At 42.6% G+C, this 144179-nt stretch overlaps 2 protein-coding genes across 3 annotated transcripts; one reads left to right on the top strand and one right to left on the bottom strand.

The window, feature by feature from the left end:
* Window positions 1-16267: 16267 nt before the first annotated feature.
* Window positions 16268-80535, bottom strand: MATK (megakaryocyte-associated tyrosine kinase). Of its 2 annotated transcripts, XM_072113113.1 has the most exons (13): window positions 80241-80535; window positions 65266-65353; window positions 59058-59171; window positions 56642-56757; window positions 55966-56185; window positions 54550-54643; window positions 49171-49236; window positions 44864-44963; window positions 43863-43947; window positions 43174-43247; window positions 32824-33019; window positions 29424-29510; window positions 16268-17469 (listed from the first exon to the last, which is right to left on the bottom strand). In XM_072113113.1, the coding sequence occupies exons 2-13, from the start codon at window positions 65272-65274 to the stop codon at window positions 17296-17298; spliced, it is 1335 nt and encodes a 444-aa protein (XP_071969214.1). In that variant the 5' UTR covers window positions 65275-65353; window positions 80241-80535; the 3' UTR covers window positions 16268-17295. The 2 variants fall into 2 exon arrangements, with proteins under 2 accessions (XP_071969214.1, XP_071969208.1); XM_072113107.1 differs by lacking the exons at window positions 65266-65353; window positions 80241-80535 and adding an exon at window positions 62207-62365.
* A 15909-nt stretch (window positions 80536-96444) lies between these two features.
* ATCAY (ATCAY kinesin light chain interacting caytaxin) lies at window positions 96445-142809 on the top strand. Its single transcript, XM_072113121.1, has 13 exons — window positions 96445-96794; window positions 97445-97575; window positions 120285-120346; window positions 120429-120650; window positions 121265-121450; window positions 121574-121676; window positions 124874-125005; window positions 127512-127598; window positions 131471-131569; window positions 134095-134130; window positions 142137-142172; window positions 142290-142665; window positions 142705-142809. The coding sequence occupies exons 2-12, from the start codon at window positions 97493-97495 to the stop codon at window positions 142321-142323; spliced, it is 1080 nt and encodes a 359-aa protein (XP_071969222.1). The 5' UTR covers window positions 96445-96794; window positions 97445-97492; the 3' UTR covers window positions 142324-142665; window positions 142705-142809.
* The last annotated feature ends 1370 nt before the right edge of the window (window positions 142810-144179 follow it).

The following is a 144179-nucleotide window of genomic DNA, read 5'->3' on the forward strand; positions in this document are numbered from 1 at the left end:
TCATCTAATTAACAGGAAGACAATAAGGGACAGTATGGCTGGATCAATTTATAATAGCGCTGTAACTAGCATCTAGAACTGCCGCAGGCTGTAGCACATTTACATCACTGCCCCGCAGGGTCCCATTGTGTGTGTTACGACCCATTCTGTGCCCCTTCTCTTCCAAGAGCAACTTCTCCCAACCGTCCAAGAGCAGTTAGTGGTCAACAAAGCCTTTTCCATCATGATGGAGCACCTTGCCATAAAGCAAAGGTGATAACTAAATGGCTCAGAGCATACAGAACAATTTCCTCTCCCATACAAACTGAAGGGGGGGGGAGATGACCCAGTTTGAGACCCAGGGGTTTGAATTATAGCCTAGGGTGGCTGGGGTATAAATTCACATATTAGAAAAAACTCTCATAGCCGCTCGGCCAGCGGCCAAAAATATCCCTTATGCCACCCGGGCAGGAATTAAAATGTAACTTTTATTGGTTTATAAATATAAGAACAGTTAAACTAGATTGTTAAAATACACAAGGGGCAGTGGCTCGGAGGTCGAGTATAGCAGGTCTGGGATGCTTAATTGAGACTGGGATTCGTGAGCGATTGATGCTGGGGGGATTGATCAGTTCCCTCTCTTATTGCAGACAACACTGCAGTAGACGTCTAAATGCAGATGAAGATTGTTCTCAAAGTCATCCCTGCACTACCTGGTCAGTTTAACACTCCTCTTAATCTTAGGCCATAGCCTATATATAACTTCGACCTAGGTATATCCTTTGAACTGCCCTATGCTAATTAAAATGTATCGCTCAACCAGACCCTCCCGACATGTTTCGCCGAAACTGGCGTCATCAGGGGTTTTAGGGCTGACTGGGAACAAAACATAGAGATTTTGGGTCCATGGCCTGGAAACTCCCCAGATCTTAATCCCATTGAGAACACGTGGTCAATCATCAAGAGATGGCTGGACAAACAAAAACCAACAAATTGTGACAAAATGCAAGCATTGATTGTGCAAGAATGGACTGCTATCAGTCAGGATTTGGTGCAGAAGTTTATTGAGAGCTGCCAGGGAGAATTGCAGAGGTCCTGAAGAAGAAGGGTCAACACTGCAAATATTGACTTGCTGCATTAACTCATTCTAACTGTCAATAAAAGCTTTTGTTACTCATAATATGATTGCACTTATATTTCTGTATGTGATAAAAACATCTGACAAACACACATAAAAACCAGAGGGCAACAGATCATGTGACAATATAATATTTGTGTCATTCTCAAAACTTATGGCCATGACTGTATATCATGAGATTCTGCAGCAGCTGAAGTGTGTATCAGGAGATTCTGCGGTAGCTGAGGTTTGTATGACGAAGTTCTGCAGCAGCTGAGGTGTGTATTATGATCTTCTGGAGCAGCTGAGATATGTATTACGATATTCAGCAGCAGATAAAGTGTGTATCATGAGGTACTGCTGCAGCTGCGGTGTGTATTACAGTGTTCTGCAGCAGCTGAGGAGTATCATGAGGTTCTTAAGCGACTGAGAGGTATATTACCAAGTTTTGTAGCAGCTGAAGTATGTATGACAAAGTATGTATGACTAGAGCAGGTGAAATGTGTGTTACGATGTTCTGCAGCAAATGAGGTATGCATCTGCAACACCCCTGCCAATGCATAGGCAGGCTGGTAGTTGCGGATAGCGCCCTATGCAGGTCAGGATCTGTTAGAGAGATTGATCACCTCTCTATGAAGGTTCTAGAATTTGAGTTTTGTGTAATTGCAGCTGTAGGTACTGCCTGGCAAGGCAACAGTTAACTGGTGTATGTAATGATGTGTCTGTTATGCAAGCTGGAAGGAGATTGGAGAGGTGCTACCACCTGACTAGGGGATGTATAAAAACCCCTGCTGGGTGAGAGAACATAGTTCAGTCTGTTCCTTAGCAGTCAGTCAGACTGTAGAGTCAAGAGATAGTGAGCAGCACACCTTCAATGCTGCCACAGCCATCAATCCCAGGATATTCTAGTGCCTCAGGCTTACCGCCTAGTACACAGGGCAAGACGAAGACTTAAGGCCAGAACTGCAGCTTCCTCCACTTGGCCTCAGTTCCATCTGAACCAGCCCAGCCTGCATCTAAAATCAGGCATTGTGCACCTCTGCAGCGGAACAACTCTCCATGACCTTTCTAGCATAAAGGATCTGCTGTTTCCCATTTCTGCTATTGAATAAAGAACTGTAAGCTGATTTGCACAACGTTGCCTCCGTCTGATCCCTGGATACGACTGTTTACCACCACGGGCTCCCCATCCATCACCCAGGACTCATTCTACAGACACCTCAGGGGTTGCCCCAGAGAGAAACCACCACATCAGCTTCTCCCTCCATATTTCTTGACCACACCACCTGCTGGAGACCTGCCAGGCTGTAGGTCAGCCCTCCGGTCCCCATACCAAGGACCGTGACCACAGCGTGCCCAATGCATTAGCCAGCCACTCCGGTATTCTGGGCCCTGGCTGCCTCCAGGCCAACAAGAAAAGGCTAGGCCCCAGTGGGGGATGTTGCACATCATGAGGTTCTGTAGAACCTTTGGTTTGTATCGAGGTTCTACAGCAGCTCAGGTGTATATAACAATGTTCTGCAGCAGCTGAGATGTGTATCATGAGGTTCTACAGACTGGGCTGTATGAATATTATAGCCCCTACAAGTCTGGAATCACTTCCTACATATGGGACTAGAATCAAGCTTCTTGGAAAAGCTTCTGCCTTCTTTCAATCTGCCGATTCAGGACCTATGAAGGACCTCCAAAGGTCCTGACATGGGTCTTGTGTACATGTGTATTAAGAGCATGAACAGATGTATGAGGATTTCATGGGTGAAGCTCCTTCATAGTATAAAATTCGGTGGATGATATTGGTGGTCACGGTCCTCCTAGAAGATCTGGGCCCTACGTTACCACCCTAACCGCCGATTATAATTCACCACTGTCTACAGCCGCTGAGGTGTGTATCATATGGTACCCCAGCTGCTGCAGAACCTCATGAGTATTATCAAGTTCTACATCAGATGAAGAGTGTTGCGATGTTCTACAGAAGCATATATTTGTATTATGATGTTCTGAAGCAGTTGAGATGTATATTATGATGTTCTGCAGCAGCTGAGGTGTGTCATAAGATTTTGCAGCAGCTGAAGTGTGTATCATAAGGTTATGCAGCAGCTGAGGTGAGTATTACAGAGTTTTGCAGCAGGTGAGGTGTGTATCATGATGTTCTACAGAAGCTGACAAGTTTAACATTAAGTTCTACAGCAGTTGAGGCAAATTAAGATGTTCTGCACAAAAAAGCAATCAAGGTAGATCAATGGAGAAAGGACATAATACTGAGTGTGTCGCCCCACTGTGAGCTAAAAACAACTGAACGTTATTCAATAAACTTTTAAAACAAAGAATATATTTTTCTGTGACCAGATCAATATAAAAATACCAATCTGAGTATAAACAATTGGTGACACTCATTGGGTAAATATGGTTCTACCAGATTTGAGCAAAAAAAAACATCTTTTCTGAACCACCCTAACAAAAGTTGAAATAAATAGGTATTACCGGTTTGGCTGAGTTGCATGTAAATAGGTCTGGTGTATAGGGACGGGATGACTGCATCAGTGTTCCGGTGATTCCAGATATGCAAGGAGAAAGTGCAGGGGTTATCTAGTAGCCTTTCGCTAACCCTGGAAAAAACAACTCCCACCCTTACTGTACCCTAGGGTAAATACCCTGCATCCCCCCACACTGTGTAATACAATAGACCAGATTTACTTAGAGTGGTCGCCACTATTGGATTATCTGGCCCAAACTGCACATTAGGGAGGCAAACTGCAGAAACACATTTTGCACCAGTTCTCATATATTTGGGCCATAGGCCCAGATTTATAAAAAGTGGTGCAAATTGCCTTAGTACAGTTTGTCTCCCTCATGTGAAGGATGCACCAGATAACTCAATAGTGGCGCATAGTCTTCAATTATGTGGTGCAATCTGCGTATCACACAGAAAGTGTCTATAAGTACAAACTCGTGCACATGTGCATCAGCAATCTATCAAGAGAGGAAGATGTCTAAGAAAACAATATCAATATCAACATGTGATGCCTTCTACCAGTGGATCTGCTAAATAACCAGCTCGCAATCTGGTTTTGTTTCTTGAGGATCCACCCCATGTATGGGATGATTGTGTTCTTTTTCTGGGATTGAATGATGACAACAAAGACAATCGCAGGAAAAAAATAAGATAAAAAGAGAGAAATTTTAGTGGAAGAGGTATTTTAGGTTTATTTTTACTTTTGGTGTCTGTTTTTCACACTCACAATTTTTTTCTAGGTCGTTTCCAACTACGACATGTTGTTCGGCAGGCTTGCTGATAGGATTCCTGTCAACAGGGGTCCGTTTTGGGGGAATTGTATACCCCAAATATCAGTTCTTTTTTGTTGCTGAAGTTAATAGCAAGAAATCTGTGTAAAATCCACATAGTTGCTGGAGTGATTTTTGCTCAAAGTCTAGGGTGTCCGTTTTGGGGTATCTGTATACCACAAATTTCAATAGTTTTTGTTGATAAAGTTGATAGCAAGAAATCTGTGTCAAATCCACATAGATGATTAACAATAAATCAGACAGAAAGGTGGCAGGTGGAGCAGGCAGAGTTCGTATCACAGTAAGGGGACATTGCAGCAGGGGTGACTCTGTTGATTGGTTGACTAGGTCATCCACTTCCTCACAAATGACATCTGACAACCCCAGCCTAGAGTCCATAGGTTCGTCAGATCCAACCCTTCATTCGCATGGCCCAAAAGCAGTTCAGCGGCCCTCACCTGTCCTCAACCATCCTCTGTCCTGTTAATTTTCCTCAGCCAAAGATCTACTTGTAGGTCTGGGCTCAGCGCCACTATACAGCAAGGACAAAGTCTTTGAGGACAGTCAGTAGCTGATTGGCAGTGAAGAGGTGGGACAGACATCTGTTGCTTCGTGCAGTAGGCAGGAAAGTTGAGATGTGGAGAGTAGTACGGGAGGTTATGTTGCACTTTTAAGTAGTCAAGCTGTGCCTACTGAGAACGTTGAGGAGAATAGCAGTGACAGGGAAACACAAATTAATGATGATGTAGCCGATCACACTTGGGAGCTGGGTGGAGCAAGGGCTTCATCATCATCGTCATCATCATCATCATCGGGAGAAGAGGGTGTCAGTTTGCACGTCAGGCAGCAAAGCAGGCAGCAAGTCGCTATTGTGTCCGTGAGTCAGCAGGGTGGCTGCAGGGTACAAAACCCGCTTCGCAGGTCCAAGTAATCATTGTCACAGGGGACTCAGTGAGTCTTGGCAGTAAAATCACCAACTGCGGTGTGGCAGTTTTTTGTTAAGACACCAGATGAGCCGAGTGTATGTATATGTAGAATCTGAGGGTAGAAACGTGTCGCAGATGTGGTGGTCCATCCTGCCGCCGCAGCAACAGCAGCAGTGCCTAGTGGCACACATGCCATTTAAGCCAGACAAGGCTCCAGCACCTCTACCGAAGGGAACTGTTTGTCTTTGACATCATCTCCCGGTCCAGATGCTCCTGCTCCTCGCTACGCATGTCGCTAGCAGTTGTTGAACGAGGCGATTACAAAGAGACAGTTGTATGCGTCCAGCCATCCTAAGGTGCATAAGCTCCATGCTCCTTTCCAAGTTGTTGGTACTGCAGTTCCTTCCTTTCCAAGTGATGGACTCTGCACCCTTCAGAACTAATGGCTTGTGCCAAACCGAGGTGGAGAGCTCCAAGCCAAAATTTTCCAAAAAGGCAGCACTAGTCCTTCAAAAATATGCTGAAATATGTAGAACAGATGGAGGGCCAGTTCTTGAGCTTATCGGTTTCTTCCAAGGTGCATGGCAGCACGGACAATGTGGAGCTGTAACTACGGTCAGGGCCATTACATCTCCTTTATGGCCCACTGGGTGAATGTGATTCCCGCCCAGCCACACCAACAACTTGAACAGGAGACACCGCTTACTCCTCCACGTTGTCAAACTGCTGCTCCTGCGCCAATTTCCGCCTCCTCCTCCTTCTCCACCACCATTACCTCAGCCTCCACAAGTCTAAGTGCTGCTTCGTCATACCACAAGTGCAGGGCACAGCGGTGTCACGCAGTTCTACACCTGGTTTACCTGGGCGAACGAAGTCACACAGGGGAGGAACTGATCCGCGTCATGCAAGAAGAAATCAATCTGTGGCTTTCTCTGTGACAACTGCAAATTGGAACCATGGTGACAAACAATGGGAGGAACATGGTGTCCACGCTGCCCCGAGGAGGGATGGTCCATGCGCCCTGTATGGCGCATGTGTTCAATCTGGTTGTCAACAGGTTCCTGAAGTCTTCCACCCATCTTAAAATGGCCAGGAAGCTGTGTATGCACTTCAGCCATTCTTACAAAGCCAAGCACACCCTCCTCCAGTTGCAGCGTCAGAATGGCCTCCTCCAACATAGTCTGATATGCAATGTTTCCACCCATTGGAATTCCAGCCACCATATGTTAGACCGCCTGTATGAACAGAGAAAAGGAGTACCCCCCTGTGTAACTTTGATGTCAGCCATTAGCAGCTCATGCGTGATACCTGCTGTTTGCTCAGGCCCTTTGAAGAGCTCATGTTATAAGTCAGTCACCAGGACTATGGGATGAATAATGTCATTCCACTGCTTCATGTCCTGGAACAGATGCTGCAAAATCTGTCTGGTCAGGGCACTGGAGAAGTGGCGAGCACATGTCATGGCCACATGAGTCCAGTGGGGGCTGAACTGGAGGAGGTGGAGGAGCACAAGCAGAGTCTGCTGAAATTAGTGGTTTTTGTGCTCAGGTGACAGGAGAGGAGGAGCAGGAGCATCCAGAGGAGGTAGAAGATGAGGCAGATGACCCAGAAGCACCGTCGTAGTATACAGTGAAGATGGAGGCCAGGAGTCCCTCAGAGTCACATGCGCAGATGGCCCACAATATGCTGCTTTGCCTAACTAGTGACAGCTGAATAGTCAACATCCGACATAGGGATGACTTTTGGCTCTCCACCCTCTTGGACCCTCGCTACTGGTCCAAAATGGGTGCATTTTTTCCAGCTGCCGAGAGGGAGGAACAACTAGTGTACTATAGAGCAGCAGCAGCAGGACATGGAGCAGACCCTGCACCAGGTGGCCTACTTGGACAGCACTCAACCACTCCAGGTAGAGGATCTCCTGGACTACAGGGGCAGCCAAACTTGATGTGTGGCCGCAACTTTCGGAGTTTGCAGTAGAGAAGCTGTCCAGCCCAGCCAGTAGTGTGGCATCAGAGCGGCTGTTCAGTGAGGCGGGGGCCATCGTTACCCCAAGGAGAACCTGCTTGTCCACCCGTAATGTGGAGAGATTGACCTTTGTCAAGATGAATCAGGCAGGGATTGCCCAGGATTTCAACACAGCAATGCCTTATGCATCAGATTATATCAGCCATGACGCCTCTCCCAAACGTTGAGAAATGAGTCTGGATACTTGCAACCCGCCTGATGCCACACAGCTGCTGCCAGTTGCTCCATCTGCCTCCCGCCATCTTTACCAGGTACTGGAATTGTCACCCACCTCCACACTCTGTCATTGTGCCACTCTATGGCCTACCATGTTGCTGCCAGCTCCAGAATTTGTCATTGTGTCACTCTCTGACTTCATGCTGCTGCTGCCACTTACAAGCTTTGTCATTGGGCCAGTTTGTGGCCTACCATGTTGCTGCCAGCTCCACAATTTGTAATTGTGCCACTCTACGACCTCATGCTGCTGCTCCCACCTCTGCGCTTTGTCATTGTGCCACTCTGTGGCCTACCATGTTGCTGCCAGCTCCAGAATTTGTCATTGTGCCACTCTCTGACCTCCTGCTGCTGCCAGCACCTTCACAGTTTGTCATTGTGCCACACTGTGGCCTACCATGTTGCTGCCCACTCCAGAATTTGTCATTGTGCTTCTCTCTGACCTCACACTGCTGCTTAGCAATAACTAAGAGGTAGACAAGATAACATGAAATATATATGTGCAAACAAACAGGTTATGTAGGACATCAATGGTACAGAATACAGGTGGTATGTATAATAATTAATGAATTAATGATGATTATTATCATGGATACATGGATAAACAATTTAAAAGTTAATTAAATGAAGTAGATATGATCAGAGAAAATAAATAAATAAATACATAAATGATTGGTCAATAAATAATTAATTAATTAGACAATAAGCAATTCATCAGCAAAAATGAATCAATTCAGACATTTGAATGTGAATAATCCAAATGAAAAGTTCATAGATAAAATTCACAGTAAAGCGCAGCCTTAGATTATTAACTATATCTCTGCTACTAGCAGTTTCAGGAAAGATAATGCTCTATTCCTTCAATTTCATGGCCCATCAAAAGGTTGCAAAGCTAGTAAATCTATGCTAGCAAGATGGATCAAAGATATCATCAAAGAATGCTATATGTTGTCAGCCATCACAAGTTAGAGCACATTTCTACAAATCCACTTCAGTGTCTTGGGCAGAATTTGGGAGAATTCCAGTACAACAAATTTGCACGTTTATAAAACACTACAGGCTGGACATCCAAGCCTCAGATTGTTCAGTAAAGCGGTATTAGGCAAGGCAACACAAGAACCCACTCAATTGGGGTCATTTACTAAGGGCCCGATTCGTGTTTTCCCGACGTGTTACCCGAATATTTCCGATTTGCTCCGATTGTACCTGAATTGCCCGGGATTTTGGCGCATCGGCGCCGGCATGCACGCGACGGAAATCGGGGGGCGTGGCCGAACGAAAACCCGACGTATTCGGAAAAACCGCCGCATTTAAGAACGGAAAATGTGTCGCTCGGGACGCGTTTACCTTCACTCAGCCCGAGCCGGTGAACTCCAATGCGTTCAGATGCTTTTCAGCGCAGCAGCGCCACCTGGTGGACAGCGGAGGAACTAGCTTATTAAATCCCGGCCGGACCCCAATCCAGCGCAGAGAACGCGCCGCTGGATCGCGAATGGACCGGGTAAGTAAATCTGCCCCAATGAGTACTGCTTTGTAAGTCCCATTATGTGCTGCTGGATGGATGATAAGGAAGGCGGAAATTTGCTTACCCAAAATTTCCTTTTCCTTGAGTCCGTGAGGCAGCACAAGTTCCCACCTTAATAAACATTATTTACTGCTTGGTATCATACAGAGGTGTACGGGTCTTCTTGCCTCTTTATAGGGATAGATAGCTATTGGTTAATTGTTGAGTACTGCTTATTTAACCTCACAGACTCAAAGAATAGGAAATTACATGTAAGCAAGTTTCTGCCATATATTTAGAAAGGTAGGCAGCACTCCAAGTTCCAAATAGGAAAAGATGGGTGGATTTTATTGAAGCAGGCAACGATTTCGGTGTTACCACCTTTGTCAAGCATTAACTAGGTGGTGGAGGACGCGAGCAGTCGAGTGTGATGTTTAATGGGGTAGGTATGTCCAACCCACTGCTGGGCGTTATGGTTCGACACCTGTATGTTGCACAATAATGGCTCCATTTCACACTATGAATTCATGTTTGATACTATCATGCTGCTATGCAGTAAATGTGCCCCATAAGGTTTTCCCAGGAGCAGAGGTAGACATCCCTCTTGTGCACCTTCTGACTTTTTAAAGTCAGATTAGCCCCAATCACCTCAGTCACCTAGGGTGAATGAGGCTGCGGTCACATGTTGCATTTTATTGGCATTTAACACATGAGTTTTCAAACGTTTAAAGAGGAGATTTGCCTAATTACATTGTTGTCAACATTGTGTTTACAAAACGCATGCGATGGTAACATGATTTTAACACATATTGGTGCAGATTTATCAAGCTGTCTGGAAGTCAGAATATTTCTAGTTGCCGATGGCAACCAATCACAGCTACACTTTCATTTTACCAGTGCTCATGAATATTTTAAAGGGGAGCTGTGATTGGTTGCCATGGGCAACTAGAAATATTCTGACTTCCAGACAGCTTGATAAATCTGCCCCATTAACCCCTTAACGCTCTGCGCCGTAGCTCTACGGCGCAGAGGTATAAGGGATGTATGAAGAGGGCTCACGGGCTGAGTCCTCTTCATACAGAGGTGGGGGTTGTTGCATTTTGCACAAAACCCCCACCGCTAATAACCGCGGTCGGTGCTTGCACCAATCGCGGCTATTAACCCTCTAAACGCTGCCGGCAAAGTCGCCGGTGGCGTTTAAAAGACGGCGGCGCGCGGGCACCGCCATCTTTTTTCCGATCGCCGCGCCCCCGAACGTCATCGGGGGGCAGCGATCGGTTACCATGGTAGCCTCAGGTCTTTTTTTGACACGAGGCTACATGGCTTATGCAGGTTCGTTACAATGAGCCACTGGCTCATTGTAATGTATGACCTGCAAAAATGCCATATATTGCAATACTGTAGTATTGCAGTATATGGTAGGAGCGATCTGACCATCTAGGGTTAATGTACCCTAGATGGTCTAAAAAATAGTGAAAAAAAAAAGAAAAAAAAAGTTTAAAAAATAAAAAAAAGTTCAAATCACCCCCCTTTCCCTAGAACGGATATAAAACATAACAAACAGTAAAAATCACAGACATATTAGGTATCACCGCGTCCCAAAATGCCCGATCTATCAAAATATAAAAACGGTTACGGCCGGCGGTGACCTCCGAGGCGGGAAATGGCGCCCAAATGTCCGAAATGCGACTTTTACACCTTTTTACATAACATAAAAAATGAAATAAAAAATTATCAAAATGTCGCACAGACCTCAAAATGGTAGCAATGAAAACGTCGCCTCATTTCGCAAAAAATGACCCCTCACACATCTCCGTGCGTCAAAGTATGAAAAAGTTATTAGCGTCAGAAGATGGCAAAAATTTTTTTTTCTTTTTTGTACACATTCGTTTAATTTTTGAAAATGTATTAAAACACAATAAAACCTATATAAATTTGGTATCACCGCGATCGCACCAAACCAAAGAATAAAGTAGGCATGTTATTTGGAGCGAAGAGTGAAAGTCGTAAAAACTGATCCCACAAGAACGTGACGCACGTGCGGTTTTTTTTCAATTTTTCCACATTTGGAATTTTTTTTCAGCTTCGCAGTACACGGCATGTTAAAATAAATAACATCACGAGAAATTAAAATTTGTTACGCACAAAATAAGCCCTCACACAGGTCTGTACACGTAAAAATGAAAAAGTTATGGATTTTTTAAGTTGGAGAGCGAGAAGTCAGCCGAAAAACCCTGCGTCCTTAAGGGGTTAACTGTTAATGCATTTGTGTGTTATGTGTGTGTCGTTAACACATGTATTTGTTAACTCTTTAAAAAAGGCATGCATTAAGCGCAAACAAAATGCAACGTGTGACCGCAGGCCGAGCGGTGTAGCGACAAAGCCCATTTCACCAAACTACAGCAGCCAGGTCCTTCAGACCAGGTTTTGGCTTCCTAGAACATGCAGGACAGAAACCTAAAGGAAACATATACACCATTTAATACTTTTCCCCTGGTCCTGTCACAATATTATTAAAAGTTTCCAGAGGTCATCAGAGGTCAGCCAGCCCCTGACATAACCCAAATCAAACAAAACTGGTGCCAAATCAATTGTGCTGTCAGACACCAGGGGTAGAGGACCCACTGGACCACTGCAGACAATGACGTAAGCCGACACCTGGGACCGGAGTCTAAGTGGCACTCGGTTTTCACTAGAGCCCGCCGCAAGTCGTAAGGCAAACTCGTGGTCAGGGACAGACAGGAGGTCGAGACAGGCAGCACAGGATCAGAGTTGGGGATGGAATCGGGCTTACAACGGGAATTCGGAATACAAGCAAAAGCCATAAGACAAGCTTTCTCTAGGGCTGTGAGGCTCAAAGATCCGGCAGGGGACAGAGGAAGGGGTTGGCTATTTAGCAGGATTGACAGCCCGCCAACGGCAATTAGTGGCACGCTGGCCCTTTAAATTTTACAGAGCTGTCGCGCGTGCCCTAGGAGGTGGGGACGTGCTCGCCGAGCTGTGGGAGACTCCGCTGAAACCCGGAAAGGTGAGTGGTGCAGAGGGGCACACAGAGGCACACGGGTGCACCTGCAACCTGAGACATGGGTCGCAGGGTAACCTGTGCTATATTTGTGCTGGTTTATGCTGCTCAAATTTTAGTTTTTACTGCTTTTGTTTTGAAGATTAATTAAATTGTAAAGCAATTATAAAGCATGTAAAAAACTTATAGACCTGGAGTGATGTCACAAAGGTTTAGAGGAGCAAGAAATGGATGACAACTGCTCTCAAGAGCCCCAAGTTGACACAGACATGGACACAGAAGAAACAGCAACCTTGGAAAACTGGAGAGGCATTGCAGTACCACCAAAAAAACGGAAATTGAGCTACCTCTACCCTTGTCCTGAATGGCAACTTTTAGATGTAAAGGGGAAAAAGTAAAGCTAGGGCTATTAAAAAATGGAAACAATCAAAAGCCAATCAAACTTGGCAAAGGACGATACTGTGTCATGATCACCAGTGCCTTTGATGCCTTCTGTCAAAGTCTGTGCTGTGCTTTCTATGACAGTCTTTCTACTCAAAATGTGTTAAAAAGTTCAGAAGAGAATAAAGTATTCCAGCTTGTGAAATCCATTGCTTCAAAGGGTGTCACACAACATACATATTCATAGTATCATAGTATCATAGTATATAAGGCTGGAAGGAGACGCAAGTCCATCAAGTCCAACCTTCAAGAATTAAATCAATGTTTTATCCCCATAACCCGTGATATTTTTTCTCTCCAGAAAGTCATCCAGGCCTCTGAGGGCAGAGATTCTGAGTTCAATATTCTGCCCTGTTCAGCTGAAGACTGGTGTTCACCGGGTTGATGCACAGTGCCATGTGTCCACAGTAATTCAAAAAACTATGATAGAAAATCAAGTGTTCACTTCACAAGGCAATGTTCCTCCCAGTATTGCAAACTTTACACACCAACCACAAGGCAAATTCCTTTTGTCTCCATTGACTTGTCAGTTCTCTCAGCGTCTGGCATAAATCACCTTCAGTCTGCTGTTAAACAAGGGCTAAACCTTGCAGCATCTACATGCCTAAGACCAATCCCACTGCCTGTTCAATGTCCAACAGCATGTAAAACAGATGCATCGGGAAAGGTGGTCTGTACAGGAACTGTTTCTCACAGTTACAGCTTAAGAGAACTTGTCTGGTTGGAGCCGACCTTGGAACAAAATCCAAAACTGTTTTCTCTGAGTGAATTTCCCTCTACCCTGCTACTTCAAGGAGAGAAATTCACATTGAAAGCAGTAATCACATTTCAGGAGGGCCCGACACCAGACACACTTGGGCATTACATGACATTCTGTAAAAAGACCCAAAGCACCTTGGAGATGTATGATGACCTGCGAAAGGATGTAACCATTGTATCTGAAAACACCAGGGTATGTCCCCATTTTGTGCTCTACACAAAGGAGTAATGACAAGATTTCATGAAAAAAAGTAATTTTAGTGAGTTATTGTATTAAACTTGAGAGGTTCGAACAGTTCACTGTATTTACTTTTTCTCACTGGAAACCAACCTTCAATGTTCTGAAGCCAAGTTCAACATTCTGTTTCGTATTTTTTGTAGGCAGCAAATAAAATTTTCTCTAGAAGAATGCATAGTTCATTTTAAATAGTGTTATCATAGCAAAGAGTTCCATTGTATTTTGTCTCACAATACTTGACAGTAAACTATATATGCCATGTTTTGCTGAGACAAAATACCAATATTCAGTATAAATGCTGGTGGAGGAAATCATGAGTTTACAGAGCAAATCCTCACCATTGTCCTACTCAAGGAGATTACATTTACTGCTGACCTCTGCTGACACAACTTTTGATTCGGTTAATGTGGAGGGGCTTGCTGAACTTTTGACCTTTAAATTTTCATTAATATCTTCAAAACAAAAGCAACACAAACAAAAATTTGAGCAGCACAAACCAGTACAAATGTAGCATAATTGATTGGCACCAGTTTTGTATGCTTTAGGTAATGTGGGGGGGGGGGGGGCTGGTTGAGCTTTGATGACCTTTGGAAACTTTTATGAATATTTTAAAAACGATAGCGGCACAAATGAAAATTTCTGCTGCACAAACCAGCACAAATGTAGCACAAACGTTTGACACCAATTTAGTTTAATTTGAACAAGGTGGGGGTGCCAACTTCACTCAGGTTCTGTGGAGATCTACCATTACCAAAAAGTAAAAAAAACCACTACATATACTCACATGTCCTCTTCATTTTGATCCTGATTCTTGTCTTCTCTAATCTTAACATGCCAGGATCACCTAGAAAAAAGACTTATAATTAGCAGGCTAGGCCGTGGGGATGAGTTGTGCGGCTCTCCGAGCTGCGTGACATCATGTTGGAGAGGGAGGGATCTATCATGCAAGAGGCATGAATTCACGCCTCTTGCGTGACGCCACATCCCTCTCCCATGCTGGAGGCGGCGTGCATAATTAGCAGCCTGGAGCGCTATACAGGCGGTCCCCTACTTAAGAACACTCGACTTACATACGACCCATAGTTACAAACGGACCTCTGGATATTGGTAATTTATTGTACTTTAGTCCTAGGCTACAATAAACAGCTGAAACAGTTATCAAATGTGTCTGTAATGAAGCTTTAGTGTTAATATTGATTCTTATGACAACCCAACATTTTTAAAATCCAATTTTCACAGAGACCAAAAAAGTTCTTGGTGGGATTACAATGATAAAATATACAGTTCCGACTTACATACAAACTCAACTTAAGAACAAACCTACAGACCCTATCTTGTATATAACCCGGGGACTGCCTGTATATATATATTTATAGGCTGGGAAATGGATGCAATCATTTCCTGCTTTATCTGAAGGAGGAAAGTGGATGGATTCATCTATGTTGCCACTTGGATTCTCCCAATGTAAAGGAATGCTGATTGTTAATGGTTTTTGAATGAGATCCAAAATATAGCATCAGAAGATATAACATCAGAACGAAGGTAATCGGTAAGGTTGATGCCACACATCCTGTTTTGGGACTGTTTTAAAGCATGTGTTTTCAGTCCGTTTTAAAAACACATGCATTTTAAAAAAGCATATGTTTTTTACCGTTTACCCTGCGTTTGGCTGCTTTGAACCTGTTCATCTATTACGGATTGAAAAAATGGGATGGGCTGTGTGACTGGATCAGAGCCTGTAAAAACCAGGGGGGATAATGAAGCCTTGTTCACATGGTCATCCTGGGACTGATTTCCTGGATGAAGAGTGGGGAAAAGAACTGAGCATTTGTAATTCTTGCCCATGGACTCAATTGTAGAAATCAGAATTTTCTGGGTCACCAGAATTTCACCATAAAAGCTACATTGCATACCATGGACTGTTGGAAAATATTTGCATTTATGCATTAGGCATCGTTCACATCTGCATAAGTTGCTAGACTTACATTACTCAATGCAGATGTTTGCAAAAATAAGAAACATTTAAGACCAAAAATGCACATTCAAAATGTATCCATGTAGCAAACAAAAGACATACCTTAATCAACATGACAGATGTCAAAATTCCCAATCCCCTTGGCTTGTTCATCATAAAGGGTTTTTGTAATTTTCTCCTCTATCCAGGTTAGCTGGAGTGATAGATTAGGCCCACCAGCTAATCTCCTTTGTTTGGCCAACTTGCTTTAATAAAATTTAATAATGCTGTAATATCCCCCTCCAGATACAATTTTTGGAGGCCAATTTTTGGAGCTGACCAAACAAAACATTTTGGACCTACAACAAACAAAACAAATAATTTCAGTAGAATGATAAACAGAAATTACGAAGAGTAAATATAAAATAAAAAAATACCTCTTCCACTAAATTTCTGTATCCTTATCCGAAAATGATGCTTCTTTTGGTGGGGAGCATCATCATCCTCATCATCAGAGCAAGCAGAAACTTCATATTCATAGGAAGCATGGGGGGGATGTTGGCAGATTCAACTTAACTGAAAACTGACACTTAAACCCTCCTCCCTAGAGCACGGCCCCCAAACTCTTTCACCCATGGCTCTTGATTCGGTGTCCACAACATAGTCATAAGAGAAAAGAAGTCAAGGTAATACAATGTCTACATATTGCTAGTACTAGGTTAACAAGGCATTTGGTTATATAGGTGCAACATATATGACAGTCCCTTGATACAAAATTAATAGAGGACTTATTGGATTGATGCAATTCTCAATTAATTTTATTATGGCTCCAGTATTCATCAATGGTACGTTTCAGCCACATAACAAAATATGTCATTTGTCAAATGTGAAAATATTTACAAGAAAAATAAGAATAAATATGGGATAAACACATGACATAACCTATAACTGGCAGATATTGAAGCAAATGTCACAAATATATCTTCAAGCATTTATTGACATATGGCAACACTTAAACCAATGTACTGTTGGCTGGTGTATATTATGTGTGACTTTACACTTAACGATGTGTGATATCCTGGAAGTTATCTAGAATGGAAAGTGCTTAGCTAGAAATAAAGTATTCTATGTGAAAAGCATATGGCATATACAGGTTTATGGTACAAGCACATACTATGATATGCAGTTTCAAAAAATATACATGGCATGTAGATATTTTTAGCATTATTATATCTATAGCATATTCACAGAGTAAATCTTCAAGATCCAACATGCAGCATGGACGGTATCCCTTTAAAATGGCGAAATTGATTGTTAGGAATCAAAGTCAAGGGTAGATTCCATGGGCCATATTTTACATAAGGTAATTTGCAATTATTTGATGACTTTGTAAAATGTATCAATATTTTGCAGTGTTAGCATATAAACATTTACATTTTTCTTAGAAATGAATCACATAAATTAGTCAAGTGGTTGTCTGATTATTACCAAATGACCAGAGCTAGATATAATTCTAAACATACTTCCTAACACACAAAAATGTATACAGATGCCACCACCAGTGAGCCGAATTGTATGGTGCTGTGAGTGCTATTGAGATGTTTACAAATAAGGCCTTTATTGGTGCAACATGCTTTCCAAGAAGGACAGTGGCAACACATTATAGGTCTAAAAACTGGGTACTTGTTATATAAGACTGTAATATGCAAGATTTGGTGTTTGGTTTTCTGATTTAAACACTAAAATATTTAACTAAAGAATATTACCAAAACCTAACTTCAGAAAAATTGCAAATTACCTAACAGCATTTCTAATGAACATGGGATCATAAGGTTTTAATCCCCTAACATTATTTTTTCTAATTTCTCTCTCAGTTTCTTGAATGAAGGGCGTTTGCTTGGATCCTCTTCCCAGCAACTCTTCATTAGTGTGAACACAACAGGTTGACAGCTTTCTGGAGCATCCATGCGATAACCATCCTGCACCCTCTCAAGTACCTCTCTTATTGTCTGCAAAAAAAACAAAAACAGATGTAAAATGGCAGCACCCCAAAATTTCTTTATTAGCCTATTTTAAATATTTATGTCAAAATAATAAGAATTTTTGTCTCAAATTTTAAATATTAACAAACGTGAGAAACTTTTTTAAGAGATGGAAGTATCAGAACATGGTAAGGGTTTGAATGTAGATTTATAAAGAAAAGGCAGTCAAATTCAATCTTGCCACAGTTCCCATGATACCTTATCTTCTCTCATTCAGTAATTTAGCAGTAAATCCAGTGAGATTCCTATAAGTAAATCCACTGAACACTCCACAGAGGATGTATATAGTGACTACCCTGGCAGCTTTCATCACATGGAGGAGCATGGAACATGTAATAAGTGGTAGAAATCAGAAGTAAAACAGTCACATGAAGTACATAGTCCATGCTGTGTGAGACCTAAGGTTTAAAGAGGACCTGTCACCCAATTTATCGGCACTAGGAGCTGCTTACTAAAGTAAGCAGCTCCTAGTGCTCGATCAAACGCCCCAGTGTTAGAGTGATAGCATTACCGGAAACCTCCGGTAACGCTATCAAACACTGCGGCGGGGTAGGATGTAATTGTTGGACAGCTCGCAAAGCTGTCCGACGTATTCATGAGGGGACGGGGTTGGGGCAAGACTAGGGGCGAGACTGCCGGCCTATGGAGCTAGCGGGGCGGTCCGGGGAAGAGGCAGCACCTCGGACCGCCCCCTCATGAATACATCGGACAGCTTGCAAAGCTGTACCCCGCCGCAGTGTTTGATAGCGTTACCGGAGGTTTCTGGTAACGCTATCACTATAACACTGCTGCGTTTGATCAAGCACTAGGAGCTGCTTACTTTGGTAAGCAGCTCCTAGTGCCGAAAATTTAGGTGACAGGTCCTCTTTAATAGCTTCTGTATAATGTTCCCAAAGTACTGATTATAAGGTGGGGAAGGGGGTTCAGCATGAGAAAGTTCTTTGAACAAGGATGAAGTGACTAACAGGGGAGATCTTATACCACACTATTCTGTGTAGGAGGCATTTTTTATCCATAGCACTGAACATATTTAGCTCTGATATACACACAGAAAGCACTGTCACATGACCTCCCCCTCCTTCCTCCTCTGTCAGCAGGCACCAGAGGTGTCTTCCCCACTTTCACATTGTATATTGTTTATAAATGTACGGTTCATAAGAGAAACCAGAATAGGCAGGAGACCCAGCTAGCATAAAGCCAGGCTAAAATGACAATGATACCAAAGAAACTGCTAGTTATAGGTAACAGATATATAGGCAAAGTTCTTCTAAATTCCAACAGCTATTGATTTGTGAAAAAAAATGTTGGACTTGCGCTTTAAATTTACGGTAATTTGGGGATGTATGTTGTCATTAACTGTTATTGATTGTAAATTATATGGGAAAAATAAAATTACTTTTTGCTAAGTTAAGTTTAAAAACTTAGGAGACAAATATGGATGATATTGCTGTTTAACACTTTAACACTCTGGAATTTTGGAAAGTGGAGAGGAATCATACGGGCTATGGACCTCGAGTGTAATTAATACAAATAGCTACTTAACGCCATGGGATTGTGAGAGAGGTCTCTGTCCAAATATATAATTGAAGAAGAGCAGTGGTCTCAGAATGTCTAGCAGATCTTTAGCAACTTTCACCATGTGGCTTTGGTGGTAGTCTGGTTGGAAGTTAGATAGAATCTGATATATTAGTGAATTCAATGGAGTACATTTTGGAGGATTTGGTGAATTTGAATTTGACAGAGGAAAGAAGAGAATTTAAAGACTAAATGTTAATAAATGGGTTCTAAAGTGAAAGTAAAGAGATGGGGAAATAACTGGACCAAGTTGATTAAGAGATGGTTTTTAAGGATGGTTATGATGGTCACATGTTTAAAAGGAGAAGGGGTTGGCCACTTTGCCTCACATTGTAGTGTAGGTATAAGCATTGGGGCAGAATATTAAGTAATTTACCATTATACAGTACCTATATTAAAAGTTCTGCACTACTTTCTTGAAATGTAAAGGCCCCACGTCTCTTACCTTATAGTATTCATGAATACAAACTTAAAGGATGTCTACCATTGTTCTAAAAAAGACTGTATAAAGATATTTAAATGAGCCAGAGGCACTCAGGGCTACATCACCCGAGCACCTCTCAGCTCTGCCTTTTGCTAATATACGCACGCCCCCTCCGTGTTCATGACACCCGGCTCTGTCTGCAATGATGTCATGATTTACAGGCGGGGCCAGGTGCCATGAACATGTAAGGGGTGTGCATATTAGCAGAAGTCAGAGCCGAGAGGCGCTCAGGTGAGATTATCCCCTGACAGTGGGACGAGCAAGTAAGCTTGGGGCATGTACCATCAGTAAATCTGATGGTTGATGTCCTTTAAGGTCCAGGAAGGGAGATTGGTCATGGATAGTTTGGATCACTTGAATCTTCATCTCCTGCCATTTTATGGACAGGAATGACAGATGTTGAGGTAAACGAGAAGTAACCTTCGCTTTATATTTCAAGAAAGCATTGCATAACTTTTAATAGATTATATTGGTATATTGGTAATTATCTAATATCCTACCCCCCAAACTTACAAACACATTACAAAAATCACGAGGTAAAGTGGCCAACCAGTTTAAAAAAAGAATATATGGAATGGAATTGGTGATGTAGGGTGGAAGATTTGCCATTTGTAAAGGTGTGATCATAGCAAGAGATTAAGCAGTTTGTGGTTGTGACGTGGTTGCAGGGAACATGGATTAATATATTTTTGTATTTTTCTATGCATGGACATGGATTGAAATATAAGAAGTTATAGGAGATACCAGGGGGGCCATGGTAGGGAGCTTATGGTAATAATTGCTTGCCGTTGTAGGACAGAGAAGGTAAAAGGTAGTTAAAAGCAGATTTTACTGGCCAAGGGCGGATTAAGACAGCCATTGGCCCTGGGCTGTACAAATATTATAGTCCTTACAAGTCTGGAGTCACTTTCTATATATGGTACTAGAATCTAGAATCATCCCTGCTGCCTGCTTCCAATCTGTGGTTTCAGGACCTTTGGAGGACCTTCAAAAGTCCTGAAATGGCTCTCGTCTACATGCACTGTAAAACCCTGTATTTCTGTCCATTATGCCATTTTCTAGATATTACCAGTTTAATTTGTATGCTAATAAGGCAGTTGTTGCAGCTATAAATAATAAACGTATTTCTAATATCACTGTGCCTACAATCTTGGAGCATATTATAAAGCATGAGAGGGTGTAGACTTGCTTTAATTACTTAAAGACTGCTACCAAAGTCATTTGGATCCTTCTTCTGACGCAGTGCCTTTTTATGATGCTGCATCAGAAGAATATTGCAGGACATTGCATCCTGCTGCTGGGGCTGGGCTGTGTTAGCACTAACACTCGGGATTGGAAAAGTTCAGCTTCTGGGTGTTTAATCCCTAAAACACCCGTTCCGTCATGATCCCCGCCATGCGTTGTGCGGCGAGGATTCGGGTCTGCCGCAATTCACTAAGATCGTGTGTCCAATTTCCTGCATCTGTCGCTTCCCCCGCTGAGGTCCGCCGGAGTGCACCTTCTTCTTCCCGGTGCATGTGAGTGCTGATCTTGTGACACAATTTGCTTTTTTAAATACCGCGGTTTGTCCAAATCAGTCGGGTTGTCCCCGATTTGTGTGGCATGCAAGCCGGCGCCGATACAATACAATCCCATCCGGGGCAATTCAGGGCAAAATGGAAAAAAAATGTGAAACCCGACGAAAATGCGCCGTTCTGACCCTTAGTAAATGTGCCCCAAAATATTATTTTTATGGTACGGTGAGAAGCTCAATAAAGTGCTAAACACTCAAAACAAAAATGTATTATTTTCTTGTCCACCTTGAAATAGTTAATTAAATCTCTTGAATAACCTATAGACCCCCAAAGTATCTGTACAGTGTTTCTCTTCTTGCATAAAAATAATCCCCCATATGTTCACATTACCAAAAAAAATGCGCTCTGTACAATGTGCTCTGTTCATTGTGTGCAATGTTGCTACTTTCATTCAATTCCCGTCCATGTGCCCATATAGCAGTTTACCACCAAATATGGGGTACTGGCATACTCGAGAGAAATTGGTTATCAAACTTTGCAGGTCATTTGTTCATTTAATCCATTGTGCATGTGTAATTTTTGGCCTAATTGAACGTAATCTCCAAAACAATAAAAATTTCTAGGTCACAAATCCATTTTGTTTTAACCCTGTGAAACAGGCTTTGTAAAACATAATGGGGCAGATTTATCAAGCTGTCTGAAAGTCAGAATATTTCTAGTTGCCCACGGCAACCAATCACAGCTCCCCTTTAAAATATTCATGAGCACTGGTAAAATGAAAGCTGAACTGTGATTGGTTTCCATGGGCAACTAGAAATATTCTGACTTTCAGACAGCTTGATAAATCTGCCCCAATGTGGCAACAGGTGAAAGATTCTCGGCACCATCCACCTGCATCAAGGCGCTTTCAGTCGTACCGGATGAAGATACATTCGAAGAAGCAGAACAGTTGTTTTAAACAATGCAAATAGTGGTGCTACTCTGGAAATATTCATTCCCCATAAACATCGAATAGACGAAAATATGCGGCACTCGCCAATCTTTGCGAAAGTCCTTTTATTAGTAGAGGTGAAATACAGGGAAAGCGCGGGGCCTGACAACTTCGCACTTACAAGCGCATTCTAAAGCCGTTGACATCGTCCGTCTGCGTCGCGCACAATATATGCATGATGGGTGGCGGATGCCGTCAAGGACACAGTGCAAACAATGTATCGTGCCAGGCAGCGTACACTTTGAGCATTAAAACCATAAACAGAGTATGCAAAAGTTAAAAACAGAAAGCAGAATACATATGATGGACATTTACATGCATAAATTCTCTAGCGTTATTCCAATTTTGTACAGTTTTTTAGTTGAAACAACTACATATTGCTAGTATCCTTTTCTTGTAGGTTACCAGCAATATGTAGTTGTTTCAAATAAAAAAAGAATATGGTCACTTTTAGAGATGAGAGAGCACTAAAATGCTCGGGTGCTCGTTATTCGAGACAAACTTTTCCCAATGCACGAGTGCTTGTCTCGAATAACGAACCCCATTGAAGTCAATGGGAGACTCGAGCATTTTTCAAGGGGACCAAGGGTCTGCACAGGGAAGCTTGGCCAAACACCTGGAAACCTCAGAAAATGATGGAAACACCACAGAAGTAGACAGGAAACAGCAGGGGCAGCATGCATGGATGCCTCTGAGGCTGCTTAATCGCACCATTATGCCAAAATTATGGGCAACAGCATGGCGATGACAGAGTGAACGAATGAGGCTAGATAGCATCTAAAACATCCAATAATTGACCCTGACACTATAGAACATGGCATGCAGAGGTAGCGGCAGCAGCAGCAGGCTAGAGAGTGGCATGGCGACAAACCTCTAATGGACTCAGGCTTCAAACCAATTAAAAAAATTCCTTTTGGCAAGGATAACGTGTAGCACTGTATGTATCAGTATTTTGCCTGGTTAAGGCGGCAGAGAGGAACCAAAGGAGGTGAGCAAGAAGCGTTGAAATGATTTCCTACGGTATATTTAGTCGATAACACAGCATGGTGGCAACATAGTGACCAAGTTCCATAACGTATCTGGTGAAACACCCGAAAAATGAGCCTGACAGCCTGACAGCCAGGGGACGACATGTGAAGGCAGCCATGGAGACAACTTCCATGAATAAGAGCGACAGTATGGGGCATCCATATTGCGCTGCTATGATTGCAACTTCAGGTCTCCAGCATGGCGGCGACTGATGTGCCGAGTTCCATTATGTATCTGATGAAACACCTGAAAATTCTGCCTGACACAGCTCGTTTGATAAGGGGATGATGTGCTGTATATCCTCTCGTGCTCCAGCGTCTGGGGTATAGACAGTTGAAAGTTGCGCATGGAGACATTGGTGGACACTGTGGAGGATCGTGGAGGCGAAATGGACAGGAAACAGCAGGGGCAGTATGCATGGATGCCTCTGAGACTGCCTAATCTTGGGATGGAGCTGGCGGTCCGCTGCCAGGCGAGCTTTCTCCTGTCCAAGACCCTGTCTCTCGGCTCCTTCCCACCCAAAATGGGCCTGGGGGCCAGAAGCGTTTACTTTGAAAAAAGTATAATTTCAAAGCAGGCGGGGGCTACAAACAGCACTTCTAAGAACCTTTTGTATGAGATCAAGTGTAGTACTGTTCTTATAAGTAATTGGCTTAGTTATGGTGGGTGAGGGGAATGTAAACAGGTGCGCAAGAAGCGCTGAAATAATATCTGTAAATCATAAAAGTTTGCCAGTATATTTTGTGGATAACACAGCAGGGTGGCGACAAAGTTAACAAGTTTGATGTGGAAGCCATGAAAACAACCCAAAATTCTGCCTGACACAGCTCGTTTGCTAAGGGGATGTATGCAGGCAGCTATATGGACAACTTTGGGAGGCAGCTATGGAGATGATGTGTGGAGGTAGCAATGGAGACAACGTGTGGAGGCAGCTATAAAGACGACGTGTGGAGGCTTCTATGGAGACAATTAATTTTGGATAGTGCCTGTATGTGGCAGTCCAAAAAAGTTTTCAAACCAGAGGAGCAGGTAGGTGGTTTTCCAGAAAAATTAAATAGATTGAGTGCCTGTATGTGGCAGTCCAAAAAAGTTTTTAAACCAGAGGACTGGGTGGGTGGCCCTCCAGAAAAATTAAATACATAGAGTACCTGTATGAGGCACTCCCAAAAATTGTTTAAAACAGAGGACCGGGTAGGTGGCCTTCCAGAAAAATCAAATACATAGAGTACTATAGCTAGAGCCAGTTGGCCCTGGCAAAAAATAGCCAGTTTCCTCTACTTTAGTTTACAAAGAGCAGGAGAAGGAGGAAAATGAGGAGGAGGAGTGCATACATTATTCAGGTTGAGCTTCTTTCACCTGGTGGAGAATGGAAATCCTGAGAAATCCAGGCATTATTCATCTTGATAAGCGTCAGCCTGTCAGCGCTGTCAGTCGACAGGCGTGTACGCTTATTGGTGATGATGCCACCAGCTGCACTGAAAACCCGCTCAGACAACACGCTAGCGGCAGGGCAGGCAAGAACCTCCAAGGCGTACAGCGCCAGTTCGTGCCACATGTCCAGCTTTGAAACCCATTAGTTGTAGGGAGCTGTGTGATCATTTAGGATGATGGTATGGTCAGCTACATACTCCCTCACCATCTTTCTGTAAAGATCAGCCCTACTCTGCCGAGACTGGGGAAAGGTGACAGTGTCTTGCTGGGGTGACATAAAACTGGCAAAGGCCATGTAAAGCGTACCCCTGCCAGTGCTGGACAAGCTGCCTGCTCGCCTACCATCTCCCTCGCTACTTGTCCCGCAGAAGTACGCCCTCTGCCGCTAGCGCTGTCAGAAGGGAAATACTGTTTCAGCTTGTGCACCAGGGCCTGCTGGTATTCATGCATTCTCACACTCCTTTCCTTCCAGGGATGAGAGTGTAAAGATTTTGCTTGTAAAGTGGGTCCAGGAGAGTGAATAACCAATAATCGGTGCTGGAATAAATTCTTTGAACGCGAGGGTCACGGGATAGGCAGCCTAGCATGAAATCTGCCATATGCGCCAGAGTCCCAACTCGCAAGAATTCACTCCCCTCACTGGCCTGACTGTCCATTTCCTCCTCCTCTAACTCATCTTCTTCTGCCCATACACGCTGAACAGTGAAGGACTGAGCAATGCTCCCCTCTTTTGTCTCGCCAACATTGTCCTCCTCTTCCTCCTCATCCTCCTCCACCTCCTCTGATATGCGCTGAGAAACAGACCTGAGGGTGAATTGGCTATGAACAAGGGAATCTTCTTCCCCCGTCTCTTGTGACGAGCGCAAAGCTTCTGACTTCATGCTGACCAGAGAGTTTTTCAACAGGCCAAGCAGCGGGATGGTGAGGCTGATGATGGCGGCATTGCCACTGACCATCTGTGTTGACTCCTCAAAGTTACTCAGCACCTGACAGATATCAGACATCCACGTCCACTCCTCATTGTAGACTTGAGGAAGCTGACTGACCTGACTACCAGTTCTGGTGGAATTTGACATCTGGCAGTCTACAATCGCTCTGCGCTGCTGGTAAACTCTGGATAACATGGTTAATGTAGAATTCCACCTCGTGGGCACGTCGCACAACAGTCGGTGAGCGGGCAGTTGGAGGCGGCGCTGCGCTGCCCTGAGAGTGGCAGCATCTGTGTTGGACTTCCTGAAATGCGCACAGATGCAGCGCACCTTCGTGAGCAAATCAGACAGATTGGGGTATGTCTTGAGGAACCCGCTGAACTATGAGATTTAACACATGGGCCAGGCATTGCACATGTGTCAGTCTGCCGAGTTGCAGAGCCGCCACCAGGTTACGGCCGTTGTCACACACAACCATGCCTGGCTTCAGGTTCAGCGGTGCCAGCCACAGATCAGTCTGCGCCGTGATGCCCTGTAATAGCTCTTGGGCGGTGTACCTTTTATCGCCTAGGCTCAGCAGTTTGAGCACAGCCTGCTGTCGCTTAGCGACGGCACTGCTGCTGTGCCTAGAGCTACCGACTGATGGCGCCAAGCCCACGGATGGTAATTCGGAGGAGGAGGTGGAGGAGGGGTGGGAGGAGGAGGAGGCATAGTAGGCCTGAGAGACCTGGACCGAGGTAGGCCCCGCAATCCTTGGCGTCGGCAGTATATGAGCAGCCCTAGGGTCAGACTCGGTCCCAGCCTCCACCAAGTTAACCCAATGTGCCGTCGATATATAGTGGCCCTGCCCGTCAGCACTCGTCCATGTGTCCGTGGTCAGGTGTCAGAAACGGCGTTGGTCAGGGCACAGATGATGTTGTCTGACTCGTGCTGGTGCAGGGCTGGGACGGCACATCGGGAAAAGTAGTGGCGGCTGGGGACCGAATACCAAGGGGCGGCCGCCGCCATGAGGTTGCGAAAGGCCTCGGTCTCTACCAGCCTATAGGGCAGCATCTCCAGGCCAAGTAATTTGGAGATGTGGACATTGAGGGCTTGGGGGCGTGTGGGTGGGTTGCACTGTACTTCCTCTTGCGCTCCAGCGTCTGGGGTATGGAGAGCTGAACGCTGCGCATGGAGACATTGGTGGATGCTGTGGAGGATCGTGGAGGCGAAGGTGTGGTTTTCGCACGGGAGGTGTTTGGGCCGGGGTCCTGGGCAGGGGGCTGACTAGCAGAAGCATCAGATGACACAGGGGAAGGAGCAGTGGTGTGCCCGGCCGGAGGTGAACGGCTTTGGTTCCATTCAGTGGGGTGTTTAGCATTCATATGCCTGCGCATACTGGTGGTGGTTAAGCTGGTAGTGGTGGAACCCCTGCTGATCCTGGTGTGGCACAGGTTGCACACCACAGTCCATCGGTCATCCGGTGTTTCTTTAAAGAACCTCCAGACTTCTGAAAATCTAGCCCTCGCCAGGGGAGCTTCACTACATGAAACATTTGGCGCTGATGCACCAGCTCTGGCCCTGCCTCTCCGTCTGGCCCCACCACTGCCTCTTCCAACCTGTTCTCGTCGAGGACTCGCCTCCGTCTCAGAAGCACTGTGTTCACACGGCCTATCAACCCAGCTTAGGTCTGTCACCTCATCATCCTCCGATCCCTCAGTCTGCTCCCCCCTCGGACTTCCTGCCCTGACAACAACTTCACCACTGTCTGACAACCGTGTCTCCTCATCGTCCGACACCTCTTTACACACTTCTTCCACTACGTCAACAATGTCATCATCATCCACAGACTGCAACCGGTGGAAAACCTGGGCATCGGAAAAGAGCTCAGCAGCAATCGGACAAGTGGTTTGTGACTCTGGGAAGGGTCCAGAAAACACTTCCTCAGAGTATGCCGGTTCAAATGCCAAATTTTCCTGGGAGGGGGCAGACTGGGGGGAAGGAGGCTGAGGTGGAGGAGCTGGAGGAGTGCTGATTTTGGTGACATGGATGGACTGCGTGGAAGACTGACTGGTAGACAAATGGCTAGAAGCATTGTCCGCAATCCACGACATCACCTGTTCACACTGTTCTGGCCTCAACAGTGCTCTACCACGAGTCCCAGTAACTTGAGACATGAACCTAGGGAGTGTAGCTTTTGAAAAAAAAATTAAAGTAAAAAAAAAAATCGGCAGACTGTGCCTAATTCAATCAAACACCTAATAAATTGTCCCACTTAGGTGTTTGAAACGGATATGTGTGTCACTAACAGCTAAATAGAACGTTCGCAAGTCTCCCTGCAAATTCTTCACAATATGGTACTAGCTGCACTACTAGTGCCAGCAAGGCCAGCCACAGGCAAATAAAAAATATATATATATATAACGCTATTATAGCCCTAAGAAGGCCTGTTGGATTCTTGTATGGCTAGTAGTTTCCAACCTACACTGACAGCACACAACTGGATTTTGTGCTTTGCCTGTGATGACTTTTAGTTTTGAAAAAAAATTTAAGTAAAAAAAAAAATCAGCAGACTGTGCCTAATTCAATCAAACCCCTAATAAATTGTCCCACTTAGGTGTTTGAGATGGATATGTGTGTCACTAAGAGCTAAACACAACGGTCGCAAGTCTCCCTGCAAATTCGTCACAATATGGTACTAGCTGCACTACTATTGCCAGCAAGGCCAGCCACAAGCAAATAAAAAAATATATATATAACGCTATTGTAGCCCTAAGAAGGCCTGTTGGATTCTTGTATGGCTAGTAGTTTCTAACCTACACTGACAGCACACAACTGGATTTTGTGCTTTGCCTGTGATGACTTTTAGTTTTGAAAAAAAAAATTAAAGTTGGCTGTTGGGTTCCTGCCTAACACTAAGCTAATATAGCACCCTAACGCTATCCCTGCAGCAGCAGATCTCTCCCTGACGGCATCCAGACAGAGAATGATCCGAGCAGCGCGGGCAGGGGCTAGTCTATTCCAGGGTCACCTGATCAGGCCAGCCAACCACTGCTATCGACGTGTAAGGGTACCACGTCATGCTGGGTGGAGTGCAGAGGCTCCTGGCTTGTGATTGGCTCTGTTTCTGGCCGCCAAAAATCAAAACGGCGGGAGATGCCATTTTCTCGAACTGGCGAAGTATTTGCCCAAGCAACGAGCAGTTACAAGTACGCTAATGCTCGGACAAGTATGTTCGCTCATCTCTAGTCGCTTTCCTTGCTTTGTACAAAATTGGAATAACGCTAGAGAATTTATGCATGTAAATGTCCATCATATGTATCCTGCTTTTGTTTTTAACTTTCGCATTCTCTGTTTATGGTTTTAATGCTCACAACATACGCTGCCTGGCACGTTACTGTATATTGTTTACACTGTCTCCTTGACGACATCCGCTGACCCTAGTGCATATAATGTGTGCAATGTCAACGGCTTGAGAATGCGCTAGGACCCAGGCCCCGCACTTTCCCTGTACTTCACCTCTACTAATAAAAGTACTTTGGCACAGATTGGAGAGACTTTGTAAAAGTTGAGAGATATGTTGTCCCTCAAAATTGCACCTAATGTTCTATGCCTCATAACAGCCTAGAAAAATGAAAGGGCACAGAAAAACCATGCCAACATAAGGAAATGTTAGTTATCAAACTACTTGGGTGGTGTTACTATGTGACTTAGAAGCAGAACATTTCAAACTTTGAAAATGGCGAATTTTTCAGAAATTTTGGAAAATTTCCGTGTTTTTCCAGAATGAAACGTGAAATTTATCACTAAAATTTTCAACTAACAAGAAGTACAAAAGCTAATATAACTGAGGCGTCTTCTTTATGAAGTAACAGTATGGTGCAGGGCACAAGAAAAGAGTCTGAGAGAATACAAGTGTCTAGACATTTTTCTCTATATACTGCTACTCTATGAAATGGCAAAGTGACATATAAAAGATTTTCTCTTACCATTTTGGGATATGGGGCTCGTCCAAAGGAAAATATTTCCCATAAAAGAATCCCAAAGCTCCATACATCTGACCGAGATGAAAATTTCTAAATCAGGTAATAAATTAAAGATAAGATGGCAGTTTTAAAATGTTGAGATGACTATGGCCTACTATAATCAACAACAACAACAACAAAGAATTTGCCAATAAAATTGTACAGAATGGAATAGCAATAATAAATGCATGAACGAAGGTCCCAGAACTACTACTACTTATGGTATCTAAAGACAAAAATAAAATGCAGTTGAGAACTGTAGGTTATGAAATCTCTTCGGGCCAGCACTCCTTAACTGCAATATGTGAAGCTGAGCAAAGGGGTCTATGGCCTAAAGCAAACAGCTTCCTACTGTGTATTGGAAGCATGATTGATGAGATTAATGAGTTGTCTGTAAGAAGCTATTACATTGCAAGGAGCTCAGACAGAAGTAGGTGATTGCCCTAAACTGCCACCTCATGTGAGTCAAAGGAGACTGCACATTTCTTGAAAGAAAAAGGTATGAACTGTTGTAGCATTGTGCAAAGACTGCTAACTGGCATTTAGGAGAGAGAAGAAACCATGATACCAAAACACCAGCTGGATGATGAGACTGGCATCTAGTCTGTGTGACTTTTATCCATTAGTCTTGTCCTTGTACATTTCACATGTCTGGACCTTTATTATTGACCTGGCCAGAGAATCAACAGCCAGTGGAAATCTATGGGTTTCTATGCTTACATACTGCCTTTGTAGCCTGATCAGTTTACACAGTATAGGCCCTGCGAGCAGACAGCAAGTCAAAGAAGGACAAATATGTCATCCCCTCTAAGCATATCCCCCATAGTTTCCAATCACAAAAAAAGGAAAAATAGCATTTGAATTTTTTTTTGTGTTGGCCATCTTTATGGGGTAGCATAGTCTAATGCATTTTCCTAAACATATGATTAAAAAAATATATATGCTGACACAACCAATGAAAGCCAAAAAGGAATGGTGCCATATAGATAATTGTGGTGTTTATACCTGGAGCTTTATTGCAACATATTCCTAATGAGAAATAGAAGCTGAGATGTGAACAGAAGGGGGAATTTATCAGGGCTTGTACTCCTGAATGTTGGCAGCGCCAGGAAAGAAAGCAGCTTTGGGTCTAACTCAGACTAACATGCTCAGTCTCTTAACCATGTTCAGTGTAGCAGCCAGATATTATGGACTGAAGACTGCTCTAGGAGATGGGACTACAGGCATCATAGATATATATGATTACCATACATCACAGTGTTCCCCCAGGAATGTGGAAACTCCTGTGTAAGCATGATGCCTGTATTGCTTTCCTTGGAGAAGTTAGGTGTGTGATATGCAGTCACCACAATGCCCTTAGTATGTAGTGGTATTTGTTATCCTGTGTTTATTTTATTGTGTTGTTATATGTTTTTTGTTCATGTTATTTTAAGAAGATTTAGAAATGTTCGGTGTGCTTTGGCACCGATGAGTCAATCTTTTCCTACCTTTAAAAACCCTAGAATGCATACCTGGGGCCTTGCAGGCCCGCTCTGTTAGTTTTTTTCTTTTTACTGCAAGATTACTTTAGTTAGAATTCTGAAACTCTAGGTATTCCTCTGTTATATAGTTGTTAGTCATTTCCAGTTGTTCATATATTTTTATGTTGCAGGCATTTCGGTATAATAACTCTTTTTTGTGAATACCCCATATTTACATACCTGGGGCCTTTTAGGCCCATACGAGGTTTACATGTGATCCTAAGTCTTTTTGTCTCTTCAGTTGCTGGGGAAAACTGTGACTTAGGCTTTATTCACACTGCCGTTGCCTGCCGTACCGTAGCGGGCAACAGCAGTGCACGGGGAGAGGAGGAGGTGAGCGCAGCTCACCCCTGACCCTTTTCATAGGGATACATGGCGCACGGCGCCGTATTACGGAAAAAGATAGGACATGTCCTATCTTTTTCCCGGGTACGGAGCGGTACGGTGCCGCACGTGTGCCCGTCGGGCACCGTTCACCCATTGCTGTCTATGGGGGGCGTATATCGGCCGTATATAAGTTGGCCGTATATACGTCCCCCATACGGTCGTGTGAATGAAGCCTTAGTCTTTATGACTCTGCTGTTGCTGCGCAGAGTGTGGATTGTGCCTGACTACATGGTTATTCGATCTTGGGAAGGAGGCTACCTCATGATGTCATGCGTCTCTGACATCATCATAGTTCCTGAACAGGAAGGAGGAAGGAGTCAGCTTTCTTGTTTCTTGAAAAAGAAACTCTGTGCTCCAAAAATCCCAAAATTTCCACTTCACCTAAAAGAAAGTGGTGACCTGCTGAAGGTGAGAGGAGGGGGCTGCACAGACACTCACAAAGAGTCTACAACCCTTATTGTAATCATTTTTTTTCATTATAGTTTACTGACTTCTAAGGTTACAATGGCACAGTCTACATCCAGGGGTTTGACTGACCAAGAAATCAAAGCAATCATTTTTAATAGACAGTCCTGTGTAAAATACTACAATTTCATTTTCCAGATGTTGAATGACAGATAACATGTGAAAGATTTTGCAGTCATTAGTAAATTCGAAAAGGAAACTTTGAAAAGGGATATTCCTGCAGCATGTTTACTGCAACTTTTATATAAAAAAAAACTTGTAGACAAAAAAACATTATTATAAAGAGTTATATCGAATGGGTATATTGGGCGGTTTAAGCCCGTTCAGTTAATTTGTTTGTTTTTTTTGCACAAAATGGGGCAGATTTATCAAGTGTCTGAAAATCAGAATATTTCTAGTTGTCCATGGCAACCAATCACAGCTCCCCTTTAAAATATTCATGAGCACTGGTAAAATGAAAGCTGAGCTGTGATTGGTTGCCATGGGCAACTAGAAATATTCTGACTTTCAGACACTTGATAAATCTGCCCCAATGTTTTGAATTATTCACATCTTAGGATGCATCACTAGTGCTGGTGTCCGCCAGGAGGTGATCCGTAGTGGATATGATCTCTTGGTAACTCCAGTTAAGGCTGCCGGAATGCCCGGATTCTACCAGCCTTAGCTGGGGACACCAGGAGGTCAGATCCATTACAGATCCCCTCCTGGCAGACACCAGCGCTAGTAGGAATGCATCCTTACTTTGCATTTTTCAAATAAACTTTGAAAAGTATTTTTATTTGAGTTATTCCATGTTATTTGCACACGGGCCTAAAACGCCCCAGGTATGTAAAAGTGTAGACTTTTATGGTCATGCATTCTAGGGTTAAGTTTGGAAGATATTATACTAAATAAAGGGCTATGGGCCATTTAATATCATACTGTATATTAACTACATTTAAATAAAAGCATCTTGTGCACTGCACTGTTAAGGAAAATACATTGCAACTCACATTAAGTCTTAATGCTTCTGGAGCAGTCCACTTAATAGGTAGCCTGGAGAGGTCCTCAGGGAGAAGTTTAGACTTGGCTAGACCAAAGTCACTAATTTTTGCCTCAACATTCTCTGATACCAGAATGTTGCGTGCAGCCAAATCCCGATGAACCATTCGCTTTTCTTCTAGATACTCCATACCCTGAACAACGTCCCTAAGCAGAAATCAATATAACACTATTAGCAATAAGCTAGTATGTAAAAAAGAAAACGCTAAGGAAAATATTTAAATTTTACGAAAAGTCACCAGTCAGCAAAATCAAACCCAGGCAAAATGGCTAGCAAATCCCTCAAACATGTTGCTGTTTTACTCATAAGCACTGCAACTTTTTAGAGAAATGTATATGGGTAGTGTAGTCCATAGAGGCATGCTACGATTGCATGTGATCAGATACATTCATGGGACACATTTTTCAAATGTTAGGAGGCAAAAGAACCTTAGATGATGTCACCCTCGTCACATGACATTTGCTGAGGGTGTGTAAACACGTTTTAATCACAATGAGTTGATGGGATCGGCACAATATGTTTCAAAATGCATTGCAAGTGGAACATGTGTCTGTACCCTCAATGTTGAGAAGGCTAGCTTAGCTAAAAGAAGGATATCAGTTACTTAATAGGGCTCTATGGCAATCTGCCACTAGCTGTATTTATGAAAAATATGGTGACAGGTTTTATTTAAAGAAAAACTACCATCAAAATCAAGCATGATAAACCAGGGACACTTACTCATAGATCCAGGCACAGTGACTGTGGTAATTGTTTTATATGTGTTATCCATGGCCTCCTTGAAAAGTTAAACTCAACTTTTAAAATTATGCTAATGCCCATCTGTGATCCAGCTTAATATGATGTTACACTGTCTCATCACCCCCCTACTTCTAAATCTTCTCAGACCCTAAACCTACAGGGTGTCTGGTGTTGGGAAACAAGCGGATTATTGTGCTCTTATCACCAATTGCCTAGTGCCAAGGTGACTTCACTACTTTCCCTGGTTGGCCAAAGATCAGACCCTATTAATGAAGCATCTGCCCCCTCCCCTTCACAGCTACAATAATTCTTTGACTTCCGTTCTCTGCAGATATGGTGGAAAAGTACATTTTTCCTGTAGCTTTCCTTTCTCTTTGGTGGACTCATGGGCCAACCCATCTCAGGTTGGAGGCTCTTCAGGCACTGTCTCCAATCAAGAAAAAATGTAAAACAGACATGAACAGGATGAGTATGGCTCAGTTCTCAGCATATCAGATTTATCCAGCTGAGGGAGGTGGACTTATATGGTCTTAGTCACACCATGATGTACATGTGATAAAAATCCGGACATTTCAAAGGCATTTACTCTTCACCAACCTCTGGACCTGTTGAGTATCTGTAATGGGAACTCTGGACACAGAGATGACAAATGGTCCAGAGTCGCAACAGAGAGAGCATACCAGAGCCAAATTTCCATGACAGAGGCATAGTCAATTGAACAAAGCTAGGGATCGAAAGATCGGGATCTTCTAGGTCAGTATGTTGCGGTTTATTTGTAACCTATACTTACCGTAGCTATTTTCCAGACTGGGCTACTTGTCAGAAATCATGAATTAGTTACCTACCAGTAATTCCATTTCCATTAGTCCACCATGACGGCCCACCTGGAGGGTGCCCCTTGACCTCTGCAGGGACAGGAAGAAGAGAGGTTAAAAGTTCCCTCTGTGCATCCTCCCGCCAGTGATTTCAAAATAACCACACTTGAGGAGGATACAACGGTTTTATTAGTATGTTATAGTCACATACAAATTTTCATCCATAAACCTAGACAACAAACTTTACTTCAGGGTGGGAATATATAGGCCGTCATTGTGGACTAATGGAAATGGAATTACCGGTAGGTAACTAATTCATGATTTCCACTTCGTCCCCCATGACGGCCCACCTGGAGATTTACAAAATGAGTAAGGAAATTAGGGAGGGATAACTGCTTGCAGAACCTTACGTCCGAAAGCTAAGTCCTTTGAGGATGGTAAGTCCAGTCTGTAGTGCTTCGAGAATGTAGAAGGGGTGGACCACGTTGCAGCCTTACAGATCTGCTCCAACGAGGCTCCTCTTCTCTCTGCCCAGGATGTCGACATGGCCCTGGTCGAATGCACTCGTATTCCTGCAGGGACCGGTGTGTTCTGGATCTCGTAACATAGGGATATCGCTGTTTTCAGCCATCTCGCAATGGTTGCCTTTGAAGCCTTCCTCCCCTTGTTTTTCCCCTGAAATTGGATAAAGAGGTTATGATCCACCCGCCAGGGCTTCGTAACTTTTATGTACCTGATAACAGAGCGTCTTACGTCCAAAGAGTTCCATTCTTGTTCTTTCTCGTAGGACGGATTTTCACAAAAGGAGGGGAGTATAATCTCCTGGTTCCTGTGAAAGTTAGAAATTACTTTTGGAACAAAGTTAGGGTCTAACATAATAATAATTCTATCTTCTAGAATTCTCATATAAGGCTCTCTGATTGAAATTGCCTGTATTTCACCTAGCCTTCTGGCCAAGGTGATAGCAATCAGGAATACAGTTTTTAAGGTTAAGTTTTTAACATCAGAAGAGTCAATTGGTTCAAACGGTCCTTTTGATAAAGTGTTCAAAACTAAGGACAGATCCCAGGAAGATAACCTGAGGTCTTAACCTAGAGGAGGCTGTAATAAACCTTTTATCCCACCTGTGTTCAATGAGCGGCTGGCCAAAAACTCGCTAAGAGCCGATACCTGGACCTTCAAAATACTAGTGGATAGTCCCAATTCCAGACCTTTCTGGAGGAAATCAAGGACCTGTAAAAAATTAGGATTAGATTGGATAGGTGGGTTGTCTTTACAAAAAGAAGAAAACTTCTTCCAGATTTTGTGGTAAATAGCAAATGTAACAGGTTTCCTACTTGCCTTTAGAGTCTTGATAACTTTACTGGAAAGTCCTTTTACCTTAGGTAGCTGGATTCAGGATCCAGGCTGCAAGCTGTAACCTTCCCGGGTTCGGATGATGTATCGGACCCTGTGATAACAGGTCTCTTGACAGCAGGAGAATTATCGGATCCTGCTGCGACATCCCTTTTAATAGCGGGTACCAGCTTTTCTTCGCCCAGTTCGGGCAGATAAATATAGTTCTTGTTTTCTCCTGACTTATCTTTTCAAGAACTCTGGCGATCAGGGGAATAGGGGGGAAGGCATAGGTTAGGGGAACGTTCCAGGGATGAGAGAACGCATCCACATTTTTCTTGCTCTCCCCTTTTTCTAGCGATAAGTAGTGATGGCACTTGGTGTTCCTTCTCATAGCGAATAGGTCTATCTGAGGATTTCCCCAGCGGGATACCAGGTTGTAGAAGACTTCTTTTTTCAGACACCACTCGTTTGGGAGAATTTTCATCCCTGCTGAGAAAATCGGCTTTTATATTCTCTGCCCCTTTTAGGTGAGTGGCTGATATCGACAAGACGTGATCCTCTGCCCACGAAAATATTCGCTGAGATAGAGTGCTCAGAAGCGGGGATCTGGTTCCCCCTTGTCTTTTTATATAAGATACAGTTGTCATATTGTCTGATAAGATCAGAAGATGGTGGTGGGCTAAGAGGGATACATTTGAGCTGAGGGCCTCCCATACTGCACGCAGTTCCCGATAATTGGAAGACCTTCTGGCCACCTTGTCTGTCCAAGTACCCTGGGAGAAATGATGAGGCATTACTGCACCCCATCCCTTCTGACTTGCGTCTGTTTGAATAAACACGTATGGGTTGTTGGTCCAGAATATCTCTTCCAGCCACCATAGAAGATCTTCTTTCACCGCAGAAGGAATCAGGACCTTTTTGTCTAGATCTTCCTGTCTTTTGTTCCAAGACTTCAGTATCCACCTCTGAAGGATCCGGGTGTCGGGTGTGTGCCTGACACCAGGCCACTGAGGAGAAACATGCCGTCAATGACCCCAGGACCTTCATGGCTTCTCGGATTGAGATCGTAGACCTTCTCCTGAACCTCTTTATTTGTTTCAGGTTTTATACGTCCTTTTCCTGTGGAAGGAATGACATTTGGTAACTCGAGTTCATATTTACACCCAGAAACTTTCTTATTGTGGCTGGCAAGAGTTCCGATTTTTGATAATTTATTATCCAACCCAAATTCTCTATCGTGCAATTCCTTGATGAAATTAAATCCTCTAGGTCAGTGGTTCTCAACCTTTCTAATGCTGTGACCCCGCAATACCGTTCCTCATGCTGTGGTGACCCCAAACCATGCAACTCATAGTAAAAACACAGTAAAATTGCGGCTTTGATGGCTTTAGGCGACCCCCGGTTTTGGTCATTCGACCCCCACTGGGGTCCCGACCCACAGGTTGAGAACCACTGCTCTAGGTCTTTGCCAATAATGAGCAAATCGTCCAAGTAGGGAATGATAAGTACATCTCGTTGCCGGAGGAAGGCCACTACCTCTACCATCACCTTGGTGAAGGTTCTTGGGGCTGAGGATATGCCAAAGGGGAGTGCACAAAACTGGAAGTGAAGTGTAGAACCCCCTGGAGATAAGACCGCAAACCTTAAGAATTTTTGTGAGAGTGGGTGGATAGGTGGTTGATAATATGCATCTTTTAGATCTATAGTGCACATTAACGCATCTTTGTGAATGAGGTGTGTGGCAGATCTTACCGACTCCATTCGGAATTTCCTGTAGATGATGAAGTCGTTGAGGCGCTTCAGGTTCACGATCAATCTGTTTGCACCATTTGGTTTCTTCACCAAGAAAAGAGAAGAATAAAATCCAGATTGTTCCTGATCTTTTGGAACAGGAGTCACTACCCCTGCTGATAATAAGGACAACACTTCTTGCCAGATCAAACCGTGGGATGTAACAGACATAGAAGATGGTGATATATATCGCGTAGGAGGAAGACTGATAAATTCTATTTTGTATCCATTGAGTAGTATATCCATCACCCAGGGATTTGAAGTAACTTTTATCCACTTCTCTTTGAACTTTAACAACCTTCCTCCTACCCTGGCGTCATTGTTTTCTATTTCTATTTGTATCTGCGGGAGAGGAGAAGAGAAATCCCCTTCCTTTACCTCCTTTTGGGTAGCTCCAGCGCCCTCTCTTTCCTTTGTCTCTGTCTTTTTGGTTCTTAAAGTCCCGAAAGGGCAATTTCCTCTGCGCTGGCTTTTCCGGAAACCCTTTCTTCTTGTCAGAAGCTCTTTCAAGAATTGTATCCAGCTCTGGACCAAATACAAATTCTCCAGAGAATGGTAGGCTGCACAATTTCGCCTTAGATCGCATGTCCCCACTCCACTGTTTTAACCACAGTGCTCTTCTGGTTGAATTAGTAAGCGCTCCTTCTTTGGAAGAAAACAGAATCCCTTCTGCCGCGGAATCCGCTAGGAAGGCTGTTGCGGACTTCAGTAACGGAAAATTTTCCAGAATGGTTGCTCTCGGTGTTCCTTCCTTAATATGAGATTCTAGCTCATTGAGCCAGTAGAGTAGGTTCCTTGCTACGGACGTAGCTGCCAGGTTTGATTTTAGGTTTAACATCGACGTCTCCCAAGCCTTTCTTAATAAGGAATCCAATTTTCGATCCATAGGATCTTTTAGCTGCGCTGAATCCTCGAATGGGAGGTCCGTTTTTTTCCACAATCTTTAGGGTATCATTTAAGGGGAATAACCTCTGACGTTTTGTTTTAAGGCTACCAAACAATTCCTCTTCCTTAGATCTTGGAGGAAGAACATCTTCTATCTCTAGAGTCTGTCTAATGGCCTTCAGGAGATTGTCCAACTCCTCTATTTGGAACAGGTATCTCCTGCGAGTCTGTCGGATTATCACCTTCAAACATGGAACATGACGGCACCTCAGAATCTTCCCCTTCCTCAGATAGCGATGAGTCAGGTTCAATTCTCGCTTTTTTACATGGGGGAGGTCTGGATGTAGCCGCAGCTACTGAAGACATCACTTTTTCTTCAATAAACCCCTTAAATTCATCCAGGAAAGAAGATTTTTCTTCTCTCATAAAATTATCTATACAGGTTTTGCATATTGGCTTCCTGTCAGATTCGGGCATAGAACGAAAACACATATTGCATTTCTTTACTCTGCTTTTCTCAGATTTTTCGGGTTTTTCAGGCCTACTAGCCTTATCCCCTTTATCCTCCCTGCCCTTTCCCCTAGACCCCTGGTCTTTTTCCTAAAAGGCAATAGGAGGATAATAAGTGACCCGATATCTTTTACATAACGTAAAACCATTCCTGCACAGTTTACCCCACTTACTGAGACTGGAGGATGCAGGAAAGTCAGGTCTGCTTTATCAGCCATAACGAGACTACCAAAGCGCAGGAGACACGAGAACCAGCAGTAATCCACAGAGATCTTAGACCTAAGATCAACTTGACTAGCCCGCTTTAAATACCTTAATGGGGAGCCCATCTCCCATTGAAGAGGCTACTGCTGGCCTTCCCGGCTCCCAGAGATGCTTTGCGCCTTTTTCGGCGCCACTTCCGGTCACGGCCGGAAGTCGTCACTCGACCTCGAGGACGCCGGGATGTGTAGTTTTTCTTCGGTCGTCGCACCTACAACCTCCAGATCGCGGTGTGGCGACCCCAACACGGACCGGATGCAGCCAGCAGGGAAGGCCGAAGCCGACCGAGGACCCCAGTCCGCCCGGATTTCGCCGAGGACGGCATACCGGTAAGAACTTCGCCCCCCCCCCCTGGAGGAGAGAGGGCACCTCTCTTAACCTGACCTCAACAGGGACAGGAAGAACACTGGCGGGAGGATGCGGGGAGGGAACTTTTAACCTCTCTTCTTCCTGTCCCTGCAGAGGTCAAGGGGAATCCTCCAGGTGGGCCGTCATGGGGGACGAAGTGGAAATGTACCATTTAGACTATGTAAAAATAATATTTTTGCTAAATTGTGTTTGTTTGGAGTGCAAAGAATTACCTTCATCTATTATGTCATCTCTACTGATTTTTTATTCTTCATAATGATATGGTTATTGGACAATGGGAACATCCCACCAATTTGAAAGATGTGCAACTTTTTTCAGGTTTCTCAAAATGCCCATTGATGGATCTTACAAGGAAGGATATTTGAACTAAATAAATACATCTCTTGATCCCACCAAACTTGAATTGACCTTTTATTGCAATCTTGTTCCCCATTTCCGTGAGGCCAAACGCTGAATCACAGTAAAAATTGATCATGCAAATCTGCTGTATTTGGATAGTGTTGTATCATCCTGGTACTAAAAATGTAAAGGCTGCAGCACTCTCTCACAAGTTTCCAGCAATTCCCTACGGGTTGTAATCGCCTTCACTGATCATGACATTTTGCTAATGCTCAGGATTTAGCGTACAGTAACACTCTTGTGGGAAAATGGTTTGTTCTCCCCAATCTCTGCCTGTATGCTTGAAGAAATACATTTTTCTGCATTAGCAGGACACTTGTGTAATGCTGGTATTTGTTGGTGGCCCTCTTGGTCTTTTGATGTCTAAGAATTTGTGACTGCTTGTGAGATGTGGGCTAGATCTAAAGTTCCTTAAAGAGGACCTGTCAACCAATTTATCGGCACTAGGAGCTGCTTACTAAAGTAACATCCGGTAACGCTATCAAACACTGCGGCAGGGTACAGTGTAAATGTATTCATGTGGGGCGGGGTTGGGGCGTGGCTAGGGGCGGTGACTGCTGCCTAGCGCGCGGCAGTCACTGCCGGCCTATGGAGCGAGCGGGGCAGTCCGGGGAAGAGGCAGCGCCTCTCTACATACTTTGCAAGCGGTCCGATGATTACATAGTACCCCGCCACAGTGTTTGATAGCGATACCGGAGGTTTCCGGTAATGCTATCACTCTAACACTGTGCCGTTTGATCAAGCACTAGGAGCTGCTTACTTTAGTAAGCAGTTCCTAGTGCTGAAAATTTAGGTGACAGGTCCTCTTTATTTACCAGAAGATCTCTTACATCCATGGACTTGTGAGGATAATTGTCAGAACTAACATTTTGATCTGTATTTTCATATAAATTTAATATTTATACATCTACATGAACACAGCTAAGATTCCTTCTTGTCTGCTAAAGAAATATGTTATCTTTTCCCCCAGCTATGCAATGTTGCACGATTACCCTGGTCCCAGAATAACAGACACCATAATAGGCCAAAGACATTTCATTATGTAAATTTAGGTGCCCTATGAGACATAGGTCCAAATTCAGGTCCAAACGTTTTAAAGTCCAAATTCAAACAACAGAAATTATGCAGATCACATGTTATAGTGTAATCTGTCACGTATAATTTTATATGTTGTACCACCCATTACCTCCTTGTACCAACTAGTAACACCTTCTTACCCACCACATCATTAGAAAGTATATTAATAAAGATATTTGGTTGAGGTCTTTCAGATCTCCTTAGATACAGCAAGCAGTGTCTGTGTTGTTGGCAGATTCATTTATTTAATTAATTTCTCTCTGGCTGATAATTGAACTTGCACTTGAACAGACTTTATAACGGATTTGCCTGTCTCGCATGGGAAAAGCATACTTTGGGTGGTATGTGATAGATTTTTCCAAGCTGTGACATTTGGTACTGATAAATAAACTGCAAAGTTGTAAGGTTCTAGCAGCCTAATGTTTTAATGATATACTTCATTTGCATGGTATCCCTGAGAATTTTATTTTGGACCAGAAGGTGCTATTTCTATCTTGTCTGTAGAGATCATTTTACGGAGATCTGTCCTTCTCGGCAATGCATCTGGAGACAAATGGACAGACAGCAAGAACTAATCAAACACTAGAGCAATTTCTAAGATGTTATGTTTCAGATGCTCTGAGAATTTTATCTTGGACCAGAAGGTGCTATTTGTATCTTGTCTGTGGAGAGCATTTTACGGACATCTTGGTATCTCTCTGTCCTTCTCGGCAATGCATCTGGAGACAAATGGACAGACAGCAAGAACTAAGATGTTATGTTTCTGATGCTCAAGAAAAAAGGAAACAAGAGTTTGCCTTAAACAACAGTAAACTCCTCCACCATGGTATCACCATTTTTCTGTAATTATGGGTTTGACCAAGAATCTGCTAATCCTTCTGCTGAAACTACTTATCAAAGGCTGTGCACAATCTGGGCCCAGAATGTCTCAATTCTGTAAACGACTGCATGCAAATAAAAAAACAATCTTCCAGTCATGAGTATGTTGTGAGGGAACTGGTTTGGTTGTTAACTAAGAAAGTTGTACCTCAAAGTTCCATCCAGAAAGAATGTTCCACGTTACATTGGTCTGTACCATATAGATAAAATCATAAATCTTGTGTCCTACAGATTACAGTATCACTCTCTATATTAATAAAGTTTTCCACAAATAAGTTTCTCCTGCCCTACCAGTATCTCATCCCCCAGCACAAGTTGTAATTCAAGAAAATGTAGAATTTGAAGTGGAAAATATTATTGATTCTCGTACAGTTCAGAACACTACCCAGTAACTGGTCAATTGTAAGGGTTATGTTCCTGATGCACTGACATGGTTCACTGGCAAGGATCTATATGCTCCATTGTGTTCTCAGGTTTTTCCATTGCCAGAACTTTTCCACATCTGGAGGCTCTAATGAGGGTCTGGTGTTCCTTTTACAAGTGGGGAGGGGGGAAGGACTGTAACACACTTCTCAGTGTTATCCTCTGTGCGTGGTATGTGACAAAGGTGGCCCTTCTTGTTTTCTTTGTCAGTGTGCTGGCTGTCTGGATTTAATTACACCACACCCATCTCCTCCTGCAGTTCTGCTCCAGTCCAGGAATAGTTAACCTGGTGTGACTGACAAAGCTTTGCTCCAATCTCTGGCTTCACATAAGTATCCTGTTTCCATTTAGTTCAGTGCTGGTTATAAAGATGGTAAGGGATTGTTTGACGGGTGAAGGTTAGAATCAAGGCTCACTATCTATGTTCATGTTTAAATCTTAAATGGTTACTAAGGGTCCGAATCGCGCAGTTTTGTCGGGTTTCCCGACAATTTCCGATTTGCCCTGAATTGCCCTCTGAAAAAAAGCGGAATTTAAAAAAAAATTGTGTCGCAAGATCAGCACTTACATGCACCGGGACGAAGCAGGCGAACTCCGGCGGCCCTTGGCGCAGCAGCGACAACTGCTGGATATCGGGAGCACGGACCTTAGAGAATCCCGGCAGACCCGAATCAGCATCAGAGAACGCGCAGCTGTAATTTGCTCATTGTTGGGGTATCTTGTCAAAATACATAAACTCTTCAATTTCTGCATTATCTTATCAAAATAGAGTGAATGTCTAACCAGCTGTTATCAGTGTTTCAATTACTTACAAAGAAAAACGAAGAAGTTGCTGATGGGGCACATTATTTCGACCTCTTGAACGTAGATAACCTACAAGATTTCCCTAAAAACCATAATAAATTTAGGATGTAAATGACATTAAATTACTTAAACTGTATTAACATATGTTAGTTGGCTTAGAGCAAAAATTATAAACAATGAGAAGTACATTAAGGGCAAATCATCAAGAGGAAATGTGTAAACAGTATAGATAGAGCAGGGTAAGTACTTTTAGTGATAATTGGAACCTCCCTGTTACAGTTGTTACATTGGCAGCAGGCATTTCTGTTCACATGGCCAAGAGTCCTTGCATCATATTTCTGTCTTGTGTAATGTGTTTGCTCCACAGGATCTGAACAGCAAACAGGCCCAATTCCACGGACAGAACACAGTTTGTGCCGAAGGCTTCCGACACATAGGACGCATAGTATTACATGATGCAAACAGTGGTACTATAGACTGTTCACCCACAGACAACAATTGAGAAAGACTGCCTGGGATGCAAAGAACTTCTACTTGCATCATGCAGCTGGGTCATGCACATGAATCCATGGCCTTGTGCATGAGGCCATAGAAGTGAATGGGGAAATGCACTAGCTGCAAACTCAAGATCTTATCGGATTTAGTGGGCAGAGCTATCACTTTGCCTATTAATTTTCTTTAAGCAGTACAGCAATACCTTACTCATTAGTTCCATCACAAGATAAAGGCCATTGTGGAGGACAACTCCCAGGAGATTCACCAGGTTCTTATGCTTCAGATGTCTGAAGAGAAAACAGTTTTAAGTGAAAGTCGAAGTTTAAGCTCAATTGAATCTGGTTAAATTAGTAGTTTCTTTACATGGGCCTTTACATGGAGTGTCCCAAGCAAGTGTGACTACTTTAAATGGGCAACACAATGCTTAGGCACCATTAAGCTGACATACGTTTTTACAAGCCAGTAACAGGTTCCTATAGAGTTCTAATAACTGACTGACACCCTTTTAGCTATAAACTGTTTTGCTTACATCCACATAAATCCCCTTTTATCTTATATAACCTGGCATCAGAGGGGTGTGTGTCCTGCTCAGCCGGCCCCTCCCATCTATTCCTCCCCATGCCTTATGCCTCCTTACTGGTCACTCTGGCCACATGACATAATCTCAGGTGCTTTAACATCTTAACAATAGCAAACTCTACCCCATGCATGTATCTGACAACATAAATTCACAGAAGCCTCCATGGACTTCTACTCCTCTTGATCCTCCATGGAGGCTGCTGGGATTTCATGTAATCACATACATGGGGTACAGTTTGAAAAACCTCTGTAATTAAGGTACAGTGCCCCATTGGCAGCTGATTTTAGGTAATATGGTGAGTACTTGTAGCCCTTCATCAGCAGGCATTGTTAGTTAGGAGGTCAAAACTGGTGACAGGTCCTCTTAAAAGACTTGCAAGGTTGTACGGTTTGTTTACTTTTGTCCTATCTAAAGGATTTGTCCATTTATCCCATCTCAGAGATGTCCAAAGTATGTGTAAGAAGGCATACTGTAACTGTGGTCACTCAGTATTAGTAACGTGGAACTAAACAATTTGAGGACTGCATGTACAATATTAACAAATGCAAAAAAATTATCTTCAGTTTTCACATTTTCTCAACTTAATTTCATCAGGACTTTTGAATCATACTTATCAGACTCACGTCATTGTTGTTGTTTCAGCCAAAAAGTTTTGTGCAGTGACATCACATTTGATATTTTTGATAGCCACTGGTTGACCCATATACATTCCTCTTAATACATCTAAAAGTAAAAATACAATATAGCACATATAAAAAAAAGTAAAAATGTTGCATAACAGTGTATTACAGTGAGAAATCAAAACATTATAGTTTTCATAAATACAGCTTGTAGCAGGTTCCAAAGAACTCTAGAAACTATCTGATCCCCTTCTTTTGGCTAAAAATTGTTTTCCTCACATATCCATAAAATCAGCGTTATAAACTTGCCTGGTATCTAGGGATATATAGGCTTCTGCAGGCTGCTGTGATTTCATGTGATATGATATGCTTTTCATGAGAGATATGCTTGGTGTACCGTTTGCTAAGACAGCTAAAGGACACATTCACATTACAGCAGGATGTAAATAATGTGTAAAACATAAACTTTATTTCATAACTTTAAAAACCAATACGTTTGTGTATCCTCCAAATATAACACCTTGAAAATAACAAAAAGGTCTGTCAAGCAATAATATAGCACAACCATTTAAAAATAAACCCTTTTTCTTATATCCAACACAGGGCAACAATATGTGGGGGGCAGTCATGTCACTGTCACATAATATAAATAATATGGAAAGGTCTCACCAGTATCCAGTGATAAAGGAGTTATCTGTAGCTTGGATAATGCGCATCGCCTCACTTTCCCTTTTTCTGTGTTAATTCCTAGTCCCCAAAATATAACTCCCACCCTGACAAGGACCGTCTCCATACTCAACCCAAGAAAGCTTTGTCACCCTGACCATAGGAGAAAGAGCCTACGCGTTTCATGTACCATAAGGGTACAATTATCAGGGGAATAATACCAAATTAGCATGTGCCGTTGTCTATGTTTCCATGGTGAGGAATAGATGGCCGGCATTCCAGATGTCAGGCAATGCAAACCAGATTAAGAGATAAGATAAGATAATCCTTTATTAGATAATGTAGTTTAACCCACAGTTCAGTAGCCTGCTCTATTATCAGATACAGATGCTGTACACCTGGAGCACTGTACGCTTCACCACACAGGAGGGCGTGCCCTACTAATGCCGTCTGTTGTCACATGACTGACTCCGCAAAGACCATATGACACTGTACTCTGGAATGCTGGTACTGGTTTCCATGGTGAGGAATATATGCATTGGTCCACCATTTCAGATGTTGGGCAATGCTAACCAGAATTGATAAGTTAGTATAAACCTTAGTTTAACCCATACATTTCTTCAAATAGAGTGTCACAGTTCAGTTGCTTGCTCTATTATCAGACAAAAGCTGGCTATTAGACCAGACTAGTCAATACTGGAGCCAAAGAATAATGAAATGTCATACAGTGCTATAACAAGGTGCGAGACCAATCACACAGAAAAGATGATGATATTATTAATCACATACAGGGCCTATTGTGATGCCATTATGGCTATGTATTTATAGGAAACCCAATGTTTAACACCATTTAGCCTTTAGAAGGCTAAAGGACCTGCAATGATGTCACGCTGATCACAAGACACTACTAGTGCATGCAGAGAAAGCATGGGGAGGAGCAGCTGGATTCAGCCTGAGAAGGCCACACTCACCTCGACTCGCTATAGACATCCCTGGATACCAGGTAAAATTATAAAGTTGAATATATAGGAATCGGGAACAATTGTTAGCTTAAAGGAGGGGTTCCTCCTAAAGGAGTTCATATGAAAGTATTGTGAAAATAAAAAAAAGTTAAAAAACCCAAAAATTTATAAAAATGAAAAATAAAATTCATAAAAATGTCCCAAAAGTCCCTAACACATATAAAACAAATAATAAAAAAGTGAAAAAAAGAAAAAAACATGTTAGGTATCACCGCGTCCAAAAATGTCCAATCTATAAAGAAAATCTAAAAAGTGATCTAAAGGTCGCAAGGTACCCAAAATGGCAGCAATGAAAATGTCAGCTTGTACCGGAAAAAATTACACCTTAGCCAACTCCGTTCTCTTAATTTTTGGTAAAATCTATCAACACCTAATAAAACCTATATACATTTGATATCCCTGTGATCATACCGAACCAAAAAAAATATATTAGAGATGCCATTTGGAATGTAAAGTGAAATACGTAAAAACAGAGCCCACAAGAAAATGTTTTGAATGTGGTTTTGTGTCAATTTTACTGCATTATGAATTATATTTCCACTTCCCAGTACAAGGGTTGGAATATAAAATATCATCACTAGGAAGTACAATTTGTTACGCAGAAAACAAGCCCTCATACAGCTCTGTAGATGGAAAAATAAATTTATTGATTTTTTAAAGTAAAGTAAGAGAGTAAAATGGAAAAAGCCCATCAGTGGCAAGGAGTTAATATGCCCCCTATAACACATTATAAAAAGTTTACAAATTCTCTGGTATAAAGGTTTGTGGTACCTGAGACCACATTCACACTTGGCATTTTGGTTACGTTTGGAAACACAATCAAAAGGCTCCACTCGTGATAACATATTTTGGTAACATTGGGGCAGATTTACTTACCCGGTCCATTCGCGATCCAGCGGCGCGTTCTCTGCGGTGCATTCGGGTCCGGCCGGCATTCATTAAGGCAGTTCCTCCGACGCCCACCAGGTGGCCCTGCTGCGCTGAGAAGCATCGGAACGCACTCAAGTACACCCGCCTATTCCAAGTGAAGGTAAGTGCAAGCTCCGCGACACATTTTTCTTTTAAATGCGGCGTTTTTTCCGAATTCGTCGGGTTTTCGTTCATCCACCCCCCCCCCCCGATTTCCGTCGCGTGCATGCCAGCGCCGATGCGCGACAATCCGATCGCGTGCAGCAAAATCCCGGGGCAATTCAGGGGAAATTGGCGCAAATCGGAAATATTCGGGTAATAGGTCGGGGAAAACGCGAATCGGGCCCTTAGTAAATGACCCCCATTGTGTTTCCAACACGTTAACTAAATGCGAAGTAAATACAATCTTACCTCAAGATGCGGTCGCAGGTGGAACCTTTGGATTGTGTTTCATAACGCAACCAAAATGCCAAATGTTAACGTGGCCCCAGAGGCTTTACAAGCACACCATGGCACCTGAAAACTGTCCCTACAAAAACTCAATGGCTCCTTCCCTTACGCGCCCAGCGATGTGCCTTGACAGTGGGTTACATCCACATATGGGGTGTTCTCTTACTCGGAAAAAACTGCCCAATATATTCTTAAATGCATTTTCAACTTTTATTCAGTTTATGTGGGTAAATTTTACAGCTTCATGAATGTATTAATGATTAAATGATTAAATATTAGTGAATTCCAATATTTCATTTTCTTGAATTTCTGTAAAATACATAAAGGGTTAACAAGCTTCCTCCCTGCTGTTTTGAATAGTTTGAGGGGTGAACTTAATCGAACGGGTGATATGTGAGGCTTTCTAGTCACAGTACTTCCAAAACCGATATAAAAATGAAATGGTCCCTAAAATAATTGATTCTAAAAATTTTTTGAAAATTTGAGAGAATGCTGTTCGACTAGTGATCTTCCTAGCGTCATAATAAAACAAAAGGACACTTCTAAAATGACACCAACACAAAGCTGACGTAATGGTAAACGTTAGGCTATCAGTTTGAAAAACAGAACTACATACTACATGAAACTACATATTTCTTTATAACCTCAGTTACTTGCCTATATACTGACCTATTATTACATCTCACTTTAAATGGTTAATTGGATAGTTGGTAAATGCGTGATATCTGGAGGTCCAGCCTTTGGTTCTCTCAACAATGATGAAGCATCTACAGTGGTTACACCACTAGCAATCATACCCTTGGCCTCTTCACAATAAATAATTGTCTATAGTGAGAAAATCCTGTAGGAGATTTTTGGTGTGCATGTAACTACCAAGCTTTGTACTTTTATTTTTTATGACAGTTTGCGATAGCTTGAAGCAACCAAAAACCAAACATGTTTTTCTCTAAAAATACTCTGCAGTCAGCTAGGTACTTTTTATACTTCAATTTGAGAAAAACAGGTATGGTTTCTGTCTATTGTAATTTATAGAAACCAGCATCAGCTTCATAGGGCAAAACCTAAAAAATAATGCCTCCATGTCTGTACCATTAATATGCCATCTTAGATTTCTACCCCTCACTTGCATTAGGGCCACCAACAAAGATGTTATGTTTTAGATGCTAGGAAAGATGTTGGCATAAAAGGGAAGGGTTAGGCACATTATACAGTAGATAACACATAATATATGATCTGATTGTAGAAAGTATCTAATAATTTTACCTCCAAATTCTCCTTCTCCAATTTTCTCCCCGATTGTCAGATGCTGTACACTGAGTAACCACCCAGCTATAAAGAGTCAAGAAAGTTGATTATATCAGATTGTCAAAATGTTTAATACATATTACTATGAATTATAAGACTGTGTTACTGTTGGAATAATAGCTATTTATGTAGTTAATGCAACAACTACTTCCCCTTACCTCCTAACTTTTCAAAAATGGAAAGAGGGACAAAATCCATTCCCTAGCCCATGGCCCCAGCAGCGCCCCTTTTCTGCTTATACATAAATTCACAATCAATCTTTTCCTCTTTTCCACTCAATAAAATGACCAGCAGCAGCCACCACTCAATAAAACAACTGCAGTGAAAAACTGGGACTGTTGCGCCAAATCCAGGACGGTTGGGAGCTGATGCTTTAGATTTACACCATATACATGTTCTTCTCACTATACACTCACCGGCCACTTTATTAGGTACACCATGCTAGTAACGGGTTGGACCCCCTTTTGCTTTCAGAACTGCCTCAATTCTTCGTGGCATAGATTCAACAAGGTGCTGGAAGCATTCCTCAGAGATTTTGGTCCATATTGACATGATGGCATCACACAGTTGCCGCAGATTTGTCGGCTGCACATCCATGATGCGAATCTCCCGTTCCACCACATCCCAAAGATGCTCTATTGGATTGAGATCTGGTGACTGTGGAGGCCATTTGAGTACAGTGAACTCATTGTCATGTTCAAGAAACCAGTCTGAGATGATTCCAGCTTTATGACATGGCGCATTATCCTGCTGAAAGTAGCCATCAGATGTTGGGTACATTGTGGTCATAAAGGGATGGACATGGTCAGCAACAATACTCAGGTAGGCTGTAGCGTTGCAACGATGCTCAATTGGTACCAAGGGGCCCAAAGAGTGCCAAGAAAATATTCCCCACACCATGACACCACCACCACCAGCCTGAACCGTTGATACAAGGCAGGATGGATCCATGCTTTCATGTTGTTGACGCTAAATTCTGACCCTACCATCCGAATGTCGCAGCAGAAATCGAGACTCATCAGACTAGGCAATGATTTTCCAATCTTCTACTGTCCAATTTCGATGAGTTTGTGCAAATTGTAGCCTCAGTTTCCTGTTCTTAGCTGAAAGGAGTGGCACCCGGTGTGGTCTTCTGCTGCTGTAGCCCATCTGCCTCAAAGTTCGACATACTGTGCGTTCAGAGATGCTCTTCTGCCTACCTTGGTTGTAACGGGTGGCAATTTGAGTCAATGTTGCCTTTCTATCAGCTCGAACCAGTCTGCCCATTCTCCTCTGACCTCTGGCATCAACAAGGCATTTCCGCCCACAGAACTGCCGCTCACTGGATGTTTTTTCTTTTTCGGACCATTCTCTGTAAACCCTAGAGATGGTTGTGTGTGAAAATCCCAGTAGATCAGCAGTTTCTGAAATACTCAGACCAGCCCTTCTGGCACCAACAACCATGCCACGTTCAAAGGCACTCAAATCACCTTTCTTCCCCATACTGATGCTCGGTTTGAACTGCAGGAGATTGTCTTGACCATGTCTGCATGCCTAAATGCACTGAGCTGCCGCCATGTGATTGGCTGATTAGAAATTAAGTGTTAACGAGCAGTTGGACAGGTGTACCTAATAAAGTGGCCGGTGAGTGTAGATACACACAGGCTCTATACACCATATACAAGTAACCCTCACCATAAATATACACAATATACATGTACCTCTCACCATAGATACACACAAGCTGTAAACACCATATACATGTACCCTTCACTACAGAAACCATAAATATGTATATCGCAATATAAATACAGACACAGGCTGTATACACCATATACATATACCCCTCACTATAAATATATACCATAAACACATACCTCACAACTTTTGTGCGAAAGAAAGTGTGACAAAAAGCCACTTCCCTTTTTGTCTAAACCGCACCACATTGCCTCACCTGCATGCATAGTATAATATTAACCTGTAGAATGCTGTCACACCATACATTCTTGGTTCATTCTTTGTTCGTTTTTTTTAAACATTTTTTAAAACTTGATTTTTTCATGTTTACCAAGCGTATGGCTGGTTTAAATCAGTTTTTCTTCAGTTCTGTGTGTGTAAACAGCTGTATTAACATTTTCTTAGCTGCTTACACTTTCAGAAATGAAGAAAAACGGATGCAAGACAGTCAAACGCATGGTAAACATGCAAAAACACATGCATTTTCAATGCATTTAAAAACACAATAAGAATGGACCGTGAGTTACCGCACTCTAATGGCCCCCACATAATATAATGGCCCTTTACTGTGGCCAACCCCACTATGGACCAGGATTATACCCCCTAATGCAACTCTGCAACATATAAAACCTTTCTTTAATTTTATCCTCCCTTTACATTAGGTTTTCCACTTTTATTTATCTTCCTAAAATTATACATATACTGTAGGGATAAAGAGGAAGAGACGCCCACGGCGCCAATAGTGTAATACAGTTAAAAATGTATATATAGGTGGTGTGCTGGCGCCGCTCACCTTGGTGAGTTGTGCAGATCGGCACAACTCGTTTTTTCGCTTAATAGGGTCCCCTTTGTTACTGCGCCTCTGCAAAATTCATTCCAATGGTTCTTTTACTTGGATATTGGTTCCAAGTAGGTGCTGTGCGTGCTACATAAGGATCCTTAGCTACTTAGCTAAGTCACTGAGGAAGAGCCCTGCATGGGCTTGAAACACATTTTTATAGCTATGTTTTATGTGCTCTTTTTTATTTTTTATTCTTAATGGTGTAAATTCAAAAACCAAAATCTTTTAAATACCCTCAATTGTTCATTGAGGATCCTTATGCCGCGCACACAGCACCTACTTGGAAACCAACATCCAAGTAAAAGAGTATTATATACATTATACATAATACTATCTGTACTGGTACCCCTACCCTTACTGACATGGTTTGGCCTCCTGTCCTCCATTTTCCCTCATATTGTGGCCTCCTGCCCTCTATCCTCCCTCATATTGTGGTCTCCTGTCCTCTGTACTCCCTCAAATTGTGACCTCTTGTGTTCGATCCTCCCTCAAATTGTGGCCTTCTGTCTTACAGTCTCCTCCTGTAGCCTCTTGTCCTTCAGCCTCCTCCTGTAGCTTCTTATGCTCCAGCTTCCTCCTGTAGCCTCCTATCCTCCAGAGTCCTCCTGTGGCCTCAGAGGAGGGGCCATTTGAGGGGAGGAGCTATTTCCTCATATGACTCCTTCAGACATGTGAGAAGGTAGCAGGAAGCTGATTACACCTCCTACGGGCCCGATTCTTTGGCTGCTTTGCAGCTTTAATGTACGGGACCTGGAGGAGGCGGAACAAACCGTGGGAGAGAGGGGCCACCTGGGACCTGAGAGGATCGCCACCACTGGCCAATAGCATATACACTCACCGGCCACTTTATTAGGTACACCTGTCCAACTGCTCGTTAACACTTAATTTCTAATCAGCCAATCACATGGCGGAAACTCAGTGCATTTAGGCAATGAGACATGGTCAAGACAATCTCCTGCAGTTCAAACCGAGCATCAGTATGGGGAAGAAAGGTGATTTGAGTGCCTTTGAACGTGGCATGGTTGTTGGTGCCAGAAGGGCTGGTCTGAGTATTTCAGAAACTACTGATCTACTGGGATTTTCACACACAACCATCTCTAGGGTTTACAGAGAATGGTCCGAAAAAGAAAAAACATCCAGTGAGCGGCAGTTCTGTGGGCAGAAATGCCTTGTTGATGCCAGAGGTCAGAGGAGAATGGGCAGAGCTGATAGAAAGGCAACAGTGACTCAAATCGCCATCCGTTACAACCAAGGTAGGCAGAAGAGCATCTCCTCTTCAGAGGTGCCACTCCTTTCAGCTAAGAACAGGAAACTGAGGCTACAATTTGCACAAGCTCATCGAAATTGGACAGTAGAAGATTGGAAAAACGTTGCCTGGTCTGATGAGTCTCGATTTCTGCTGCGACAGTCGGATGGTAGGGTCAGAATTTGGCGTCAACAACATGAAAGCATGGATCCATCCTGCCTTGTATCAATGGTTCAGGCTGCTGGTAGTGGTGTCATGGTGTGAGGAATATTTTCTTGGCACTCTTTGGGCCCCTTGGTACCAATTGAGCATCGTTGCAACGCCACAGCCTACCTGAGTATTGTTGCTGACCATGTCCATCCCTTTATGACCACAATGTACCCAACATCTGATGGCTACTTTCAGCAGGATAATGCGCCATGTCATAAAGCTGGAATCATCTCAGACTGGTTTCTTGAACATGACAATGAGTTCACTGTACTCAAATGGCCTCCACAGTCACCAGATCTCAATCCAATAGAGCATCTTTGGGATGTGGTGGAACGGGAGATTCACATCATGGATGTGCAGCCGACAAATCTGCGGCAACTGTGTGATGCCATCATGTCAATATGGACCAAAATCTCTGAGGAATGCTTCCAGCACCTTGTTGAATCTATGCCACGAAGAATTGAGGCAGTTCTGAAGGCAAAAGGGGGTCCAACCCGTTACTAGCATGGTGTACCTAATAAAGTGGCCGGTGAGTGTATATGGCTTTTAAGGCTTTTTTAAAGGAAATCTACCATCTATATTTCACTTACCAAAGCAGCTCCAGTGGTAGTAATTGAAGTTGCTGGCGTACGACATAGCAGGCAGCAGGGATAGAGAACGTGGCAGGGTGGGGATGAAGGCATGTATTCAGTGCTTCGGGGGCGGTTAATTGCCCTGGAGTACTTGTGGCTCATTTGCATATTTTTAAAAGTCTCATTATTTCAAGTAATATTCTGCCTCATGGGGACTTCTGGACTTCTTTGGGAATAACTGTGTCCTGTTGTCTTCTGGTGGGTGAAGGTGGAATTACTGTGTGCATGGCCCTTTCACTCCAATATCTCTAACCACTCCAATATCAGTGGTTAAAGGGACATGCAAAACATTTCAACACAACCTTCCAGCCACTAAAATTGGAGGGGTTTTTACATACTAGTCCCCCTTCATCTACTAGAAAGCCAGTAAGACATGGGACATCACAGGAAGTCCCTAGTCTTGTTGCTGGTGGGTCACATAACCTGCAGCTCTGGGCGGTTTACCAGGGTAAGTATAATATGGGTGACCCTATTGGGGTCTATTACTTACTATATAAACTTTTGTATCAGTGGTCAACCCCTCTAAATCCCCTGCAATATTTGCTAGGTCAGTTCTGCAAATCATGATTTTCTCTGTGAACATTAAACATCACTTGATGTAGAGATAATTTACAGCGTTGAAATTATTCATGCTTATGTGCTGAATGTGAATTTTTCCTCTGCACTTAATCCAAATTTTAACAATAGACAACCTTTTGCAAGCTCCTCCTCTGCTGACTTTGCCCCATGTTTAGGTTTGGGTTTCTTCAACTTTGTGGCAAGGACTCCCTGGTTACTTGTGTAATACTGAAAATAAAATAACTGAATATTACAGAACAGTTGTTCATTCCAACGAACAGAGAAATGGTCAGTGCCAACTTCAAGCACCTAGAAAACAGCTATAGACATTTCTCATTGTGTGAATTCATATTCTTCAATTTTCCAAATAGATACATGTTCGAGAGGGCATGATCTACATGTAGCACTATGGGGTTCCCCCTGAGACATTATATTATATTTCCCTAGAATATATCTTCTAGGCAGAGAAAACCTTTGTATTACAGCTTCTGAGGTTGCACAGAGCTGATATACAGTAGTCTGCAATTACAACTTGCTTGAATCTTATCTCAACCCATGTTTGCCAGCGGGGAGAATTGGGAGGCCCCATAAATGTGAGATCAATTTTCTCTAATGTATATGTAGGGCTTTACAAAATACCAGAATAAACCAGGCACTAAGAATACACTTTTAATTCTTTCTACTGTTTTTATCAGATAATTTTTATCAATTAATCAACCATTTTCCATTTTCTTAACAAAGATCAAGTGTATATGCCACTTTATACTATCTTTCTACTTTAGGCTTAAATATAATCTACCATCAAAATCAAGCATGGTAAAACAATGGTATTTACTCATAGATCCAGGCACTGTGAGTGTAATAATCTTCTTCTATTTGTTATCCATGGTCATAATTTTTAATTATGCAATTATGCTAATAAGTCAGAAGTGCTATGGGGGACATTACCAGAGCCCATCCATGCTCTGGCATCACAGGCTGTTACACTGTCTCACCCACCCCCCTGCTTCCTCTGTCTGCTGTAATCTTACAGCAGCAGAGGACGTTTCAGAAAACAGTGGGAGGGGGAAGTGCTCCTCCTCAATGTAATTTCACAGCACACTGTAAGGGATTCTGGAAATGCTAGGGATATGCTAATACGTTTTACAGGATGGAGAAAGAAAACATTAACTATTTTGCTACCTTGTAAGCCATCCCTTCTCCCTTACCATAAAGCATGACTTTCAGGAAGCCTAATGACATCATATGGGATTAAAACGAAACCAATATTTCTATTCCAGAAGGAAAAGATTCGCAACTGTAGACAGTACTGTATCAACATGGTTGTGTCTCTTCAGTACAGTATAGGTAACCGGCCTCAGCAGAAAAAGGGTTTATTTTTAAAATGATAACCTCTATTGACAATGTACAAATGTCCAATATAGAAATTGTTTTTCTATCTATATCTATACAAGGGTTAAAATATAGATATATTAATCTACTTCTATGTAGTGCCTGAAGAAAAATTAGTCCACACATGAAATGCTCCTCCTACAAATGCTATGTATTACCTCAATCATATCTATAAGGTTGCAGAATTTTTGCGTGAGATCAATACTTAGTTTTCCATCTTGGTAACAGATCCGGTAGTGTATAACTTCTCCTTTGTGAGAGACACAAAGTACATAGTCTCCAGGGTGTCTCATTGACTCGCGTACCAAGAATAAACCTTCTTCTTTGGACTGAAGTTGTTGGACAGCCTGATACCCAGTAATAGACCCATGGAACCAACTGTGATTGGATGGAAGAGCGTAGGCTGAGGTTAGATATTACTCTGGAAACTATTATATTCACATTTAAAAATATGTATATACATAAAAGTGTTCTAGCTTGGAGAGGATTTGTCTTGGATATGAGTTATATTTTATCCCATTACATTTATAGTTACATTTTGATCCCGTTTGTAAGTTCCAGTCGCATTTGAGCTCCTGTGCTTTGTGATGTAAACATTTAGAAACATCTTTGCATGTACAAATTGGGGGGAATTTATTATTTGTGTCCCGAAAAAATTAAGGAGGATGGTCCAAAATGCGAGTCATTATCACAATGATGAATCTGGTGCGGCACAAGACTAGTGGTGACCAGCTCTGCAATGTTGGAGCCTGAGTCACATTGATGAATTCCCCCACATTGTGTAAAATATGTAATTCACTAAAATAATCAAAATTGAGATCACAAGCAACTTACGGCATCAAACTATGTTTCTGGTCAACTTTTATAGGTGGGCGCTCACGCACTGCATTTCCAGAAATTAAACCGTCCAACCCACTTGCATGGTTATGTGCTCGATACCAGCCTCTGTCCTTGGATGAAAAGAATATTATAGTGTTAAAATATGTGGTAAAGCATAATTTAATAATGTATTACGCATGTTATCACCATTTATATTAAGTACAACAGAAACTAAATTTCTTCTTTTTAATGTGTCTCCATACTGAAATGTATTCCAGTACTAAGGAGAACTCTTATTGCACCCATCCCAGTGGTGAATTTGCCACTGATTCTAAGTGAAGAGAACCCAGAAATCGCAGTAGAAGTATTCAGTGGGCCACTCTTAATTTAATGGTCCCCAGTCACCAATCATTCTGATGTCCTGTATGCTTGTGACAAAAAAAGAAGAAGAAACAAGATATAACCAGAAAAATGGAGGACAAAGCATGAACCTTCCATTTGGAAATTGTCGTTCTGACCTACACTAACCTGCACATAAGTGGAGCTGAGCTGATGCAGGCACATACTTTGGTTAAGCATGAAGTACGGCCATTTCGTTATAAATATAGATTCTTATCTTTGCTAATCACCCACTCGGCGCTTCTCTGTGCGTCACAGCGTTTGGAGATTAGGATAATAGGGCAGGCAGTGCCATCCCCGCCTCTCCCCACCCTCCCTTCCTTGCTCCTGAGAGCCAGTGACGTCACCGAGCCCTCAGAAGCATTAGGGCATGCGCATCGCTGGCTTGCAAAGCGCATCCTCCGGCTCTCATGGCGGCTGCGCGTACTATCGGCGAAGTCTCTGAATTGCACGCGACTTTGGCAATAGTACGCGCAGCCACCCTGCAAGCCGTCCGTGAGACTTCGGCGATCTCCTCACCAAAGTCTCGCGATAGCACAAGACTTCGACGATAGTACGCGCAGCTGGCGGGTGCGCTTTGCAAGCCAGCGATGCGCATTCCCTAATGCTCCTGAGGGCTCGGTGACATCATCGGCTCTCAGGGGTGAGGAAGGGAGGGTGGGGACGGCATTATGCATGCCTGCCCTATTATGCTAATGCTCAAGCGCTGTGACGCACAGAGAAGCGCCATGTGGGTGATTAGCAAAGATAAGAATATATAGTTGTAACAAAATATATGCTTGCATCAGCTCAGCTCCACTTATGTGCAGGTTAGTGTGGGTCAGAACGACCACTTCCATATGGTAGGTTTCCTTTAAATTCCCCCATGGAGGTTTTGTTGCAGACTTTTAACACTGTATTTTGATGTCAAAGGCAGCAGTACATGCAAAAAGAAAAACAGATAAAAACTTTGAACAAAACTCCATATGTGTCTCTAGCTATAAGCAGTATTTGAGCACCCCCCCCCCCGAAACTGTGTGTCTGGAGTTTCAATTCCAGAAAGGACATGTAGAAAAACAGAAAAAAAGTTAGTGAGTGCTCTTTCCAGACACACTATAGCAGTGATGTTGAACTGTTTAGCGACCGAGTGCCTAAACTGCAACCCCAAACCTCCCTCATTTATCGCGAGGTGCCAACCAAAAATTAAAGCAGTAACTTATCGCTCCCTGTTCTTCAACAACGTTCAATCTTACTGGCCTCCTGAGGACACCAACATAGTAAAAAGAAGGAGGAAATATTTGCATCATTGTAGCTTCTTTCCAGTGTCCTTCTGTACACAAAGAATCGTGGGGCCAGCAGGAGGTCCTCCAAAGATAATTCGGCTCTGTCTACACATTCTCCCTCGGGACGGGGAAACTAGTTCGGATATAAGAATTAATAAAGTGATTAAATGCTTTAAAACAGTTTAAAAACATAACGAAGATAACCACCGGCACCAGCTCACCCTGAACTGGTGCACGGCATGTCCTGCTTATAAGCCCTATCCGAAGTGGTAGGTTTCCTTTAAAGAAAATTTGCAAATCTCAATCGCCTAGTGATGTTTACACAATAAAGATTATTTTTACAATTACTTACTCAGTTTTATTGCTGTTTTAGCTCCTATCACTCCCTAGGCTGGTCAGTGTAAAATTGTAGTGTGTGCGGGGACTCTCTAAGCAGACACATTGGGGCTTATTTACTAAGGGTCCCGCGGCCACATTTTCTTCGGGGATCGCGCCGGGGATTGTGTCGCACGCGATCGGATTGTGTCGCAATCGCGCTAGCTTTCACGTGCCATCCGTGCCATCGGACATTCCGATGGATTCGGACTAAGTGCGGGATTTAACTTTCAAATTTGTATTGCAAGCCATGCACTTACATGCATCGGGAAGAAGAAGGTGAACTGGATGGGACTTGAACAAAGGACCTTAGCGCTGCAAGGCTGTAGTGCTAACCACTGTGCCACCTTTGATCCTGGTGGAAGATGTTCTTTAAAACTGTTTAGAATACTCACCTGCCATTTGTTGATTATAGTAACAACATCTCCTTTATGAAAACGTAGCTCTTCTGGTTTAGGCTTGGTATTGTCATATTTAGTGATGCACTGTGTACCAGCTGCCAGATATTTCTGGAATAAAAAAAAAATCAAATCCTAAAACTATGAAAGTACAACAAAAGATACCAAACATTTCCTATATCTGTAACAATAATTGCACAAAGCTGAAGAGGAATTTAATTTGTTTCTTCTGACATGAGTATAAATATACAATGAGGAACAGTCTATAATATATACATATATGCCCATCCTGCCGGAAGCCTTTTGACATCATATGGGACAATAGCCAAACCACTAAGTGATAAACATGCAACTGTAGGAAGTGCTGTTTCTGAATACGTTTTCCTTGTTTTTAAACTTGTGTAGCATTTGTCTAGTTAGAGGCCATAGACTTAAGGCAGAAAATGATACCCCTTATGGATATTGCCTTTGCAGGCCTCCTATACAGGCATAAGAGGTCTTTAAGGTCATTGGCATGCTGCCCCGAGGATTGTGGGACTAAGACTCCATAATCCACATCTATGGATTTGCTCCTACCAAGATCATTTCCTCTTCACTATACTTGACAAGGAAGAATGATTCAGCATTGTCTACATTTGGTTGTTTATTATTTTTGGTAGAGAATTACTGGTTTAGTAATGATCCCATATTAATTATTAACCCCTTAATGACCTGGCCCTTTTTTGTTTTTTTCATTTCCATTTTTCACTCCCCACCTTCAGTAGTCTATAACTTTATATTTTTACACGTAAAGAGCTGTGTGATGGCTTGTTTTCTGTGTGGTAACATGGCATTAAATAGTCTAAGCCATGTACTGGAAAGCGGGAAAAAAATTCCAAATGAAGTAAAAATGGTGGAAAAACACATTTGCGCAGTTTTCTTTGATTTTACAGCTTTCACTGTGCACCCCAAATGACATGTGTAATTTATTCTTTGGGTCAGTGCGATCACAGGGATAACAAATTTGTATAGGTTTTATAATGTTTTCATACATTTAGAAAAATGAAAACCTCCTGTACAATTTTTTTTTTTTTTTTGCCGCTAATAACTTTTTCATACTTTGGTGTATGGAGCTGTGGGTGGTGTAATTTTCTGAGACTTTTGATGATGAAATCAGTGCTGCCATTTTTAGGACCATACAACCTTTTATTGAATTTTTATATTTTTCAAAATTACAAAAAAAATTCGACTTTAGGTGCTATTTTCCGTTACGGGGTTAAACGCAGTGAAAACCCGTTATTATATTTTTATAGATTGGGCATTTACGGAAGCGGCGATACCTAATGTGTTTATGATTTTTACTGTTTATTTATATTTTAATAAGCAGCAAAGACTTACCAGCTATGGAGAGGGCTCAGCCCTTGAGCCCTCTCCATGCACCTGCACCACGGCGCATGTCGGGAAAGGGTTAAAGTACAACTGTAAAGTATAAAAACTTTTGCCTAACTAAACAAAATTAAGCAATTCTCTAATTCACTCTAATAAGATATCTGCAGGTGTTTAGCAACTACCAGAGGTTTTAAAAAAAATGCTGTTTTAGTGATGTTGCAAGCATGTTTCTTACTTCAGATCAGCCAATTAGAAAACATGCATCATTTGATAGTCCTTAATGTTCTGGCAAAATACCTTCAGCGATGTCCCAAGCATGCGACTCACATGCTTCAGGTTGACCAATTACAAACATGCTGTCCTGCTTTGGCTTAAGTGCCCTGAGCAGATGTCACAGCCTGGAAGTGCCCCCTTACTTCAGGAATAGCTGAATCTGATTTAATAAAAAATAATGTTAAATTGCATTGTACTTCATGGCAAAAAGGAGCTCTGCAAAAGAGTGTTTATTATTAAAAAGAGATAGGCACAACATAATGTAAAAGTAAATTGAGGTGTAACTGAGAAAATTGTTGAATATCCGTTGCCCACTAACTTTTGAAGCATGTGTGGGTCGAAATGTTCACTATACCCCTTAATAAATGTAAATGCTGTTTTCTATAGTTTGAGGGGTGCCATTTTTAAAGTGGGGTGATTAATGGTTTGTTTCCAAGAAACAGGCCTGTTAAAACCTCTAAAACGATATCAAATAATACATTCTCTTTGGGTCAGTGGGATCAAGATCAGATATATCAAATTTATATTGTTTTGTTATGTTTTAATTAGTGATTTGTGGACCATCATTGTGATATAAGATATAAGATAAGTGTGTGTGTGTGTGGTGGTGGTGGGGGGGGGGGGTCCGACATTCAGGACACCTACAGAATTAACACAAAGGGCTGTGGAAGGACATCTCTGTTCTCTTGGGACATTGTAGCCCAGCTTCTTTTAACCGGAATAGAATCTAGGGCTTTAGATATCTGGTTGGTCACTGCACTGTGAATGGAACTTTGACTCTATTTCGTCTATTAATTCTGTTGTTAAAAGCTGCTGGAATCAAGTGATTGGTATGGGTTCCCAGCATTAATTGGTTTTAAATTTTATATGCTGGGAAAACCCTTTAGTTCACAGAAAACACTCTTTTCCTTGGTGGAGGAGAAATACATCTCTAAAAAGGAGAAGGACAATATAGAGCTTTTCTGTTGGGCAACCATAATAAATTAGTGACGGATTGGGAACCTAAGTTCTTGTCCATAGATGGATCATACTTAATTGTTCTATTAATCCTATCTTTTTTTCCTATGAAGCAATGCTGATATGATGTCAGCCATATGGTGTTACAGCAACAATGGACAGTGGGATTTTACAAGTAACTGGCCTGCAATTATTAATTATTTTACATTATTTTACAAATCAGTATTCATCCTGAGTTATGTTACTTGTGGCTCTCCTATCTCGAATTGTAACTAACCTGTGTCATCTACTGACATAATCTCGATGGTATATTGCATGAATGCACCCATGCTCCTATTTTTTTTGTAATTTAAAAGACAATTTACATTTAACTATCTGCAATACAAAGCGTTTCCAGAGAAACTATTTACAGTTCTGTACTTTATTGTATGTGTACAATTATATCTTGTTACTGTTAATCCAACTACATGCTTCTACAGTTCTAATATAAATATTTGTCCAGCAAAAAACTTTCTCTTTTTATAGTACAAGAATAAAGCTACACTTACCCCCGACATTTCGACTCTAAAGTGTTGTCTCTAATTCTTCCTTATGAGGAGATATAGTTATACATAGATGGTATAATCATAAATGTGATCTGAGTTTAGTCCATAAATAAAAAAAGAGGAAGGCAGTAGAACAGAGATAGTCACTCTTATTTAAAGAGTGAGACGTCAGTGAAATGTTAAGGAAAGGAAACTAAACAACAGGTCATGTGCATATTACAGTTTAAGTAAAGAGGAAGAATGGACACTGTAGTTTAACCCCTTCGGGACTCAGCCTATTTTGGCCTCCAAGACGCGGCCCCATTTTTCAAATCCGCCATGTGTCACTATAAGTGGTTATAGCTTTGGAACACTATAATATATCCAAGAGATTTTGAGGGTTTTTTGTGACAAATTGGGGCACATGTATCATAGTTTGGTCTCTGTGAGGTGAATTTTAGAAACATTTGGCGGCTAGTTTTTGCACCTTATGTATGATCCTGTCTTTTTACTTGTGATACATGTTCAGTTTTTCCTATCCTGACAGGTGCAAATTTTGGCTTCTTTTGGAGACTCTTTGTTGCAAATGTCTCAAATCCACATGGACACAATCCACGTGAGGGAGTTATATTCAGGAGTGGACACTACTGTTAATTTGGGATTTAACATGTTGCATTTTTAATGCATTTTGAAACCTATTACAACAGCTGAGGAGAGTTAATTTTCCTAATTACATTACTGTTAACATTTGAATGTACAAAATGCATAGTAAACGCAATGTTAACACATACATTAACGTGGCGTTTATATTGCGTTTTGTAAATGCAAATGTTAACATTAATGAAAAAAGGCAAATCACCTCTCCTCAGCTGTTGTAATTAGTTTCAAAATGCATTAAAAACACAATTAAACCGCTACATGTGACCTCACCCTTAGAAGTAACCAATAAAAAAAAATGCAAAAATTTTGACATTAATGTGCAAAATGTTAAACAGTTAAAGCATGTGAAATAATTCCAATTTACATGTTAAAATCGGTCCATGAAAAAAAAAATTCCTTTGCACCTGCCCTGGACCAGGTGCACAATTGCGCCAAAAATGTCGCAAAATGTCGCACAGAACATCTGGAAAACAATGATACGTAAGGCACACTGTACAAAGGTGCAGACTAGGCGTAATTGAAACAGAACAGAGTTAAAAGTTGCAAAAATTGCAAAAGTCGCTAAAATTTGACAATTCGTTTAGTTGAAACTATGATACATGTACCCCATTGTACTTCAAATTAGTTTAAAAATTTGGATGATATCTTCAGTGTGGTTTCACAAGAAAAGGCTTTATTGGCAATGTGTTTCGGCTCGGAAACCTTCGTCAGGCATATAACAAACAGTAAAATACTTTCCTTAAATGCTCTTTAAAGGACCGGAAACATGTCCTCCATGTTTGTGATTTTCACTGTTTATTTCGTTCTAGGGAAAAGGGGTGATTTGAATTTTTAATATTTTATTATTTTTTTTAACTACAGGCACCAATCAAGGGGTTAACATCTGTGTTAGTGAAGAGAGCTCCAGGGTGGTTGGGAGGTATGTGTAATGGGACTGGGCAGATATATAAAGTAGCTCCTGGATGCAGCCTTCAGCAGCTGACTGGATCGGCCGTCCATCTAGTAACGCTAGCTGGACAGGGCTTGGTTGCAGAGAGCCGGGTGTGGTTCAATCAATCACAACACATGGATGTTACAGATTTATCATGTTTTTATTTTTTTAAGCAGGTTGTCCACATGGTCTCCCATCAATGCTGACATCTGATATAAAGAGACGCTAGTGCATGCTAAGCAGGGCCATTGTGAATAGTCCCCAAAGGCTATATAAACAAGTATCCTCCATGGTAACAACATGGCGTGTGTTTAGCCAAAGTCTTTAGTGCTGGAGGAGCAAATTACACTCATGTGACATGGTGAGCAGTTACCTATTTTCAAACCACAGACTACTAAACAAGATGTATTACATTTTTGATCCCATAATGCAATAAAACCATACATTTTTCACAACAAAGGAACTCCTGACAGAAAATACCCCGTCAAGATAAACTACACAACACCCACTACAAAGAGGATATCCTTCCAAAATCATACATGTATAATGAAAATTTCAAAACCAACAAAATTGACTTAAGTTGCTATAATTCAGGAACCCTAAACCTGATCTAATTTCTATTTGTTGCCTAATTAGTCAGTGATGCACAACACAATGCAGGATCTTTTTATGAGGCTATGACTGTGCATTTTTTAGGATCTGCCAGTGATGAATGTAGGACTCACTTAAACACATACTACATGATAGGCAACACCTTCTGAAAAATATTTACCGCTTCCTGTTCTCAACCACTCTGTTAACTCTGCTCCAAATCCCCACTGTAACATTTTTATAAGTACGATGACACAGGAAGATAGAAGAGATTGCTCATTCAGCCAATTATTATTTGAGAAGACTGGCCTGAGACAGTGAGTGGCCCCTCCTAGTGAGCTGCCAAGTGTTTGCGTTCAGGGAGCATCTCTAAAAAACAATAATAAATTAACCTTGCATACCCTTCAGGGGTCTAGAATGTCACAATAGGCCTCTGTGATCCCTGGATCAGACTGTTCACCATCACGGCCATCCATCACCACCCAGGGATCTCTATATACACCTCATGGGTTGCCCCAGGGAGAAACTTATTCCATCGGCCTATCCCTTCATTTTTCTTGCACACACCACCTGCTGGAGATCTGCCAGGCTGTAGGCCCGTTCGTGACCATACCGTGCCCAAGGCTGCTTCAGCCACTCCTGTATTCTGTGCAATGGCATCCTCCAGTCAACGAAGAAGGGCTAGGCCCCGATGGGGGATGTTGCAACAGCAGTTCTGGCTTCTGTGCTGTAAGTGCTACACATGGAGGTAAGGGGGTGTAACTGAGCAACATGTAGTTGCTCAGTAGTCCTGCTGAGTCCTTCTGTAGAATTTTACTCCTGGCCTTTCAGTACAGATCCAAAATAATGAGCAGAATACTGCCGCATAAAACTGGCTGTAGAGAATTTTAAAGTTACTTACATCAGACATTGTAAGTGGCAGAAATTAGAGTGACTCTTCAGTGTAGGTGGAATCCTCGTCTTGTATGTTGGAAAAATTACCCTTTCAGCTATAGATGACAAGAATGAAAAAAAGGAAAAAAAAAACATTGAGCATCATAATATTTTAAATATCTCAGGACAACTTATAAATGTGTGCGAAAAATACAGTATTGCAGTATTGCATCAAAATTTAAGCCAGCACCACATGATCATGCTTGGTCTTAGAAAAACAGATGGTGTGCAACGTCCTTGACTACGCAGGGTTAAATTTAGTGTTGCAAAATATAAATCCCTCTCCATTCAATTGGGTTTTCTCTATGGTCTGATCTACCTAGGGGAACCTCAAGGGTTTGGAAATGGTAATGCAGCTGGTAATTTTCTGCCGGAGAAGGGATGTATTCAAGTGGTTTTCCCATGAAGACAAGTTAGACCCTATCCACGGGATAGGGTCTAAGTTGCTGATCAGTGGGGGTCTCAGTGCTGAGACCCCGCAGATCGCGAAAACTAGGCATCCAACTGACCCCTTGTCGCTCCATGGGAGTAAAGGAGCAGACGGCTATGCATGACCGTTCTGCTCCATTAATCTTTATGGAGCCAACGGAGATCGCCGAGCGCGGTGCTTGGCAATTTCCGTCAGCCTCCATTAGTTTGAGGAGCAGCAATATCTCCCTATCTGTATCTTCTATGTTGAAAGGCATTTGGGCATGTGACTGCAGAGTTACATGTCCAGCCCAGCCAAGTACAGGCTTTTCCTACATGGTACATGCCTGTGGTTGCTAAGGGTCTGAAAGCTGCTTGATTTATGGCTGTTGTGGTGTTCTTATGGCCGGGGCTCTATAAGTGCACTGAGCTAGAGTATTTAAAACTTTTCCTGTTAGGTCAGAACCAATTGGATTTCCAGACATCACCTCTATAGGAGGTATGCCAGGCTACACATTGGCTAATTGGTCAAACACATGCTTTAACTTACAACGGGGGTCTCGTTATTCAGTGCACAGGCAGAAAATATTAACTATAACTGCCCCGACCTCGCCATTATACGGCACATGCACAAACACTTTGTGCGTTCAGCTAGATATCCGTCTGCTGTGGACTCATGTTAACCTTTCTCTTCTGCACTTTCTCCCTGCTCTTTCTCTTCAGTACTGCGCATGCCCCAGGACTTTGCCTTGGAAAGCAACCATCTACTTAAGTACTCGCCGTAAAAATTTTGCCTGGCCCTAAGGTATTGGCCAATTGATATACCTTGTTTAAGAGGGGTTGGGTGCCAACTTCTCCAGTTTAGGAGGCTATTTGTAACCATTTCCTTGTCTATCTTTCCACCACCCTGCAGACAAATTAGCATAAATAGGCACACAAATCGTGCCCACAGTGGTACCTATCTAAAGACAAACAGTACCTGTGAACAGAAAATAATTATTAGTGATGAGGAATTGAAGTAGTGTCAGAACAAAATTGTTTTGTTTTTTGTATTGTGTGCCTTTTTGTGTCCAGAAAATACCTATGTTTGATTTTTCTGTAAAGTACCTCTTAGCGCATAATCTTAGTGTAATTTTTATTGTAACTAGAAATATGGTATAAAATTGATAGATAAATACAACGCGTTTCCGATTCATACTGGATCCTTTGTTAGGTCATGTTGACAAAAATGACATGGTTTATCTATGTGAATCTTCATAGAGGCCAAACCCATCATAGAACTGCTGGCCGGGCAACCCCTGCTGGATGGTAAGGCCTGCTGCACCCCAACGGAAAATAATTCCAGAGAGTCAGGGTTTGCAGTAAATAGTTTCCTTCTTTACGGAAGGAATTCAGGTACAAAGCAATACAAAAAAATAAAGGGCCGACTTCTCCAATCTCCTCCCTGGCAGAAGAAGGTCCCGCTTTCACAGAAGGCTTTTATCCTGATCACATGCTAGGAGCCCAGGGTCTATGTATCCCCATCTTAGTTTCTTCTTGTGTTGGTTCAGGTAGACTGGCAGTCCTGTCCTACAGACTCTGTTCCCTAACTGTAAGACACTAAAGATTGGGAATATTCTCCATATATACTTTCTGCCAGGCGAGGAATGGTTACAATAAGCTTCCAGACACCCTGTCATTCTAAACATCAAGGTGTCTAGATGTTTATCTTTGAAAAATTACTGACTTCTCTGATAGATAGAGATACACAGTCAGAAAATTGCATTAACCCCTTCTACTAGTCTAGTAGTGTAGATTTGTACCGTGTTAGCCATGGAGAGCAGAAGAAGAGTGAAGAAAGCAGGCTGTCACGGGTGCTCCCGCGATCCCTGTCACGGATCGCGGGCGCATCCGTGCTCCTTCATGGGCCCCCGCTGCTGCCCGGTGTCTCTTACCTCTCCCGGCTCCTGCACTTCCTCGGACTGCCGTGGTTGCGCGTCCCCGCCTCCTAGGGCGCGCGCGCGGCTCCGGACGAAAATTTAAAGGGCCAGCGCACCGCTAATTGGTGCACTGGCTGAACACCTCACCTTTAAGAATCCTGCCTCTTCCTGTGTTCCTTGCCGGATCTTTGTGCCTCATAGCCTTATAGAAAGCTTCCAAGCGAGTATTCCTGCGTTCCCGTGTATTCCTGCGTTCCTGTGTATTCCTGTGTATTCCTGTGTGTTCCCGCTCCTGAGTCCTGTGTTACCTGAGTTCCTCCGTGTTGCTGTGTTCCGTGTGCCTGTGTTCCCGTTCCCACCTGCCTGGACCTCCTGTTGCTGACCCCGGATTTGGACCTGACGTTGCATCTCTGCCGCCTGCCCTGACCCTGTGCCTGGACCTGTCTACGAGATTGTCATCCGCTAAGGTACCTCGACCTTGGCTGCCACCGTGGGCTAGTCACACCTGGGGACGACCTAGTGGTATCCTGCCGCAGCAAGTCCAACCCGCTTTGCGGCGGGCTCTGGTGAATACCAGGTGCCGTTAGGCTCCGGTTCCGGGTGTTCGCTAGTTACATCTCCCGCGGTGGTCCAGAGGATCCACTGATCCTAACAGTAAGATCCGGCCATGGATCCCGCCGAGGCTCCTTCTCCCAGTCAGCCTGATCTCGCCACCATCGTGATCCACCAGTCCCGGCAGATTGCAGCACAGCGGAATCAGCTAGAGCAAGTCACCGCCATGCTACAACAACTACTTGCTACCCAACATCAGCAACAGTCTCCTGAAACGGCCGCTGCGACCCCTGCTCCCCGGCTTATCTTCCTGCTGCTGAACCCAGGCTACACCTCTCTTTGCCCGGCAAGTATGATGGAGATCCCAAGATGTGCAGGGGCTTCATAACCCAGTGCTCCTTGCACATAGAACTCATGCCGTCGCAATTTGCCACAGAGTGGTCCAAGGTGGCATTTGTCCTCAGCCTTCTTTCCGGGAAAGCCCTGGCCTGGGCTACTCCGCTTTGGGACAGAGATGACCCGGTTGTGTCTAGCCTCACTGCGTTTCTGTCAGAGTTCCGGTCAGTCTTCGAGGAACCAGCACGAGCCTCCTCTGCGGAGTCTGCATTGTTGAACTTGCATCAGGGCAACTCATCGGTGGGAGAGTACGCAGTTCAATTCCGCACCCTGGCTTCTGAACTTGCTTGGAACGATGCAGCCCTCATCGCTACATTTAAGAAAGGGCTCTCTGCGCAGGTCAAGGACGCACTGGCAGCTTGGGATCTTCCATCTACTCTGAGTGACCTCATCACCTTGGCCACTCGAATTGATGTTCGGTTTAAGGAGCGAGCTGAGGAACTACGCTCCGAGTATCCCCAAGGCCGTGTTAGACGCATTCCTCGCCTGGCGCCAGTCTTCCAAAGGCCGCTCCAGATCCCGCCTGAATCTTTTGTTGAGGAACCCATGCAGGTTGACCGAACCCGGCTCACTCTACAAGAGCATTCCACACGACGTCAGGAGAACTTGTGCATGTATTGTGCCAGCCCACAGCACTTCGTCGGGACTTGCCCTGTACGTCCCCAACGCCTGGGAAACGCCAGCACCTAGGCTTCTCAGGAGAAGCGTCCCTAGGTGTGAATAAAGCTTCTCCACGCTTGATTCTCCCTGTACTCCTCAGCATTGGCACCGCTACTCCGGTCCATGTTTCCGCTTTCCTGGATTCGGGCTCCACAGCGAACTTTGTAGATGCTGCACTGGTCGCCCTGCATCACTTCCCGGTGGTTCGTCTTGAGAAGCCCTTGTCCATTGCCTCAGTCAGTGGCCAGATTCTCTCCGTGCCTATCTGGTTTCGCACTGAACCCCTGCTCCTTCAAGTTGGTGCATTGCATAAAGAGAGACTCTCCTTTTTTGTGCTGCCACAGTGCACTTCCACTCTCCTGCTGGGTCTCCCCTGGTTGCAGCATCATGCCCCTGTTCTGGACTGGTCTTCTGGGGAGATTCTCCGTTGGGGTCCGGATTGCCCCTCACGCTGCATGACGGTTCCACATCCGCTTCCTGTCAGAACTGCTACCTTGTCTCCCAAGCCTCTGGAGGGACTTCCAGCTCCGTACCGGGACTTTGCAGACGTGTTTTCTAAAAAACAAGCCGAGATCCTTCCTCCACATCGTCCCTATGATTGCCCCATTGACCTGCTGCCTGGATCTTCTCCACCACGGGGTCGGGTGTATCCGCTTTCGGTTCCTGAGACTGCCGCTATGTCGGAATATGTTAAGGAAAATCTGCAAAGAGGTTTCATCCGCAAATCCTCCTCGCCAGCTGGATGGCGAGGAGGATTTGCACTGGTCGCCCTGCATCACTTCCCGGTGGTTCGTCTTGAGAAGCCCTTGTCCATTGCCTCAGTCAGTGGCCAGATTCTCTCCGTGCCTATCTGGTTTCGCACTGAACCCCTGCTCCTTCAAGTTGGTGCATTGCATAAAGAGAGACTCTCCTTTTTTGTGCTGCCACAGTGCACTTCCACTCTCCTGCTGGGTCTCCCCTGGTTGCAGCATCATGCCCCTGTTCTGGACTGGTCTTCTGGGGAGATTCTCCGTTGGGGTCCGGATTGCCCCTCACGCTGCATGACGGTTCCACATCCGCTTCCTGTCAGGAGTGCTACCTTGTCTCCCAAGCCTCTGGAGGGACTTCCAGCTCCGTACCGGGACTTTGCAGACGTGTTTTCTAAAAAACAAGCCAAGATCCTTCCTCCACATCGTCCCTATGATTGCCCCATTGACCTGCTGCCTGGATCTTCTCCACCACGGGGTCGGGTGTATCCGCTTTCGGTTCCTGAGACTGCCGCTATGTCGGAATATGTTAAGGAAAATCTGCAAAGAGGTTTCATCCGCAAATCCTCCTCGCCAGCTGGCGCTGGTTTCTTTTTGTGTCACAAAAAAGGATGGCTCTCTCCGCCCCTGTATAGACTATCGCGGTCTTAACAAGGTCACCGTTAAGAACCGCTATCCTCTGCCGCTTATCACGGAGCTATTTGATCATCTGCGGGGTGCAAGAATTTTTTCCAAATTGGATCTTCGTGGGGCCTACAACCTCATCCGCATCAGGAAGGGTGACGAGTGGAAGACCGCCTTTAACACCCGTGATGGGCATTTTGAATATCTAGTTATGCCCTTCGGACTTTGTAATGCGCCAGCCGTTTTCCAGGAGTTTGTAAATGATATTTTCCGGGACTTATTGTACAGTTGTGTCGTGGTGTACCTGGACGAAATCCTTGTGTATTCTGCCAATCTGGAGTCCCACCAGTCTCATGTACGGGAGGTTCTCAGCCTCCTCAGTACAAACCACCTCTATGCCAAGCTGGAGAAGTGCCACTTTCATCAGAGGAGCCTTCCATTCCTCGGCTACATAATTTCTGATAGGGGTTTGCAGATGGATCCTGCCAAGTTATCTGCGGTTCTTCAGTGGCCACGCCCAGTGGGACTGCGAGCTATACAAAGATTTCTGGGCTTTGCTAATTATTATAGGCAATTTATCCCACACTTCTCATCTGTGGTCGCGCCGATGGTGGCGCTTACGAAAAAGGGTGCTAATCCCCGTGTCTGGCCACCAGCAGCAGAAGAAGCCTTCACGAAATTAAAAACTGCTTTTTCCTCCGCTTCAGTCCTTACCCGACCGGATACTGAAAAGCCGTTCCTGGTGGAGGTTGATGCCTCCTCCGTGGGTGCTGGGGCAGTCCTTACCCAGAAGGGTCCCAGGGGACGAACACTCACTTGTGGTTTCTTCTCCAAAACCTTCTCCTCCGCGGAGAGAAATTATTCCATTGGAGATCGGGAGCTTCTAGCCATCAAGCTGGCTTTGGAAGAGTGGTGTCATCTGCTGGAGGGAGCCCGCTTTCCAGTCAGCATTTTCACGGACCACAAAAACCTTCAGTACCTTCAGACGGCTCAGTGTTTGAATCCACGTCAAGCCCGGTGGTCCCTCGTCTTTTCTCGCTTTGACTTCCGAATCCATTTTCGCCCTGCAGAGAAAAACATCAAGGCTGACGCCTTGTCCCGTGCTTCTGATGTTATGGGGGAGGACTCTGCTCCGAGGCATATTGTTCCTCCAGAGAGACTTGTGCTTGCCGCGCCGGTGGACCTCCGGCAGCTGCCTCCCGGCAAGACTTATGTGCGACCTGGTCTCCGAAAGAGGATTCTGACCTGGGGACATTCTTCTCGTGTGGCTGGGCACCCTGGGGTGCAGCGCTCTGTGGCCTTAATTTCCCGATTCTACTGGTGGCCTGATTTGGTCAAGGACGTTCGGGATTTTGTGGGTTCCTGTGCCTCTTGTGCCCGCAACAAGCCTTCACGACTTAAACCTGCTGGTCTTCTGTTGCCGTTACCCGTGCCTACCAGCCCATGGTCTCATGTGGCTATGGACTTTGTTACGGATCTACCGCCATCTTCTGGCAACACCGTTATCTGGGTGGTGACTGACCGCTTTTCGAAGATGTCTCACTTTGTCCCTCTACCAGGTTTGCCTTCTGCTCCACGTCTCGCCAGCCTCTTCTTCCAGCATATTTTCCGGCTTCATGGTCTCCGTCAGCACATCGTCTCGGATCGAGGAGTTCAGTTTGTGTCCAAATTCTGGAGATCTTTATGCAACCAGTTGCAGGTGAACTTGGACTTCTCTTCTGCCTATCACCCACAGACTAAGGGCCAAGTGGAGAGGGTGAATCAGACTTTAGGTTGCAATCTCCGCCACTTCGTCTCTGCCCGTCAGGATGACTGGGCATCTCTTCTACCATGGGCGGAGTTCTCTTACAATTCCCTGGACTCCACTTCTGCCGGTTCTGCTCCCTTTTTTATTAACTACGGACTGCATCCTCGGCCTCCTCTTCCATTACCTACGTCTGCAGATGTTCCTGCTGTGGAGGACCTGGTACGTGATCTGAAAGCCATCTGGGAGCAAGTCCACACCTCATTGCTCCGAGCTGCAGTCAAGCAGACAAAAGACGCCGACCATTCCCTGTTTTAGCTCCTGGTGACAAGGTTTGGCTGTCCGCCAAGTATGTTCGGCTGAAGATCCCGAGCTATAAATTGGGACCTCGGTTCTTGGGTCCATTTGAAATTCTCGGCCGCATCAACCCGGTGGCTTACAAGTTGCGTCTGCCTCCTAGCATGCGTATTCCTAATTCTTTCCACGTTTCTCTCCTTAAGCCAGTCATCTTCAACCGCTTCAAATTACTCCTCCTCCGGTACCACAAGCTGATTCCACCGATGTCTTCGAGGTGAAAGAGATCCTGGATACTAAGACTGTGAGAGGTAGGCGATTGTTTCTGGTAGACTGGAAAGGATTTGGTCCTGAGGAGAGATCCTGGGAGCCAGAGGATAACATCCTGGACAAGAGCCTGCTCCAACGTTTTCTCAGGCCCAAGAAGAGAGGGAGGCCGAAGGGGGGGGTACTGTCACGGGTGCTCCCGCGATCCCTGTCACGGATCGCGGGCGCATCCGTGCTCCTTCATGTGCCCCCGCTGCTGCCCGGTGTCTCTTACCTCTCCCGGCTCCTGCACTTCCTCGGACTGCCGTGCGCGCGCGTCCCCGCCTCCTAGGGCGCGCGCGGCTCCGGCCGAAAATTTAAAGGGCCAGCGCACCGCTAATTGGTGCACTGGCTGAACACCTTACCTTTAAGAATCCTGCCTCTTCCTGTGTTCCTTGCCGGATCTTTGTGCCTCATAGCCTTAGAGAAAGCTTCCAAGCGAGTATTCCTGCGTTCCCGTGTATTCCTGCGTTCCCGTGTATTCCTATGTGTTCCCGCTCCTGAGTCCTGTGTTACCTTAGTTCCTCCGTGTTGCTGTGTTCCGTGTGCCTGTGTTCCCGTTCCCACCTGCCTGGACCTCCTGTTGCTGACCCCGGACTTGGACCTGACGTTGCATCTCTGCCGCCTGCCCTGACCCTGTGCCTGGACCTGTCTACGACCCTGTGCCTGGACCTGTCATCCGCTAAGGTACCTCGACCTCGGCTGCCACCATGGGCTAGTCACACCTGGGAACGACCTAGTGGTATCCTGCCGCAGCAAGTCCAACCCGCTTTGCGGCGGGCTCTGGTGAATACCAGGTGCCGCTAGGCTCCGGTTCCGGGTGTTGGCTAGTTACATCTCCCACGGTGGTCCAGAGGATCCACTGATCCTCACACAGGCGATACCTTTTTGAGGCTAACTGAGTATATTTGATGGTGAGCTTTCGAGAATACTAGTTCTCTACCTTGTCAGACATGATGTTATGCATGAAACAAAAAATTCACAGCATTTTATACACACTGAACAGTGATCATCAAAGGATATAAAAAAAACCTCTAAAACAACAGATGCGAAAAAACCTGAGACGAGACACATGAGCCCTGGCTCTTATCTGCTTGTGGCCTCCAGGTCGGAGGTAGGAGGTCATGAAGCTGGCATGAATGTTAAGACCCTTTTGTAAGGTGTTGAATCTCCTCATTAATTTATACTCCCATTTTTTCCTGTCCCTCTGTGTCTTAAAATGTCCCATTAAAATAGTAATCTGCAAATCTTCCATAGTGTGGTCCTCTCTGGAGAAATGTGCAGCCACTGGGAGTTCTTTCCTTTCATTTTTAATATCAGATCTGTGTGAGTTCATTCGTTGATGGAGTCTCTGACCTGTTTCTCCAACATAAACATTGCTGACACATAATAAGGTAGACCACATTAGAGGACCTGCAGGAAAAGGTCCCCTTGATCTGATGTCCCTGCTGTGATTGAGGTACAGGTACCTGGTCACCTGTGCGAATATGCTGGAACGTTTTACACCTGCTTTGCAGGTTTGGTGGTTGCCGGAAGGACAGGAGAGGAGGGACTGGAAATATTTCTTTTAGTCTTGTAACTTTATGCAGAATCGGTTGGAGTTCCTTGGCAATGTGACGTAGGATCTCCTGTTGTGGGCTGTAAGTGACTACTAGGGGTACTCTGGCCTCCTGTTGGGTCTCCTTATATGTGAGTAAATCATCTCTGTTGATGGTTGCTGCTTTACCAATTTGGTTATCAGTCACTTTTGGTCTGTAGCCCAACTGGAGAAATTCAGACCTGAGCTCCAGGAGGTGCTTTTCCAGTTCTTTCTTGTCTGAACAGATACGGTTCTAGTGTATGGACTGGCTTTTTTTGAAGGCATTGCAGTGGGGGATAAGAGAGTGAAAATTGCACTGTTTGCAAATGACGTCATACTTTTTCTTTCCAACCCACAACAACATCTGCAGCCAGTGCTGCGACACATCTCTCATTTCGGCGAGTTTGCAGTCTACCACGTAATTGTGGACGAAAGCGAATTGCTTGACCTCCTCAACAAAAGAGATAGCCTTAGGAGAGAATGTCCTGATCTGCCATTTAACCCCTTAATGACCGCCCTATCGGGAATCTACGTCGGTCATTAAGGGTACTTCTACTGACGCGACGCCTTTCTACAGCGCCGCGTCAGAAGAAGATTTCGGGACATCGAGTCAGTATAGTGCCGGTGTCGGGCTGTGATACCCGATCCCGGGTGTTTAACCCCTTACACGCCGCGGTCAAGCATGACCGCGGCATGCAAGTGTGTCCCCCGTGGATCGGACCCCCCCGGTGTGCTTACCGGGGGATCCGATCCCTCCTGCCGCTGCCCCGGGTCCCGACGAGTGACCAGAGGCTGTTGGCTCCTCTTCTAGCCGGGTTCTGCCTTCCTGGCAGGACCCGGATGTAAGTAACTGAGCATGCGCGGCATGCTCAGTTACTTACACTATACACTGCAATACAAGTGTATTGCAGTGTAGAGGCTTGAATAAGTGATCGGATGATCGCTTGTTCAAGCCAAAAGGTGGAAAATATGTGAAAGTAAAAAAAAAAAGATTAAATCATTTTATAATAATAATTAAATCAATAAATAAAATAAAGTCCCATAATCTCCCCAGTTACACATGTAATGCAAATACAGTATATAAAACACAAAAACACACGAAAAATGTACATATTTGATATCACCGCGTCCGCATTAATCTGTACAATAAATCTAAATCAATATTGAACCCGCTCGGTGAACGATGAAAAAAAATATGTAAAACTTCCCGTAATATACAATTTTTCATCAAAAACCATCACAAAAAATGTTCTAAAAAGTGATCAAAAAAAGCTACATTCCCTTATATGATACAACTGAAAAGAACAACTCTTTTTGCAAAAAATAAGCCCTCACCCAGGTCTGACAACAGAAAAATACAGAAGTTATGGCCCTAAAAAGTTGTCAATAGTAAAAACAATGCGATATTCTCCAATATTGGTTTTGCTCAGGAAAATTGAGCAAAGATAAGAAAAACTATATAAATAAGGTATCATCGCAATCGTAGTGAACTAGAGAATAAAGATAAAATATTATTTTTACATTACGGTGAGCCGGGGAAAAAAAATGCTAAAAATCCAAAATAAAAATTGAGAATTTTGTTTGTGTCCCCCTTGAAATAGTTAATAAAATCTCATGAATAAGCTATAGACCCCCTAAATGAATTATCTATACATTGTATCTCATCCCGTAAAAAATAAGCCTCATATGTTTGCATTACCAAAAAAAATAAAAATGTATAGGTAGTACAATGTGACAATACAAATCTGCTGTGAATGGCGCCTCCATTCATTCTATACTTGGCCGTGCCCCCATACAGAAGTTTACCACCACATATGGGGTATCAGTACACTCGGGAGGAATTGGGCATCAAACCTTGCAGTGCGTTTCACCATTTAATTTATTCTGAAACTGTCAGTTTGGCCTAAATGAATGTATTTTCCAAAAAAAATTCCATAGTTTCGAAATCGCAGGTCCATATTGTTTTAACCCATGTGAAACACTTAAAGGGTTAATGGACTTAATAGAAGTTGTTTTACATACGTTGAGGGGTGAAGTTTCTATAGTGGGGTAATTTATGGGGTTTTACTATTATTTAGGCCTTACAAAGTCACTTGGAAGCTGAGTTTTCCCTCAAAATGTGAGTTTTGGCAATTTTCATGAAAATGAGAAAAATCGCACCTAAAGTTCTGCGCCTCATAACATCCTAGAAAAGTGAGAGGATGCATAAAATATCATCCCAACATAAAGCAGACATTCTGTAAATGTTAATTATCAAGCTTTTTGGGTAGTTTTACTTCCTGTCTGGAAAGCAGAACATTTCAAACTTGGAAATGAAGAATTTTACAAACTTTTGCCAAATTTTCACTTTTTTTCAGAACGAATCGCAAAACGTATCACTTAAATTTTATAACTAACATGAAGTACAATTTATCACGAGAAAACATTCTCAATATCACTGGGATATGTTAAAGTCTCTGGTCATTGAGCTGAAAACTAGTGTCGGTGATAAGGGGTAAAAGTGGTAACCACCTCCCTCACCTACTTGGGAATACACATAGGTCCCACACCAGACTCCATATACACACTAAACTATCCACCCCTAATAAACAAGATGCTAGAAGAATTAACTTGCTGGCATCAGCTTCCCCTCACAATGTTGGGAAGATGTCATTTAATAAAAATGGTCTCTTTTCCCAAACTATTATATCCCCTGCAGACCATATCAGTACTCTTGAAGCATAAAGATGTGGAAAGATTAACAAAACCATTCCAACACTTTATCTGGCAAGGCAAGAAACCCCGTATAACAGCAAAGAAACTGATGCTTTATAAGGAGGAGGGGGGGTGAACTTACCCAAAATTAGAGCATACAACTTAGCTAGCCTGCTGAGACATGTCATAGATTGGCTGTCTCAGCCACAGATCTAGAAAAGGCACTGGCGGTGCCACATGATTTGCTTTCCCTTATGCACACTGGCCTCCAGTGGCGAAGCAGTCTAGCATCCTCCGGGACACGTTGGTGACGTGGAAGGAAGTAAGGAAACTATACAACCTCTCTTTCCTGATATCCAAATATATGCCACTATGGTCACACAGAGATTTTAAACCAGGGACAGAAAGCAGATTGTTCAGTCCATGGAAAGAGAAGGGGGTTAGGACAATACGAGACCTGTTGCATGAGACAGAGCCACGATGGCTCACAGAACAGGAACTTCAAGCCAAATATTCTCTTACGGAGTGTGTAGCCTTTACCTATCATCAGATCCATAATTTCATAAAATCTAGAGTAACAGACATCAGGACATAGAATAAAAGAGTGAATCTTTATTGATGAAATGTTTTAAAAACATGATGTGGAACAATTAATTACACAAAACAAGATGCAAGACACACACAGCGGTGAAACACAGAAAAATGCAGTCATACACCAGGACAGCCTACGGAACATAAGGGGAAGCCTTACAAATAAATATTGATACAATTGAAGGAACTGAGATGAAATGAATGAGGCCCTAGGGATACCATGATAAAACAGTTTGATAGGTGAATAACATGCCTATGTGGCGAATGAAACACAAATCTCGGTGATCCAGGGTTATGTAGATGCCAGTCCTTAACAGGTGATGGAGTAGGGTGTTCCACTGTCCGTGACGACTGCACGCCCCGACACGCGTTTCGGCTCCAACTGAGCCTTCGTCTGGGGGCGGCGTCGTTCGGGTAGAGGATGCTATGTTAAATGATGGGCCGGCCAATAAGATTACCACAAGGAGCACACGTGATCACGTCCTAAATCGCGATGACGCGGTGTTGAGATCTCGCGAGTACACGATCACGTGACCGCGAGAGCCCGCACCGCAGCGAGACTAAGAATACCTCCCATGGCAACAGGGAAAGAAGGTATACTGGGGGTTTATTGTGATAGTTGTGATAGTCTTTCCTCCCTTCCCTCTTCTGGGGGATACCTTTGGCTCAATAGATTTCTTTGAGGATTAGACCCCCTATGCGTAAATTCTCTAAGGGGTGCCACTTGGCATTTAGGTGGGGACTTGGTTCCACTATATTTATGGTACCCATCTTTCTCACCCCTAATCTCCCCATATGTACTGCTCCTTATCGTTTGTTTAAAGTAACAGACATCAGCAGAGAAGCCTTAGAGACTACCTTTACCTCAATGCTAGGCACAGAGCAAACCACTCTAAGTATTTCAACACTTTACAGTGACTTAAAGCAACAGATGCTGGGTCCCTAGATTCGGAGAACAAGAAGTGTCAGAGGCACTATTGCAAGGTTGGAAACAAGTTAGGAAGTGTGTAATCAGTGAACAGTGTAGGGAGACGTATTTTAGAATTCTCCACCAGGCATACTACGTCTTTAACCTGCCAAAGACAACTGCCAGACCTGACAGGATAACGGAATGCCCCAAATGTTCGACACCAAGCACGGATCTCTGGCATGGCATATGGGCATGTGACAACATACAGACCTATTGGGAGACAGTCAGGGATCACATAAGCACCCACTGGACAGTTACTTTGCCCCTAGACCCCTTGTGCTGATTTTCCATGATACTGGAAACAAGGTGTTAGGGATTTTTTATGCAGGGCCCCAACAGCCCTCTTGACTTTTATAAGGTGAGTGCTAATTAACCCATGATTGAACATAAAGACCAAGACACACGTCAATCTCTTAGTCAAGATCTTCTCCCATTTAATAATCAAAATGCATAATATATAACAGACAGAAGAGTCATCAAAGGGGTGTGAATAGTATACTCCAAAACTATTGGTCATCAGCACATTCTGGGAAAAACAATTAATTAATTGTGCTCAGTTCTCAGATACCTTGTATACAGATATTGTTTATACTAATGCTGAGAAGAATAAGATAAGTGGGCTCCAGAATCATAATATAATCAAGGACAGACTGGCTTCTCATTAAATGTCAAAGGGTATTAGTTGACAGGCAAGCAAACAGGTTACATAAAATGAAGTTTGAATGATGATATTAACTTGACAATGGTCAGGGAACATGGCCACTGTATCTAAGATGGCAGACAGTAGTCAAGATGGCGTCCGAAACCAGTGCGACCTCCTTAACAAAGGAAATCATGGGGGGGGGCCTGAGTTCAGACATACACGCCTTTCTTTTGGTGGCCAAGTGTAGTATAATGAAACAATGGATAAATCCCTACACCCCTACCATATCAGAGGTGACTAAGCAGATGAGATACTTAATAAGGCAAGATAGGTTAACACATAAAGAAAAACAAACAAAAGGCTTTTTCAAAAAGTGGAGTAAATTTATTTTGACACACATGTCTGGAACAGAAATTGTGGAACTGGTGACCCTCTTCCACTTTACTCAGTGGTATAACCAGGAAGAACTCAAAGGGACATTGGGAAATCTCAGGATACATGTTACCACCTCCACCCCAACTCAGGGTCTTGTCTGATATATATAGCAACACATGTTTATGTCACCTGATTGTTATATATTTTAAATTTTCTGTTGGAAAATCAAATAAAATGTTGTTTGAAAAAAAAGAAGGGGTTAAGAAGCTGTATTTACCCTGCCTTTTACCCATTTGCCGCTAAGCACTGCAAAAAAAGCATTTTAAAACACCCAGTGAAGAGTAAAATGTCAGAGTAATGCACACATTAGAGGGGGTCATTCAACTGTCTTGAGAACAACCCCTCATTATAATTGCTAATGGCGGGAGGTGTCATTACCTACCTTTGGTAGTTTAACGGCTATAAAAGTTGACCTGGCTGCGCTGTGCGTCTTCTTTCAACACCTTACACCTTACCAAGAGTGTGGTATTTTCATACCATATCCTGGACAATGAAGATTTTAAACATCAGGAAGTAGCAAGCTTTTTTTGTGGTGAAAACGGTGTACTTTGTTCTGTCTGCTCTTATAAAAGTTAACTCTTTGTAGGGGGGGTCTAACAGCAGGTTTTTTCCATTTGAATTTTAGAGATCCTTTTAATTTTAAAGATGACAGTGTCTATTTAGCATACAACTTTCTTTTGATGTATTATCCAACCTGTATAAAAATATTTTTACGCTTTTTTGAACATTTATATCAAAATTATATATTAAAATTAAAGGCTCTATCCTTTGAATAAACTGACCACAGTATACTGCCTAATCCCCAGATACAGTCCAAAAGATTTTTTGGTCGGCCTCAATGTCTCAGGTAGTAGGAGATCTGTGTCATATACACCATTCAGCCCTGTTGTTCTATGCACCTGAGGCCAGCAGGTGCAATGTGCAATGTTAAAGTTGCATAAAGCTGAAGCAGAGTAAACAACTGCTGTGGTGAAATGGGAAACATTATCTGATTTTTTTTTCTTTTAAATTTAGACTGTAAAAAAGAAATGACTGGGGAGAATCGCAATAACGTGAAAAGAGGAACCACAAGGGGGGTGGCAACAGAAAGGGGAGACGTTATAATAGGAAGCAGATCACTGAAGGAATTATGAGTAGAGGGGACGAAATAATAAGGGAGTGTTATAAAAGGAGGTGGGGATCATAAGTGTGGTTGGGGTTACAGAAAGTGGGGACATTATATATGGTGCTAAAAACAGTATTACAAGTGGGGAGTTTGATAAAGTCTTGGGGTTCCACAGGGGACAAACTATGTACCCGTTTCCAGTTTGGAGGTATGAATCTATATATTGTATTTTTATATGGTGCCATTCTGAGTAGTATAATCCACTCACCACTGTTCCTTTGGAGCCTTTGTAGCTAGTAAGTGGGCAAGTTGGATACTTGGGCACTGGTCTGTTTAAACAAAAATATTCTAAATAGTGACAAATAAATATTGCTGTATATTGTCAACTTGTCAACAATTATTTGTATTTATACAGGGCAGAGGAAAGAAACAGTGGGGCACATTTACATACAGGGTCGGACTGGAGTATCTGGGGCCCACCAGAGAAAATGACTTTTGGGGCCCACCCATTATAAATAAAGAATGCAAGACTATGCGTAAATAAATTGTAAAACCTGCTATATTTTCTTGTGCAAAAAACACATCTTTGTGCATTAGTAACATCAATTAATGTATAAGTAACAGGTAAAAAACTAATTCACTTAACAACCAAACAGAGACATGTGTAAAATTAGGCATTTTGTAAAATATAGTGATATATGATGCATTATAGCCCGTTGCTACTGTTCTTTGGTGAAACAGGGACTCCTTGCATCACATTCACTGATACGTGGAGTCGAGTCCATGAAACAGCACAGTGCATAGTCTATGATTCACAGACTGACCACAGCAATGTGAAACTGACCTTACATAAGTTTTTACTATTTTTCAGCAAGCCTTTTTAAAAACTGCTTCACTACTGCATTGTAAAGTACTGCACTCAATTTTGAGGCTTCTTTTGGAGAACATTATTTATTTTGCAGGAAAAACCTGATCATTGAGAAATTGTTTCTTGAACCTTATGCAACTAAATGCAGTTCTTCTGCTTCATTTGTGATGTAGTTCTAACTACACTAGGCCACATTTATCAAAAGCAGTGCAATTTGTACTATGTGCAATTTTCCTGTAGAGTGTGCAGAGTGCGCCAGTTTAATTAAAAACTGGCGCATGGTCTTCATTATTCTGGCGCCCCCTGCACTGCTCGAGGAATGTGCACCAACATTTTTTCTGGTGCTCCTATAACATGAAGCGAGCAACACTTTTCTGTAGATTCACAGTAATAAATGTGGTTCATGGTCCAACTGCAGAATTTAGTGATGCGATGGACACAGCGCACAAAACTGGCGCAGACACTTTATAAACACAGGTACAAGCAGTTTGCACGTTCTTATTAGTGAAAAGACAGACAGAAAACTGGCGCAAACACTTTAATGAATGTGGACCTTGTGTGAAAGTAAGTGAACGCAGTAATTAAACACAGTCTTACTGGTCCCTCTGAGGACAAGGGAGGTGACATGTGGTTGACTTCCCAATGCAAAGTATTAGTAAAAAGTCTAAGACTTGTAATGATCTTGTAAAAAAGATAAAGTGAAGGAACAGAAGCAGCGCTGTTTCAGAGGAGGTTACCAGCATTTGCATGTTTAGTCAAACGTTTACTTTGCACCGTTAGATTGCTTAAAGAAATATTAATATTTTATCTTTAAATTAAAATAATTATTAACAATGCACTAGTACTACATTCAGAAATGTTACTTTGTGATGGCGCCTCCTCTGATGCTGTTTATTCTGTCTCTTTTAAGCCTCTTGTACACAATCGTGTGCAGTGCATGGAAAACGGACATATCCGGCACCACGGACTTATCACCTGCCGCCCAAACTGCAGCACTGGCACCGTATTCACTGTTACTGTGCCGACACTGCAGTGATGGCGTAGATGAGAAGTCCTTGCTTTCTTCGGACTGCATGCAATCGTGTGCTGAACTCTCCAGTCATAGTCCTGCACCAGATCTTGGTCTGTCCTCCTCCTCTTCTGTGGAGGATGAGGAGGAGAGACATAGATGACAGTGACAAAACCTGCGTTACTCACTATTGTCTTTTTCTGTCTATACTGAAGTCTATATGACTGCACTTCTCCTCTGATGTTCTCCAGCCAGGAATACAATCTATGGAGTATGGGAAAAACAGTCAATTATACCACATTTATCATAACCTTTAATTTCATTTGTCATCATATTCTGAAGGCTACAACTTTATTTCACTCTTTCATTAACCTCTTCTTGATCAGGCATTTTTCTTTTTGAGGCTTTCTTTCTATTGTATACATGGCATTTTATAAAGATGCCATTTAACTCTTCCAAGACTGTTCACTTTTTAGTTTTTGCATTTCCATTTTTTACTTTTTTCCTTCCAAAAGCTATATAAAAGTTATATATTTAGACATATGAGGGCTTGGTCCCTTTTGTAGGCTATAAAATTTTAGTTTTTTCGTTATTTGGGGGCATGTGACAGCATTTTTTTTGCGGGATGAGATGCTTTTTCCAGTGTTACCATTTTGGGGTTCGTATCCCCTATTGTTGAAAATTTATGAACTTTTTTTTTAGGGCAGGAGTAGAAAATAATCAATTCTGTGCTGGATTTTTTACTTTTTTTTTTGGTGTTCCCCATATAGTATAATAAAATCATGTTATCTTTATTCTATGGGTCGATAAGATTACGGGGATACCAGACATGAATATTTTTTATGTTTTACTAAATTTGTTAAATAAAACCTTAATGTGGGAAAAATCTATCATTTGTCCATTGCCGTCTTCCAAGTGGCATAATATTGTTACTTTTTTGGCTACGGAGCTCGTTGATGGCTCCTTTTTTGAAGGACATGTTGTACTTTGCACCAGTATCATTCTGGAGTACATGTGTTTTTATGATCACTTTTTATTGCATTTTTTGTGGGATTGAATAAGTAAAAAATCATAATTTTTGTAGGGTTTATAACAGTTTAACGGCGTTCATCGTGCGGGTTGAATAATTATTTACTGTTATTCTACGGGTTGTTACGGACGCGGTGATACTATATATGTGGGGTTTGTGTTATGATTTAGACTTTTATATTTGCTTTATATGTCTTTCTATGTTATGGGGCTTATGGGCATTTTTTAGTGATTTTTTTATTGAAAAACATTTTTTTTAACTTTTTTTTCATGGGACATGAACAAGCAATCACTGATGTATTGCAGGGTATTAGCAGTGTCAGCCTATGCACATGCATAGGCTGACACTCTGCCTGTAGGATGACGTCAGAGACTCCATCTTTCAGGCAGTGCCGTCGGGCAGCTCTGGGGTCCTGAACGGACCCCAGAGTTGCCATAGCAACAATCGGCGCCCCCCGAAAGCGGCACGGGGGGGGGGGGTCGATCGTGGGGAAAAGACCCCCAAAAGCAAGTTAAATGCCACGGTCACAATGACTGCGGCATTTAACGGGTTAAACACCCGCGATCGGAGCCCACTCTGACCGTGGGTGTTACACTGAGGTGTCGGCTATTAGTCGCAGCCAGCACCACTTGTATCCCGATGCCGGTTCGGCTCAGATCTTGAGCTGAACCGGCATCAGCTCTGCGCCTGATATATCGGACGCAGAGCGTTAAGGGGTTAAGGGCCACCCCTCCCCCCAGAGCAGTCATCAAGGGCCTCCCCATCCTCCAGAGCAGTCATCAAGGACCCCCCTCCCCCCAGAGCAGTCATCAAGGGCCTCCCCAACCCCCGGAGCAGTCATTTAGGGCCCCCCTCCCCCCAGAGAAGTCATCAAGGGTCCCCCTCCCCCCCAGAGCAGTCATCAAGGGCCCCCCTCCCCCCAGAGCAGTCATCAAGGGCCCCCCTCCCCCCAGAGCAGTCATCAAGGGCCCCCCTCCCCCCAGAGCAGTCATCAAGGGCCCCCCTCCCCCCAGAGCAGTCATCAAGGGCCCCCCTCCCCCCAGAGCAGTCATCAAGGGCCCCCCTCCCCCCAGAGCAGTCATCAAGAGCCTCCCCAACCCCCGGAGCAGTCATCAAGGGCCCCCCTCCCCCCAGAGCAGTCATCAAGGGCCCCCCTCCCCCCAGAGCAGTCATCAAGGGCCTCCCCAACCCCCGGAGCAGTCATTAAGGGCCCCCCTCCCCCCAGAGAAGTCATCAAGGGTCCCCCTCCCCCCCAGAGCAGTCATCAAGGGCCCCCCTCCCCCCAGAGCAGTCATCAAGGAAGGGAGCAGAAATCAAGGAACCACCCTCCCCCCCAGAGCAGTCATCAAGGGCCTCCCCTCCCCCCAGAGCAGTCATCAAGGAACCCACCCTCCCCCCCAGAGCAGTCATCAAGGGCCTCCCCTCCCCCCAGAGCAGTCATCAAGGAACCCACCCTCCCCCCCAGAGCAGTCATCAAGGGCCTCCCCTCCCCCCAGAGCAGTCATCAAGGGCCCCCCACCCCCCAGAGAAGTCATCAAGGGTCCCCCTCCCCCCCAGAGCAGTCATCAAGGACCCACCCTCCCCCCAGAGCAGTCATCAAGGGCCCCCCTCCCCCCAGGGCAGTCATCAATGGCCCCCCTGCTCCAAGAGCAGTCATGAAGGGCCCCCCTCCCCCCAGAGCAGTCATGAAGGACCCCCCCCTCCCCCCAGAGCAGTAATGAAGGCCCCTCCTCCCCCCAGGGCAGTCATGAAGGGCCCATTCCCCTCACCCAGTCCCCCAGAGCAGTCATGAAGGGCCCATTCCCCTCACCCAGTCCCCCAGAGCAGTCATGAAGGGCCCATTCCCCTCACCCAGTCCCCCAGAGCAGTCATGAAGGGCCCATTCCCCTCACCCAGAGCAGTCATGAAGGGCCCATTCCCCTCACCCAGTCCCCCAGAGCTGCCGTGATACATGACAGGGACGAGGGGTGGCCGCTCACCTCAGGCTCCGCTCCAAAGCTGCAGGCTCAGGATGTCAGAGGACGGAAGGAGTATATAGCGCGCGCTCCTCTATCAGGCGCCGCGCACTCCCGCCCAGGCGTCATCACAGGAGCCGCGGCATCCACGCGACCGTGCTCCAATGAGGCGGGCGGCGGCGCTCGCGTACATCTTCTTTGTACGCAGCGCGCGGCCCTGCTGAGGAGTGTCGGCACACACTGGCTGTTATCGGGTGCTGGCGGAAACAGCGTCCGCCAGTGCCCGATCAAAATGAATGCGATCATTATCTGACACAACACACAGTCAGTGTCGGTACCCGGGGCCCACCGGAGGTTTCTCCGGTAATCCGGTGGGCCAGTCCGACGCTGTTTACATACATGGTCACTGGAGTTCACAGAAAGTGTATTGTCCGACTATAATGCACCGTGCAGCGATTCACTAAGTTCATGTGGCCAAAGTCATGAATGTGTCGCTTTCCCGCTCAGATCCAACAGAGTTCACCATTTTTTTAGTGCTGCATGTTAGGGCTAGGGCTTTCGACACAATTTAAAAGTTAAATACCGCGCTCAGTCTGAATCAGTCAGACAGTCCAACACATGCCCCCTAATTTGTGTCGCAATTAGAAAGGATGTTGTGTTCTTACTCACGGAGGGTCCATCATCCTTTTCTCTTATAGTATTTCTCTCTTTCCTTAAAGGGGTATTCTCGTCTGGGCATTTACATTCAATTTCATTAATATGCCATATGTATACATTTCTTCAAATGGATGTTGTTAAAAAAATTACCGGTTTGAAGATTAGATTTCTCATAAATGCAGTCATTTGGTCCCTTAGAAACAAGACTGTGCCACCTCTGTGGATACGGCCACCTCTGCTGGAGTGATTGCACAAAGATACAAAAAGTTTTTGTATATGAAATATCCTGCAGTTACTGCATATCCTACAGCCGTCCTGTGGTTATGATCGCAGAATCGGGGTGGTCAGACAGGGCTCAATAGCGCAAGTCTTGCCACCGCTGCCAGAGTGCAGAGGCGGTCGTATCCGAGGAAGCGATCTCGTTTCTAAGGGACAACATTTATGAGAAATTATCATCACTCAGGAACTTTTTTTTTTAAATAACATCCAATTGAAGAAATGTTTACATATGGAAAATGAATTAAATGTGAATGCCCAGATGGGAATACCCCTTTAAGTCCACCCCCCAAAACTAACTCCCCTCCCTCTACAGATTTATCCTTTTACCCTTTCCATACTGGCTGATAGTTATGTCCCGTCTTACAGACTTATCTTCCCTCTATATAGACTGCTTGTCAAACTGCTGCAGAAAAATAAATACCCAGGGGGAGATTTATGACAGCGTTTGCAGTCTTGATGTATCTGTACATCACACATCGGCAACAGGTGTATGGAGAGGGCTTTCCATACAAGGTGGGCATTTGCTGCATATTGCCGGTTACCCAAGGGTGTAAATCCTGTAAATGCCTCCGGAGACATTTAATTCCCGGGGATGCATGGTCTCCGCCATCTTGGGTTCGCAGCCCTTTGTGAAGTCATTGGGGCAGAGGGGGTGGCGATAGGTTACCATGACAGCTTTGGGTCATACAAAGACCTGAGGCTGTCTGGTTTTAATGATGTAGCGATTTACAGCGCTGATTGGTGTGCTGGCTGAAAGCCTCCACCTTATAGTCCGGCACCTCCCTTCCTGCTTTGCCGGATCTTTGTGCCTCAAAGCCTAAGAGAAAGCTTCCAAGCGGTATTCCTGTGTTCCTGTGTATTCCTGCTTTCCTGTGTATTCCTGCGTTGCTGTGTATTCCTGTGTTCCTGTGTGTTCCTGCCCCTGAGTCCTGTGTTGCCGTGTTACCAGAGTCCCTCCCTGTTCCTTTGTTACCAGAGTTCCTCTGCGTTGCTGTGTTCCTCCGTTCCTTTGTTCCTGTGTCCTGTGTGCCTGCTGATTGGTGTGCTGGCTGAAAACCTCCACCTTATAGTCCAGCACCTCGGTTCCTGCTCTGCCGGATCATTGTGCCTCACAGCCTAAGAAAAAGCTTACAAGCGGTATTCCTGCGTTCCTGTGTATTCCTGCTTGCCTGTGTATTCCTGCGTTCCTGTGTATTTCTGTGTTCCTGTGTGTTTCTGCTCCTGAGTCCTGTGTTGCCGTGTTACTAGAGTCCCTCCATGTTCATGTGTTACCAGAGTTCCTCCGTTGCTTTGTTCCTTTGTCTCTGTGTTCCCGTTCCCATCTGCCTGGACCTTCCGTTGCGGACCCCGGATTGGACTTGACCCTGCATCTCTGCCGTCTGCCCTGACACTGTGCCTGGACCCGACCATTTTGCCATTTTGAAAAATATTTAAAAAACTATAAAAAGTGTTTAAAAAGCCGTACAGTCATTAATATTGTAGTATTGAAAACATCATCAAAAGTCGCATAAAATGACACCACAAAAAGCTCTGTACACCTAAGTATGAAAAACTGATTAGTGCCAAAGAAGGGAAAATGAAGGGGTTTTTTTGTACAGGAGGTTTTAACCCCTTCCCGACGCGCGCCGTACTAGTACGGCGCGCGCCGGGTCCCGGTGCATGGAGAGGGCTCGCGGGCCGAGCCCTCTCCATAGCCGGTAAGTCTTTGCTGCATATTGCAGCAAAGGCTTACCGGTAACACCCGCGATCGGTGCTAGCACCGATCGCGGGTGCTTTCACCGCGATCACCTCCGGCAATGCTGCCGGAGGCTTCAAAAAGATGGCGCCGCATGGGCGCCGCCATCTTGGCGCGGATCTTCGCTCCCCGATGACGTCACGGGGAGCGCTGATCCGTTGCCATGACAGCATCGGGCCTCACGAAGGCCCGAAGCTGTCTCGTTTTAACCTATTCATTACAATGTGCTATCAGCACATTGTAATGAATGAGGAGTAAAATCCCCATATACTGCCATATTGCAGTATGGCAGTATATGGTAGGATCGATCAGACAACCTAGGGTTAAAGTACCCTAGGGAGTCTGAAAAATAGTTAAAGTAAAAGTAAAAAAAAGTTTAAAAAAAAAAAATTATATTAAAAAAACCTAAAAATTCAAATCACCCCCCTTTCCCTAGAACTGATATTAATATTAATAAACAGTAAAAATCATAAACACATTAGGTATCACCGCGTCCGAAAATGTCCGATCTATCAAAATATAATAACGGTTTTTCACTGCGTTTAACCCCGTAACGGAAAATAGCGTCCAAAGTCAAAAATGACATTTTTTTGCCATTTTGGAAAATATAAAAAAATTAATAAAAACTGATCAAAAGGTAGCACAGTCCTAACAATGATAGCAATGAAAACGCCATCAAAAGTCGCAAAAAATGACACCACCCACAGCTTCGTACACCAAAGTATGAAAAAGTTATTAGCGCCAGAAGATGACAAAATCAAAAAAAAAATTTTTGTACAGGAGGTTTTAATTTTTTTAAATGTATGAAAACATTATAAAACCTGTATAAATGTGGTATCCCTGTGATCGTAGCAACCCAAAGAATAAAGTAGACCTGTCATTTGGGGCACACAGTGAAAGCTGTAAAATCCAAGCCCACAAGAAAACGTCGCAAATGTGTTTTTTCACCATTTTCACTGCATTTGTATTTTTTTTCCCGCTTCCCAGTACGCGCCATTTAACATTAAATACCGTCACTACGAAGTGCAATTTGTTACGCAGAAAATAAGCCATAACACAGCTCTTTATGTGGAAAAATAAAAAAGTTATAGATTTTTGAAGGTGGGGTGTGAAAAATGGAAGTGAAAAAACTAAAAAAGGCCAAGTCGTTAAGGGGTTAACATATGGAAATGTATGAAAACATTATAAAACTTATATAAATTTGGTATTGTTGTGAACATACTGACCCAAAGAATAAAGAAGACATGTCATTTGGGGCGCACAGTGAAAGCCGTAAAATCCAAGCCCACAAGACAACAGTGCAAATGCATTTTTTCACAAATTTTACTGCATTTGGAATTTTTTTCCTGCTTCCCAGTAAAGCAGAAAACAAGATCTCACACAGCTCTCTACACAAGTTATGGATTTTTGAAGGTGGGGAGTGAAAAATGAAAATGCAAAAACAAAAAAAGTACCTGCTCGTTAAGGGGTTTGTATTAATCTCATTTCATTGGTTCGTAATATATAGAGATGAGCGAGCACTAAAATGCTCGGGTACTCGTTATTCGAGACGAACTTTTCCCGATGCTCAAGTGCTCGTCTCGAATAACGAGCCCCATTGAAGTCAATGGGAGACTCGAGCATTTTTCAAGGGGACCAAGACTCTGCACAGGGAAGCTTGGCCAAACACCTGGGAACCTCAGAAAAGGATGGAAACACCACGGAAATGGACAGGAAACAGCAGGGGCAGCATGCATGGATGCCTCTGAGGCTGCTTAATCGCACCATTATGCCAAAATTATGGGCAACAGCATGGCCATGACAGAGTGACCTAATGAGGCTAGATAGCATCTAAAACATCCAATAATTGACCCTGACACTATAGGGGACGGCATGCAGAGGCAGCGGCAGCAGGCTAGAGAGTGTCATGGCGACATACCCTAAATGGACTCAGGTTTCACCAAAGGAGGTGAAATGATTTCCTATGTGAACAAAAGGTTGAAGGTATATTTAGTCGATAACACAGCATGGTGGCGACATAGTGACCAAGTTCCATAACGTATCTGGTGAAACACCCGAAAAATGAGCCTGACACAGCTCTTTTGATAAGGGGACGACATGTGGAGGCAGCCATGGAGACAACTTCCATGATTAAGAGCGACAGTATGGGGCATTCATATTGCGCTGCTATGATTGCAACTTCAGGTCTCCAGCATGGCGGTGACAGATGGGCCGCGTTCCACTATGTATCTGGTGAAACACCTGAAAATTCTGCCTGACACAGCTCGTTTGATAAGGGGACGATGTATGGAGGCAGTGAACTAGTAGTAGATTAAAGGTGCTGCAGTTAAAACTATGTTAGTTGGATCTTGAGATGGAGCTGGCGCTCCGCAGCCAGGCGAGCTTTCGCCAATCCAAGCCCCTGTCTCTAGGCTACTCCCCAAACAGCACTTCTAAGAACCTTTTGTATAAGATCAAGTGTAGTAGCGTTTCTTATAAGTTTAGGATATGGCGGGTGAGGGGAATGTAAACAGATGCGCAAGAAGCGCTGAAATAATATTGGTAAATGATAAAAGTTTGCCAGTATATTTTGTGGATTACACAGCAGGGTGGCGACAAAGTTAACAAGTTTGATGTGGAAGCCATGAAAACAACCCAAATTTCTGCCTGACACACCTCGTTTGATAAGGGGACGATGTATGGAGGCAGCTATATGGACGACTTTTGGAGGTAGCAGTGGAGACAACGTGTGGAGGCTGCTATGGAGACAATTTAATTTGGATAGTGCCTGTATGTGGCAGTCCAAAAAAGTTTTCAAACCAGAGGAGCAGGTAGGTGGCCCTCCAGAAAAATGAAATAGATTGAGTGCCTGTATGTGGCAGTCCAAAAAAGTTTTCAAACCAGAGGAGCAGGTAGGTGGCCCTCCAGAAAAATGAAATAGATTGAGTGCCTGTATGTGGCAGCCAAAAAAAGTTTTCAAACCAGAGGAGCAGGTAGGTGTCCCTCCAGAAAAATGAAATAGATTGAGTGCCTGTATGTGGCAGTCCAAAAAAGTTTTCAAACCAGAGGAGCAGGTAGGTGGCCCTCCAGAAAAATTGAATAGATTGAGTGCCTGTATGTGGCAGTCCCAAAAATTGTTTAAAACAGAGGACCGGGTAGGTGGCCCTCCAGAAAAATTAAATGCATAAAGTACTATAGCTAGAGCCAGTGGGCCCTGTCAAAAAATAGCCAGTTTCCTCTGCTTTAGTGTACAAAGAGGAGGAGAAGGAGGAAAATGAGGAGGAGGAGTGCATAAATTATTCAGGTTGAGCTTCCTTCACCTGGTGGAGATTGGAAATTACGAGAAATCCAGGCTTTATTCATCTTAATAAGCGTCAGCCTGTCAGCGCTGTCAGTCGACAGGCGTGTACGCTTATCGGTGATGATGCCACCAGCTGCACTGAAAACCTGCTCGGACAACACGCTAGCGGCAGGGCAGGCAAGAACCTCCAAGGCGTACAGCGCCAGTTCGTGCCACATGTCCAGCTTTGAAACCCAGTAGTTGTAGGGAGCTGTGTGATCATTTAGGACGATGGTATGGTCAGCTACGTACTCCCTCACCATCTTTCTGTAAAGATCAGCCCTACTCTGCCGAGACTGGGGACAGGTGACAGTGTCTTGCTGGGGTGACATTAAGCTGGCAAAAGCCTTGTAAAGCGTACCCTTGCCAGTGCTGGACAAGCTGCCAGCTCGCCTACTCTCCCTCGTTACTTGTCCCGCAGAACTACGCACTCTGTCAGAAGGGAAATACTGTTTCAGCTTGTGCACCAGGGCCTGCTGGTATTCATGCATTCTCACACTCCTTTCCTCTCCAGGGATGAGAGTGGAAAGATTTTGCTTGTACCGTGGGTCCAGGAGAGTGAATACCCAGTAATCGGTGCTGGAATAAATTCTTTGAACGCGAGGGTCACGGGATAGACAGCCTAGCATGAAATCTGCCATATGCGCCAGAGTACCAACTCTCAAGAATTCACTCCCCTCACTGGCCTGACTGTCCATCTCCTCCTCCTCCAACTCCTCTTCTTCTGCCCATACACGCTGAACAGTGAAGGTCTGAGCAATGCTCCCCTCTTGTGTCTCGCCAACATTCTCCTCCTCTTCCTCCTCATCCTCCTCCACCTCCTCCGATATGCGCTGAGAAACAGACCTGAGGGTGCTTTGGCTATCAACAAGGGAATCTTCTTCCCCCGTCTCTTGTGACGAGCGCAAAGCTTCCGACTTCATGCTGATCAGAGAGTTTTTCAACAGGCCAAGCAGCGGGATGGTGAGGCTGATGATGGCGGCATTGCCACTGACCATCTGTGTTGACTCCTCAAAGTTACTCAGCACCTGACAGATATCAGACATCCACGTCCACTCCTCATTGTAGACTTGAGGAAGCTGACTGACCTGACTACCAGTTCTGGTGGAAGTTGACATCTGGCAGTCTACAATCGCTCTGCGCTGCTGGTAAACTCTGGATAACATGGTTAATGTTGAATTCCACCTCGTGGGCACGTCGCACAACAGTCAGTGAGCGGGCAGTTGGAGGCGGCGCTGCGCTGCCCTGAGAGTGGCAGCATCTGTGCTGGACTTCCTGAAATGCGCACAGATGCGGCGCACCTTCGTGAGCAAATCAGACAGATTGGGGTATGTCTTGAGGAAACGCTGAACTATCAGATTTAACACATGGGCCAGGCATGGCACATGTGTCAGTCTGCCGAGTTGCAGAGCCGCCACCAGGTTACGGCCGTTGTCACACACAACCATGCCTGGCTTCAGGTTCAGCGGTGCCAGCCACAGATCAGTCTGCGCCGTGATGCCCTGTAATAGTTCTTGGGCGGTGTGCCTTTTATCGCCTAGGCTCAGCAGTTTGAGCTCCGCCTGCTGTCGCTTAGCGACGGCACTGCTGCTGTGCCTAGAGCTAGCGACTGATGGCGCCATGCCCAGGGATGGTAGTTCGGAGGAGGAGGTGGAGGAGGGGTGGGAGGAGGAGGAGGCATAGTAGGCCTGAAAGACCTGGACCGAGGTAGGCCCCGCAATCCTCGGCGTCGGCAGTATATGACCAGCCCCAGGGTCAGACTCGGTCCCAGCCTCCACCAAGTTAACCCAATGTGCCGTCAGCGATATATAGTGGCCCTGCCCGGCAGCACTCGTCCACGTGTCCGTGGTCAGGTGGACCTTGTCAGAAACGGCGTTGGTCAGGGCACGGATGATGTTGTCTGACACGTGCTGGTGCAGGGCTGGGACGGCACATCGGGAAAAGTAGTGACGGCTGGGGACCGAATACCGAGGGGCGGCCGCCGCCATGAGGTTGCGAAAGGCCTCGGTCTCTACTAGCCTATAGGGCAGCATCTCCAGGCTAAGCAATCTGGAGATGTGGACATTAAGGGCTTGGGCGTGCGGGTGGGTTGCACTATATTTCCATTTCCGCTCCAGCGTCTGGGGTATGGAGAGCTGAACGGTGGTGGATGCTGTGGAGGATCGTGGAGGCGACTATGGGGTTTTTGTGCCAGGGTCCTGGGCAGGGGGCTGACTATCAGCTGACACAGGGGAAGGAGCAGTGGTGTGCACGGCCGGAGGTGAACGGGCTTGGTGCCACTGAGTGGGGTGTTTAGCATTCATATGCCTGCGCATACTGGTGGTAGTTAAGCTAGTAGTGGTGGAACCTCTGCTGATCCTGGTTTGGCAAAGGTTGCACACCACAGTCCGTCGGTCATCCGGTGTTTCCTTAAAGAACCTCCAGACTTCTGAAAATCTAGCCCTCGCCGCGGGAGCCCTCGCCACGGGAGCTTCACTACGTGACACATTTGGCACTGATGAACCTGCTCTGGCCCTGCCTCTCCGTCTGGCCCCACCACTGCCTCTTCCAACCTGTTCTGGTCGAGGACTCTCCTCCGTCTCAGAAGCACTGTGTTCACCCGGCCACTCAACCCAGCTTGGGTCTGTCACCTCATCATCCTCCGATCCCTCAGTCTGCTCCCCCCTCGGACTTCCTGCCCTGACAACAACTTCACCACTGTCTGACAACCGTGTCTCCTCATCGTCGGACACCTCTTTACACACTTCTTCCACTACGTCAAGAAGGTCATCATCACCCACAGACTGCGACTGGTGGAAAACCTGGGCATCGGAAAATTGCTCAGCAGCAACCGGACAAGTGGTTTGTGACTGTGGGAAGGGTCCAGAAAACAGTTCCTCAGAGTATGCCGGTACAAATGCCAAATTTTCCTGGGAAAGGCAGACTGGGGGGGAGGAGGCTGAGGTGCAGGAGCTGGAGGAGTGCCGATTTCGGTGACATGGGTGGACTGCGTGGAAGACTGACTGGTGGACAAATTGCTCGAAGCATTGTCGGCAATCCACGACATCACCTGTTCGCACTGTTCTGGCCTCAACAGTGCTCTACCACGAGTCCCAGTAACTTCAGACATGAACCTAGGGAGTGTAGCTCTGCGGCGTTCCCCTGCTCCCTCATCAGCAGGTGGTGTCTCACCCCGCCCAGGACCACGGCCTCTGACCCCTGCAGTAGTTGGACGCCCACGTCCCGCCCTCGTCCTCTACCCCTAGCCCTCGGGTTAAACATTTTGAAAATTAAAGTTATAACTTTAAATTTTTTTTAACTTTTTTTTGTGTTTTTTAGTTTTTAAAACCAAACGATGCTATCCTATTGCTATGGCTATTTTCTAGCCAAGTATGAAAGCACACTGCTATGCCAGATGAGATGAAGCTGAGTTACGAAATAAACGTAAAATAAAAAGTAAATGGCAGACTGTGCCTAATTGAAATCAAACCCCTAATAAATTTTCCCACTTCGGTCTTTGCGATGGATATGTGCGTCACTAAGCGCTAAACACAACGGTCGCAAGTCTCACTACAAATTCCTCACAATATGGTAGTAGATGCACTGTAACAAGAAAGGACAGCCACCAGCAGATCAACCAGAAATAAAATATATAACGCTATTGTAGGCCTAAGTAAGCCGTTTGGATTCTCCTATGGTTATTTTCTAGCCAAGTATGAAAGCATACTGCTATGCCAGATGAGATGACGCTGAGTTATGAAAAAATAAACGTAAAATAAAAAGTAAATGGCAGACTGTGCCTAATTGAAATCAAACCCCTAATAAATTTTCCCACTTTGGTGTTTGAGGTGGATATGTGTGTCACTAAGAGCTAAACACAACGGTAGCAAGTCCCCCTGCAAATTCCTCACAATATGGTACTAGCTGCAAATAAAAAAAAAAAAAAGTATAACCACTGCTATCGACGTGTAAGGGTACCACGTCATGCTGGGTGGAGTGCAGAGTCTCCTGGCTTGTGATTGGCTCTGTTTCTGGCCGCCAAAAAGCAAAACGGCGGGAGCTGCCATTTTCTCGAGCGGGCGAAGTATTCGTCCGAGCAACGAGCAGTTTCGAGTACGCTAATGCTCGAACGAGCATCAAGCTCGGACGAGTATGTTCGCTCATCTCTAGTAATATACCATTCTTATGAAGTGTGTGGCATTGGATTTCATTTCGTTCTCTATAGAAGCATTTTATTTGTTGCACAAAACAAAGGAAAATCTCAAGACATAAGCAGTAATAACCTGGGGACTATAACATACATAAGATGTAAGAGATACAGTAAGATTTAAAAAATATATATATTACAATGTAAACAGTGTAAACACCATAAAATAGGCCAATCTCTTTGTATGTGTAATTTTAGTCTTGTTTTATAACATACCTAAAATTGTGTGTTCCCTTTCACGCAACACTTACAATACTATCGGTATCTTCAGAAACATAGGAGTTAATCCATCAGTATGCCTCTAAAAGCTTTTCCATCCTCTATCTGCTTGATAGAAGCTTTCTCGTTTGCTAGGATGCTAGGATGCTGCCATTCTCTATCCAATCAAAGCTTGCCTTTAATTCATAGAGGGAGGGGTGGTAGCTAATGGAGAATCAATCCCCCTCCTCCTCCTTTCTTCCTGTCTCCTCCATTGCATGTTCACAATAGCTGGTGCATCAGCTGCTAAACCTGTACCAGCTGTGAGATGATGATACAGAGCCCTGCACATCAATTCTATACACAAGACCACTGTGATGAGGACTGATTCACATAGCACGTCCCAAAAATGAGGGATTGCAGCATCTTTTCAGGCCTTTCAGTGCACAGAAAAAGTGCCCCATTCTCCGGGATTTAAATGAATCATTTCAGAGATGATCTCCTGGCAGATGAGGGCTGAGGTGGAAGACATTTCTGCGTAGCCATTTTACATGATTATTTATTTTGTGATCGACTGACTCCTCTGGGGTGACAGGTAGGACTCCAGTTGTTAATGACCATTCTTCTCAATATCATTTGTTGTACATTTCTCCCTTAACAGAAAGATTTACCAACAGCACATCCTTTTTGTGAGAGGAATTTAGTGTCCTTTACTTAAATGGAGAAGTTTAATAAGACACTTATACAAGGATGTTGATAGTAATTATACATTAGGTTTAGGAAACCTTCTTTGTAATATTTACTTTGTAATTATACTTTATGGTAAATTATATACCATTCAGTGCTTAGACCAGATGTGTAATATAGGACAATATTAGAAACTATATTGATATCAAGCAGTACAAGCATAATAAATAAACTCAGTTTGGACAACTGTATTATTAGTAATTTAGCACCACTTAAAATAATACATACAGAAAAGCACAAGAATGGTGAGGTAAACATGAGGGCCTTTTTAGTTTGGTATTTTGAATGGCTTCTAAGTTTTTTGAGACATTAAATCACTTACATCCAAAATTGCATAAATTGCATTATAAACTTGTTGTAATATATATTGGTCTTACTTTGGCTCATATCTGTAGGATAAATGTAAGGAGCAGCATAGCAGTAACTGCGAGAAATAAGACAAACTCATTTATTACAAATTGTGTTAAAGCTGTATAATACCAATTGTAACTTTTTTAGGGTCCTTAGCTGGTGTTGTATACTTAACCGCTGAATACTACAAAAGTGATGGGAACTACAGAGGCCACATTGCGTATGGAAAATGTTGACGTGGAAGTTAAAGAAGAATGGCAGGATGAGGACTTTCCAAGGTAAGTTAATAAGAATAATCCTTATTTAAATAGCACCATCAAATTCTGTAGCACTTCACAGATTCTGGGGAGCATACAAATAAAATAAGACATTACAGAGTAATAACAGTCATAGGAAACAATAGGAGTGAGGTCCCTGTTCACAACAGCTTACCGTCTATGAGTTCTTCTACGTAAGTGAGTGAATGAATTTATACTGTATATCTTCGAAAGAGAAAGGCTGATTATTATTAAAGGGGTATTCCAGGAATCAGCATAAAATATAAGCTAGTTAATAATTAGCTGTTATTTAAAATTTTGGTCCCCTAAGCAGAAAAATTCTGTGGACATACAATGTAATGAAGAATTAAAATGCTACTGGCCCTTTAATCAGTCCGGTGATTTCCTCCATGCCGAGCAGACACATACAAGATCACCGCTGGTCACATGTCCACATCACATGTCCTGGATCTGCCTGGGCAGGTCATGTGATCACTACTACATTTGGCTGTAGTCAATTGGTTGCAGTGCATCCAGTATGGGCAGTGTTGTGGTGATGTGCAGGGATGGCAGTTACCCATCATTACTGTGGTAACAGAGCAAGAAAGTCTGTTAGATCATCACCGGGAGCAGAGCATATGAGGTAGGAGGAGTTACTGAGAACTAAAGGATCATGGAACCTGTAGTTTCCAGTGGCGACATCTTGGTGATAACTCCACATACTTTAGAGAGGCAATAAAATTTTGTGAATCATAAAATGAAACTATTTAAGCTCCATTTTGTGACTAATGACGTTGAGTTTTGTTATATTAATTTATTTATAGCATCATGGGTTTTTGTATCAGACCTTCATATTCCCAGAATACCCCTTTAATAATAAATACAAAGCTTAGCAAAACTAGAATAATATAGATTAAAAACCTTAACACAAATAAACTTTCGAGAAAACATAATGCGGAACATTTACTTAGAACAGTGCAAACTGCACTATGCCTGTGTAGTGTGCGGAAGGTGCCAGATTCAGGATTTCTGGTGCACGTTCTTCATGAATTTGGTGCACCCTGCACTGTTCCGATAGAATATCCTGACCACAGTTTATGCAAAATAATTATTTGCTTACATCCAATGTGGACATGGGCAAGGAAACATAATGACTTCTAAAAGATTTCACTACTACTTCCAATCATTCTTCACAGTCTTAGGCTGCATGCAGATAAATGGGAGAGGAGGAGGGATGGGGGAGCGGTGCCAAATTAATAGAAATAACAACCCCCAGTTATTACAAATAACCACTCAAATATGATAATCAAACATATACCTTTAAACTGACACTGAAGATTCTAAACCCAAAGAATAATGTGCTAATCAATTTTTTTGTGTCACAAAACATTATTGTTTTTCAATGTTTATTGTTTTTCGACAGATGTCAAGGGAAAGTTAGTTGGTTATGAGAAGTCAACTGATCCTACTAAATCATCCCGAACATCTCCTCTATTTGGCTAATGCATAAAGTGCCTCTCACTCTGGAGGTTCCACTGTCCATGCATTACTCAAATTACACTATTATCATCATTATGAACTCATGGCTAGGTGACCATTAAAGCAAGCAGAATGTCGAAAATAGACATATTTTAGATATTGTTCTGTGGTAAGAGTATCCCATAAGAAGGAAATTGGGACATTAATCAATGGGCATTATCACAGTTGTTGGTGTCTTAACAATTCATTCAACAATTCTTTAATTAAAGGGGTTATCCGGGTTTAAAAAATTTTTTATGGCCGGGGTGGGGAGGGCTATTTAAACATAATAAACATGTACTTACCTCCTCCGGTGCTGCCGATGTCCCGCGCCGCGGCCCGTCTTCTCCGTGCGCCGGTTTCAGTACAAGGGCGCACAGGGAGCTTCCGGCCGGCCGGAAGCTCCCATGCGCACCATCTCCCAGCGCTTACAACGCTGAGAGATAGGGATGGATGGGAGGAGCCGCCCATAACGCGGACCGGAAGCTCCCTGTACGCGGCTTCCGTGCCCCTGTTTGTTTACAGGGGCACGGATCGAAGTGACCGCGGCGCGGGACATCGGCGGCGCCGGAGGAGGTAAGTCCATGTTTATTATGTTTAACTAGCCCTCCCCAGCCCGGCCATAACAAAAAATTTTTAAACCCGGATAACCCCTTTAAGCACTCCATACACTCTAAGGAAAGAATACATAATTTAGCTTTAGAACACTGGACAGTAAAATCATTACTTTCTTTACAGATTCCAATATGCAAAGTTTATTTTAATAGACTATTTGTCAGGCCTTGCTAGTTGCAGCTGCAATGTAGCCATGGTCCTTTACTTTAACAGTGCATAATGGCTTAGTGTCTACAACAGGAGACAATGTTCCCAATGTCTATTCATTCACTACTAAGTAGATGCAATCTTGCAGCTGCAAAATATTGTAAGTAAAATAAATTAAAAAGGTAAATGATCACCCCTTTTCATTACCACCAGTAAAATTAAAATGAATCATACTGATAGATCAACAATAACATTCCTGGTTAAGTGTAGCTAAATCATTTTTATTGCTTAAAAAAGGTTGATAAAAGTAAAGTTTTGGAATATACTTAATCACCCCGTTAGTGATGAAGTTAACTTCACCTTGATCACCAAGCCATATTTTTCAAAACTGCCATGTGGCACTTTAACATACCCAGGTAGTTGTGAGATTGTTTTCCAATGACAAGTTGTACTTTCTCATGTACAAGTTGGATGTGTTGATATGGTTGATATGTTTTGCATTTATTTGTGAAAATATAGGGAATTAGGTGAAAATATGGAAAAATTAGCAGTTTTCAAGATTCTAAATGTTCTGCATGTAACTCCTACAGTCACTGCATTGACCAAGGGATTTAGGGGGTTAAACAGTCTGGGTAGGGACTTATTCCAATCTGGATTGTTAGAGCAGGTGCCTGGCTGCCATAAGATAGCAACTGCTCTTTCCTGTACTTCCCATGGACTTCAAAAAAGCTTTCAGAAACACTTCTCACTTTTAGGAAGAAAGCCTAACCTCCTGTAGCCCTTTGGCCTCATTAGCATAATTTTAAAGTAGATTAACGAGTCTTTTAATTTTTATGCTTTGTGTCGGAAAAATTTGTAATAATAATAATCTTTATATAGCGCCAAATTCTGCAGCGCTTTACAAATCATAGGGGACATGTACAAATATAATATTACATTACAGAGTACAAACAGTCATATGGAACAATAGGAGTGAGGGCCCTGCTCACAAGAGCTTACAGACTATGTGGATGAGGGGGTGACACAAGTGGTCCAGCCAGTATTATAAATGACCACTGGTGGAAAATATAAAACATTTGAATTTCACTAGATGAGGGACTAAAAGGAAATCACATTCTTAGATACATTCTTTAACCAGTCGCTGCACTAATCGTGGGTGTTAATCCATTGAATGCCTCCGGCAAAGCTAGCATTTTAAAGCCAGTGATGCATGGGTGCTGCCATATTGCCTCAGATCATCACACTCCGTGACATCAATGGGCGGATATCTGTAATTATGCTAGCTTGGAGTCTATATAAGACTCCAGGACCTGTTATGAGGTATTGGCAAGTCCCAAAATTTCCTATCGAAATATAAAAATGGTTATTTCCATTGGTGAAGCCCATAATAGCACCCAAATGTCTGAATCAATATTTTTCATTTTGCAACACTTACACAATTTAATAAAAAGTGATAAATAGGTAGTAAAGTCCCCAAATGAAAACATAATTCTGTCCTGCAAAAAAATGCCATATTTCATACCTCCATCCACTGTACTGTAGTATGAAAAAGTTATTAGCTACAAAAAGTTGAAACAAAAATATTTTTTGTACAATAGGTTTTAATTTTTAAAAATCTTTTATAACATAATAAAACTTACCGTATATACCGGCGTATAAGACGACTTTTGAAGACAGAAAAATCTTCTGTCTTCTCTGGGGTCGTCTTATACGCCGGTAATCGTCTTATACGGCGGCGGTCGGGTCCCGGTGCATGGAGAGGGCTCACGGGCTGAGCCCTCTCCATAGCCGGTAAGTCTTTGCTGCATATTGCAGCAAAGGCTTACCGGTAACACCCGCGATCGGTGCTAGCACCGATCGTGGGTGTTTGCACAGCGATGGCAGCCTCAAAAAGACATCGGGGCGCATACTCACCCTCCGTTGGCCCCGTTGTCCGCGCTGTGCTGTCTTCAGTCTTCCGCGCCGTCTTCTTTCTTCTGCTGGGCGCCGCCATGCTTTTCCCCGGGGCGGCGCCTAGTATGACGTCAGCAGCGGCGCGTCATACTAGGCGCCTGCCGCGGAAGATCAATGGCGGCGCCCGGCAGAAGAAAGAAGACAGCGCGGAACACTGAAGACGAGCCGCGCGGACATCGGGGGAGCAGCGCAGACATCGGGGCCACCGGAGGGTGAGTATATAAGGTTTTTTTTTTTTTTTAATGCTGGGCTGGGCTGTATACTACTGAGGGCTGTGCTGTATACTACTGGGGGCAGTGCTGTATACTACTGGGGGCTGTGCTGTATACTACTGGAGGCAGTGCTGTATACTACTGGGGGCTGTGCTGTATACTACTGGGGGCTGTGCTGTATACTACTGGGGGCAGTGCTGTATACTACTGGGGGCTATGCTGTATACTACTGGGGGCTGTGCTGTATACTACTGGGGGCTGTGCTGTAATGGTAATGTTGTTGTTGTATGCCTTATGTTTATGAGCGACAGTTTTCCTGCTATATACCTGCATGTCATAAGAATTTACATTAAAAAAAGGACCATGTTAAATTCAAATCTGTTTTTTTTTAAATTTTTACCGGTGTTTTGTATGCGTTGGAAAAGGGGTAGTCTTATACGGCGAATATATCTTTAACTCTATATTTTAAACAGGAAAGTAGGGGGGTCGTCTTATACACCAGGTCGTCTTATACGCCGGAATATACGGTATATGAATTTGATCGTACCAATCTGAAAAATAAATGAAACAGTGAAAGCCGCAAAAGAAGAGCCCACAAGAAAATGGTGAAAATGTGTTTTTTTTTAATTTCACCACATTTGGAGTTTTTTGCCACTTCCCAGGATATGGCATGAAATAAAATACCATTACTAGGATGTACAACTTGTGACACAGAAAACAAGCACAAGCAAAAAATTATATTGTAGTGGTATCTCTGGGACTACAAATACATTATGATACCCTATATTTTCCAGCCAAATCTTCAAAAACCAAACAGCCTTGCTGTAACAGTAGCTTACAACCCATGTGTTAGATTGCAATATTCAGAAGACGTTGTAACCAAACTGTGTGCTACTTTCAAAAATTTCCGTGCTGCCTGTCCTGACCTACCGCTATGTTCCCCACTCTGATCCTGTGCTGCATGTCTCGACCTCCTGCCTTTCCCCAACTACAAGTTTGCAAGAAGATTCTGTACTATACCTTGGCCGCCCCCATGGACAAAGTTGCGTCTGTAGAACGACCTGGTGGTACCATGCCGCAACAAGTCCAACTTGCTTTGCGGTGGGCTCTGGTGAAAACCGGGTACCACTTACACTCCAGTCCCAGGTGTAGGCTTACGTCATCATTGGTGGTGGTCCAGTGGATCCACTACCCCTGGTTCCTGACGCGGATTCACATGAATGCAGAATGATTAGCAGCTGGGTGGGCTGTGAAAATGTGTAAAAGGAGTGTGAAAAATGTGAAATTTTACTGTTTGCATTGTTGAAGGCTAGCAAGACTAGGTTGGACTTGATGGACTTGCGTCTCCTTCCAGCCTTATATACTATACTATACTATACTAAGACTATAAATATGTAGGTATGCAGGTTTGATGATCCAAACTCACAGGAAGGAAGACTTTATCCGCATCTCAGGTGCAATCCTTTAATATAATTTATAATTAAAATGTTAAAAAAATATTTCTATACAAAGCGAAGACATGTTTCAGACTCCTCAGTTCACAATCCCATAATAATGGAATACATATTTAACCCCTTAGTGACCTATGACACATCCAGGTTTGTGAATACTTTGCACCCCAGGACGTGTATTTACATCCTGTCACAGTGACAAATTTAATAAAAAAGCATGCCAAAAATCCAGATTTTTGCGCATCCAGCTAAACAAAAAAAGCATTGAAAAGTGATCAAAAAGTCACATTTACACCACAATGGTTTCGATAAAAAATACAACTCGCAAAAAATAAGCCCTAATACAGCTCGATCAACAAAAAATCTAAATGCTTCAGCTCTCAGTACACAGCAATACAAAAAATTTATTAAAGTCCCCTAAATGGCCACTATATAATAAAACTCCTACATATAATAAAAAGTGAAAATCACAAAACATTCCCCACCTACAGTATACGTTAAATCATCACTGAACCCTTATGGTAAATACCGTAAAAAATTATTAAAAAAACAATAAAAACTAGCATTTTTGTGCATGCAACTAAACAAAGAAGCAATAATAAGTGATTAAACTGTCAGATTTACACCACAATGATTCCAGCCACGTTTTACACCACATTCTGCAAAAAACACAAGCCTTAATAAAGCTCAATCAACAAACAAATTAAAATGTGATGCCACTTTGAAGATGGCTATGCAAAATCAAGTGATTTTTCTCTCTTTTTTCTATATACCGTATATACTCGAGTATAAGCCGACCCGAGTATAAGCCGAGGCCCCTAATTTTACCACAAAATACTGGGAAAACATATTGACTCGAGTATAAGCCGAGGGTGGGAAATGCATTAGTCACAGCTTCCCCAGTATAAAGCCAGCCCCTGCCCCAGTGTATATAGCCTGCCGCCGCTGCGGGACAGATCGCACAGAAGATATACAGGTGTCGCCGGAAAAGTGAGTTTAGATATATTTATTTTTTTGACTCGAGTATAAGCCGAGTTTGGGTTTTTCAGCACATTTTTTGTGCTGAAAAACTAGGCTTATACTCGAGTATATAAGGTAAATGGAATATTGTTGTAATCATACTGATCCATAGATTATAGATAACATATTTATGCTATACGGTGTATAAAACAAAAAGTAAAAGTAAAAAAGAAGTATCACATTTTTTTTTACATTCCTGCCAAGAAAGTTAACAAAATATAATCAATGGGGTATAGCCACCCCAAAATAATATTACTATACTCCATGAGGGGGTTCGCTTTCAAATGGAGTTACTTTTTGGGGGTTTCTCTTGTTCTGGTGTTATACACTCACCGGCCACTTTATTAGGTACACCATGCTAGTAACGGGTTGGACCCCCTTTTGCTTTCAGAACTGCCTCAATTCTTCGTGGCATAGATTCAACAAAGTGCTGAAAGCATTCCTCAGAGATTTTGGTCCATATCGACATGATGGCATCACACAGTTGCCGCAGATTTGTCGGCTGCACATCCATGATGCGAATCTCCCGTTCCACCACAACCCAAAGATGCTCTATTGGATTGAGATCTGGTGACTGTGGAGGCCATTTGAGTACAGTGAACTCATTGTCATGTTCAAGAAACAAGTCTGAGATGATTCCAGCTTTATGACATGGCGCATTATCCTGCTGAAAGTAGCCATCAGATGTTGGGTACATTGTGGTCATAAAGGGATGGACATTGTCAGCAACAATACTCAGGTAGGCTGTGGCGCTGCAACGATGTTTAATTGGTACCAAGGGGCCCAAAGAGTGCCAAGAAAATATTCCCCACACCATGACACCACCACCACCAGCCTGAACCGTTGATACAAGGCAGGATGGATCCATGCTTTCATGTTGTTGACGCCAAATTCTGACCCTACCATCCATATGTCGCAGCAGAAATCGAAACTCATCAGACCAGGCAACGTTATTCTAATCTTCTACTGTCCAATTTCGATGAGCTTGTGCAAATTGTAGCCTCAGTTTCCTGTTCTTAGCTGAAAGGAGTGGTCTTCTGCTGCTGTAGCCCATCTGCCTCAAAGTTCGATGTACTGTGCGTTCAGAGATGCTCTTCTGCCTACCTTTGTTGTAACGGGTGGCGATTTGAGTCACTGTTGCCTTTCTATCAGCTCGAACCAGTCTGCCCATTCTCCTCTGACCTCTGGCATCAACAAGGCATTTCCGCCCACAGAACTGCCGCTCACTGGATGTTTTTTTTTTTTTCGGACTATTCTCTGTAAACCCTAGAGATGGTTGTGCGTGAAAATCCCAGTAGATCAGCAGTTTCTGAAATACTCAGACCAGCCCTTCTGGCACCAACAACCATGCCACGTTCGAAGGCACTCAAATCACCTTTCTTCCCCATACTGATGCTCGGTTTGAACTGCAGGAGATTGTCTTGACCATGTCTACATGCCTAAATGCACTGAGTTGCCGCCATGTGATTGGCTGATTAGAAATTAAGTGTTAACGAGCAGTTGGACAGGTGTACCTAATAAAGTGGCCGGTGAGTGTAGACTGAGCAAATGCTACACAGCACCTGAAATTTGTTTCAGCCCTCAAAATTTAGAAATCATACAATCACTAGTTTTTCAAAATGTTTACCAAATTTTACATGTTTTCATAAATAAATGCAAAGCATTTCAACCAAAATATACAACTAAGGGGAAGTACACCATGTCACCAAAAAACTATCTGAAAATCACCTTGGTCAGTTAAAGTGTTCTAAAGTTACAATTATATTTAGTGACACATAGCAAATTTGAAAAATAAGGTGAAAATGAGCAGTATCCTTAAGGGGTTAAAGGTAAATTTGGCGGAAAGATGAAAGCAAACAGGGTGGTGGGTGAAGTACAAATTGATTGACAGTTGGTTTATAAATATAAAATAGCATAAAAAACTGTAAACTAACATAGTAAAGATGGTATACATAGGAACAGATACAAATATTTAGGAACATGGTTATTTATACATGCGGTCCCCAATTTACAGATGACCCCTAGTTACAAACGGACCTCTGGATGTTGGTAATTTACTGTACTTTAGCCCTAGGCTACATCGATCACCTCTAATATTTATCAAAGGTATCTGCAATTAAGCTTTGTTGTTAATCCTGCTTCATATGACAACCGAACATTTTTAACCCCTACGGGACACAGCATCTTTTGGCCTAAAGGACGCGGCCCCATTTTTCAAATCTGGCCTGTGTCACTATAAGTGGTTATAGCTTTGGAACGCTGTGAGATATCCAGGGGATTTTGAGATTGTTTTCTCGTGACACATTGTACTTCAAATTAGTTTAAAAATTTGGATGAAATCTTTTGCGTTTAGTTATGAAAAAAAACAAAATTTGGCAAAAATGTTGAAAAATTCTTTATTTTCAACGTTCTAAATTCTCTACTTTTGATTCAGAAAGTCATAGCACCCAAATAAATTCATAACTTACATTTCCCAAATGTCTGCTTTATGTTGGCATGGTTTTTTCAGATTCCACATATTTTACTAGAATGTTATGAAGCTCAGAATTTGGGTGCCATTTTTCACATTTTTTGTAAAATCGCCAAAACCTGTATTTAGATGGACCTGCACAGTTTCTAATTGACACTGAGAGGCCTAAATAATAGCGAGACTCGTAAATTACCCCATTGTGGAAACTACACCCCTCAACGTATGAAAAACCACTTTTAAGAAGTTTGTTAACCCTTTACGTGTTTTATAGGGGTTAAAACAAAATGGAGGTGGAGTCTGCAAATTGTAATATTTTTTCACAATACACTCATTTTGGGTGGAAAATTAAACATTTGTAATGGATAAAATGAAAAAAGGCTCCACAAAGTTTGATACGCAATTTCTCCCGAGTACACCGATACCCTACATGTGGTGGTAACCTGCTGTATGGGCGCACGGCTGGGCATAGAAGGGAAGGAGGCGCCATCCGGAGCAGATTTGCTGTCACATTGTACAGGCTATAATTTTTTTCTTTTTTTTAATGAGGACCTATAGGGGCTTATTTCTTTTGCCACATGAGATGCACTTTTCTAATACATAATTTTGGGGCATCTATAGCTAATTGGTGAGATTTAATTAACTCTTTGTTGGTGGAGGAAATGAAAATCATCAATTTTTAGGAAAATTTTTATGTGTTTTTTTTTTTGGCCGTTAACCATACCATGAAAATAGTATATTATTTTTATTCTTTGGGTCGCCACGTTTATGAAAATACTTCATTTATATATATTTTTTTATTTTTTCCCATTTTTACTGAATAAAAAGTAATTTGGCAAAATTGTTGTTAATTTTAGCATCACCGACTTACATATGCATAACTTTTTTATTTTTCACCTCAAAAATCTGTTTAAGGGCTTATTTTTTGCAAGAATGATAGCTCTTTTTAGTGGTCTTATTTTAGATTGCGTAACTTTTTAAAATCACTTTTTTAGAGCATTTTTAAAGGGCATTAATAAAAAATCATCTTTATCAGAGAGAGTTTTTTTAGGTTGTTTTTTACGGGGTTCACTTTGCGGATCTAATAACGATTCTGTTTTATTATACAGATTGTTACGGACGCAGGGATACCAAATATGTGGGGGTTTTGTGTATTTTATTCAATTGTACTGAATAAAAACTAATTTGGAGAAAATCTTATTCATTTTAGCATCACCATCTTTTTATATGCATAACTTTTTTATTTTTTGGCAGATAAATCTTGTTAGGGGCTTATTTTTTGCGAGAACAGTTGTTCTTTTTAGTGGGCTTATTTTGGAGTGCATAACATTTTTTAAATCACTTTTTAGAGCATTTTTTATAGGGTATTAATTAAAAATTATCTTTTTTCGGAACGTTTTTTGCGTTTTTTTCCTCCGGCGTTTACCGTGCGGGTCCAGTAACAATTCTGTTTTATTATGCAGATTGTTACGGACGCGGCAATACCAAATATGCGGGGTTTTTTTGTGTTTTTATGTTTTTTATACTTTATTAAGTTTTTTTATGGGAAAGTGACATTTTAGGGGCTTATATTTTTATGTATTAATTTTTTATTTATTATAATGTGTAGTGTTAACTGTTTTTGCATATTTTTACTTATACATACTTGAACTTAAACCAGTGATGCTCTGATCACTGGTTTAAGTTCAATACACTGCTCTACAATACTATTTTGCCTTGGTATATAGGGAGGGATCTTCTCAGATTATTGTAATTATTGAGACTATTATTATTATTATTATTATTATTGAGATGATTATTATTATTTTTACCATTATTAATAATCATCTCCATAATAATAAAATGTATAATAATAATAATAATAGTCTCAATAATTACAATAATAATCTCTGAGAAGATCCCTCTCTATATATCAGTGCATTAGTCTGTATCACAGTGTAACACTGGCTGATAACACTTCTTAGTTACCAGAAATCCCCAGCTCTGTATCACTGGGCTTATAGCTCAGTTAGTTAGGCTCCTGTCTATGGTGCAGAGGGTCCCAGGTTCGAATCTCAGCCTGGCCAAAACTTTATTTAATTTAATTATATAAAGAGCTTGTGTCTGGGGAAGACCTGGAGACCATATATGGACAGATAGAGATCTGAGCTGATGACGTGGTCCCTGCTCTCTCCACTAAGCCGACACTTCTCTGAAAAGGATTCCCTCCCGATGTCTGCTCTGGGGAACCCTAGGAGATGCAGTGACCATATATGGACAGATCTGAAGCTGATGACGTGGTCCCTGCTCTGCGCTAAGCCCGACACTTCTCTGAAAAGGATTCCCTCCCGATGTCTGTAGAAGCCATTCTGTACTGTGAGTTCAGACTTTCATAGTATTTACTATGCTGACACAGCGCCGGGACACAGCGCCGGGACACAGCGGGACCTGGGGGGGAAATCCGTGACAATATCATAGCTGCCCGTGACGCGGGGCAGGGGTACGAAAAACGGGAAAGTCCCGTCAAAATCGGGACGGTTGGGAGCTATGGTTAAAGTGATTAATAAGAGGCAGAAAATTAACTTATCACAGATGGTTGTAGCTTGTGATAATCCTGGCAAAACCAGAATTTAGGCACAACTACTAGACTTAGGCGCACAAAAGTGATAAATGTGGCCCATTGTCTGCTGCTACTGTGGCAGTCAGAAGATGAGCGGTGATTGGTTGCTCTTCTGCCACAGGCCATTAATATGAGCTCTGAGCTTTGATTGGTTACTATCAGCAATGAGTATAAGACAGGTTATGTGTAAGAAGGATGGGGATGCAGAGATTGGGGGAGGTAACCACAAATTTGCGGCCGCATGTACGTCCTTGCCGACGGCTGTGTAAATGAGCCTATAGTCAGAGACACTCAGAGACAGAAATGTTCAGAGACAGTCAGAGAGAGAGAGATACAAATAAAATATTTTGTTAACCCATTCTATTTTGTTATAACTAAAAGAAGTTAGTATGACACTATGACATAGTAGGACATTAGTAAGTATTCAGAACATAGCAAGGTTTTTAGGGAATTATTTATTTATTTATGTTATGATTATAGCTCACATCAGAGATACAACCATCATGTTTTTGATTGGAATGTAAATGAAGAAATTACAGAAGCCTGTAGGTGACAAAGTTCTTAAGGTTGCTCCCTAAAGACCACACATAGGACGGCCACTGTATTTTTGGTTAAATAGTTAGAAATAGATGCAGAACCCTGTAAGTGTCAAGATTCATACGGTCGCTAGTGGTGAGGCCATAATATTTCTGGTTAGGAAACAAGAGGAGTATATATAGAGGATTAAAAAGGAATGTACATGGCCGAATATAGTGGGTTAAATGAGGTGCATGGAGAAATATTAAAATAACTAAATGTTTAAAAAGAAATGATGACTTTTTTTATGATAGAATATTATAAATGTAAACAAAATTTTAAAAAATTATAGACAGCTCAGTGAAGAATGGTTTTGGGCATTTCATTAAGTCTGAGTTTGAGAATACAATATATTTCCCTCTTTTTAAGGCTTTCAAATGTGTTGAGGATATTTTCATCAATATAGTCAATGGGTATGATGATGGACAGTTTTGGGTTGTTGGTCCTTGTGAGTAAATAGAACATGTCTGGAATGACCATGATTGCTTTTTTATTTTGTATATTATATCTGTGTTGGTTCAAACAACAATTTAAACTCTGGTTCTGCCAACATATTGAATGCCACTTGAGCCTTCAATTAAATAGAGTACTGAGGGAGGGAGAAGGGGCATGGCTGGCGTTTTGCATGGGCAGCCTCACGTGGGAGCACTATATGGGGCACATGTATCATAGTTTGGTCTCTCTGAGGTGAATTTTAGAGACTTTTGGCGGATAGTTTTTGCACTATATGTATGATCATGTCTTTTTACTTGTGATACATGTTCAGTTTTTCCTGTCCTGGCAGGTGCAAATTTTGGCTTCTTTTTGAGACTTTTTGTTGCAAACGTCTCAAATCCACATGGACACAAGCCACGTGAGGAGGTTATATGCAGGAGTGGACACTACTGTTAATTTAGGATTTAACATGTTTCATTTTTACTGCATTTTGAAATTAATTACAACAGCTGAGGAGAGGTCATTTGCCTTATTTCATTACTTTAACATTTGAATTTACAAAACGCATAGTAAACGCAATGTTAACACATGCGTTAACACAGCATTTATATTGCGTTTTCTAAACACAAATGTTAACAGTAATGAAATAAGGCAAATCACCTCTCCTCAGCTGTTGTAATTAGTTTCAAAATGCATTAAAAATGCAATGTAACCGCTACGTGTGACCTCACCCTTAGAAGTAACCAATAAATTTTTTTTTTTTTAATTTAAAAATTTAAGAATTCTGACAAAAGAGGTTACTGTGCAAAATGTTAAACATTTAAAGCATGTGAAATAATTCCTATTTACATGTTAAAATCGGGTACATGAAAAAAAAAACCTCCTTTGCACCTGCCCTGGACCAGTTGCAGATTTGCGCCTACAAAAGTCTCAAAAAAGGCACTAAAAAGTGAAACCTAAGGGAAAAGTCATACGGAACAACTGATACATAAGGTACAGACAAGGCGTACTTGAAAAAGAACAGAGTTAAAATTTGCAAAAATAGCGCAAAATAGCAAAAGTCGCTAAAATTAGACAATTTGGCTAACTGAAACTATGATACATGTGCCCCAATTACATTTATGCAATATGAGCCATCCTGGCTTTATCCTGCCGTCCTCTGCAGAGGCATAGCTACCAGGGGGTCAAAGGGGGCTATGGCTCTTGGCCGCAGGGCTTTGAGAGGCTCACAGATGGGTCAACTCTGTGTCTAGGGAGTTGCATACAGTGACTAGTGCAGCCCTGCTCTAGTCTATGGCAGTGGTGGCGAACCTATGGCACTGGGGCCAGAGGCGGCACTCGGAGCCCTCTCTGTGGGCACCCAGGTCATCACCCCAGCATGAAGTTCACCATACAGGACTCAAAGAATCTGCCTCTAGAATCTTCCTACAATGAAAGGCGAATTTGCCTTCCTCCTTTCAACTGCGTTGGTGTTTTTAGGAGCCTGAACGATGAAAGTTGTCAAAGAACAAAGAGAAATAAATTACTGCTTAAATTGCTGTGCTGGCACCTTGCAATAAATAAGTGGCTTTTGGTTGAAGTTTGGGCACTCAGGCTCTAAAAGGTTTGCCATCACTGGTCTATGGTAATACATGTGTGCTGGCTCCAGACACACATGTATTACTATTGTATGTAGAATTTTGTATAGTTGCAGTTCCAGTCCTAGTGAGGGAGCTACGGCGCAGGTGTAAGTTCATAACTATCACCTTAAAAGTCAGTGTAGTGAAAAAAGCCAAGCTACTACCTCCAATTGCTGTCCAGATTGATCACAGAAAAAAAACACAGTGGGGGTCATTTATTAAGGGCCCGATTCGCGTTTTCCCGACGTGTTACCCGAATATTTCCGTTTTGCGCCGCTTGTACTTAAATTGCCCCGGGATTTTGGCGCACGCGATCGGATTGTGGCGCATCGGCGCTGGCATGCGCGCGACGGAAATCGGGGGGCGTGGCCGAACGAAAACCCGACGTATTCGGAAAAACCGCCGCATTTAAAAACCGAAAATGTGTCGCATAAGGACCGCTTACCTTCACCTGGTCCAGCTCGGTGCATTCCGGCGCGATGAGTTTACTTTCAGCGCAGCAGCGCCACCTGGTGGACGGCGGAAGAACTACCTTATTAAATCCCGGCCGGACCCGAATCCAGAGCGGAGAAGCCGCCGCTGGAACGCGAATGGACCGGGTAAGTAAATTTGCCCCAGTGTCTTATTTATGTTGAGCTGTTTTACTATCAAACTTATCCTGCTGATACAGAGAAGATTCATTGCCGTGATCCCGATCCGTGTGAACAGGACACAAAAGAAATTATACCGGAGAAATGTGGGCAGATTGGAAACTTGTCTGGGTTCCATTTGCAACATAAAGAAGACACTGGGGGTCATTTACTAAGGGCCCGAATCGCGTTTTTCCAGCGGGTTACGCAAATTTTTCCGTTTTGCACCGATTTTCCCTGTATTGCCCAGGGATTTTGGTGCACACGATCGGATTGTGGCGCATCGGCAGCGGCATTCACGCGACGGAAATCGGGGGCGTGGCCGTACGTAAACCAGACGGATTCGTAAAAACCGCCGCATTTAAAAAAAAAAAATGTCACTGGGCCAGGCTTGGTGAAGTGCAGTGCATTCCGAGGAACTTCAGCACAGCAGCGACACCTGGTGGACGTTGGAGGAACTGCCTTAAGTAAATGTGCCCCACTGTGTTTTTTTCTGTGATCAATCTGGAGAGCAATTGGAGGTAGTAGCTTGGTTTTTTCACTACAATGTATTTCTATTGACCTTAAATACCTGTGACAGTCCTTCAAAGTTCTTTTTTCATCAGCACGGAGGGAAAATAGAAAGACGGAGCACCTGTGAGGTAATTATGAGTTTTATGTGTGTCTCTGTGTCTTCCTATCTGTCATTTTTTCTGTCTGTTTGTTTTGTTAAAGTCTTCTTTGTAACTTTCCTACTTTTGGTATAGCACATTACTACTACACCTATCCTACATAAGGCTATTGCACAGTACTACTAACTTTAGTCTGTATACATCAGAGTACTACTACACCTATCCTGTTTATATGAGCACAGCTCAGTACTACCACTATCCTGTACATATGGGCAGAGTACAGTGCTACTGCTCCTATCCTGTATACATGGGGATAGCACAGTACTACTACTCCTATCCTGTATATACCGTAGTCTGACATGTCATTGTGTGTTTAATCTGAAAATTTTCTTGTGTCATATTTGATTTGATTAGGATAGCATTGTTATTATCTCCGAAACAATAGTAAAGTTCTTTTTACACTACACTACTCCTGGCATATTAGATGTATCTTACCTAGATTCCGTTCCTCCTTTTTTTTTACATAGCCATTGCAGTCCCACAGCAGTAGAACGCTCTAGTATTACATTTCCATGTTTACCTAGTTGCCCCCCCCACTCTGCTTCCGTACCTGTGAGTGTTCTACAAGCGTTCCACCAGTTAATATGTGCAGCCTTGTTTGTGTTTTGCGCTCCAACGAGCGTTCCATGACACCAGTTCTTGAGAGATCGCTATTGATCCACTATTAAGTATATATTGTCCCATATTGGTTAAATTATGAACAAAGTTTTAACAAAGTTTTTAACAAAGTTTACAGACATCTTCGAAATTAAGTTTTTTTAATATGAACAATTTTTTTCTCTTTTTTTTTTCTTGTAAGGGTTGACATCATTTCTGGACTTTTTATTATAAAAACAGTATGATAATATGTATGCCTATTGACCTGATGAAGTGCCCAGCATGAGGCGCAAAACGCGTTGTCTATCTGGGATCCACTGAGAGTATTTCTCTGAATACTGAGTACTGAGTTTTTTGGCATAAAACTAAATATACCATTAATTCTAATATCTCTAGAGCTTGGGCTGATATTTAAAACAGTGTAACTATGTTTTATCTTTTTACATATATTGTTGTGGGAGCTGCCGAGCCGGGGGGGCCCATCCCAAATGCTCCAAACCGCAGGGACCCTTAATCTGGCCCTGAGGATATCACTAGTCTCTCACACTGTTTTTGTGTGACTTTGGTCCACTCTGCTTCCAGTCTCTTCCACAGTTCTGTGACTGTTGTGGGTTTCTTTCTTTTGTGGGCCATAACTTTGTCACTCAGGATTTTCCAGAAGTTTTCTATTTGGTTTAAATTAGGAGTTTTTTGTTTAACATGTGTTATTGAAAACTGTTCTAATACACACTTATATTCATTCCATGTAGTTGTATGAGAAGTCCAACTGCTACAGAAAACATTCCCCAAACCATGACAGTTCCTCCTCCACCTTACACTGACTTTTTTACACACTTTGGCCCAGATTTATCAAAGGTAGTGCAAACTGCACAAAGTTTCCTGCACGAATGCGCCAGATCATTGAACACTGACGCACGGTCTTCAATTATCTGGCGCACCCTGTACTGCTCCGGAAGTGTGCACCATCTTTTTTTTAGGTGTACCTTTTATCATACAAATGTGTTAAAAACTCAGACTAAGCACTAAATTGCCCCTTTAGGTGCACGTTTTTCTATCTTGTCAAACAAAGTTGTGCTCCAAAGACGTTCTTTTCGGTGCAGAGTCAGACATAAAATTGGCATAGTCAGTTTAATAGATCTGGACCTTCAGGTTCACTGTATCCCCAGATGACAAACATATCCCATCAGATCCAAATACAATTTCCTTTCATCACTAGAATAAACTGTGGACCACTTCTCCTCAGCAAAGGTGAGCAGGGCCGCAGAATGGGGATCCCTTTAAAGTGGCCGTTTCGGGCACCCGTTAACGCCCGAATCGCCCACCAGCTAAATAAATCGCGCCTGTCTCTTTAAGACACAGGCGCGATTTATATGCGGAGCAACACAGCGCCTTTCCGGCTGCTGCGTCACTCCGTTCTAAGCAGTGACACAGGCGTCATGATGTCACGCCGCCTGTGTCACTATGTGGAGCCGCGGCATTAATTATATGAGGCTAAAAAGGGGGAGTAAGGAGGCGTTGTGTTATACTGGGGGGAGGGGAGATACTGTATATACTATATGTGGCCATGATTGTGTTATACTGGGGGGGGGGGTACTGTATATACTACATGTGTCCATGATTGTGTTATACTGGGGGGGAGGGGAGGTCCTGTATATACTATATGTGCCATGATTGTGTTATACTGGGGGGGGGTACTGTATATACTATATGTGGCCATGATTGTGTTATACTGGGGGGAGGGGAGGTACTGTATATACTATATGTGCCATGATTGTGTTATACTGGGGGGTACTGTATATACTATATGTGGCCATGATTGTGTTATACTGGGGGGGTACTGTATATACTATATGTGCCATGATTGTGTTATACTTGGGGGGTACTGTATATACTATATGTGGCCATGATTGTGTTATACTGGGGGGGGGGTACTGTGTATACTATATGTGGCCATAATTGTTTTATACTGGGGGGGGGTGCTGTATATACTATATGTGGCCATGATTATGTTATACTGGGGGGTACTGTATATACTATATGTGCCATGATTGTGTTATACTTGGGGGGTACTGTATATACTATATGTGGCCATGATTGTGTTATACTGGGGGGGGTACTGTATATACTATATGTGGCCATAATTGTTTTATACTGGGGGGGGGGTGCTGTATATACTATATGTGGCCATGATTATGTTATACTGGGGGGGGGGTACTGTATATACTATATGTGGCCATAATTGTTGTATACTGGGGGGGTATGCTGTATATATTATATGGGGCTATAATTGTTGTATACTGGGGGGGGTGCTGTATATATTATATGGGGCTATAATTGTTTTATACTGGGGGTGTATATATTATATGAGACTGTAATTATTTTATACTGGGGGGGTGTTGTATATATTATATGGGGCCAGATTTCAGCTGGGGGTATACAGTATATTACTAAACTGGGGCTGTGTATGGGATACAGTATATTACTAAGCTGGGGGGCTCTATATGGGATACAGTATATCACTAAGCTGGGGGGCTGTATATGGGGTACAGTATATTACTAAGCTGGGGCTGTGTATGAGATACAGTATATTACCAAGCTGGGGGGCTGTATATGGGGTATAGTATATTACTAAGCTGGGGCTGTATATGGGATACATATATTACTAAGCTGGGGTGCTGTATATGGGATACAGTATATTACTAAGCTGGGGGTGCTGTATATGTTGGCCACGATTTTATTTAAGCTGTAGGGGATCTGTATATGGGAGCTGTATATAATTTAATTGGGGGGGGGGGCCCTGAATAAAGAGGCAGGGCTATATAAAAATAAATTATATATATATATATATATATATATATATATATATATATAGTATATATTCATTTGGGGTGCTATATATTCACATTGGTCAGGAGAGCACTCTATGTAAAATCATGTAACATAATAACAGGGTGGGATATATTAGTTATATGTGTGGAGCGTGTGGTCAGTTGTGTTGTGAGGAGTATATATTATTTAGGAGCACAGTGTTGTTATCCCGGAGACTTTATACAGTAAGTATTTTTAGGGACGCCGGGTGGAGATGCTGCATGGAGCTGAAGATATCTGGCCGTGAATTCAGCCGTGATACTTCATGGATTGGAGAACCCGGAATAAAGTCCTCCTAATGGAAGAGATTGTCATCCATAAGGTACTAGATGCCACCAATGACTCTCAGAACCTGTAGTCAGTCACACAGTGTCAGTGATCCTGTCTGTGGGGATGTTAATTGTTAGTAAAGTTTTCAGCATTTAATGGGGGGGGGGCAGCATTTTAATATTCGCCTCAGGCAGCAAATATGCTAGAATCGGCCCTGAAGGTGAGTGTAGCCTTTTGATTATTTTTTTTTTGCTAATGAGAGGTTTGGTCACTGCAGAGTGGGCTTTCAGTCCAAATGCTCTTAATGTCAAGTCACTGTATGATGAGACAAAACATTACCTTGTTTAGTGCTGAACTGGCAAGCAATTCCAGCTGTAGTGTTGAAATCATAATCCATGGATATTCTCCACACTATCCTGCCCTCTCTTGCAATTGTCTTATGAGAGTAACAAGCCTTCTTGGGAGACTTGAATGAGTTTGTGATGTTGTAAAGATGCAATATTCTAGAAATCACAGACTTTCCAGGTTTCAGTCACTTTGAAAAACTGTTTATGCAAAGTCAGTGACATCTGGAAAGTTAGTTAATTAATTAGGGTTTGTCCGATAATTAAGGAGATTAGCACCAGGTGCCAGATTAACTTGCAGGTAGCTGAAAATAATCTCTAAATTTGATCAGTTTTCTGAAATAAGCGTAATTTATGAAATAAGCTTAATATACTGCTATTTTAGTCATGTCAGGAAATATTCACATAGGACTGCACAATGTCTTTGATATTTAGGAAATTACGATCAGTGTATAAACCTCATTTTTTGATATGATGTTTCTTTTTGGCAGTCTACAGTTTCAATTGTATTTATCCTAATTGTTGACAGTCTTTGTGGCTAATACAATGGGGTTACTACTGATTATTATCCACTTACCTGGGCATGCATAGCATTGTGACAAAGTTGTTTTACTCATGTAGCAGCCTAGTAGTTAGGTTAAGTGCTAATTTATGTGTGTTGAAGAGTGAGATTCAACATACCGTATTTTCTGGACTATAAGACGCACTTTTTTTCCCCAGAAAATGGGGAAAAAACAGTGGTGCGTCTTATAGTCCGGATGTAGCCTATGCAGGAGGGAATGCAGGGCACCTGGCTGCGCTCTGCCTGCTGATGCTGGCATTACGCGCAGCACTTCACAGTGAAGCGCAGCGGCTGTACTGAGTGCCGCTGCGCTCCTCTCCTCTTCTCAGCCCTCCACTGCTGGAGGGAATGGATGGCAGCACCTATGCGCTCTGCTAAATGATAATTATGGCAGCAGTGGAGAGAGAGAGGGGGGGAGGAGAAAATCACTGACTCTGGCCAATCCCCGCTTGTAAGTAGCCCGGGAGGCTCAGAGTGAAGACAGAAGATGAAGGCCTGCCGCACTGTGTGAAGAGGAACCGAGCCTGTACAGCACTGTCTGACCTGTAACTTCTCTCCCAGCACAGGATCAGATAAGTGATTAGTGCTCCCTTCCCCCGGGTCTCTGCTCTCACAGTCTTAACCACTTGTTGCCTGGTATGTAGTGGCTGCTGTCCCCCTGGTAGATTGTAAGCTCTTGTGGCCATTGTACAAGCACTGTCATCTCCTGTGTCCTCCTCCTCATAGATTGTAAGCTCTTGTGGCCATTGTACAAGCACTGTCATCTCCTGTGTCCTCCTCCTCATAGACTGTAAGCTCCTGTGACCACTGTACAAGCACTGTCATCTCCTGTGTCCTCCTCCTCATAGATTGTAAGCTCTTGTGGCCATTGTACAAGCACTGTCATCTCCTGTGGCCTCCTCCTCCTCATAGATTGTAAGCTCTTGTGGCAATTGTACAAGCACTGTCATCTCCTGTGTCCTCTCCTCCTCATTGATTGTAAGCTCTTGTGACCATTGTCACATATACTCATACCTATACAGCCCTGGTAACTCTTGAGACCCCCTGACTACATGCCAGCATAATTCTATCTAAAGATAGGCTGCTCGCCCCTGCCCCTCTCCAAAGAGAAACTAGGCTGCACTGCCCAGTTACTTTACTGTTACTTTATTAAATATTTTAGCATACTATTTGGGGAAAAAACATTTTTCTTATTTTTCCTCCTCTAAAACCTAGGTGCGTCTTATGGTCCAGTGCGTCTTATAGTCCGAAAAATACGGTAGATATAGGGGCATATTTATCATATGCCGGCACTCATGCATTTTCGCAGCGGCATACATCAAGAGGCTTCAGCCTATGTATTGGGCAGGCTGCTGCGCAGCATTTATTCTTCGCAAGAAAAAGCGCAGCTGGCGACTTTTCACATATGAAAAGTCGCCGTCAGCAGTGAGTGCCCCGACGCGGGGACAGTAACACCCCACTCCATCCACCCCCCCCCCCCGCTCATGGCCCTTGATGCCCCACTGGCGTGAAGGTGGCAGAGAGGGCAAAATATTCGCATTAAGCTAGCATTTACGAGTCAAGACAGACAGTGCAGAGCTTGATGCATACATGCTCACCATATCAGACTAAGTCCTGGGTACCGTGTGACCAATAAGGATTGTGTGTGTTCAATGTCTGGAGTGTTTAGAAATGTGCATGAGATGGTGACAACTTGGCTGCTTGTGAAAATTATCCTTAAATGAGAAACTTTCTAAGTGATCAGACATGTAATAAATGTATTAGGGATTCTACAGGAGAATTTGCCTTATTCAGGTTCATCAGAGAATCAATAGGCTAATATGTATGTAATTTATTCTATTGATATTTTGTTAGTATTGAAAACATTACACTTATGGATTGAAACAGGTGATACGTAAAATCTTCATATTGGCTCATGATCGCCACATATCTGATATCATCAGAGGATTATATAGACAAACATGACTGTATTTAAATACAGTCAGAATGGATAATTGATTATCGCTTATGGGAGTAAACAAAGGATTTTCCAAGGGCCACAGTATTTCTAAGTGTTTTCTTAAACAGTTATTTCAAAGTAATTTGCAGTCCTGGGTCTTATAATAACCATACCCTGGCTTGTTTTTTTTTTAAAACATTTAATATACAATCGGAAATTTTTGTTGCTTTTTTTACAGGCCTCTTCCTGAAGATACTGGAATGGATACCCTTGGCTCACCCACAGATGAAATTACTTCTTGTAGGTAGCCATATAAACCAGAACTTGTTTAAGGTGTACCTTTCACATAGTTACATTTTTTAATTTGTGTCTTCTTATATAGCTCCACCGAGCACGTTAAACCTCAGTGGATCTCATCGAAAGCGTAAAACTCTAGTTGCTCCGGAAATTAATATCTCCTTAGACCAGAGTGAGGGTTCTGTTCTTTCTGATGAATTCCTGGATACACCAGATGATCTGGACATTAATGTGGATGATATTGAGACTCCAGATGAAACAGATTCTTTAGAGTTTTTGGGAAATGGAAATGAGTTGGAATGGGAAGGTAAGGCTATAAGATATCACACTGGGGAAGTCTTCTATTTAGGTCCATCACTACGTTCCAAACTCTGCAGACAACTTAAAACCCTTTGGCCCAGTTAAGATTCCTGCAACTGGAAAACTTCATCAACATTTAGAGACCACTGCTTTTTGTCTCTGTTGGTTCTGATTTACAGTGGGTTTATGCGTTCTTGTAAATAACGCAGTATTTTTTTTAATAAAAAAAAACAATGTCAGTTGTGTTCTAGACTGCAATTGTTTCTTTATGGTGCTTCACACAAAAGTTTTCTGGTGTACAAGGAAGGTGTTGATGGACACTGAAGGACATTGAGACTGCATATTGCTTTTTAGTTCTTTAGTTCTGTGTATCTGATACTTTCAAGATCATCACACATCGTTATCAGCACTGTAAAATATACTCACTCACATGATGTATACAGTTATCAAGGCACATAGCACATTTTGTATAATAGAATCTTAGAACAAAGCTATAAATTACATTGGTGACATCTAGCAGTGCAAACATAAGCAGGAAAGCTAATTTTTTTCCACAAATTTTTAACAAATATTCACAGTCAACCTTAAAGATAGTTACAGGTAAATCATATTTTGTTACAGATGATACACCTGTTGCAAGTGCCAAGAATATGCCTGGAGAAAGCGCAGACTTGTTTGGTGATGGAACTGTGGAAGAAGGGGGAACTGCAAATGGACGTCTATGGAGGACTGTAATCATTGGGGAGCAAGAACATCGCATTGATCTGCAAATGATCAAGCCATACATGAAGGTGGTTACACATGGAGGTGAAGGTTTATACTAAGTTTGTGTCTGTTTACAATCTTTTAAGATATATTACTTTTAGAAGCATGTAAAGTTTTTTTGGTTTACTTTATCTTAATTTTCTCTTTCTCATTCCTCTGTTTCAGGGTACTACGGTGAAGGTCTAAATGCCATCATTGTATTTGCTGCATGTTGTCTACCAGACAGCAGCTGTCCAGATTACCATTACATCATGGAGAATCTTTTTCTGTAAGTAGAGTTAAAATTGTTGTGACATTTGTAGAGAGAAATTAGCTTTCAATTCTACGTTACTTTTGTAGTTTTATAGTTCTTACAATGAATGTTCTTAAATCCTAAATAGTTTTTTCCCTTCTTATCCTAATTAGCAAATTTGGCAAATTCTGGTACACTGCAGACATCATAGTTTGCTGACTAGGATATATCATAAAATGTTAATGGTTGTGCTGTGAGTAAAAAGTAGTAAACAGAGGGCTTGTCAAAATTCAAGTTCTTTGTGTTCAAATGCACTCCAGTGAAAAGTTTGGTATGTGTAACCACGCTTGACCCAAATACAAATTTTAACAAAAATAGCTGTAAATTGGGGATAATAAGGGTAGAGGGCAGGAGAATGGGGGTAATAACAGGGCAGATGCCCTGCCAAAAAACAATAAATTAAGACCAATTAACCCCTTAACGCCAAAGCCACTTTTCACCTTCCTGACACGGACCATTTTTTCAAAGCTGCCCTGTGTCACTATAAGTGGTTATAACTTTGGAACGCTTTAACATATCCAAGTGATTATGAAATTGTTTTCTCGTGACACATTGTACTTCATGTTAGTTTAAAAATTTTGGTGGTATATTTTGCATTTATTTAAGAGAAAATCAGATATTTGGTGAAAATTTGGAAAAATTCTCAATTTTTGAAATTCAAAATGTTCTACTTTTTCCACACATGAGTCATAACACCAAAAAACGTAATAACTAACATTCACCGAATGTCTACTTTATGCCTCCGTGGTTTTTTATGCATACTCTTATTTTTGTAGGATGTTATGGGGCTTTGAACATCAGGTGCAATTTTTCACATTTTCATAAAAAAAGCTAAATCCTGCCATTGAGGGACCTGCTCAGGTTGAAGTCACTTTGAGAGGCCTAAATAAAAGTAAAACCCCATAGATTACCCCATTATAGAAACTATACCCCTCAACGTATGTAAAACAACTTTTATGACGTTTGTTAAACCTTTAATTGTTTTACAGGGGTTAAAACAAAATCGGATGCAATTTCGAAATTAATTTTTTTTTGCCTAAATGAATGTGTTTTTCATAAAATGTATGAATTCTCAGTGGATAAAATACCAAAACGTTCCACAAAATTTGATACCTCTCACGTGTATAACAATACCCCATATGTGGTGGTAACCTGCTGTATGGGCACACGCCAGGGCATCGAAGGGAAGCTGCACCATTCAGAGCAGATTATTCATTGTCACTTTATAATGGCTATACAATATTTATTTTTTTGGAAATTTGGACATATAAGGGCTTATTTTGTGCGACATGAAATGCACTTTACAAATACTTCATTTTAGTGGGACATTAGCTTATTGATGAGATTTTATTAACTCTTTAATGTATGGAGGAATAGAAAATTGTCAATTTTGGTTTTTTTTTTTGTATATTTTGGGGGTCGTACACCGTACACTAAAAATACTATATTATCTTTATTCTATAGGTCACTATGATTACGGTGATACCTCATTTGTATAGTATTTTAATATATTTTACAATTTTACAGGAAAAAAAACAGATATAAAGAAAATCTCATTTGTTTTTGCATCGCCATCTTTTCGGAGACGTAACTTTAATATTTTTTGGTTGACAGAGCTAGTTTAGGGCTTATTTTTTACGTGTTGAGTTGTCTTATTCAGTGGTACCATTTTGGTGCACATACCTTTTTTTGATCACTTTTTGGAACATTTTTGTGAAGGGATTTTATGAAAATTTACATTTTTGGCGAGTTTTTCAGGTTTTGTTTTTACGGCGTTCCCCGTACAGGTCCAATAATGTTTCTGACTTATTGTACAGATTGTTACGGACGCGGCGATACCAAATATGTGGGGGGTTTTGGCGATTTTAGTTTTTTTACTTTATTAGATGTGTATAGGGAATGTTTGTGTTTAGGGGACTTTAACTTTATTTAATTAATTCTTTTTATTAAAAAGTGTGTTTATTTAGTGTTTTTAACTTTTTCTCTTTACTTTTACAGGTTAGCTTGAACAAGCGATCCACTGATCGCTTGTTCAAGCTATTCTTCACCTAATACAGTGTAATACAGATGTATTACACTGTATTATGTGACACAATGAGCATGCTGCGCATGCTCAGTGTGTCACAGCCGGGTCCTGCCAGAAGGCACGGACCAGGCTCCCCGGAAGAAGATCGTGCAGCCCCGGGCACAGGCGATCGGAGCACTATCACTGGAGCGATGTGGCCGGAATACAACCCCGGCGCACATCGCTCCATGAACTAGGAAGCGCGGCCGCGTGATGACGTCATCACGCGGCCGCGCACCCCTTCCTTCCCGGACGCGGCAAGAAGATAGAAGACTTAATAATAATTAATTATGAGGGGCAGCATAGGAAATAATAAATTACGAGGGGCAGCATAGGAAATAATTAAATTATGAGGGGCAGCATAGGAAATAATTAAATTATGAGGGGCAGCATAGGAAATAATTAAATTATGAGGGGCAGCATAGGAAATAATTAATAATGAGGGGCAGCATAGGAAATAATTAATTATGAGGGGCAGCATAGGAAATAATTAATTATGAGGGGCAGCATAGGAAATAATTAATTATGAGGGGCAGCATAGGAAATAATTAATTATGAGGGGCAGTTTAGTAATTAATGGGGGGAGGCATATTCAATAATTAATGGAGAGGTCCCAGTATATTAATTAATTAATTGGGCCAATATATAAAATAGTTCACAAGGTGGTGCAGTACCGGTATATTAAATAATTAATTGAGGGGGGTGCCAGTGTATTATGGATGCGGTCACATGTACCGCTATTTATTTTTAGACTTTAATCCGGCCCTCCAACGGTCTGAGGGGGACAGTGAGCGGCCCCCTGTGTAAAAAGTTTGGGGACCCCTGCCTTAGACCCTAATGTGCATTTGTAATTTGATACTTCAGCGTTATGGTCAATGTCCTTTATGGGAGACAAAAATTTATTTAGAATTTGGAGATTATAAAGTGAAGAGTTTAGGAGGTGAGAGGGCATGAAAAGATTGTGGTTAATAGAGAAAGTAACTATAGTACATAGTTTCTTATATTCAGTTGTTTTAATTAATTCAAACTTTGTTGAAAAATGTGTTATCTTTTCAATATCTTTATTATCTGACGGGTAACCCAAGTATTTTGCTTTTGGGTTTGATAGGTATGTAATTAGTAGTTTGGAGTTGCTAGTGGCAGAGGACTATATGATTGTTTACCTGAATGGTGCTACACCACGACGAAGAATGCCTGGTTTAGGATGGTTAAAGAGATGCTATCAGATGATCGATCGAAGGTGAGATTATATTGTGATCAATTTAAATGTTTGCCTTCATTATTGTGCTTGTAATAATAAACCAGAATTAACCAGAACGAGGATTGAACTTATATTTTCTTTTAGAGAATTCAAGTTAAGAGTAATAAAACAACTGAATAATCAATTCCTCAAAACGAAAGGACAATGAATTAAGCTATATTAACCACTTAAGGACGGCTTTATCAGGTTTTTATGGCGGCAATTGAGGGTTCTTTGGTTCTTCTTCTTATGCAGCAGGTTTCCCCGAAACATGACAAGGTTACAGAAGATTGCAGGTCTTGCTGCAGCCAGTGCAAGGCTGTGCTAGCTCTGATTTAGAGTATTTAACCCCTTAGATACTGAAGTTAATCATGGACTGTGGTGCTTAAATGAGTGCAGGACACCCTTCCCAAGCGATATACCATATGAAACCCAAAATTGTGCTATTAGCAATTTGTCCCAGAGTAGTATACACCTATAGTGACAGTAGAATAAAAAGCTATACATTGTTGAAGTCAAAATAAACTCATAGTTTGGTAGTAAGGGGTTAAATGGCCTGGTATGGCAATGCTAGACCAATAGTCAAATTAAATGTAGGAAGATGTGTAGTGAGAAGGAGTCAGGGGTGGATTAAGACTACCATTGGCCCTGAGCTGTATGAATATTATAGCCCCTACAAATGTGGAATTCACTTATTATATATGATACTATGATCAAGCTTCTTGGGGAATGGAGCATGTGTCCCTTCTACCTGCATTCAATCTGTGGTTTCAGGACTATTGGAGGACCTTCATAGGTCCTTAAATGGCTCTTGTGTACATCTGTATTGAGAGCATGAACAAGGATTTCATGGGTGAAGGTCCTTCTCAGTATCAAATTTGTACATGGTTCAAGGGGCCATGGGACCCCAAGAAGGCTTGGAGCCTGGGCTACCACCCAAACTGCCTATATATAATCCACTACTGGTCATCCAGAAACCTCACAACATGTTATGGAGGCTATGTCCCATCAACAGGAATTATTTTGCATCACACATCCCGGTTAGAAGAAGTATGAACATTACAACTTTTTATAATTCCCTGTATACAGTGCTAATATTTTTGAGCACCCAATGTATTTGCGATGGTATTAAGAAAAACTACATGATGTAGAATCTTATAATGAAATAATTTCCTGTGACAAAAAGTGCTGCTATCTTGTATACCAGAAGGTGGCAATAAAGTGCAACAGTAAAACTAACCAGTGTAGGATCTGCTGTCTTTGGATTTAAGAGGTACATTTTACTAGTCTTAACATTTAGTTGCCAACATTTAGATCATCAAGATATGATTCTCTTAAACTATTGTTTCCTGCTGCAAAATGTTATCACAAGGCTCTGTTAACATTTTCTTTACTCTGTCATAGATTCATGTAGTTTTTACCCTGGAAAATTACTTTGACAACTTGATTGACCCTATCAGGGACACAATTTATCAGTCATAGTCTGGGAATTTGCCCAGTGCCCACTGGCCCCCTGCATGTGGACTTTCGTGGGCAGAAGCTGTATTGCTCTTTTAAGAACCCTTGGTTGAATGCAAAGGTGGAGATGCTTATCATCTACCTCCTGTCTATATATCGATCATCTATCTGTCCATCTGTCTATCTCCTATAATATGTTTATTTCCTATCTATATATTTGTCTATCTTACCATTCATCTATCTATCTTTTTGTCTGTCTATTTATCTATATATCTTCTATCTATCTATCTATCTATCTATCTATCTATCTATCTATCTATCTAGAGAAAGAAAGTCCAAGCGGCACAGTCCAAATTATGTGATGGGTGCAGGCGTCCTGGGACTTGGCCTGGGGTCCCTCAGCGATATATATGCAAGAAAGCGGGCAGCACTCCGAATGGTGATAAAAAAAAGTGTAAATTCTTTATTCCATATTCAGCAACAAAACAGCAACGTTTCGGCTTGAAAAAGGCTCCTTGGAGCCGAAACGTTGCTGTTTTGTTGCTGAATAAGGAATAAAGAATTTACACTTTTTTTATCACCATTCGGAGTGCTGCCCGCTTTCTTGCATATATATCTATCTATCATCTATCTCTATATCACTCTTCTTTCTCTCTTCACTATATATATCTCTCATATCTATCTTCTATCATCTATCTAGCTATCTATACATTGTCTACTTTATATTTATGCATCTATAAATCTATCTATCATCTGTTTATAAATCTATATCATCTTTCATATTTATTTTCTATCATAAATTTTCCTATCATCTGTCTATCTCCTCCATTCTCCTACAGTCCCATATTACACACTACAAAGTGATATTATTGTGTAAGGCTAAAGAGAGCCTCTTACTGAATGTGACTGTTCATAAAATATTTTAGTTTTATTTTGGGGCTCCACTTTGTCTAAAACCGGCCCTGTCCATAGCTGCCCGTCATGCTTCTGTTTTGAATGTAAGATTTCATGACACTGTACTATAAGTAACATTCTCTTCTTTACACAGACTAAGAAAAAATCTTAAATCTTTAATCATTGTCCACCCTTCCTGGTTTATCAGGACTGTATTGGCAATATCCAGGCCATTCATAAGGTAATTTTTGCTGAAATATTTTATCTGAAACATTAGTGACCGTGGGTGTTGATACTTTCATTTTTCTTATATTTCCTTCAATGTAAATTATTTATTAAAATCTCCTAACACTTCAGCAAGTTGCACATTGGCAAACATTGTAGGTGGTGCTGTTTGGCCAGAGAACTTGCATTATATTTAATTATGCTGGCCATCCTGATCTGGCCAGCACACTCATAAATACCCCTCACACCACAACTGACCACACTGTACCCCCCCCCCCCCAATATATCATATATACCCCTCACCCCTCAAATGACCATACTGTGCCCCTGTATATCATATATACCCCTCACACCACAACTGCACACACTGTGCCCCCACATATATCATATATACCTCTCACACCACAACTGACCACACTGTGCCCCCAACATATATCATATATACCACTCACACCACAACTGACCACACTGTACCTCCCACATATATCATATATACCCCTCACACCACAACTGATCACACTGTACCTCCTACATATATCATATATACCCCTCACACCACAACTGACCACACTGTACTCCACACATGTATCATATATACCCCTCACACCACAACTGACCACACTGTACCTCCCATATACATCATATATACCTCTCACATTACAGCTGACCACACTGTGCCCCCCGAATATATCATATATACCCTTCACACCACAACTGACCATACTGTTCCCCCCGTATATCATTTACAGCCCTCACACCACAACTGTACACACTGTGCCCCCACATATATCATATATACCCCTCACACCACAACTGATCACACTGTGCTCACCACATATATCATATATACCCCTCACACCACAACTGACCACACTGTACCTCCCAATATATCATATATACTTCTTACACCTCAACTGACCATACTGTGCCCCCCATAGATCATATATACCCCTCACACCACAACTGTACACACTGTTCCCCAACATATATAATTTATACCCCTCACACCACAACTGACCACACTGCACTCCACATACATCATATATACCCCTCACACCACAACTACCCACACTGTGCCCCCACATATATCATATATACCCCTCACTCCACAACTGATCACACTGTGCCCCCACATATATCATATATATATATATATATATATATATATATATATATATATATATCCCTCACACCGTAACTGACCACACTGTGCCCCCCCAATATATCAAATATACCCCTCACACCACAACTGTACACACTGTGCCCCCACATATATCATACATACTCCTCACACCACAACTAACCACACTGTGCTCCACAAATATATCATATATATATTCCTTTAACCACAACTGACTACACTGTCCACCCCCCACATATATATACACTCCTTACACCACAACTGACCACACTGTGCATCCATAATGTATTTTGCAGTACAGTACTTCATTAGGTAGGTCTCCCCCTTACTATTTCATTAGACAGGACTCTCCTTTAATAACGTAGACTTAGAGGTTAATACACACATCGTGATGTCACAACACAGGGGGTTAATACACACATACACACACAGTGATGTCACAGCACAGGGGGTTTATACTCACACAGTTATGTCACAGCACAGGGGGTTAATACACACACACAGTGATGTCACAGCACAAAGGGTTAATACACATACACACAGTGATGTAAAAAGCACAGGTGGCTAATACACATACACAATGATGTCACAGAACAGGGGGTGAATACACACTGCGAAGTCACAGCACCAACGTTATCAATAAGAAAATGTTGGAAACCATTACAATTACTGATGACAATAACCCCACACCACAAAGCTGGCTCACTATGGACATTATGCATATAACAGTACATGTACATGTACTGGGCCACCTCATACATTAAATATATTGGGCCCCGCAATGAAATTAGTATACGCATTTAGACCTTTCTCTTAAGGGTTCAGTTTTTACAGGTTTCATTGTGTTTTAAAAAATGAAAACCTCATCTGACGCTAATAACTTTTTTCACGGACCGCGATTCTGTCGGGTTTCCCGAATATTTCCGTTTTGCGCCAAATTGCCCGAGTTTTTGGCGCATGCGATCGGACTGTGGCGCATCGGCGCCGGCTTGCATGCAACGGAAATCGGGGGGCGTGCCGTCGTACAACCGGGCGGATTCGGACAAACTGTGGAATTTAAAAACGAAATTATGTCGCAAGATCAAGCACTCACATGCACCAGGAAGAAGAACATGAACTCTGGCGGATCTGTCACATGCAGGAAATTGGACGCACGGCCTAAGTCAATCGCGACAGACCCGAATCCTCGTCGGACAACGCACCGCGGGATCGCGACAGGACCAGGTAAGTAAATGTGCCCCTGTATGTTTACTTTTATATCAATTCTAGGAAAAGGGGAAAGTTGAACTAATTAACTACTTTTTTCACGTTTTTTTTACAATTTTTCAGACCATCTAGGGTACTTTAACCATAGGTTGTCTGATTGATCCTATCATATACTGCCATACTACAGTATGCCAATATATGGGGATTTTCCATATCATCTATTATAATGTGCAAATTGTACATTGTAATAGATCAGCAGGAATGAAATAGCCTTGTGCCTTGTAAAGACCCCAGGCTGTCACGACGCCAGATTGTTGCTCCCTGATCATGGGGAGCGATGATTGAAACAAAGATGGTGAGGCTATCTTTTGACTGCCACTGCTTTGCCGGTTGTGATCAAAGGGTTAACATCCACATGTTTGTACTGATTGCGGCGGTTGTGGTTGGTGTTTGCTGCAATATACAGCAAAACTCACATCTGTATGATAAGAACTCACTCTGTGCCCCTTTATACATGCTTAACAGCTCCATGCCGTAATAGTACAGCGTGGAACATTAAGAGGTTAATATACTGGGCCCCAATGATCTTTATATACCAGCCCCCAAATAAATTTAGGGTATGGTCACATGTACCGCTAGTGCAGGTGACCATGCCTCGACCTGATCATTTTAGCGTTTCCTTTAAAACTCTTGTGACTGCTCACTGCAAACGCAAATGGGCCCCTGCGCTACCGCTGCCCTTGAAAACGCAGCACTAGCAGTACATGTGACCACACCATTAATATACTCAATTAATTATTTAATATACAGCCCCCCTTTGTGAACTATTTTATATATTGGCTCAATTAATTAAATATACTGGGAGCCCTCTCCATTCAATATTTCATATGCTGTCCACCCCCCACTATTAATTATTTCATATGCTCCCCCACCATTAATTATTTAATATGCTCCCCCAACCATTCATTATTTCATATGCTCCCCCACCATTCATTATTTCATATGCTGCCCCCTTAATGAATTATTTTATATGTTGGGCTCCCGGCCCCCATAATTTTTTTTTTTACTGCTGTTAAAATAAAAAATCCTGTACTCACCTAAGGCTTCCGCGCCTTCTTTCTTCTGGCTGCTGCCAGACAGAAATGGGTGACCGGCCTCGTGATGAGGTGCCTGTCCTGTGCATCCATGTTCAAAGACCGTTGTGCAACGTGTTGTCTTCTGGCAACATCGCTCCACCTGAAATAATAGTGCTCAAGCGGCCGTTTCCGGCCGCATTGAGCACTGTACAGTGACGGGCAGGAGCTTCCTCTGCCCCTTCCCGATTGCCAACTGACCACCGGGCCCATCGTTGGGCTTAATAGGAACCTGATCATTGGCGCTTTTGAAGAGCCAGGGCGGGGCCCCTGTGAAATAAACTGGATCGTTGGGCCCGGCACTAGTGCTCCAAGATCGCCAATGATGATCCAGCTCTGGTGCTCTGCGATACTTCGTCATACAAATACAGATGCGTTAACAGTACTGTTTAAAATTGTCTTTGACAGTGTGAAATTTATCAGTAAGATACAGTATGTGCACAGTCTGGAGGAACTGGAGCAAATAATTCCCATGGAAAATGTCCACATCCCTGAATGCGTCTTACAGTAAGTTAAAAATATCTTGTAAATGAAACACATACACTAAAAACCTTACAATCTACAAGGTCATATTAAAGCATATTAAAGAAAAAATGTAATTAAAAACTATCAATTCTCAATAATGTCCATATCAATCACAAAATCACTTGCATGAATGTAATGAGGCATTAAGGATCATGCAACTATTGTCTATCACATTAAGAAAAGTAAAGATGTACACCATGCTCCAAAATGTTATGCTAATGATATTTTTCTCTGATCAATGTAAAGGATGGTGAGAATAATGCAGAATTCATCAACCATTAGTGGATGATTCAAGTTTGAACAAAACTCACAATGAAAACAGTTGGTTTTTCAAAATTAAAAGACCCAAAAAAGTTTTGTTACAAAACATTTTATATGAACTGAAAATGGTATTTTTTGAAATACCTGTCACCAGATTCACTAATAAGCCTAAGTTCCCATAGCACTATACTAACACAGTTTTTAGCAAAAAATACATATCCCAGTAAATTAAATTTGTAAACTACCTGGTACCCTGCCTGAAGGAGCAGGGTGTCCCAAGGGCATGTGCTATTCATGCAAAGCAGTATGTCTACTGGCTAATATTGGCTAATATCTAACAGTGATGGGTCATTTATGAACTAGTCAGCTCTAAGAGCCAGTACTTTATTGTGAATGACTGAAGTCAGCTCTTAGCAGAGAGCTGACGGCTCACTTAGCCCCGCCCTGAATTGAGTAGCCCCAATGAGAGCCTAATGATCCAGCTCACTAATGAGTGATGAGTCATCACTGATGAGTCATCCTCTGCTCTGCACAGAGGTGAGAGATACACAGCCTTGCATGAACAGTACACACTCTTGGCACACTGCTCCTTCAGGCAGGCTGCCAGGTAGTGTTACAAACTTAATTTTCTGTGGATCTATGCATTTTTTAGCTAAAACATTGTGGGCACAGGTTAGTATAGTGCTATGGTAACTTTTTATTAGGCTTATGAAGTGAAAATCTGGTGACAGGTACCCTTTAAGAAGTCACATTTATTGATCTCCTTACAATTCATGAAGTTGGTTTAGCTATCGATGGCATGGTTGAGTTTTCACACCTAAAGGTGTCTCCCTGCTCAAAACATGAGTTAGTCATTTTCTTGCTAACGTTGCAGCTTGTTTGGGCATGGTGCTCATCCACTAATCCATTCATCTGGACTCATTAGTAAACAAGACTGTGTCAAAATTTGTCTCCATGTACATGTGGGCCCACTGAAACTCAAGCAGATCCTACACCTTGAGGTTTTTGGGACTCCAGAGCAAACAGCAGCTTCAAGTACAAGTATTTTGTGTTTGAAGTGTATACATTTTTGAACAAATAAGAAAATTGAACTATAATGTGTAAGATGCAGACTTTGAGGCATACATCGGCGCAGCGGAGAGGAGCAGGGTATGAGGTATATACAGCGCACGGCGCCTTATCACGTAGAAAGGTAGGACATGTCCTATCTTTCTACGGCCTACGGAACGGTACGGCGCCGCACGTGTGCTGAACCATACCGCTCCCGTACAGGGTCTTGAACCCATAGAAGTGTATGGGGGACGTATGTCGGCCATATATACCTCGGCCTTATATACATCCCCCATACGTGTGTGTGAATGCAGCCTTAAATGGAACAAATCCACCTCTGTCTTGCAGAAACAGTACCATGAAAGATAAATAAAATACTATTGCAATAACTGAGGTTTCAGTTAGAGACTGTCACAAGATAATCGCTCTATCCGCAAGTGGCGGAATAGATGGTCTTTATTTGTGTGTGAACTGCGGCTTAATGCTTCTGTTTGGATTAACTGAGCCACACCCTGCTCCTTGCATTTCTGTCCTGCCCAGCAAGGGTTACTAGGCTGTTGGACAGTTTCCCCAGTGTGCTGCTGGAGGCTTGTCTGGGATCGGCCTTATATACCTGGCTACTCCCATCATACCTTGTTGGTTATTTTTAGTCTTGTCTTACCTGTGTATCTAGTTCAGTTTTACCTGCTTGTATCTGTACCTGACCTGTATATGCCTGTTTTTTCTGGGCATGACCTGTATTTAACCCGCTTGATCTTGACCTGACCTGTATATATCCTGCCTGTCTTCCTGTATCTGTTGTTTGTCCCTCGGTATGACCTGTCTTAGACCTGTGTTAGTATTCTGTGTACCATTGTGAACACTGGTCTATTCCTGTATTCCGGTTACCTGTCCGCTCCATCATCCAGCAGCTGCCAGACGAAGTAAGTCTCCTTGTCATCCTGTAGGGTTGCTCAGGGACCGTCAGTTAGGTTCCTGATAGTGGGTTCGCCCTTATCAGGTTTATCTGCTTTAGGCAGGGCCTTAGCCAGCAGGGACGTCGCAGGGTGAGTTCGCCATCACCTACCTAGTCTGACAGCTAGCACCAAGCCTGGTTGTGGTTGTGTGGTTGCTTGACAGGTATTGACAATAATACTGAAATCCAAATTAATTAATTAATCTTATAAATGAATAAATTTACTCTGTTTTTATTGTAGGTATGATGAAGAAAGAATTAAAGTTAGAAGAGAAAGGTTAGTAGTTGTTTCCCTGATGAGAGAAAGTTAAAGCACAAATTACATTTCTGGGATTCTCTCTATGTAGTGACTTCATGGACATTTTTAATCAGAAATGTAAAGACAATTAGTAAAGTACTAATTCTGGAGCCAAACTATTGAAAAGTTAATATCATGTGGATTACACCTTAAAGGAGATCCATCACCACAATTTACCTACCAACACTCCCTTGCTATCTTACACAGGGCTATGACCACAAATGTTTTTAAGTTTTTATTTTCCAGATGCTCTTTTAATGCTTAACGTTAACTTTAGAAATAGGCAAATTAGGCTGAAGTGCTTTGATAGGCATTAGCAGAGCACAGGCTCCACAGCAGTAACAACGCTCCCTGCTACACTTCCATCACACAGCGCCTTCTCTCATCCATCATCTTCAGCAACATCACTTCTGGGACCAGCAAGATGTGTAGCTGGAGTCCATAGGTGCTCTGCCAAGAAATTTCAGCCTCTTTTGATATTTTTAAATTGCAGTTTTGTTATGGAAGGAGGAGCTAGACTATAAAAACAAAAGGGTTATGTTTGGGAATAGCCCTATGTAACCTAGCAATTAGCTCCGGTAGGTAAATTGTGGTAACAGATTCCCTTTAGGTTACACATAGGTGACATTGTGACATCAGGGGAGATGGCTTTTGATGCATTTTGAGCCTTTTTTGCGACTTTTTGAAAGAAAAATCCCAGACACAAGTAGAGCATAAGAACATTTATTAAAGGGCCAAATCCACCTTAATGAATCTGATGGCTCCAAAGACAGATATAGAACTGTCCTAAGGAGCCCGTCTAATGATAAATCTCCCCACTACCATATATACTCGTGTATAAGCTGAGTTTTTCAGCACAAAAAATGTGCTGAAAAACCTCACCTCGGCTTATACACGAGTCAATAATAATCATAAAAAATTAATACTTACCCTCCGGCACTCGTAACCTCGGCGCGGGCTCCCGATCCTCGGCGCGGGCTCCCGGTCCTCGGCGGCAGCTCCCGATCCTCTGCGGTGGCCCCGCTTCTCTCTTCCATCTTCACTTGCGAGCGCACAATATGATGCAGCGGTGTCGCCGCCGATGACGTCATCAGCGGTGACACCGCCACATCGTAGCGTGCTCTCGCTAGTGAAGAAAGAAAAGAGAAGCCGCCGCCGAGGACCGGGAGCCGCCACTAAGCATCAAAGGTGAGTATCGTCGGAGGGTGAGTATTAAGTTTATTTTTTTATTATTTGCTTGGCATACTGAGGGCAGACTGTATACTTCTTGGGGCACGCTGTATAATACATGGGGGCAGGCTGTATACTACTTGGGGGCAGGCTGTATACTTCATGGGGGCAGGCTGTATACTTCATGGGGGCAGGCTGTATACTTCATGGGGGCAGGCTGTATACTTCATGGGGCAGGCTGATTGTATACTACTTGGGACAGGCTGTATACTACAGGGGCTGGCTGGTTGTATACTACAGGTGGCTAGCTGGCTGTATACTACACCCTCGGCTTATACTCGAGTCAATAGGTTTTCCCAGTTTTTGGTGGTAAAATTAGGGGTCTCGGCTTATACTCGGGTCGGCTTATACTCGAGTATATACGGTAAGTGTATGAGAGGCAGAACAAATTTTACTCTGGTAAACTGGGTTTGCTTTGGCATTAATTGTACAGTGGGTCATATTGACTTTTAGTGACTGATTTACTATACTGGGGTAATACTAAGAATTAAAAAAAAATAGCCAAAAACAGGAAATAACTGTTTATGCTTTAAAAGTACTGCAGTAATTGTTGATTCCATGTATGCAGCCACATGAGTGTGTTTAATAGTTTTCCATTAAAAATTTAACCCCAGTAAAATTTAACCACAGTAAGGCTATATAAAGAGGTCTCATAAACTGAGCTGTCTGCCTACAGGTCAGATGTTAGTTGTATTAGACAGCTGACACCTGCCTTTAACTGGACCAATTGGTGCTAGCCGGTCATGTCATTGTAGGGCAATGAGAGACTGGAGTCTCATTGAGATGGAGGCACACTGTTACAGATCAACAGCATATAGACAATATACTACAATACAATAGAATTGCAGTATATTGTATGAGCAATCAGGGTTAAAATTTAAAAGTTTAAGTTGCCCCCTTTTCTAGTACACATATAAAAATAAACAAAAAATCTGAAATATGTTATTTTTTTAATATGGTATCCTCCCAAATGCCCAGTGAATATAAAAGAAAAAAGCAATTCTCGGCATCGAAATCCATAAATATTTGAATAAAAAGTAATCAAAAGTTCATATAGGTCCCAAATTCACATAAATGATACCACTTGTTGTGTAAATGATAGTTTACACATTTCCGTGAACTGTAGCTATTGGTATCAAAATACGGAAAAACTTAATTTTTTGGTGTGCAAAAGATTACAATTTTTTCTAAATCTACCAAAACATAATAAAACCTATATAAATTTGGTATCACAGTTATCATACCGACCCAAAGAATAAAGAGGAGGTGTCATTTGGATGGCACAATGAAAGCCGAAAAAATGTTTCTACAGTTGGGCTACATTCACATTTCTATATGCTTGCCCCCTGCCAAGACTTTACCTGCTACTGCCTAGGGACTCGGCACACGAAGGTGAGCCCAGTGGGTGTCTACGGCATGGCATTTTTCATCCAGAGAAAAGAAGACAACAAATGTCTCTAGCACCACCTCCCTAGTGACAAGGTCACCTGTCTCCCCTCAAAGGGAGGATGTGACGCCACTACAACCAGCAACACCACCGCCACCAAGCCTGTCCATGCCATCTGTTCAGCTTTCTATTGCCCAAATCATAGTATCATAGTTTATACGGTTGAAAAAAGAAGCTTGTCCATCAGTGATGGAGAGAAAGCAGAATTTTGGCCAATCATACTCACAAGTTATGGCCATGAATAGGAGCATTTCAAAATTGCTGGCCTTTCTGGAGACAGATACCTGGTGGAGACAGATAGCTTCTTATGGTGGCTTATTTACAACGGTTTGTGATACCCAACTGTTGCGTACGTTTCATATGGAAAAATATAAGTCTGTAGTGCTCCATGTATCGCAGCACCTTCTATGTTTCTTTATGGAAATGAATACAAAACATGCATGCTTTTACCTTACAAAAAGGGCTTGAAAAAGAGGCAATCAATGCAAGAGGTTTTATGTATTTATTATTATTTTTATGAAATGTACTGCTTTGAACGGATTTTTAGAAATAAAATAGTGTTGAAATATATGTATCTCTGAAGTATTCATTTCCATAAAGGAACATAGAAGTTGCTGTGATACGTGGAGCGCTCCAGACTCCATTTTTTGCTTATATTTTTATATTGGCAGGGAAGTTACCATATATACTCGAGTATAAGCCGACCCGAGTATAAGCCGAGACCCCTAATTTTACCACAAAAAAAATGGGAAAACCTATTGACTTGAGTATAAGCCGAGGGTGTAGTATACAGCCAGCTAGCCCCCTGTAGTATACAGCCTGTCCCAAGTAGTATACAATCAGCCTGCCCCCGTGAAGTATACAGCCTGCCCCCGTGAAGTATACAGCCTGCCCCCGTGAAGTATACAGCCTGACCCCAAAAAGTATACAGCCTGCCCCCCAAAAGTATACAGCCTGCCCTCAGTGTGCCTAGCGAATAATAAAAAAATAAACTTAATACTCACCCTCCGACGATACTCACCTTTGATGCTAAGTGGCGGCTCCCGGTCCTCGGCGGCGGCTCCTGGTCCTGGGCGGCGGCTCCCGGTCCTCGGCGGCAGCTCCCGATCCATTGCGGCGGCTTCTCTCTTCGATCTTCACGTCCTCGGCGGCGGCTCCTGGTCCTCGGCGGCAGCTCCCGATCCTCTGCGGCGGCTTCTCTCTTCGATCTTCACGTGCCGGCAGTCGCGTCCATGCGACTTGCCGGCGGGCGCACAGTGCGTTGCGGCGGTGTCGCCGCTGATGACGTCATCAGCGGCGACACCGCTACATCATATTGTGCGCCCGCCGGCAAGTCGCATAGGCGCGACTGCCGGCACGTGAAGATCGAAGAGAGAAGCCGCTGCAGAGGATCGGGAGCTGCCGTCGAGGACCAGGAGCCGCCGCCGAGGACCGGGAGCCGGAGGGTGAGTATTAATTTTTTTTTTTTTTTTTTAACTCATGTTTTGTTTTGTTTTTAACTCGTGTATAAGCCGGTACATTTCCTTAAAGAGAACCCGTCATGCAAAAATACCCCCCTAAACTAAATATATTTTCATAAACTGCCATTAGAGAGCATTGCCTCTATCCCATCATTGTCCCTCTACATGCCTGTAAACCTAAGCAATGAGGTCCTAAAGCTGTATGCAAATGACCTGTGAAATGTCCAATGAAGCATTAGCATATTCAAGCTGTCCACCTTATTCATGAGTGGGAGGCACAGCACACCCCCAGTGCTTGATTGACAGCCTGTATAATGATGTGAGGCTGTATAATATGCTTCCTGGTGCTGGTGGCCACGCCCCCTGCAGCCTGTGTGTGTGTATAGGAGAGATACAACAGCTCCAGGCTGCCATGTTACAGCAGAACATGTCAGATTCATGTGTAGCTGATGTCTGTGTCTCTCACCTGTATATTAGGAGGATGCAGCATGTCAGCAGATGCAGCACACACACTAGCCATGCTTTACTATACATTACACACAGACATGAGCAGGGGGAGGAGAGGGGAGGGGTAACAGGGGTGACATCACTGCCTCTGACCATGTGACCAGCCTCATTTACATGATAAAAAATAGATGATTTTACAATGAATAATGTATGAAATAACTAGATAAAGGCTGGAATGGGATCCTTGTGAGCTGCTCCAACAGGTAGTAGTGACAAGACTAGTGACATAGACCTGATGACAGGTGTCCTTTAACTGTCCACTGTCTTCATCTAGCGGTGGCTGGGCCTGAGGCAGGAAGCACTTTGGCTCACTTTCTGCCAACATGCAGGACTGCCAGACATTACTCCTTGCATCCAGTTACCTTCTCATCCTACTCCGCTTCCTCCTCTCCAACTTCCTTTTCCAAGGAAAAAAGAAAAAACTATTTGGCTCCCCTCCCTTCCGTATGCGGCATGAATTTTCCTTTGGTTGATCCGCAGAAAGCTGTGTGTGCGCCAGATATAGGGTACATATATGAAGTTTCCAAAAGGAATCCAGCATTCAAACTTCAAAAAGGAAAAGGATTTCTTTCTTTTTCATAAAAAAATATCACTTAAATTCACCATAGTAAAAGAAGAGAGATTAAAATAACACCATCACATCTAAAGAAGCTGATGCATTTCAGACAAGTGCGTCATTCATCGTAGTCCTCGATTAAGGACGCATTTGTCCAAAACACGTTGGCCTCTTTAGACATGATGATGTTATTTTCCATCTTTTAGTCGTACATAACATCTTCCACAGTTATACTACATTTGGTGATAAGATCTAAATTATGAGAGGGAGACTCTAAACACAGACCAGAGGCCAAGACAATCAACACTCCAGCAGTGTTCACCTAGACCTCTTCATAAAATTAATGGAGTGGGAAGAAGAGCCACTCTACATCCTTCCTGAACCTAAATCAGCGAAGAGCAAGGTTCCTGGAACTAAATATAGCTTATATATGCCTATCACTAATAACCAGGCCTATGTAGTCCATTCATATGTGAAAACTGTACTTATATTCTTTCGTATATTTCACTTTGCTGCAGTGTCTGATGAAGCCCAGATATTGATCTAAACGTCATGCAAATTTTGACTGATATTATTCTCAGTAGGTGTTTACAAAGTGGCAGTTTGGTTGTATTACATTAAACTACATTGGATGTACCAGTGTCCACATGAGTGGTTAGATTGTTGGCTACCTCTTCCACTTAAACCGCCACATCCGACTTCAACTTCTCCTCATACTGGAGCTTATATATTAGCAGATGTCCGGCACTCCAGGATGCTAATTATGCACAGAAAACCTACACACCACATCTACATTTTACCAATATTGAGTCCTTCTAAACTAAATGACCTAAACCACAACACAAAAACATAGAAAGCTATGACCCATCAATCTAAAAATTATCATTTTTTTGTTATTAGGAAAAATACCAGGAGTGATTCCAGGAGTGGCACAATGGGGCACATTTAGTAAGGGCCGTACACCAGTTTTCTGTTGAACTTTGCAGGTTCTTTCTAGCGCAAACTGCTTGCACAGGCATTAGAGTCTGAAGCTCACACATTAAATGTGAAGACTGAGGCATGCACCATACAACATAAAACGCCAGAAGAAAATTCTGTTGCATATTGGATAATACATCTCCCTGAGAGTGCGGTCACACGTTGTAGTTACAACTGCTTCGCAATCAGCTTTGAGGTGGTTTTAGGTGCAGTTTTGTTAATTTAACAGGTGAAAGACATTTGTGTAACAGGTTTCCCCTTCAAAATCAAATTCACCTGTTCAATTCATGTCTTTCACTTGTTAAATTAAAAAAAGTAACCTGAACCACCTCAAAACTGATTTGCAACGTGTGACTGCACCCTCGGGGTGCGTTCACATGAGGCGTTAACACATGCATTTTTAAATGCATCACAACAGCTGAGAAGAGGGGATTTGCTGAATTACTGTACATTACTGTCAACATTGCATTTACAAAACACATGCATTAACACATGTTTGTTAACGTTATATTAAGGTAAGCGACAACATCGCATTACAATGCTGTTTTGTAAACGCAATGTTAATAGCAATGTAATTAAGCAAATATTCTCTTCTTAGCCGTTAAAAATGCATGTTTTAACGCCACATGTGAGCACACCCTCAATGTATGCTTCCATAGCATAATCAGAGACATACTCCACGGACCGGGTAAGTAAATGTGACCCAGTGGGGGAGATTAACTTACCAGTCTGACTGAGTTCACCTAAAGTGCATTGTCTGATGATCATGCACTTTGCCGCGATTCACTAAGATTGTGCGCCCGATATCTAGCATGTGTCGCTTCCCCGCTCAAGTCCACCAGAGTTCACCTTCCTCTTCCTATTTTATGTAAGAGCATTGTCTTGCGACACAATTTTAAAGTTAAATCCCGCACTCAGTCCGAATCAGCCAGATTGTCCGATGGCACGCCCCCTGATTTCTGTGGCATGGAAGCAAGCGCAGCTGGGGGCAGGGGGCTCTCAGAGCCCCTCAGTAATGTCTTTTCACTTGTTGTTACAATGAGCAGAGCAGAGGCTGGATGAAACATGTCCTGCTCAATATAACAGCCTGTAAATCTGCAGCATTGAGGGGCTTTGGAAACATCCACAAGAGCCCCACAGGGTCATGTGCATAAATTTTAAAGTTGAAAATAGGAAGAAGGAGGTCATGGATAACAAGTATAAAATGATTACCACAGTCATGGTGCTTGGAGTGACCAAGCTTCAATTTATCCATTTTGATGGTAAATTTCCTATAAGTGTTTTTTATTTCTGTTCTAGGTGAAAAAAAAGGCCCTAGGATAAACTGAGACCCAGGCAGGAGTTTGTTCTCTAATTTAACTGGTAGGCGGGTAGGGCATATACTATAACCCATTATGAAATTATAGTGCAGTCTTTCTGAAAGAACTGCTTTAAAGTAGAACCACTGGCCCAATTAGGCTGCCACAACTTTCACTCCAGACCACCTGCTGAGCCATATGTCCATATTACATTTATAGTTGTGACCAATAACATATTTAGAGGAATAGAAAGCAATATAGACAAAATGCCTTATCACTATACCAATCACAGTGCTCCTTTGTTGTGCTGGGCATCTTTGGCAAAAAAGTGTTTTACAAATGATATTTACTCATCCAGAGGAGTCTTATAGCTGCTTTTTCTTTGTCATCCGTTCACAAGCACTGCTTAGCCAAACGTAAATGTATATTCAGGATTTATCACTGTAACTCCTATATTTGTCAACCTGAATCTTGAATGTGATTATTTATAGTAATTCTCCTTATTTCAGGTTAGAGGAAAAAGAAGATAAGGTGGAAACAACAAGGTAAGCATTGCATATCATTTTTAAAACATAGTATTGTAAATATATGTAATATAGATCTGATTAGAGATAGTTCACTACTTAAACCAATATAGTCATAGTAAATCTCCTTTTTCCTAGCATTTCCTTGGCTGAAGAACCTTCTTGTAAATGAAATTTCACAAACCAGATGATTTTGGAACACCGTGTTACCATAAAACTATCCTTTAGCTGCCACTAAAGCTCCTTCTCTGGGTTTTCGGTTTAAAAAAGTGTTTTTCAAGTTCTAAATTTAGCGTATTGTTAACTTGTTTCTGTAAATTTAAATGAAGTATTGGCTTTCCTTCACTTTCCATGCTAAAGCCTTCCAGCTACTAAATGTGTAGATCATTTTTCCTATGCATGTTTACAAGTTTGAAGATTCCAACATATCAAAGTTACAATGAACAATACAAGAAAAGTGTGTTTCATGGATAATAGTGTACTGAAATATCTCATACTGACAACTGTGACAGAAGTGCAGAATGAAGATTTGGAAGAAAAGAGGATGATTCAGGAATCTCCATTAGAAGATGTCTGACTAGATGTACACATATGAGACAACTTTCAGCACAATCTTTTGAAATTGAGATTATAGTGGAATTTGAAGGTGCAATATTGTATCATAGTATATAAGGCTGGAAGGAGACGCAAGTCATGTCATATTTAGTCTAGTGAAAATGTCAGGGAGTCATATTTTGTAAAGACTATTACCAAAACATTGCAAACAATTTGTAATTTATGGTACAGATATATCTTCAAGTTCATGTCTCAAATGAATTTGTACTTGAATTTCATAATTGTATAAATTAGCATTCAGTTAATACGAGGGAACCAACACTTAAAGGATCATTACTAAGACCTAACTTTGGAAACTATTTAAGAGTTTCCAATTCTATATGAAAAGTTAAGAAACTTAAATACATTGCATTACTTGTCTTGTTCTGGTCTTGACAGTCTGCTTTATAGTCAGCTAAACTCCTTCTGCATTGCATAATAGAAACTTTGCAAAGAAGTAAAGGAGCATAAGACCAAGAGCTTTGCACCTGTTAATGAGCAGATAATACTTGATCAATGTAAAGCGATGTATTTAAACATTTTAGCTCTTTTTGTGCACATTATGTACATATATAAATGTAAAAGTGTTCCATGTGGGAGGCCATGGTTTCAAATTCTTATTGTTAACTGTAGTGTCTTTATCATCATATATTGCATCATTTCATGCTTTTCTATTACATCATACAGACTATAGTTACCAAAACAATGTTTTGGCTCTTATAAACTCAGCACAAAACACCCTTGGCTTTTGTGAATGCTTTTATTGTCCATAATATACCAAGCAGATTGGATCCATTGTCATCATTTCATCACAACAATGAATCAACTGAAACTGAAAAAAGCTTAAATAAGCATCACATATCAATACAGTTACATCAATTTCTGTACGTTCTTTCCAATAGACAAAAGTGACTACTAACTAACAGAGACAACAGAATCATAATTCCACTACTACCAGATTTATTTTTGTATTGTTAATATAAATTAATAGGTTATCAGTTTATATAAGATAAATGAAGGAACCAAATAAATTCAGATACATGTTGGAAGCTTTAATACTGTTGATACAGAAGTACCATGAAGAACATGTGTTTATATTACTTTTGATGTTAAAAGGCACACAATCAGATTTGTATGTTAACCATGGTGAATAAAGATGCCTCATTCTAAGTAAAGTACAGAAATTTCAGTTTATTATCTCCAGGTTAGAGTTTTTCTTTCCGCATTTAATCTAATGCTTTAGCAGGCGGGCAGAAGTAGTCAGATGGCAGCCACTGCCTCTGTAAACAAACAGGCTTATGGCACCAATGGAGGGTGAGGGACAACGGGAACAACTGAGAAGGTAAGCATAAGGGTTTTTTTTTGTTTGTTTTTACAGCCACCCCAGCCATATATATATATTTTAAAGGCTGAACAACTGCTTTAAACTACTCC

This window comes from Engystomops pustulosus, chromosome 1, assembly GCF_040894005.1.
Source record: "Engystomops pustulosus chromosome 1, aEngPut4.maternal, whole genome shotgun sequence".
NCBI classification, from domain to species: domain Eukaryota; kingdom Metazoa; phylum Chordata; class Amphibia; order Anura; family Leptodactylidae; genus Engystomops; species Engystomops pustulosus.

What these genes read in the sequence shown, in the direction of transcription:
- MATK (XM_072113113.1), bottom strand. An exon ending in ACCTTATAGATATGATTGAG is followed by an intron (nt 54,644 to 55,965) that starts GTAATACATAGC and finishes TTTTATTTTCAG; the next exon opens with TATTACACAAGTAACCAGGG. An exon ending in AGAGGAGGAGCTTGCAAAAG is followed by an intron (nt 49,237 to 54,549) that starts GTTGTCTATTGT and finishes GACTCTTTATAG; the next exon opens with CTGGGTGGTTACTCAGTGTA.
- ATCAY (XM_072113121.1), top strand. Translation starts at nt 97,493, where the DNA reads ATGGGAACTACAGAGGCCACATTGCGTATGGAAAATGTTGACGTGGAA. An exon ending in ATCATGGAGAATCTTTTTCT is followed by an intron (nt 121,677 to 124,873) that starts GTAAGTAGAGTT and finishes TGGGTTTGATAG; the next exon opens with GTATGTAATTAGTAGTTTGG. An exon ending in ATTAAAGTTAGAAGAGAAAG is followed by an intron (nt 134,131 to 142,136) that starts GTTAGTAGTTGT and finishes TCCTTATTTCAG; the next exon opens with GTTAGAGGAAAAAGAAGATA.